Genomic DNA, 143483 nt, shown 5'->3' on the forward strand with positions numbered 1-143483 from the left:
CTGAAGTTTAAAAGTAACAAGACCTGGGCTGGAGAGATGGCTTAGCAGTTCAGCGCTTGTCTGTGAAGCCTAAGGACCCCAGTTTGAGGCTCGGTTCCCCAGGGCTCACACTAGCCACATGCACAAGGGAGTGCACCTGTCTGGAGTTTGTTTGCAGTGGCTGGAGGCCCTGGTGCGCCCAATATGCCTCTTTCTGTGTCTGTTGCTCTCAAATAAATAAATAAAAATAAAAGTAACAAGACCCCTTGTAATGCCGTGTGGTGTCTGGCTAAATGCATATATTATGTTCACCAAACTGCCCAGTTAGCACTTAACATTCATACTCACATATTAATGCTACTCTCACCTCTGGGTTAGAGAAGCTTCTCTTCAGATGGTGGCGACCACAGGGATGACTCAAAAGGCAACATAGCAGGGAGTGGTGGTGCATGCCTTTAATCCCAGCACTCTGGAGGCTCAGGAGGCAGAGGTAGGAGGATTACAATGAGTTTGAAGCCACCCTGAGACTACACAGTGAATTTCAGATCAGCGAGACCCTACTTCAAAAAACCAAAAAAAAAAAAAAAAAAAAAAAAAAAAAAGGCATCATAGTACAGAGAAGAAATGACAGGGGAGTGCTCAGCACTGAAACATCTCTATCACACCTCCCAAGGCTCAGGATCCATTGCAGAAGAGGTGGTGAAAAGAATGTAAGAGCTAAAGGAAGGGTAGGACTCCTTACCATGCAATCGGCCAGACAGAAATTGGCCTCGATATCCATAACCTCACAGTGCCCAGCACTACCTTCGCCAGGCCCACATAATAGGAAGAAAAGAAGATAACATTAAAATTAAAGAGAGACTGATTGAGAGGGGGAGGGGATATGATGGAGAGATTTGTGAAGGGGAAAGCGGGGGAGGGAATTATCATGGTTTATTGTCTATAAGTATGAAAGCTACCAATAAAAAACGTTTACAAAAGTAAAGACCCTGCCCGAGGTTACAGAGGAGTAGAGAACTGCTGAATAGGGGAGAGCATCCCACCAGCCCAGCTACCGGCACGTTGTGTGGGGAGACCCCGAGAGGCAGCTCCCTCGGTGGCACGGTGGCGCACACCTTTAGCCCCAGCACTCAGGAGGCTGAGCTAGGAGGAGTGTTCTGAATTTGCGGCCAGTCTGAGACTACATATTCAATTCTTTGTCAGCTAGGCTAGAGCAAGACCCTACCTAGAAAAATCAAAAACTAAAAACAAAACAAAACCCTGACAGATGCAGCTTCGGTGAGTTGTCACTGATGCCGGGGGGCTCTTCAGCAATGCAACTGTCTTTGAGTCACCCACGCTCCTGTCAGCAACCCCTCACCTGCTCTGTAACGCAACCCCAATAAACTCATTTGATCACCAAAACTGCTTTTTTTTTTTTTTTTTTTGGTGTAACCAAGCCCTAGCTGGGATGTGTTTATGTCTTCCCCCCCTTCCCAGGAAAAAGTTTCATGCAAAAAGATCATGACATCAAAATAAAAGAGAGACTGATTGAGAGGGGGAGGGGACGTGATGGAGAGTGGAGTTTCAAAGGGGAAAATGGGGGGTAGGGAATTACCATGGAATATTGTTTACACTTCCCAAGAACCACCTGTCCAGCAGCAGACAGGCTAAGCACCTTACAGTTCATATCTGTTATGCAATGTTGAAGACAGTGGAAGGTGTCTGTTTTAACTGAAGAAAATAAATAAGACTCCAGAAAATTGTTAGAAACAGAGATAACTGGAAAAACAAATGATTTACTCAAATTTATTTGTCACGAGAGTTGTTTCTTTCAGCATCCAGTAGGTGGCGGCACTGAGCGGCAGGCCCGTGCTCAGGGGAAACATTTGGCCTGCAAGTACAGTCAAGACTTCTGTCTGCTCCATGCCTTGATGATCTCCTCCGCCGCGTCAAGCGTGCTGTCTTTCTGGAAATTAACATGATAACTGAATTCATGAGATACCAACACAAATTCGAGATAAAGTAATAAGAACATATAAAAGACATAACCCAAAATAGCACTAAATGAAGATGTCAGTGAACATATGATCGGAGATGAAGAAAAATTTTCAACATGCAAATGCAAAGGAGAAATCTGAAAAGGTGAAAGGAAAGCAGATGACTCAAAGGTAACAAGGTGACAAGAAGAGTGCTCAGCACTGGGCCGGACATCTCTACCACACCTCCCAGGGCTCAGGGAAAAATAAAATGTTAGTGCCGCTCTTTCTGCCAGCCAGAGAAGCTCCTCTCTGGTCATGGTGGCCGACGCTGCGCAGCCTCAAAACTCACCAACGCCGAAAATACGAGGTTGCCGAGAGCCTTACGCTAAAGGAGACTTCTACCATGCTGTCCAATTCTTCACCCGAGGCCCGTCAGAATGAAGAGAAGAGAAATCAGAATGCCCAGGATGAGACGGGGCACAGGAAACATTACGGAGGAAGTGGTGGATCAAACCTGAGCGCTGCTCTCTCTGACAGCCGGGGAAATGTCTTCAGGAAGACGGCTGTATCGACCGAGGAGACTCAAAACTCCTCAAAGCAAAAAATGAAAAGTTTCTGAGAGCTCAGCACTAAGGGAGATTTACACCACATCCTCCAAGACTCGAGGAACATTAAGGAAGAGGGAGTGGAAAGAATGTAACAGCCACAGGGCGAGAAGGAGTAAGTTGGGGCACTGTCCTCCCAACATAAATCCATGGGTACATTCATGACCTCACAGTGGTTACCAAAATCCTCACAAGACCCTCACCTTTCTGATCTCATCAACATTTTTTTTTAACATTTTTTTTGTTGTTGTTCATTTTTTTATTTATTTATCTGAGAGTGACAGACACAGAGAGAAAGACAGGTAGAGGGAGAGAGAGAGAATGGGCGCGCCAGGGCTTCCAGCCTCTGCAAACGAACTCCAGACGCGTGCGCCCCCTTGTGCATCTGGCTAACGTGGGACCTGGGGAACCGAGCCTCGAACCGGGGTCCTTAGGCTTCACAGGCAAGCGCTTAACCACTAAGCCATCTCTCCAGCCCCTCATCAACATTTTGACATGGAGGATGGAGGACGGCAAAAGGAATGAGACATCACAGGAAGGAGCTGGAGAGATTAAGGCGCTTGCCTACTAAATCTAAGAACTCATGTTCGAATCTCCAGGTCCCACATAGCCAGATGCAGTGACCCAAACATGCAATGTCACACATGTGCCATAAGGGGCTGCATGTGTCTGGAGTTCAGAGCTCTGGAGGCCCTGGCACACCCATTCTCTCTGGATCTCTCTGTGCCTTTTTCTCTCTCAAAAATAAATAACACAGGTAGCTGGGCATGGTGGTGCACGCCTTTAATCCCTGCACTCAGGAGGCAGAGGTAGGAGGATCACTGTGAGTTCTAGATCACCCTGAGACTACACAGTGAATTCCAGGTCAGCCTGGGATAGAATGAGACCCTTTCTTGGGGGAGGAGGGGAAGAAAGAACATTTAGTTTGTGTAAGCATAGGTATGGGAGATTTTGAAAGATCGTATCAACATTTGTTATGAGGCTGGGCATGGTGGCGCACGCCTTTAATCCCAGCACTAGCGAGGCAGAGTTAGGAGGACTACCATGAGTTCAAGACCACCCTGAGATGACAAAATGAATTCCAGGTCAGCCTGGACTAGAATAAAACCCTATCTTGAAAAACAACAGCAAGAAGCTGTTATGAACTGGGCGTGCTAGCACTCCAGAAGCTGAGGTAGGGATGCTGTGAGTTCAAGGCCAGCCTGAGACTACTAGCTAATCTAGCCACATTGGTAAATCCTGGGATCAGTGAGAGATGCTGCGTCAAAAAGAAAAAACAAAAAAGAAGACACTGGACTTTTACCTCTGTTAAATGTGTACCAGCACATCATACAAAAATCATGATTGGGGGCTGGAGAGATGGCTTAGCGGTTAAGCACTTGCCTGTGAAGCCTAAGGACCCCGGTTCAAGGCTCGATTCCCCAGGACCCATGTTAGCCAGATGCACAAGGGGGCGCATGCATCTGGAGTTCGTTTGCAGTACCTGGAGGCCCTGGCGCGCCCATTCTCTCTCTCTATCTGCCTCTTTCTCTCTCTGTCTGTCGCTTTCAAATAAATAAATAAATAAAAAGTAAACAAAAAAATTAAAAAAAAAATCATGATTGTTGCTGGGCATGGTGCTGCACCCTTTAATCCCAGCACTCGGGAGGCAGAGGTAGGAGGATCGCTGTGAGTTCAAGGCCACCCTGAGACTCATAGTGAATTCCAGGTCAGCCTGGGCTAGACCCTACCTCAAAAAATAGAAAACAAAACAAAAATTCATGATTGTTGAAAACTAATCACCTTGTTTACATTATAGGGCAAATAATGAAATCTAGCCTTGTATTTTCTTCTATTTCTTCTCGTTTCCTTGCTCTGCACTCTGTACTATAATCATGTGGGAAGATAACTGATTTCTGAGGCTGAAAAGATGCTGTCCTCATGTGGAAGCCTGGGAAGCTGCTACAGGCGGAGTGGCCAGTGTGGACGGCAGAAGGTGCTGGTGGCAATCGTGGTGGTCCTGACCTGAAACTAGGGTCACAGCCCAAGTGAGGCATCTGCGTGGCAAGGTGTCCCCATGCAGGGTACTGGCACCGAATAGGATGCAACGGGCATCTGTTATGGGCTGTCCAAATCCAAAAGTGGGAGGAGGATTTCTATGCAGTGGCTCAGTCTTCCTGAGGTGGGGCATGGAGATCCAGAGCGGGCACTGCTGTGGGAGGTTGGCAGGGCATGTTGAAGCCGTCAGGTCAGAATGATGGGCCTTGTGGGGGCAGGGACAGAAGCTTGGTTCAAAGTGTCAAAGCCCGGCTGGAGAGACAGCTCAGTGGTTAAGGCACTTACTTGCCTGGAAAGCCTACGCACTCGATTCAATTCCCCAGTTACCCACGTAAAGCCAGATTCACAAGGTGGTGCACGCGTCTGGAGTTCGTTTATGGTGGCTGCAGGCCACGGTGTGCCCATCTGCTCTCTCAAATAAGTAAACAAATAAAATATTTTTTAAAAAGTCAAAGTCTGCTGAGGTAAGGGCATCCACTTGGAGATTGGGGAGGGGGCACTGACTACAGAAGACTGATCTTGTGCAGAGGCATAAAAGCAATAATGAGAGCTAGGTTTCTCACCTGAGAAGAAAGTTTCACACAGAAATGGAGAAAATTAAAATTAACACTGTGTGGGTTTCAGAGCCTTTTTTTACAAATAAATACAGACGTGTACGTGTGCAACGAAGCTTCTATGCCCCTGGGTCTGCACCTCAACCAATTGCTGATTGAAAATATTAGAAAAAGAAATTATGTCTGGGGCTGAAGAGATAGCGCAGCAGCTAAGGCATTTGCTTGTAAAGCCTAAGGACCCAGGTTTGATTCCCCAGAACTCCCGGGAAGCCAGATGCGCAAGGTGGCGCATACGTCTGGAGTGTGTTTGCAGTGACTGGAAGCTCTGGCATGCCTATTCTCTCCCTATCTGTCTCTTTCATGCTCTCTCGCTCAAATACATGAAATTATTTTTTTTTAAAGAAATTATGTCTGTACTGAACATGTGTAGATTTTTCTTCGCTAAATAATACACTATGACTTTTTTTTTTTGAGGTAGGGTCTCACTGTAGCTCAGGCTGACCTGGAATTCACTAGGCAGTCTCAGGGTGGCCTCGAACTCATGGCGATCCTCCTACCTTTGCCTCCGGGATGAGTGCTGGGATTAAAGGCGTGCGCCGCCATGCCTGGCTTTTTTTTTTTTTTTTTTTCTTTTTGAGACAGGGTCTCACCTAGCCCCAGCTAGCCGTGTAGATGAGGACAACTCTGAGCTTTTGATTCTCCTGCCTCTACTTCCCAAGGATTGGAACTGCAGGCCTGCACCATCATGCTGGACTTCGAGATGTGCTTGTTTTGTAAGCCAGCCAGCCTTCCATTTATTTCCCTCGGTTTCCTTCTCCAGAGGCAACCGTAGAATTTTATTAAGGATTCTTCGAGACCTAGTCCACGCATGTGTAAGCATCTACCAAGACCTGTCTTGTCTTTGGACAATGCTTCACAGTGTCCTGTGCCTTTCTTGTCACCATGGGAACTCTGATGCGACTTTACTATTTAATTTGTCCACGAAGCCCCGATGGCAAAATAGTTTATTTAATTTTTTTCCCAATCTTTTGAAACTATAAACAATGCTTCATTGGAAATCTTTGACCACAAACCATTCCAAATGTCCACAGGGGTGGGGGGAGGAAACCCCCTAGAGACAGAATTGTTGGGTCTAGATATATGTGAATAAACATTTGGGTAGAAATGTCAGAATCAACCACTGAAGAGATTTTACATATTATTCTCTCATTTGTAAGTGCTTTATGAAATTTTTCAGTTGTTTTAGTTGCTGCCAATCTAAAGGGGGGGCAGAATTCATTGCAGTTCTAATTACTGTTTCTCCCATAATGAGTAGTCGACTAAGCAACCCTTACTGTCTGACAGCAATGCAGAATTCTATCCTTAGCATTGTAAAGGCTGCTTTTGTTGTTCTATTGTTAAGGTTATTTTGCCCTGAACTCAGCATTTTTTTTTTTAAAGATCTTCATTACCTTGATATGTGCCTCTTCTTTTCTTTTTCTTTTTTTCCAAGGTAGGGTTTCACTCTAGCTCAGGCTGACCTGGAATTCACTATGTTGTCTTAGGGTGGCCTTCAACTCATGGCGATCCTACCTCTGCCTCCCATGTGCTGGGATTAAAGGCGTGCATCACCACACCTGACTTCTTCTTTTTATTTAAAAAAAAAACATTTATTGGAGAGAGGGAAAGAGGCAGAGAGAGAGAGAGGGAGAGAGAGAGAGAGAGAATGTGTGTATGGGTGCACCAGGGCTTCCAGCCACTGTAAACAACCTCCAGACATATATATGCACCTCCTTGTGCATCTGGTTTACGTGGGTTACTGGGGAATCGATCCAAGGTCCTTTGGCTTTTCAGGCAAGCTCCTTAACTGCTCAGCCATTTTTCCAGCTCCATGTTTTTGCCTTCATCTTTCGCGTTTCTTTCTTTTCTTCTTATTTTCCTTTCTTTTATGAGGTAAGGTCTCGCTGTAGCCCAGGCTGACCTGAAATTCACTATGTAGTCTCAAGCTGGTCTTGAACTCAAGGTGATCCTCCTACCTCTGCCTCCTGAGTGCTGGTATTAAGAGTTTGGATGTGCCACTTCTTCTAAGACTTCCACCAGTTTCTACTATATCTTCCACTGCCAGATGCTGGAGGAAAACAGTTTTCTCCCAATTCTCACACAGGCCTTCATCTTGTCCAGTGTGCAAAAGACTTTTTTTTCTTTTCTTTGAAATCCAATATATCAAACAAGATGAATCACTGTGTGACAATAAATTCTTTAGGCTTGTACTTTCTCTCTCTTTTTAAATGGAAATGTTTCTGAAAATAAAGATGTATGATGCTTTTAGGTTCCATTTGTTCTACATTTATGTTTGTTTTCAAAGACTGTACATATTTCATGTTTTCTTCCATTTCCCATAGGTTATTATGTGATCCTTTGCTCCTTTCTATTTTCTTTCACTTGCATTTGCAATCTCGAATGTGCTTAGAGAAGTATTTAGTGTCCTATGTCTTGTTCCAATGTTACCACAATTTCCAACAGCTTTGTTCTTCCCTTCAACTTCTTGTTTTAAAAAAATATATATATTTTTTTAATATTTTTATTTATTTATTTATTTGAGAGCGACAGAGACAGAGAGAAAGACAGATAGAGGGAGAGAGAGAGAATGGGCGCGCCAGGGCTTCCAGCCTCTGCAAACGAACTCCAGACGCGTGCGCCCCCTTGTGCATCTGGCTAACGTGGGACCTGGGGAACCGAGCCTTGAACCGGGGTCCTTAGGCTTCACAGGCAAGCGCTTAACCGCTAAGCCATCTCTCCAGCCCTAAAAATATTTTTAAATATTTATTTATTTGAGAGAAGAAAGAGGCAGACACAGAGAGGGAGGGAGGGAGGGAGAGAATGGGCGCTCCAGGGCACACAGCCACTGCAAACAAACTCCAGATGCGTGTGCCTCCTTATGCATCTGGCTTATGTGGGTCCTAAGGAATTGAACCGAGGTCCTTTGGCTTTGCAGGCAAGTGCCTTAACCACTAAGCCATCTCTGTTGTCCCTTGCCTTCAACTTCTTATCTGAGCTCTGACAGGATCCATTTAATCGACTTGTCTCATTCTAACCTTCCTGAATTTCATTCTATTAAAAAAAAAATGTATGTATTTACTTGTGTGAGAGAGAAAGAAAGCATAGGGCACATGGGGCGTCCTGCCACTGGAAATGAATTCTAGACGCAGGTGTCATTTTATGCACCTGATTTTACATGGGTGCTGGGGAACTGAACCCAGGCCACCAGCCTTTGCAAGAAGTGCTTTAACTGTTCAGCCTTCTCTCCAGCCCCACAGGTCAGTTTTTACTTACTTCACGGCAACATTTTCCCAGTGAACATTCTGACAGTTGCTCTATTCTTGTACTTTCCTCTTCCCTTACAGTGTCCTTTTAAAGATCTTAGCTCATTCCCTTTTGATTATTAATATTTTTATTTTTTTCCTAATTTATATTTATTTATTAGAAACAGAGAGAGGAAGAAGAGTGAGAATGGGCATGCCGGAGCCTCTAGCCACTGCAAGGGAACTCCAGACTCATGTGCCATGTTGTGTATCTGGCTTACATGGGACCTGGAGAATTGAACCTGGGTCCTTAGGTTTTGCAGGCAAGCACATTAAGTGCTAAGCCACCTTTCCAGCCTGATTATTAATATTTTTTGATGGCATATTTCCACTGCACACGCTATTCCTACTGCTCGGGGTGACGCGTGTGCTGCCGCGGCCTTTGTCTATGGCTTGAAGATGGAGCTGCACGTATCCATTAAGGAGGAACTGGGGCACTGCTAGAAGACAGCCGGAATTCTCCCCAGCTCACAGCAAACTTTATTTTTAATTAATTAATTAATTTTTATTAACAACTTCCACGATTGTAAACAATATCCCATGGTAATTCCCTCCCGCCCCCACTTTCCCCTTTGAACCGCCACTCTCCATCATATCCCTTCTCCCTCTCAATCAGTCTCTTTTTTTTTAAATATTATTTTTATTTTTATTTATTTATTTGAGAGCGACAGAGGGAGAAAGAGGGAGGGAAAGAGAGAGAGACAATGGGTGTGTCAGGACCTCCAGCCACTGCAAATGAACTACAGATGCGTGTGCACCTTGTGCATCTGGCTAACGTCGATCCTGGGGAACTGAGCCTTGAACCGGGGTCCTTAGGCTTCACAGGCAAGTGCTTAACCGCTAAGCCATCTCTCCAGCCCTCTCTTTTATTTTGATGTCATGATCTTTTCTTCCTATTATGATGGTCTTGTGTAGGTAGTGTCAGGCGCTGTGAGGTCATGGATACATACCCAGGCCACTTTGTGTCCTCACAGCAAACTTTAATACAACTTTATTGTACGATTTAGTCTTTCATTTCTTTCCAACTGGGGACTAATTAGATGATTTAACAATATATTGCTTCCATATTGCCTCAAGACAACTTCTGGCAAAAACAACGCAAAGGCGAATTTCAAAATCTCCAGTCCGCACGTCGTGCAGGATCACGCTCGCTTCTAGCTCTGGCTCTTCTTGCTGCCAGGGCGCCGCCGTTCATGGCAACGGCCTGCGAGCTGAGAGCTTTGTCTGCGATCTGATGTGGAAGCGAACCCCGTTCTAGGCATTTTTCTCCTCCCACCCCGTCATCCCCTTCTCTGTACCTGGCAACCCCTCCTCACACACCAGGGAATTGGGGAGATAGCTTTACGATTGTCCTGGATAATTTCCAAGAAGAGAAAAGGGCAGGGCTGTGCTTGCTGCTTTACAGGGCAGAGCAGTGTGGACTGCTTGGCAGCTGGTCTGCTGTTACTGCGCTCTTTGCCCGGGGGCTCTGCAGTTGTAAGTGACGTACTCATGAGCACGGTCCCTGGACTTCTGATTCAACTTGGGCTTTTCTGACTTTATCATGGTGCAAGCATGATATTCAGTAGAAATGACGCTTCAGGGCTGGAGAAATGGCTGAGTGGTAAGGCACTTGCCTGGGAAGACTAAGGACTCAGGTTCGATTCCCCAGCACCCACATAAGCCAGATATCCAAGGTGGCACATATGGCTGGCATTGGTTTGCATGGCTACAGGTCCTGGAATGCCCATTCTCCGCCTCTTTAAAAACAAAGAAAGAAAACATGAAATTATGCTTTAGGTTTGATCTTTTCCTAGGCTAGTGATATGTGGAAAGATGTTCTCCTGATGCTAGGCTATAGCAATGAGCCGCATCTCTCAGCCCAGTGGTCCCGAGGACAGACAGCGGATATCTGAGAGTCCTGAGCTGCTAAGCTATGTGGAAAATGGTCTCGCTGACATCACAGCCCTCTATGTTCCAACTTGTTCTTCCACAACCTAGTTAGAATAATGTAAATACTGTATGCAATTTATTTTTTATTTTATTTATTTATTTGCAAGGGGGGAGAGAGAGATAGGGAGATAGAGAGAGAGGGAGGAGATAGACAGAAAGAGAATGGATGCACCAGAGCCTCCAGCCACTGCAAAAGAACTCCAGATGCATGCACCACCTTGTGCATCTGGCTTATGTGGGTATTGGGGAATTGAACCTGGGTCCTTTGGCTTTGTAGGCAAGTGCCTTAACCACTAAGCAATCTCTCCAGCCCCTGTATTCAATTTAACTACAGGACATGGTATTTTCTTTTCTTCGTCTTTTTTTTTTTTTTTTTTTTTTCCCCATGGTAGGGTCTCACTCTAGCTCAGGCTGACCTGGAATTCACTACGTAATCTTCAGGGTGGCCTCGGACTCATGGTGATCCTCCTGCCTCTGCCTCCCGAGTGCTGGGATTAAAGGTGTACGCCACCATGCCCGGCAGGAGATGGTATTTGCAACCAGGTTTATCTTCTATAGCCCATCCATATAGTGAGGATGCATTTTTACTTCTATATTTAGGTCCATAAGAAATATTATATAGCTATTACTAGTTGTGGCGGTCAATATTGTCATTCTGACATGTTCTAGAATCACCTAGGGGACAAACCTCTGGGCATGTCTGTGTGAAGGAGTTTTCAGACTGGGTTAAGTAAGGTGAGAAGACCCACTCTAAATGTGGGTGGGATCATTCCGTAGGCCGGGATCCTGGACTGAAGAAACAGGACAAAGAGAGTTGCTTGCTGACTGCGGGAAGCAATGTGACCAGCTTCCTCCAGCTCCTGTGGCCACCGAGACAGACTGTCTTCAGACTCTGAGGCAAAACCAACCCTTCCTTCCTTACGCTGTTCTGTTGCAGCAATGAACACGGTTGGTTAGCAATTCAAGAGCCTTAGTGCTTCTCCTGCATTTTAGTCCACTGAATATTTACATTGCTAGAATACCAGTTGTGAACAGGTCTCCCATAGTTAAGCTGAAAACAGCATTTACGAAATTCTCACTAGGTTATGGCAGAGCCAGCTGATGCACAGAGCACTGTGATGTCAGCGAGCTGTTTTCCGTGGCAACAGCATTTTGAAGCAGTGATGACAGGCGGTCACCATCTTTGAGAAGTCTCCAGTTTCTGGGCGGGTTCTTTAGCACTCCCGTCTTGGTGCCTCTGCCTGGGATGGACTTTCGTTGGTATTCTCTGGCTGCTTTTCAGGTCCTCACCTTTGGTTTTCAGTAGCTCACTTATGAAGTTTGTTTGCTTTTCTTTATCCTGTTATAGCTCACTGAGCTTCTGAGATTTCTAAGCTGCTTCTCACCAAAGATACAGAAAATCTGTCTACTATTATTTATATTATCTTTTGGCACATATATCATCACTTTATGTTACCTTACATATCTGAGGCTTTTTACATTTTCTTTCCTTTAGATAGAGCCTCACTCCATAGCCCAGCCAGGCCTTGATCTCATGGCAGTCTTCCTCAGCCATGTGTGAATCACTATGCCTGGATCTTTTTCTTTTTTAAAATACTTTATTTATTTGAGAGAGAGGGAGAATGAGAGAGAGAGAGAGAGAGAGAGAGAGAGAGAGAGAGAGAGAGAGAGAGAATGTGGGCCAGGGCCTCCAGCTACTGGAAACGAACTCCAGATACTTGCACCACCTTGTGCATCTGGCTTAACGTGGGTACTGGAGAGTCAAACCTGGGCCAGCAGGCTTTGCAAGCAAGTGCCTTTAAATGTTGAGCCATCTCCTCAGTCCTGTAATATCTTCTCTACAATGTCTCTAATCCCTACAGCTGAGTCACCCTCAGGTATATTTCTATTAACTACTTTAAAAAAAAAAGATGGGTCACATTTTCTTATGTTTTCACATTCCTAGTAATTTTTTTTATTGTATGATAGGAATTAATATATTACATGGTAGAGTGTGTGGATTATGTTGTCTGCCCTCAAAGAAGGCTGAAACCGGGCTGGAGAGATGGCTTAGCAGTTAAGCACTTGCCTGTGAAGCCTAAGGACCCCGGTTCAAGGCTCGATTCTCCAGGACCCACGTTAGCCAGATGCACAAGGGGCGCATGTGTCTGGAGTTCATTTGCAGTGGCTGGAGGCCCTGGCGTGCCCACTCTCCTCTCTCTCTCTCTGCCTGTCACTCTCAAATAAATAAATAAAAATAAAAATAAACAAAAAAATTTTAGAAAAAAGAAGGCTGAAACAAGGTGGATGGCTCTTATCTATAATCTTTTTTTTAAGATTTATTTTTATTTATTACAGACACAGAGAAAGAGACAGTGAGAATGGGCACTCCAGAGCCTCTAGCCACTGCAAACAAACTCCAGATGTATGTGCTATCATGTACATTTGGCTTACGTGGGACCTGGAGATTTGAACCTGGGTCCTTAGGCTTTGCAGACAATTGCCTTAACTGCTAAGATATCTCTCCATCCTTTGAACACTATTTTTTTCAAATTTTTATTAACAAATTTTTATAAATTATAAATTATATTTTATAAGTTATAAATTGTCTATAATCTTAGTGCTTGGAAGGCTGAGGCAGCAAGTTGGTCATGAGTTCAAGAACACCCTAGGCTACAGGGTGAAACAATGTCTCAGAAAAAGGATAAGGAGAAGAGGAGAAGGATGGCACCGAGTCAATTTTTTAAAAATGTGTGAGAGTATATACTTTTAGAAATGGAAAAGAAGGGCTGGAGAGATGGCTTAGCAGTTAAACACTTACTTGTGAAGCCTAATGACCCCGGTTCAAGGCTCGACTCCCCAGGACCCACGTTAGCCAGATGCACAAGGGGGCGCATGCGCCTGGAGTTTGTTTGCAGAGGCTGGAAGCCCTGGTGCGCCCATTCTCTCTCTCTCTCTATCTGCCTCTTTCTCTCTCTCTGTCTGTCTGTCACTCTCAAAATAAATAAATAAAGAATTTAAAAAAAAAGAAATGGAAAAGAAGGTGCTTGTAAACTGAAAAGATACCATAGATGTATTTTTGTTTGAAACAGGGAACTTACTTTAATGAAGCAAAACCGCACAAACTTTTCAAATTGCGCCTTTGTCTCAGAGTTACAGAAAGCAGACACGGGGATGGCTGACAGTTTCTATAAAAAGAAACAGGATGGCACACGAGGAGAAACGCCGTGAGTGGGACATGTTATAAAGAAGCTAGAATTAAATGTTTTCATTTTCAAAGCATATCCAAAGTTTTCTTCCCAAGCTCACCGTAAAACACAACACAGGAGCCGGGCATGGTGATGCCATCTTTAATCCCAGTACTTGGGAGGTAGAGGTAGGAGGACAGCTATGAGTTCAAGGCCAGCCTGGACCTACGGAGTTCCAGGTCAGCGTGGGCTAGAGTGAGACCCTACCTTGAAAAAAAACAAAAACAAAAAACACTCCCTCCCCCACCGTATTACAAAGTCAGTCAGTATTACCTTATTTTTTGTCATCCATTTCACAAACTTATAGTCATAAGGGTCATCGCTCTTCATATCAGAGAGGTCAGCATCTAAGACAGCAGTGAATAACAGCGGACGTAAGCACTGTATCGGAGGGCTGGTGGGATGGTTCAGTGGTTGGAGGTGCTTGCCTGCAAAACCTGCTGGCCCAGGTTCAATTCCTCAGGACCCATGCGGAGCCAGACGCCCAAGGTGGAGTTTGCAGTGGCAAGAGACCCTGACATGCCCATGCACTCTCTCTCTCAAGTATGTATTTCACTTAAGCCTGTTGAGAATATCAGAATGTTCTCCAGATTTAAACAGGTGTAGTCTAGAACTTTCTCAGAGGACATTCACAGACTATGCTGGACATTCACACTGCACGGTGAGCTGTCAGGTGAGGAATTCAAGGATGAGAGTCACGGATCTCCTAGGGTGGCACCCTCTCACACTGGGCTGCTGGCACAAGGAAGAGGCAGGATGAGGAGGGAAGAGGAGAGTTGTTCTAATCTAGAAAGGAGACTCTAGGGCGATCATGAAGGAAACAGCCACTGTATCTGCACCCACTAGGAACTGTTCTCTCTCCTAGGAGATGAGGTTTTAAGCCCCATGAAGGAGGTTGGTGACTTCTTTGAAGCCTATTATATTCCTGACATGTAGGTAGGTGAGTATCCAGCATGTAAGTAATGAAACGTATACTTGTTGAATGACTAAATATTCATAAAAAGAAAAGGTCTGCAGATCTTTAAATGTTATCTCTTGCTGCCATGGATCAGGCTCTCTTGAAAATTTTAATCAGGGAAAACAACTTCAAATTTGTATTCCTATTCCTTTCTCTTCTGTCAGTCTTGCTTTATAGTCCAGGCAGGATATTTCCCTGGCATTCAGTTTCAGCCATCTACCGTTCATATTATTGCAAACTTATTGCAGACCTTTTAGGAGGCCTCAAAACAACAAATGTTGATGGTGACAGTAATGGGTGAAATTTAAGCACTGCCAAAAACACATTGAAGGAATTATCTTCTTTTTTTTTTTTTTTTTACTGGATTTTGGTTTGGCTCTTAAAGCTTAGTTTGAAGCGCAAGCTGCATAGGCCTACGGAAGCACCAGAGCCAGAGATGTCCCAAGGAACGAAGCTTTGTCTCAACACAGCTGAGCAACGTAGGAGATGGCGGACGGCTTTTCTGCTCCCACTGTCTCCTCCAGAATTTTCAATCTTACCTCACCAGCTAACAAAACAGAAAAAACACCACCACCACCACCAACAAAACACCTCCGTACTGTCATTTCATCTACCAAATGTTCAATCCCTGTTGAGTTCTAGAAGATCACTGGTTTGGGAAGGTGACTGGCGGGCCGTGGGCAGTTCAGTGGTTAGGGCCCGGATCTCCAGGCTTAGAACCTAGTCGGCTACTATCAATAGACTGCCTTCTGGAGATCGCTTGATTGTTCAACTATTAGCAAGAAGGATCTCCTGTGGTTTTCTTGAGAATGTGGTATTTATAAAGCTCTTAACAGAAGACCTACTATTTCTCAATAAATACTAACTAGTCAACCATTTTGCTCATTGTAAGAGGAAATAACAATTAGTTTTTCCTTCATTCCTATTTTCTTTTTAAAAAATATTTTTATTTTATTTATTTGTTTGTGTATGAGAGAGAAAGACAGACACTACAATGGGTGCAATAGGACCTCAAATCATTGCAGATGACCTCTAAACACATGACACACTTTGGGCATCTGGCTGTATGTGGGTACTGGGGAACTGAACCTGGGATGGTAGGCTTTGCAAGCAAATGACTTTAACCACTGAGAAACCTCTCCATTTATATGAAAGGATTTTTTTTTTGTATTGAGGCAGGGTCTTACTCTAGCCCAGGCTGGCCTGGAACTTACTTTGTAGCCCCAGGATGGCCTTGAATTCATGGAGATCCTCCTACCTCAACCTCCCCATTGCTGGCATTAAAGGCATGTACCACCACACCTGGTTCCCTTTTATTTGAGACAGGGTTTCACATTGCAGCCCAGGCTGGCCTTACACTGACGGCAATCCTACCTCAGCTTCCCAGGTGCTAGGATTGTAAGTGTGTGCACCACCACACCTGGCTATCTCGATTGTACAAGGTGGCACGTGCATCTGGAGTTTATTTGTAGCGGCTGGCAGCCCTGGTGTGCACAATCTCTCTCTCTCTTTTTTTCTCTCTCTCTCTAATAAATAAAAATAAACCTAAAATATAATCACTGTTTTGTTTATAAAATGAAGATTTATTTCAATCTTCCTTCCCTTTCTCTCTCCCCTCCCTCCCTTCCTTCCTTCCTTTCTTTTTTTTTAAAAATTTTTTTGTTTATTTTTATGTATTTATTTGATAGCGACAGACAGAGAAAGAAAGAGGCAGAGAGAGAGAGAGAGAGAGAGAGAATGGGCGCGCCAGGGCCTCCAGCCAGTGCAAACGAACTCCAGACGCGTGCGCCCCTTGTGCATCTGGCTAACATAGGTCCTGGGGAATCGAGCCTCGAACCGGGGTCCTTAGGCTTCACAGGTGCTTAACCGCTAAGCCATCTCTCCAACTCTTCCTTCCTTTCTTATTGAGGTAGAGTCTCACTCTAGCCCAGGCTGACCTGGAACTTACTTTGTAGTCCCAGACTGGTCTCAAACTCATGGCAATCCTCTTACCTCTGCCTCCCAAGTGCTGGGATAAAGCCGTGCACCACCATGCTCGGCTTTCTTCCTGGTGTTCTAAAATTTGGTATAAATGAAAAGCTGCCGTGTACAGGCTTTAAATTATGCACTGGCTCAGGATGACGGCAAGTTCTACGTGCAGCAGAACACCCAGAACAGCACTGGCTCCACGCCCACCTAGCACCAGTCACCTTCCAGGCACAGTTCTTAAAAGAAAAGATGACTGCAGGATTTTTCTTCTTCTTTGGTTTTTTGTTTTTTTTTTTTTTGAGGTAGGCTCTCACTCTAGCTCAGGCTGATCTGGAATTCACTATGTAGCCTCAGGGTGGCCTCGAACTCATGGCGATCCACCTCCCGAATGCTGGATTCAAGACATGCACCACCACGCCCAGCTATAGAAAATGCTGATACTGTGAAAACTCGGATCCTTTGCTACTGTGCCTTTTCCTACAATGCCCATGCTTCCCCACGTTTGAGACACAGAGACCTTACGAACCTAGTGAAGACACGTTGGCAATGATGAAGTACCCCCCATCGGGCACGATGGGTCTCAGGCCGACACTTTCTAGCAAATCCACCATCCGGTCTCTCTTAGCTTCCAATTCTTTTGGCAAAGAATTAAAGTAACACTCTGGGTCACCCATGCGCTTGATGTCAATCCAGAATGCTTGAGCCAAGGCTTCCTAGGGGTTGAGATTGAGAAATGAAGAAACATGATGTTAGGCACTGCTCAGTTCACTGCCACGATCAACAGAGGTCAAACACGGAAAGAAACGGGCCAAGAAGTCACTTGGGAAATTACAGTTGAATTCCCGTGAACCTACATTAAATCCCACTGGTTACTGGAAGAATCAGTTATATGTAAACGTTTACATCTAGTGTGACAGACAGAAAGAGTCACGAACAACCAGACTGAAAAGAGCGGGGCCGGAGAGAGAGCTTAGCGGTTAAAAGCACTTGCAAAACCTGATGCTTGGGTTCGAGTTCCCAGGACCCACGTAAAGCCAGATGCGCACGCATCCGGAGTTCCTGTGCAGTGGCAGGAGGCCCTGGTGCTCACATCCTCACTCTGCCTCTGCCTCTTTCTCTCTGTCTCTATCTCTCCAATAAACAAATAAACAAATAAGATGTTCTGTAAAAATGATTTACCTGGTGGTAACAACAATGGCAATAATAAAACAACATTGTTTTTTGCTGGGGTACAATGGGACTTGTTAAGTCCAAGTCTGTAAGATGACCAGAGAGGTGATGAACCCACTACTGAGCGGGAGTTAGGGAGCCCGTGGAGAGAGAGGCCCACAGAGGGAACGCCGTCCCTGATGGCTGCAACTGAACCGCAGCAGTTCAGCATCTCATCCACACATCCAGCCACCTCTCCCGCCCCTACTCCAGAGCCAGCCCCTAGCCCACTCCAATCAGCTCTCTCTCGGGCTCACCTGAGCCTGAGGGTAGAGCCCACCACAATAGGATTATAAGGAAATCCTTACCGGGAGGGCACAGTTTTTGGCTTTCACCTCTCTTAAACTTTCAGGTCTCTGCTCTGATAAGCCCTGCTCACCTCGGTCCTGCTGGACTGAGGTGGGGCAGGGGAGCCTGACCCCTATTCCCACAAGCTCCCTACCCCCTCCTGCCTTCCATGTGGCAGGAGCTCTCTGTACTTTCCTTCTCTTTTCCTCCCTAAGTCTAATTTAATTTAGAGCAAAAATCTTTTTAGAAAATCTCTTGTCATGTTTCCCCCACCCCAGGCCCATGTTCAACTTCCACAGGCTCAACGCCCTGTGGGTGCATTCACTCCCCTTTCCTTGGTTGCAGATGCTCCCTCACCCCTTGACTTCCCTGAATCAATGTGATCATTCAGAACTATCCTTCTCAGCCTGTCTTATTTCAATTATTTGTTAAGAACTGGTATGGCCAAGCATAGTACACGCGTTTAATCCCAGAATTCAGGAGGCAGAGGAAGGAAGAGTGCTGTGAGTTCGAGGCCATCCTGAGATTACATAGTGAATTCCAGGTCAGCCTGGGGCTAGAGCGAGACCCTACCTTGAAAAACAAAATGTGAAGCAAAGAACCAAGACAATTTATACATGGAGTAAAAAGGTGACACCATCACCATCAAACCTTATCTCAACTCCAGAAGGCTATTACACTTACCTGTAATGGAGTCGCACAGGTATAAACAGTGTTTTGTTGAACTGTCTGTAAATGTTTTATCAGATGATTGGGACCAATGGACCAACCAAGCTAGGAAAAGATAAAAGCAAATTAAAAAAAAAAAAAAAAAAACAATGATCCTGGGCTGGAGAAATGGCTTAGCAGTTAAGGTGCCTCCCTGAGAAGTCTAAGGACCCAGGTTTTGGTTCCTTAGTACCCATGTAAGCCAGATGCACTCAGTGGCACATGCATCGGCTGGTTGTTTGCAGTAGCTAGAGGCCCTGACATGTCCACCCTTGCTCTTTCTCTCAAATAAATAAATAAAATAAAATAACTTTTAAAAATCCAAGAGTTGGGGCTGGAGAGATGGCTTAGCGGTTAAGCGCTTGCCTGTGAGGCTTAAGGACCCCAGTTCGAGGCTCAATTCTCCAGGACCCACGTTAGCCAGATGCACAAGGGGGCGTACGTGTCTGGAGTTCGTTAGCAGTGGCTGGAGGCCCTGGTGTACCCATTCTCTCTCTATCTCTTCCTCTTTCTCTCTCTGTCACTCTCAAATAAATAAATAAAATAAACAAAAAAATTGTTTAAATCCAAGCACATATCACATCTGAGAGTTGTCCGTGTATCTGCTAGAGATACACAATTCAGAATGTTCATGGGATGAAAAAGGTATGTGCCACCACGCCTGGCCTTTTTTTAAAAAAATTGTCTTTTGGTCACTATTATTGTTTTTTTTTTTTTCCCTAAGACACTCTCATGTGGCTCAGGCTACTCAAGATGTAACCAGAGATGATCTTGAACCCATTTCCATCTTCCTGTCTCCTCCAAAGTACTGGGGTTACAGGTGTGTGCTGCCACTTCTGGCTGACTGAGGTACTGCCATAGCCACAGTACCTTGGTTAGTTAGGGCCGTGGACTCTGGACTTGAATTGAATGGCTTGGATTTATTAGCAGTATGATCTCAGGCAAGATATTTACTTGGTCTGTGTTTTAATATTAGAATCTGTGAAGCATGTATAATAACTGTAGCTACAGGATGGTTTTAAGGAAAAGCAAAGGAAGTTAACACATGCAACTACTTTGGTACCTAGCAAGTACCTAAATATTAGCCCCGTTTTTCCTCCTTTTATACTAATATACAGTATGTGAACATTCTTTGTAAAGAATTAGCTATCACTTATAATATGAAACATTTTAGTGAAATGTTATTTTTTATGTAAATATATTTATTATATTAATATATAATATATATATTTTTAATATACATACATATATAGTTTATTTGTGAAGAGGGAGAGAATGGGTGGAATGGGGGGGGCCAGGACCTCTTGCCACTGTAAACGAACTCCAGACACATGTACCACTTTGTGCATCTGGCTTTACATGGGCGCTGGGGAATTGGACTTAGGCTAGTAGGCTTTGCAAGTAAATGCATTTAACCACTGAGCAATCTCCTCACCCCATGGTTAGATGTTTTGTTTTTTTTTGAGGTAGGGTCTCACTCTGGCCCAGGCTGACCCAGAAATCACTATGTAGTCTCAGGGTGGCCTTGAACTCATGGTGATCCTCCTCCCTCTGCCTCCCGAATGCTGGGATTAAAGACGTGTGCCACCACGCCCGGCTCCCATGGTCAGATTTTGAAAGGGATGACCTAAGTGTAAGAGCCGGGAACTTCCGGGTGAGATGGCGCATACTAGCCATGCCAACGCAGCCTGGGGAGGGAAATAAAGGAAACACAGCAAAACGCACTCTTCTACTGAAAAGTGAAGGTGTATAAGTTATTATCAACTACAGCAGAGAAGCAGGAGAGACCAAGATCTTCTGGAAAGGAGGAAACTGGCCCTGATGTGCGAGCCTGCCCGGCAGGGGGCGCAGTTGAGGGGCTTTTCCACTCTCATCAGCCTCCTCGCAAGGCAAGAAACCTGGAAGGGAAGAGACCAGCGACCAGCTGAGCAGTTCCAGGAGGAGTCCAGCACCCTGCCACAAACCTCTGGAGAACTCATTCACCTCTGGTTGCCCGGCACGGAGGGGGACCAAGGTGGGCACTCAGCATTGAGGAGATTGGAAGCCACCTCAAAAGGTAACAGGGCCTGCTTACACAAAGCCAGATATGTGGGCCTGCCTTGGAAGTGCTAATCTCTCTTTCTATGTCAGGAAAGGTTATGTCTTACATTTGAATGATATATTCTTGGTTGACTTTATCCTTCTCAAATAAGCTGTATTTTGGTGTTGACTACTGTTGCCTTTGACATTTCCTGATTTTTTTAGGACCTTTGTCTTTTTCTTAAATCACTACTGGGAGAAAGGACTGACTGACCCTAGACTAGAAATCGCAGCTTCCCAGTTAATAGAATAAGGGTGTGGGCAACGCAGCCCCTTAGGGACTTTGATTATCTGTTTACTTTAATCCCCACGCTTGTATAAATACCCTGTGCTGGTTTCAGTTGAACGTCTATGTTGCTCAGTTAAATTTTAGAATTTGCCATTAATTTGCTACATCCAGTCTACCATGATCCTTGAATAGCAGACAAACTCAACACCTCGGGTCACTTCTGCTGTTTCTCTTAGAGCTACACCTGGCACCTTAAGCTTCTACTCTGAAGATAAAGTCAGATTTACATGGCTAAGAACTCTGTAGATAACTAGAAAATCCAAACCTGAAATTAGCTCAAGATGCAAGAATCTCTATATTAAAATACAAGAAATACAAAAAATCAAGACAATAAAATCCCACCAAGAATTATAAATCCATCAGAACTGACCTCTAGTGAGACTGCTTTAGATAAAATGCCTGACAAAGATTTCAAAAAAATAATTATACCTATTCTCAAAGAAATCAAAAGAACCAAAGAAGAAAACCAACTCCTGAAGGAATTCCAAGAGAACAGGAAACCAACTTAATGAAATAAGTAAGACAATACAAAACATGAGTATGGAAATAAAAATAATAAAAGAGTAAATCGAATAGAAAAGTCTATAGAAAGTCTCACCAATAGAAAGGAGAGGACAGAATATCTAAAGTAGAAGACCGGGTGGCAGAGCTAATACAGTCCAACAAAGAGGAAGAAAAAGTAATAGGAAGGTATGAATGAGAATTTCAAGACATTCAGGATACTATGCAGAGATCAAACATAAGACTTCACAGCATAGTAGGAGAAGAAATTCACTCCAAAGGTGTAACAGGTATTTTCAACAAACTCATTGAAGAAAACTTCCCACAAGTAGAGAAAGTGATGCCAGTACAGGTATGGGAAGTCACATACAAAGGCAAGCCCATCAGGATCACAGCAGATCACTCGACACAAACTTTTAAAGCCAGAACGTCTTGGAGTATTCCAAGTTCTGAAAGTAGAGTCTGTGTTCACCAAGTACATATGCATTTAAGACACAAAATACAGAAACTAATACTCGGGCCCATTTTTTTCCCCCACAGCTCTTCTTCTGTTTCCCCCCCCCCCTCAATTTTTATTAACATTTTCCATGATTATAAAAAATATCCCATGGTAATACCCTTCCGCCCCCCACTTTCCCCTTTGAAACTCCATTCTCCATCATATCCCCTCCCCATCTCAATCAGTCTCTCTTTGGTTTTGATGTCATCATCTTTTCCTCCTCTTATGATGGTCTTGTGTAGGTAGTGTCAGACACTGTGAGGTCATGAATATCCAGGCCATTGTATGTCTGGGGGGAGCACGTTGTAAGGAGTCCTACCCTTCCTTTGGCTCTTACATTCTTTCTGCCACCTCTTTTGCATTAGACCTTGAGCCTTGGAAGGTGTGATCGAGATGTTACTCAGTACTCCAGTCACTTCTTTCCAGGACTATGATACCTTCTGAGTCATCCCAAGGTCACTGCTCAGGCCTATTTTTAAGCAATTACTTTCTCTGGTGGGGGACAAAACTGAGGATTGATCCAAAGGGCCTCACACACGCTCTGCATTCGTCTGAAGTCACTCGGAAACCCTGGTCCTCTTACCTTCCAGCCGGTTACACTATAGGTCTTGCCAGCACTTCCTATTGTAACTGTTCTGTCCCACATACCTGGGAAGGTGGCTGAAAAGACAAGAAAAAAAAGGGGGGCAAGTAATCACTTTTCAATTAAGTTGCATTTAATATGATGCAAAACACAAGACAGCCGGGCATGGTGGCACATACCTTTGATCTCCAGCACTGGAGAGTCAGAGATAGGAAGATCACTGTGAGTTCAAAGCCACCCTGAGACTACATAGTGAATTCCAGGTCAGCCTGGGCTAGAGTGAGACCATACCTTGGAAAACAAAAAATTTTTTTAAAATGCTGGGTTTAAAGGTGTGCACTACCACATCTGGCAAAAAGAGAGAGAGAGAATGGGCACACCAGGGCCTCTAGTCTCTGCAAACAAACTCCAGATGCATGTGCCACTTTGTACATCTGGCTTTACATGGGTACTGGGGAACTGAACTCTGGTCATTAGGCTTTATAGACAAGCACCTTAACCACTGAACCATCCCTCCAGCCTGCATGAGGGACATTTTATACTCAAACCACAACAGAAACACTGGCCAGGGTTTCAGCGCTGAGCGTCAAAGTTGGGGTGGGGCACTTTAAACAGCAGAATAACCATGTAAAGGGCGCTGCTCACAGTCCGCGCTGAAACAGGAAAGACAGCACTGCCAGTTCCATTTCACCTGGGAAGGTACATGCAGGTGGACTCAAACTTTCTGGCCCTCTTCGTATGTGTTGTGTGCGTGTGCGCGTGTGGAGGCCCGAGGGAGACGGTGTTTCCCTCTATAGGTTTCTATCCTATTTTATTTATTGTTTTATTTCAGACAGTGAGAGAGAAAGAGACAGATAAAAATGGGTACACCAGGGCCTCCACCCATTACAAATAAACTCCAGACAAATGCATCACCTTGTTCATCTGGCTTTACCTGGGTTCTGGGGAACTGAACCTGGGTCCTTTGACTTTGCCAGCAAATGCCTTAACTGCTAAGCCATATCTCTGGCCCTATTTATTTGTTTTAAAAAATTGTATTTATTTATTTGGAAGCAGAAGAGAGAGAAAGAGAGGAGACAGACAGAATGGGCATACCAGGACCACTAGCTCCTGCAAGTGGACTCTAGATGCAATGGCTTAGTGGTTAAGGTGTTTGCCTGTGAAGCCAAAGGACCCAGGTTTGATTCCCAAGGGCCCATGTAAAGCCAGATGCACAAGGCGGCACATGTGTCTGAAGTTCATTTACAGTGGCTGAAGGCCCTATCATGCCTATCTCATTCTCTCTCTCCCTCTTTCTATCTTTCTCTCTCTCCCAAATAAATAAAATAAAAATCAAAAAGATTAAAAAAATAATAGCTTTTAAATATTTTATCTATTTATTTGCAAGCATAGAGAGAAGAGAGAAAGAGAAGGTGGGGGAAAGAAAAAGGGCATGGCAGGGCCTCCAACTGCTGCAAACAAACTCCAGATGCATGCACCACCCAATGCATCTGGCTTTATGTGGGTACTGGGGAATCACACCCAGGTCTTTAGGCTATGCAGACAAGTGCCTTAACCACTGAACCATCTCTCCAGCCCTCCATCTTATTTATTGAAACAGTGCCTTTCCATGAACCCACAGCTCACTGATTTGGCTAGACTATCTAGCCAGCAAGTCCTAGGGACCATCCCGTCTCTACCCCCTTAGTGCTGGGGAGTACAGGTACTTGCCACAGTACCTGGCATTCACGGGTTCTGGGGACCTGAGTTTAGGTCCTCATGCTGGCATGGCCATTTTACCCACTAAGCCATCTCCACAGCCCTCAGCCGCTCTCTGAACGAACCACCATGGGTACTGATTGTGTGGGTATAAATAAAGGAGCTGGGATCATTTTCAAATATAAAATTTATAAGCAATCATTATCCCATTTGCTTGCCAAATCTCTATTAGGAACCATCTACCCGGGAAGAGGCGCTAAGCTGGGTCTAGAGAAAAGAAAGCATGAGGTGCACGTCTGTCCTCGAAGAGCTGAATGCCTGGAGGGGAATGAGACCCAGAAGGCAATGGGACAGGTGGTGGGATTCGTGTTGGGCGAGCAGCGGGAGTGATAGGTGCTAATGTGGTGAAGGGTGAAGGGAACCTTCCCACACCCAGTGATGCTTGGGCTCAGGGTTCTACGACCGCACTGGCCTTGACCAGGCAGACAAGTGGGGGAACAGATATTTTGGGCTAAGGGAATTCAACAACCAAGTCCTGGAGGGGTAAAATACAAGCATTTGTCCAGTTATCTTGACATTGGTAGTGAGGGCATTACTACTCCAAGAGTCTTCTGAGAATGCTACCTACAACATTGGCTTTGGGATTCTTTAAATAGTGTGGCTGTGAAGGTCTTACCATGTAACGTCATAACTTGTGTTTCTTTGGGGGAGGGTGGTTTCAAGGTAGGATCTTGCTTAAGCTCAGGCTGAGTTGGAATTCACTATGTAGTCTTAGGGTGGTCCTAAAATCACAGTGATCCTTCTACCTTTGCCTCCTGAGTGCTGGGGTTAAAGGCGTGTATCACCGCGCCTGGCTTTAACCTCATATTTTTTTTAACAGATTCTTTTAAAAAATATATTTTATTTATTTATTTGAGAGAGAGAGAGACAGAGACAGATTGGGCGCTCAAGGGCCCGCAGCCACTGCAAAGGAACTCCAGATGTGTGCTCCCCCTTGTGCATCTGGCTTACGTGGGTCCTAGAGAATTGAACTGGAATCCTTTGGCTTTGTAGGCAAATGCCTTAACTGCCAAGCCGCCTCTCTGGCCCTCATACTTCTTTTGTTTTTTTTTTTTTTTTTGAGGTAGGGTTTCACTATATCCCAGACTGACAAGGAGCTCACAAGGTAGTCCCAGGCTGGCCTGGAACTCATGGCAATCCTCCTACTTCTGCCTCTCAAGTGCTAGGATTAAAGGCGTGTGCCACCACACCTGGCCTAACTCATAGCTTTTTCCATTTGTTTTTAGAGGTAGTAGGAGGGTGTTGTATTGTTCTGAGAATGCTGGTGTACTCAAAAGGAAAGTGAGGTCTCATTTTTGGGGGTTCTGAGCTGCTGCTTCTTCTTCTTTTTTTTTTTTTTTGGTTTTTCGAGGTAGGGTCTCACTCTAGCTCAGGCTGAACTGGAATTTACTCTGCAGTCTCAGGGTGGCCTCAAACTCACAGCAATCCTCCTACCTCTGCCTCCCGAGTGCTGGGATTACAGGTGTCTGAGCTTCTATTTTTTTTAATCTGCTCAGAAGAAAACAAGTGTCTGCTAATATGTAATATACCTAAAGAACTTTTTAAAAATTTGGGGCTGAAGGGATGGCTTAGTGGTTAAGGTGTTTGCCTGCAAAGCCAAGGGACCCAGGTTTGATTCCCCAGGACACATGTTAGCTAGATGCACAAGGGGGCGCACACGTCTAGAGTTTGTTTGCAGTGGCTGGAGGCCCTGGCACGCCCATTCTCTCTCTCTTTCTCTGTCAAATAATTAAATAAATAAAAATAAAATATTAAAAAAACAAATTTCTAAAAAATAATGTAAATAATACCTAGAAGTTCATGTCACATCAAGCTGGGAGATTTGAGCAGCCACAGAAGCTACCGTGTAAAGACAGGCAAAAGAGAGGAAGTTCCGGATGTGAATATGTTAATTTATAGGCAAAACCAAAACCAAAAATCAAAACAAAGCATAAAACCAGGGCTGGAGAGATGGCTTAGCAGTTAAGGCACTTGCCTGCAAAGTCAAAGGAACCAGGTTCAATTCCCTAGGACCCACATCAGCCAGATGATGCACAAGGTGATGCATGCATCTGGAGTCCATTTGCAGTGGTTGAAGACCCTGCTGCACTCATTCTCTCCCTCTATCCTGCCTCTCCCTGTTTCTCTCTCCCCCTCTCTCAAATAAATAAATAAATAAAGCAAAATGAAACAACTGTCCACAAACAAAGCAAAACCAGACTTAGAAACTATTCCTGCTGTATGGTAATTTTAGGTATCAGTTATGTGAAAAAGGCCCTTGCGTCAGGGTTAAGGCGGATGATAGGTTAAGGGCTGGTGGAGGGATAATTCAGTCAGTCAAGTGTTTGCCTTGCAAGCATGAGGACCTGAATTTTATCCCCAGAACCCACACAAAAATGCAAGCCTGTGTTTCTAAAGCCAGTGCTGGTTGCCAGCCAGTCCAGCCTAACAGGTGAGTTCAAGGCCAGTATTTGATCTGAGAACAAATTAAAAGAGAGAGACAGAGAGAGACAGAGTGCACTCTCTGGGCTTCCCAACCACTCTAGAACCCCAAGTTTTGGTGAGAACCCCCCGACTACTACTCCCACATGGGCTCTTCACCCCACCCTGCCCTCCATGTGGCAGGAGCTCTTTGCACTTTTTTTTCCTTTCCTCTCTTTTTATGGTTTTTCCAGGCCTACACATAGGCCCTCCGAAAACATGGGCGTATTAATTTTCCTTCCCTTGGTTCTGTATTTCCTTCAATATATATAATTTAATAGTTAAAAAAAACAAAACAAAACAACAAGCCGGGGGTGGTGGCGCACACCTTTAATCCCAGCACTCGGGAGGCAGAGGTAGGAGGATCACTGTGAGTTTGAGGGCACCTGAGGCTACATAGTTAATTCCAGGTCAGACTGGATCAGAGTGAAACCCTACCTCGAAAAACCGAAAACCAAAAGGGCCGGAGAGATGGCTTAGCTAGCAGTTAAGGTGCTTGTCTGCAAAGCCTAAAGACCCAGGTTCAATTCCCCAGTACCCATGTAAACCAGATGCACATGGTGGCTGGTGGCCCTGGTGTGCTCATTCTCTCTCTGCCTCTTTCAAATAAAAAAATAAAATAAAAATACCTTATCTAAAACAACTAAAAAATTATTTTTTTTTTTTTTTGTTTTTTTGAAGTAGGATCTTACTCTAGTCCAGGCTGGCCTTGAACTCACTTTGTTGTAGTCCCAGAACTGGCCTTGAACTCACAGCAATCCTCCTACCTCTGACTTCCGAGTGCTGGATGAGACAAGAAAGAACAACACAGGCCAAAGACTGATGCTTGGGAAATTCAGCAGAACACTGAGGAGGGAAAGCAATGAAAGACAGGAAGAATCAAAGCATGAAATTTAGGGACTGGAGGGAAGGGATTAAATGCACGCGCCACCACACCTGGCATGACTCAGGAAATTTTTTGGAAGAGGAGGGCAGAAAGATTGTAAGAGCCACAGGCTGGGACATCATGCCCATCATTGCCTCCCTCCAAAAAACTGACTGCTGCGCCCACTGCACAACCCACAATCCCAGGAGGAATACCTGCAACCTCACTGAGGTGGTTCCCCAGCGGAATGGGCGCAGGGATGAGGGAAAAGAGGGCACCAAGACATGATGTATCTATACAAAACATGTTAGTAATAATAAATTTTAAAAGGGGGTGAGTGTTGTTCCTGATGAGCAATGCTTGAGGTTGTCCTCTGGCTTCCAAATGCATGCGCACATACACATTACCATTAAAATGTCAAGGTCAGGAACACTGGGGAAGAGAAAGAAGCACGCTTGCATTTGGGATCTGTGGCAGCCAAGCTAACTAGGTAAGAGGAAAGACAGGACAGGGCTCTGGGGAAAACAAAGACAGTCTTGGCGGTCACCCAAGGAATGTCTCCCAAGCAACATTGGCACGGCACCCTTGTCTTTTCCCCCAGACAGCTTCTCAACCTTAAAGAAAAAAAATTTATTTTATTTTATTTATTTGAGAGACAGAGAAAGAGAATGGATTGCCAGAGCCTCCAGCCACTGCAAATGAACTCCAGATGCATGTGCCACCATGTGCATCTGGCTTAAGTGGGTCCTGGGAAGTTGAACCTGGGTCCTTAGGCTTCATAGGCAAGCGTCTTAACTGCTAAGCCATCTCTCCAGCCCCATAAAGCATCTCAACTTTACTAGTATTTGTACCTTAATACATACTCTTGTACTGAATTGTAACAGACTGGCTTGCAGATATAGATGGTGTCTAAAAAAGCCTCCCCCATGCAGTTTTTTTGTTTATTTGTTTGTTTTGAGGTAGGATTTCACTCTAGCCCAGGCTGGCCTGGAATTCACTATGGAGTCTCAGGGTGGCCTTGAACTCACGGCGATCCTCCTACCTCTGCCTCCCAAGTGCTAGGATTAAAGGCATGTGCCATCATGCCCGGCTAGGCCAGAGTTTTTAAGTGCATATACTAGCCAGGTGGCACTCCCCTTTAATCTGAACATTCGGGAGGCAGAGTTTGGAGGATCACTATGAGTTCAAGGTCACCCTGAAACTACATAGTGAATTCCAGGTCAGCCTGGCCGCCAGCGAGATCCTACCTCAAAAAAGTACAGAAATGGATAAGTGCACACACTAGAGGTGGGCCTTGGCTTGCTCTCCAGTGTGGAGTGTGCATTTTCTGCTTCTGCTTACCCGCTCGCTGCAAAGAAACTGGCTACTTGCTGCACCTGTGCCCGGGCTGTGACTTCTTTTCTCCTGGGAGCACAAGAACCGAGTCCGCAGCTGCAGCTGGGATCGGAAGGAATCCGAGAAGACGCATCTCCTCATCCAGGGTCTGAGCTTCTCCTTCATGACAAATAATGTTTCACTTAGCCACAGCACCTCTACTGTGACTCATGGGTGAGTGGCTGAGGCGTTAACAGGGAGCTATGATGAAGAGGGCTGCACCAGGGCAAAGTGCCTGTGTGGCAGCCTGAAGATGGCATTAATTTCATGATATATGGCTGGAAAGCCTCACTGTGTTACATGAGAAAGCCGCCCTCACACTGCAAATGGATGACAGGGCCATTTTGCATCTTCCATGTAACAGACCATTGTGACAGCAAACTGATGTGTCCATGCAAGCAAGCTGCAATTTCTTTTTCTGTTTTGTTTTTAAAAATATTTTTGGGCTGGAGAGATGGCTTAGCGGTTAAGCGCTTGCCTGTGAAGCCTAAGGACCCCGGTTCGAGGCTCGGTTCCCCAGGTCCCACGTTAGCCAGATGCACAAGGGGGCGCATGCGTCTGGAGTTCGTTTGCAGAGGCTGGAAGCCCTGGCGCGCCCATTCTCTCTCTCTCCCTCTATCTGTCTTTCTCTCTGTGTCTGTCGCTCTCAAATAAATAAATAAATAAAAATTAAAAAAAAATTTTTTATCCTTATTTATTTGAGAGAGAGAGAAAGAATGAACACGTCGGGGCCTCTAGTCACTACAAACAAACTCCAGATGCATACTGGGGAATCAAATCTAGGTCCTTAGGCTTTGCAGGCAAGTACCTTAACCACTAAACAATCTTTTTCCAGCTGCCAACCCCCCCCCCCCACCGCCAACCTTCTTTTTGCTTTCTTAAAAAAAATTTACAGTGGCAAGAGGCCTTGGCATGTTCTCTCTCTCTCTGCCTTTCTCAAATAAATAATTATTTTTTGAGGTAAGGTCCCACTCTAGCCCAGGCTGACCTGGAATTCACTATGTAGTCTTAGGGTGGCCTTGAACTTACGGTGATCCTCCTACCTCTGCCTTCCGAGTGCTGGGATTAAAGGTGTGAGCCACCACACCCGGCTTCATAATTTTAAATACATAATTTAATACATAATTTAAAAAAAATTTTAGTTCATTTTTATTTATTTATTTGAGAGTGACAGAGAGAGAGAAGCAGATAGAGAGACAGAGAGAGAATGGGCACGCCAGGGCCTCCAGCCCCTGCCAATGAACTCCAGACGCATGCGCCCCCTTGTGCATCTGGCTAACGTGGGTCCTGGGGAATCGAGCCTCGAACTGGGGTCCTTAGGCTTCACAGGCAAGTGCTTAACCACTAAGCCATCTCTCTAGCCCATAAATACATAATTTTTAAAGAACATTTTTTTTATTTACTTGAGAGAGCGAGGGAGGCAGATAAGAGAGAGAAACACAATGGCTTCCAGACACTACAAACTCCAGATGCATACACCACTGTGCATCTGGCTTAACGTGGGTACAGAGGAATTGAACCCAAGTTGTTAGGCTTTGCAGGCAAGAGCCTTAACTGCTAAGTCATTTCTTTTTGCTTTTTTGAGGTCGGGTCTCACTCTAGCCCAGGCTGACCTGGAATTCACTATGTAGTCTCAGGGTGGCCTCAAACTCATGCCGATCCACCGACCTCTGCTTCCTGAGTGCTGGGATTAAAGGTGTGCGCCATCATGCCTGTAAATTGCCAAACATTTAATTGTGCTTATTGGTCGGAGGGTCAATTGGACAATGACTGCAATCATGTTACGACCAATAGAATGAGTGACAGGGGCTCTGTCGCAGCACGGACACAATGACACTCTGCTGCTCAGGTAATGTCTTGCCCTGTAAATCCTTCTGTCTCTGTTCACATACTTGCTCAGAAATAACTTACTGTCCTCCATGGACACAGCTGCTGCCCAAATTTTGATAACTAAAAATGAAACCATGATACCCATATATTAATGATACTCTCTCTAATTTTGTTTAGAGAAGCCTCTCTTTTCAGGTGGTGGCTGATCACTGGGCTGACTCAAAAGGCAACAGAGTGATGAGAAGAAGTGACCGAGGGATGTTCAGCACTGAGACATCTCTGTCACACCTTTCGAAGCTCAGGATCCATTGTGGAAGAGGTGGTGGAAAGAATGCAAGAGCCAATGGAAGGGTAGGACTGCTTGCAATGCAATCTGCAAGACATAAAATGCCTTTGATATCCATGGCCTCACAGTGCCTGGCACTACCTATACAAGATCCTCATAATAGGAGAAAAAGATGTTGATATCATAATAAAAGAGAAATTAATTGAGAGGAGGAGGTAATATGATGGAAGGTGGATTTGTGAGGGGGAAAATGGTAGTGGGGAGAGAATTATCATGGTTTACTATATATAAGTATGGAATCTGTCAACAAAACAGTCTTAAAAATCTTGGGCTGGAAGGATGGTTTAGCCCTCAAGGTGCTTGCCTGCAAAGCCAAAGGACCCAGGTTCGATTCCCCAGGACCCACATAGGCCAGATGCACAAGGGTGGTACAAGAATCTGGAGTTCTTTTGCAGCGGCTGAATGCCCTGGTGCACCCATTCTCTCCCTGTCTCTCTCTCAAGTAAATAAAATGAATTAAAAACAACTTTTTTTAAAAAAAGTAATAATCTTGCCAGGTGTGGTGGTGCACATCTGGAAGCCCTGGTAGAAGTAGAGTACTGCCATGAGTTGGAGGCCAGCCTGCGACTCCATAGCGAATTCCAGGTCAGCCTGGGCTAGAGCAAGACCTTATGTTGAAAAAACAAAAAAAAATCATAATCTAATCCTTATCATATCTGAATACAACTTTACCTATCTCCCAGTAGGGCCTCTTGTATGTCTCACAGATGCTCAAACTTAGCCACGTTGACAACACGCACCACCTCCGGGCAAGTCTGCACGTTGCCGGGGAAGCCAGGCTGGAGATCCCAGAATCCTCTCCTCCTCAGATGCTGCGTTCTAGCGCTGCTGTTTCCATTCTGTGCAGCCCAGACTGGCCTCGAACTTACGGTGTCCCTGCCTCAGCCTCGGGAGGGCGGGAGCTGCACGTGGGTGTCACCACGCCCGGCTACCGTTTCTGCTTCTACAAAGCCTGATGTCTCTTCTCTACTGCGGGAGCACAAGATTTGCTTCCGACCCTTGTCTGAACCTGGCACTTTTTTATTTATTTATTTATTTTAAAAGGAAGGTCGCTGCGAGCTGGCTCAGTGGGTACAGTGCTTGCTATTCAACATGACGACATGTGTTCAATCCCAGCATCCATTTAGAAGCTAAGTGTGGCCGGGCATGGTGGCGCATGCCTTTAATCTCAGCACTCGGGAGGCAGAGGTAGGAGGATCACCGTGAGTTTGAGGCCACCCTGAGAACACAGGGTGAATTCCAGGTCAGCCTGAGCTACAGTGAGACCCTACCTCAAGAAACCAAAAAACCAAAACAAAAAACCAAAAAAACCTGCGATGGCGTGTGCCTGTCATCCCTGCCTTGGGGAGGCAGAGACAGGAGGACCCCTGGGGCTTTCTGGATACCTAGTCTAGCTGAGTCAGTGAGCTGTGAGTTCAATGAGAGAGTCAAAAAATAACGTGGAGGGCTGGAGAGATGGCCTAGTGGTTAAGCGCTTGCCTGTGAAGCCTGAGGACCCTGGTTCGAGGCTCCATTCCCCAGGACCTATGTTAGCCAGATGCACAAGGGGGTGCATGCGTCTGGAGTTCATTTGCAGTGACTGGAGGCCCTGGCGCACCCATTCTCTCTCTCTGTCCCTCTTTCTCTCTCTATCAGTCACTCTCAAATAAATAAATAAAAATAAACAACAACAACAAAAATAAGGTGGAGAAGCCTGCATGGTGGGGCACGCCTTTACTCCTAGCACTTGGGAGGCAGAGGTAGGAGGACTGCTAAGAGTTTGAGGCCACATACATAATGAATTCCAAGTCAGCCTGAGCTACAATGAGACCTATCTCCAAAAACAAAACAGAGCCTGGCGTGGTGGTGCACACCTTTTTTTTTTATTTTTAGTTTTTTGAAGTAGGGTCTCACTCTGGCCCAGGCTGACTTGGAATTAACTATGTAGTTTCAGGGTAGCCTTGAACTCAAGGCAATCCTCCTACCTCTGCCTCCCTAATGCTGGGATTAAAGGCGTGTACCATCATGCCTGGCTCTGGTGCACACTTTTTTTTCTTTAAGTTTTCGAGGTAGGGTCTCACTCTAGTTCAGGTTGACCTGGAATTCACTATGTAGTCTCAGGCTGGCCTTGAACTCACGGTGATCCCCCTACCTCTGCCTCCCGAGTGCTGGGATTAAAGGCATGCACTACCACGCCTGGCTCTGGTGCACACTTTTAATCTCAGCACTTGGGAGGCAGAGGTAGACTACACAGTTAATTCTAGGTCAGCCTGGACCAGTGAGACCCTACCTCGAAAAAAAAAATTAATTAATTTCAATTTTCTTCTACATAATTTTATTAAAACTTTTTAGCTTCTGCTATTCATCTGATACTGAATGCCATGGATAATAAAATAAAACAGGATTTAGTAAATGAATATTAATAGCCAAGCCAAAAAGTACTTCATATGTGTTTGCTGCGGTAGCTTTTATTTTTTAAATTTACTTTATCTTATTTATTTAAGAGAGAGAGAGAGAGAGAGAGAGAGGGAGCGAGAGAGAGATAAAGAAAGACAGAATGGGCGTGCCAGGGCCTCCAACCACACTGCAAATGAACTCTAGATGCTTGCGCCCCCTTATGCAGCTGGCTTACGTGGGTCCTGGGGAATAGAACCTGGGTCCTTAGGTTTAGCAGGAAAGCACCTTAACCGCTAAGCCATCTCTCCAGCCCTTGCAATAGCTTTTTGCTGCAGACAGGGATGAACGGGATTGTGGCTCTTCCATTTTCTTCCAATGTTGGGCATCCTGTCCGGGTGTGTGTGTTGGGGGGGCTTCTAATTTCATCATGCCCTGGCTCAGGGTGCAGGGCACTATGGTTGCTAGCTGTCTTGTTAGCTAAGTTTCAAAAGCACTGACTTCTAAAACAAGGGTCATACATACATACATACATACATACATACATACATATGTACGTACGTACTACATACATATATACTTCCCCAGCCTTGCTGGTGCCAGTCACAACCACACACTGTTACAGATCAAACCACATGTTTTCCTCGGTGGAGCTCAATTTACTTTTCATGCCTCCTTCTCTCACTGCACGCTAGCTTATCTGATAGGCATTTTATTTTCATTCCTCTGCCTACCCCATTCCACCGTTAGTCCACTGACTTCTCTGATCCCTTCAAGCTTGCGCCTCTCCCTCCACCTCTATAGACACAGCACACCACTGCAGTGATTCTGACACATGCAACCACTGTTCAGGTACATGAGCAGCAACTTGTTAAGATGTACTTTTCTACCACAGTATCTCACCACCCCCCACCCCAAGGTAGGGCCTCACTCTAGCCCAGGCTGACATGGAATTCACTCTGTAGTCTCAGGGTAGCCTTGAACTCACAGTGATTCTCCTTCCTCTGCCTCCCAAGTGCTGGGATTAAAGGTATGGGCCACGTGCCCAGAAGAGAGAGAGAATGGGTGCCCCAGGGCCTTTCGCTGTTGCAAAGGGACTCCAGATATGTGTGCCACCTTGTGTATCTGGCTTTACAGTACCTACTGGGGAACTGAGCTCTGGTCGTTAGGCTTTACAAGCAAGCGCCTTAACCTGAGGCATCTCCCTAGCCTACCACAGTATCTTTATTTATTTATTTTTTTTTGAGCATATAAGCTGAATTTATTAACTTTAGGAACAACAATTTAAAAGGTGGAAAAGGGGGCTGGAGGGATGGCTTAGTGGTTAAGGCGTTTGCCTCCAAGGCCAAAGGACCCAGGCTTGAGTCCCCAGGACCCACGTCAGCCAGATGCACAGGGGGCTCACGTGTCTGGAGCTCGTTTGCAGTGGCTGGAGGCCCTGGTATGCCTCTCTCCTCTCTCTTTCCCTCTTTCTCTGTCAAATAAATAAAAATAAAACATTCGAAAGGGAGGAAAGGGTCTCACATTATAGGTATTGAACAAAACGAAGATCAGTGGCCGCACAGCCAGTGGACACACGTACAAGCTCACAGAGCTGGCGTGTATGTAAATCAGGCATCATACCACAGTCTCACGTGTTTCCCAGACATGACAGCAGATTAATTCAAACCAGCTCTATTAACTCTATTTATACTTCCATCTGAAATTAATATTTGAACGGAACACATGGCTCACACAGCACTGGTTTTCTACTGACGTTTAAGAATCTACCTGGTAAGACGGGGCACGGTGGCACACGCCTGTCATCCCAGCAGATTTGAGGCCAGCCTGATCTACCTAGTGAGTGCCAGGCCAGTCAAGGCTATACAGTAAAACCTTGTATCAAAAGAATAAAGTAAAAATTCACCATGCCCAGTGGCGCACACCTTTAATCCCAGCACTCAGGAAGCAGAGGTAGGAGGATCACTGTGAGTTCGAGGCCACCCTGGGACTCCATAGTGCATTCCAGGTTAGCCTGGACTAGAGTGAGACCCTACCTCAAAACAATAAAAAAATTCACCAGGGGATGCTTAGACCTAGGCAAATATTAGAATTTATAGTAATTTTACCATTTACAAACTTCAAGATAATACTGGGTGATTCCCCCCTGCCAAAGTATAAACAGGTAAAATTAAGAGCACACACAGTAAAAATCTCTCCAAGTTAAGAGGCATGTCATGCACAAATGGATCAAGTCTCAACAGTACCCACTCGCACATAAAAATGAGAAGAAACACAACTTTCAGGGGAGCCAGCTTCAGTCCTGGCTTAACCCTTCGCAGGAGTAAGGTCTTAGACGGCTCCTTGTGTTCAAAGATGCTTTGAGAAGTTGTAACACGATCTTAGCTGCTACCTAGGAAGCCTGTTCGAGAATCTGCCCATATCAACCAGACAGTGAGTAAAGTGTGACTCGAGAGACGGCATGACACGGCATCAGCCGACGACCAGGCCACCAGCAGTCGGCGCAGATCATCCCTCGGTTCCTAGTGACTCTAAGTGAGAAGGTCCTTGTGCTCAAACGCCTTGTCTGAGACAGGAGATACCATGACACGGTGCCGGGCGACAGGGGAAACACAGCCTGTCTACTACTGACACCAGACTAGGATTTAGATATGCCCTGGACTGACCTTAAAGCTAACTAAAGAGCATTTCAAATTCATTCAAACAAACAAAACTTACAAAACAAAAAGTTGGTCAATATTAATCTGCTTAAGTCACTAAGTAAATTTTGAATGGGCTACCACCAGAGGTAAACAGAATACTCAGGATTTTGTATGGAAAACAACAAATCAGCCTTTCCCCCTGACCATGCAGTTTTATTTACAAACTAGTTACGTGAACTTTGAACCCTGCTTTGAAGTAGTAAGGCTGGTGTCTCAACTGCCTGTGGAACTGACGATGTTCAATCCCGTCTACCCCAGTATCTTTAAATCATCCGTCCCTTGTCCTTTCACATTTCCTATTCATTTATTTTCCACGGACCTTTTAGCCCCTGCTATGTGTAAGAATCTAGTGTGAGGGCTAGAGAGAGGGCTCAGTGGTTGAAGGCGCTTGCTTGTAAAGGCCTGTTGGCCTGGGATTCAACTCCCTCATACACACCTAAAAGGCAGATGCACAAAGTGGTGCATGCATCTACAGTCTGTCTTGCCAAGAGGACCTGACGTGCTCATTCTCTCTTTCAAATAAATAGACATATGTTAATAAGAGAATCTAGTGTGGAAAATGGGGAGACAAACGCAATCATCTCTTCCCCCCTGAGCTTTAGTAGTATAACACACAGATTCAGATTTTACTATGGAGGGAAAAACAAAACAGAAAATGCCACACACAGGTCATGAAAAGTGACACCAGAACAAAGACCCTCGGGGAGCCGCGTGGGGATTGGAGGCAAAGGAAGGGCAGGCACAAAGATTCAAAGGTTGTCACCCACCTTTGCTTCTCTAGTTGAAAGTATGGGGTGCCTCAGATAATACCACAGCATTTGAGAGGCAGCCAATACAAATGGCAAAATCCTAGGCCAGAACTCAGTAGCCACAGCACACTGTTCCTAGCACTTCTGCCAACGTGACATTTTGGTAACGGCTCAGTCTCGGTCTTACAGACCAGGAGAGAACAGATTCTGGTTTAGAGGCCAAAGATACAAGCACAAGAACTGCACGGCCGGCTTCCCAGCTTCATGAGATCCAAAATCTCGTCGTGAGTTTGGGCTGTCTGTCCATCAGCTGCTATTTAATGCCCTGAGCCGCGACCCACCCAGAGACTATTTTTAGGCGTCCATGCAGATACCCATTAGAGGGACAATGTTTAAGCTGGCCTGGGATCCTTTCCAAATCAGTCGTCACGCACATGCCCAAATGCATTTAGGTGGTGACTCTATGTCATAACCAGTACCTATTTTTACGTGCTTGTTTCCGGTGTACACAAGCCACTCGTACACCTCGTCACTGATGCAGAGCGTGTCGTGTTTGATGCAGAGGTCAGCGATGAGCCGCAGCTCCTCTTCGGAGTACACCTGCACGTGGAGAGAAAGAGCCGGCGCTTACTCCACACGCGAGCGGGCAGGAGGCTGAAGCCGAGCGCAGAAAGCCTTGCTTACCTTGCCAATGGGGTTATGTGGGGTGTTCAGTATAATGGCTTTGGTTTTGGAATTAAATTTACTTGCCAGTTCTTGAGGGTCTAGTGTCCAGTCGGAACTAGACCATTTTGTGCCGTCTGTATGTCTCTAGGCATGAAGAACAAAGACGTGACTTAGACAAATTCACTTATGATTGCTGTCTTACAAATAGGCTAATAATTAAGAAAGACAACAGCACAGGTAACCGAGTAAATGACGAGTAAGTAACATAAACATGAACAAGTAGGCTTTCATTCAACCTTGAGGACCCAGGGGTACCTGCTTCTCAGGCACACCCCTGTTAAACGGATCAGTGAACCCTGTCAACACAACGGCTGCTATTCCTTCCCAGGAGCTGGCAGTGACCATGGGGAACGTGTGATGTGTAAGACTCATAGAACGTTCTGTGATTCACCTTAGATAGTGCATTAATTACTTTTGAAAAGGCTTAGACACCTCTCTAGTGACAAAGTAATTGGTACTTGAAAAAAAAAATTACTGGGGCTGGGGAGGCGGCGTAGTGGACAAAATGCTTGTCAAGCGAACACAAGGACCAGAGCTTGGATCCAGCATCATGCGAGCTGGCCATGGTGATGCCTGCCTGCCACCCCAGTGCAGGAGGGCAGGACCAGGAGGACCCCTAGGGCTTGTTGGCTGCCTTGTCTAACTGAGTCAGTGTATTCTAGATGCAGCGTAAGACTGTGTCTCAAAACATAAGGTAGACAGCACTTGAGGAAGACATCCTACGTCAGCCTCTGGCTTTCACATGCCCAGATGTGCGGTGTGCCACACCATCATGAACACACACACATGAACGCATGCGACACACACACGTGAAGAAGCAAAATCATATTCCTAAAACCTGTGGATGAAGTGGGGACTTACGGATCTGAGGGGAATGAAAACGGGTGTCGCTCCAGCCATTCTCACCATGGGCTCATAGCAGTCATAAAAAGGCACCATTATTATGACCTGAAATAAAAGAAGCAAGACTACAACTTAGCAGTCATCTGTTTCGTAACTGGGTGCCTCTAATGTGTGAGGCACTCCGCGACATGCTGAGATGGAACTGAAAAGAAAGGTCTACTGCCCCAAGCTCTTGTTTATCTGCCAGAGTTGAAGACCTCAATGCGGAAGACATCACAGGCTGCGGCTACAGACACCGAGAGACCATGCTGGGACGGACAGGAAAAGCGTGCCTTCCACCTAGTCCTCCCGGTGCTGGAAAGTGCTGCAGGAGACCCTGCAAGCTATGAAACCAACCAGCCAGGCAAGAAGCGTCACCTGTGCAACAGTGGCACACAGCCTTGTGTGGGTAACCACCTGTCTCACACTGGCTAGGAGGCCTGCTTAATGGGAGAGAGCTTATACCTCGTACAGGGAAGCAACTTAGACTCCTATGGATATGACGGTCATAAACTCCACACAGAAGCTCCCACTGCTCTTTGGGGTATACACATCAAAAAAGTCTCTCGGGCTGGAGAGATGGCTTAGTGGTTAAGCACTTGCCTGTGAAGCCTAAGGACCCCGGTTCGAGGCTCGGTTCCCCAGGTCCCACGTTAGCCAGATGCACAAGGGGGCGCACGCGTCTGGAGTTCGTTTGCAGAGGCTGGAAGCCCTGGCGCGCCCATTCTCTCTCTCTCCCTCTATCTGTCTTTCTCTCTGTGTCTGTCGCTCTCAAATAAATAAATTAAAAAAAAAAAGTCTCTCAAGTAACTATGTTTATCCCCTTTATTACAAACTGCTCTCACTCTTGGTTGGAGAATCTTTTTTTTTTGAGGTGGGTCTCACTCTAGTCCAAACTGACCTGGAATTCACTGTGTAGTCTCAGGGTGGCCTTGAATTCATGGTGATCCTACCTCTGTCTGCCTGTGCTGGGATTAAAGGTGTGTGCCACCATACTCAGTGAGAATCTGTTTTATTTCATAGATGGTAGAGAAACTTAGGGAGATCCAAGATCTATGAACACGACAAGAAAAGATAGCCACTTGCCCACTATAAGATGTGTCACCTCTGCCACATCTGCTGGGGCCCAAGAGACATTGCAGAGGAAGCTGCAATTTTAAACACAAGTAAGTGCTCTCACTGCTAGCCTGACAACCAACTCCAGGGAGATGGCGACAGACACTGCAGTCACTCAAAACTCATCCAAGCAGAAATCCAAGGCTATAGATAACACAACACTAAATCAGATAAGGATCAGGAAGCAGTGTGGAAGAGGGGGTGGAAAGATTGTAGGAGCCACGGGATGGGAAGGAGTATCCTGAGGCATGGTTTCCCTTCCCAAGAGAGACTGACTGAGGCCTTCATGACTTCACAGTGAATGCCAATCACCCCACTGCGGAGGGCCTTCAATGGAATGAGGAGAGGGAAGAGAGAATATAAGAGCACAGCTTTAGGTCTGGAGAGATGGCTCAGTAGTTAAGGCACTCACCTGCAAACCTAACAACCTGAGTTCAATTCCTCAATACCCAAGTCAAGCCAGATACACAAAGTGGTGCATGCATCTGGAGTTTGTTTGCAGTGGCTGGAGGCTATGGTGCCACCATTCTGTCTGTCCTTCTTTGATCTCTCTCTGCTTACAAATAAATAAATTAATTTTTTTTTTCAACTCAGAGAAAAAGAAAAAAAGGAAGACCTGATGATGGTCTGAATGTACAATGTCCTCTACAGGCTCATGGGCCTGTGCACATGGTCCCTAGTCGGTGGTGCAGTTTGGGGAGCTCGAGGAGCCTTGCTGGAAGAAGCCATGGGGGAGGGCCTTGAGGTGTTCCAGTGCAGCACTACCCGGGCTCTTTAGCGCTTCTTCCTCCCTGCTCTGATGTGATGGTGTGACGCTGGCTGCTCCTGCTGTGCTTCTTCCCACCGTGACATTAATGTCCCTGGAAACTGTAAGCTGGAATAAACTCTTTCCTTCCAGAAGCTGCTTCTGGTTGAGCTTTTGTTTTTTGTTTTTTTTTTTGTCCCAGCAAAGAGACAGTAATTTATACAGCTTGGCATTCACAGGGTCGAGGACACAAGACCTTGGATATGAATGTGTCCAGGGAGTTGAGTTGAAGTTATCCATCTCTTGGGAAGGTCTATGGATGGGCTGACATCAAGGGCACTTGATATTGCAAAACCTTGTGTGTGTGTGTGTGTGTGTGTGTGTGTGTGTGTGTGTGTGTGTCGGTCAGAGATTGACACCAGGCACCGACCTCAATCACTCTCCATTTTTAATACATTAAATTTTTTTGTTTATTTTTATTTATTTCAGAGCAAGAGAGAGAGAGAGAAAGAGGCAGACAGATAGAGAAGGGGCGTGCCAGGGCCTCTAGGCACTGCAAAGGAACTCCAGATGCATGCGCCCCCTTGTGCATCTGGCTAACATGGGTCCTGAGGAATCAAGCCTCGAATCAAGGTCCTTAGGCTTCACAGGCAAGCGCTTAACCACAAAGCCATCTCCCTAGCCCTAATATTTTTTTAATTTTTAAAAGTTATTTATTTGAGAGAGAAAGAAAGAATGGGTGAGCCAGGTCCTCCAGCCACTGCAAATGAACTCCAGATGCATGTGCCACTTTAAGCATATGGCTTACATGGGTCCTGGGGAATCACATTGAGGTCCTTTGACTTTGCAGGCAAAGGCCTTAACCACTAAACCATCTCTCCAGTCCCACTCTCCATTTTTAAAGACAGGGTTCCTCACTTGAACTCAGAGCTCACTGATTTAGGGAAATCTAGCTAGCCAGCTCACCCTGGGGTCTTTCCTAAATCTGTCTCCCAGATGTTGGAATTACAGGTGCTTGCTGCAGTGCCTAGTATTTATGTGGGTTCTGGAGATGTGAACTCAAGACCTCATGCTTACATGGCAAGCACTTTTCTCACTGAGATATCTCCCCAGCCCTCATCCTGTAAAATCTTTTCAGTGTGTATGGAGAGTTAAATAGGGAGAGGGGGTATACAACTTATCATATCAAAGAGAGTCTAACCAAAACCATTCTTATATTTCGAGCTGGAGAAATGGCTTAGCGGTTAAGGACCCAAGTTTGGTTCCCCAGTACCCATATAAGCCAGAAGCACAAGGTGGGGCATGTGTCTGGAGTTTGTTTGTAGTGGCTAGAGGCCTTGGCATGCCCATTCTCTCTTTCCCCCAATAAATAAATAAACAAAAATATTAGAAATATATATCAAGGTATGAAACAATGTAGGATATACATGATGTATCAGAAAGTGAAAGGATCAGGATTTGTGTGTGTGTGTGTGTGTGTGAGAGAGAGAGAGAGAGAGAGAGAGAGAGAGAGAGAGAGAGAGAGAGAGAGAGAAATGAGAATGGGTGGGCCAGGGCCTTTCAGCCACTGGGAATGAACTCCAGACGCATGCGCTCCCTTGTGGGAATGCATGGCACTGCATGCTTGCATCCCTGTTATGTCTGGCTATACGTGGGACCTGGAGATTCAAACAGCAGTTATTAGGCTTTGCAGGCAAATGCCTTAAGCACTAAGCCATCTCTTCAGCTCCTAGGATCAGGATTTTAAGGAAACAGAACACTGAAAATCCTCTGGCACGGAACACTGATCTACAGGCACTATTGCGATAAGTTTTTCTCCCTCTAGAAGCACACTGCGACGTCCTGACTGCAGGGGCAGCATGAGGGCGCTTGTTCTGGTCTGATGTGCAGCTCCCACTCAGGCCCCCGGCACTCGGTGCGAGTCTTCTTCTTAGTCCTTGGGTGTTCCAGGCCCTTCACTCCTCCAGCTCTCTTCCAATCACTCCCGGCTGTAGTTTCGGGTGAGTAGCTGCTCCAGCTAATGTACCACTCGCCCTCTCCACCCCCAATCTGCTAGCCTAACTTAGTGCCCCTGACTTGCTTTTTTCTTTTTTTTCTCCTTCAATAAAAGCAGGTAAAGAAATGAATCAGGAATGGATCTTCTTCTCAAGTGGGTTGTAAGATCGTCAATGGCCTGTAACTTCCTCAGGAACTAAGATGATCTACCTTTGCAACCTGGCAGGAAAGCGCAGGGCCATACACGGTGAGCTCAGGACGGGACGTGGGTGGGGGATGGAGAGATGGCTTAGCTGTTAAGGCGCTTGCCTGCAAAGCCAAAGAGCCCAGTTCAACTCCCAGGACCCACGTTAGCCAGATGCACAAGGATGCGCATGCATCTGGAATTCATTTGCAGTGGCTGGAGGCCCTGGCGTGCCCATTGTCTCTCTCTCTCATAAATAAAAATAAAATATTTTTTAAAATGTATGGGCCAGGTGTGGTGGCACATGCCTTTAATCCCAGCCTTCAGGAGGCAGAGGTAGGAGGATCGCCATGAGTTCAAGGCCACCCTGAGACTCCATAGTGAATTCCAGCCATCTCCCCTTTGCTAGAGCTCAGCTAGCTTTCTTGTTGCTGTTGTCCACCTGATGATGGCCGGAGGTGATGTCCAGCCTCTGCTCTGACATCCTTCCCTCCATCACAAAACTTCCCCACGGGACTGTAAGCCAGGATAAACGCTTTCCTCCAACCTGCTGCTTTTGGTCAGGCGCTTTATCCCAGCAAAGGGACGGTAACTGGCACAGTGGTTAAGAAATATTAAAGCAGGGGCTGGAGGGATGGCTTAGTGGTGAAGGTGCTTGCCTGAAAAACCAAAGGACCCAGGATCGATTCCCCAAGTAAGCCAGATGCACAAGGGGGCGCATGTGTCTGGAGTTCGTATGCAGTGGCTGGAGGCCCTGGAGCACCCATTCTCTCCCTCTCTTTCTTTGTCAAATAAATAAACAAACAAACAAACAAACAAACAAACAAACAAACAAACAAATAAATGAGATGTTAAAGCGGAAATAGCAGAGTGACAATGGGGCAGAGCTGATGAGACAGGTGCCAAAGTTGGTCTTGCCTCACAGGACTAAATGGCAGAAATCACTTGAGCTGCCTGCCACATCGCCCCATGCTGGGCTGCTCACATGACCGTGGGCAGAAGGAGGCATTGATCAAGCACGCATTGACTACATCAGACTGAAGGTCATTTCAGCAATGCAAAGGAAGGGTTCTTTTTCAACATCACCAGCCTCTCACACCTATCCTTACTTCAGTAGGCTATAAAAGTAAGAATAGCACACACCTTTAATCTGCTGTGAGTTCAAGGCCAGCCTGAGACTACATAGTGAATTCCAAGTCAGTCGAGCTACAGTAAGACCTACCTTGAAAAACTAAAACAAAATAAATAAATGGGTGTGGTGGTGCACCTCAGTAATGCCAGTACTGAGGCAGGAGATCATAGTGAGTTTCAGGTTATCTACATGCGATATTGTCTCAACAATAAAATACTGTTACATCAACGGGTGAATGTCACACACTTAAGGATAAATAAGAAATACTCACAAAATGGCCTGGATATCCATGACCTCACTGTGCCTGACACTACCTACACAAGATCATCATAATAGGAGGAAAAGATCATGACATCAAAATAAAAGAGAGACTGATTGAGATGGGGAGGGGAATATGATGGAGAATGGAGTTTCAAAAGGGAGAGTTGGGGGAGGGAGGGTATTACCATGGGATATTTTTTATAATCATGAAAGTTGTTAATAAAAATTTGAAATAAAAAAAAAAAACAGAAGGGAAAAAAAGAAATACTCCGAGTATGTATTGCAGGATTCTGCTCACACCAAGCAAAAGACCAGTGGGAATGAACTAATGGTACATGCATACATACATGCATACAAACATACATGGAACGCAGAAGAATGGTTCAGTCGGGGCAAACATTCATATACTTACTTCATCGCCGGGGTCAATTAATCCTTGGATGGCATTAAAAAGGGAGCCATAGGCTCCAACCGTCACGAGGATTTCTTTATCTGGGTTGATTTTATTTTGATAAAACTTTTCATATAAACTGGACAGAGCTTTCACAAGGGATGGGTGACCCTGTTAGATTAAAAAACATGAGAAAAAAGAGACCTTGAATTTGATTATGAAATCTACTTCTTTGAGGTAACATGCCTACAAAGCCAAAGGAACCAGTTCTCTCCAGATCCCGTGTAAGCCAGATGCAGAAGGTGGCACAAATGCACAAGGTCACACATGCACACTAGGGGGCGCACAAGGTCACACATGCACACTAGGCGGCGCACGCATCTGGAGTTCGACTGAAGTGGCTGGAGGCTCTGGTGCGCCAATTCTCTCACTCTCTCTCATGAAAAAGGTTACCCAGTTAGAATAAATATTTAAAATTCTCCATTCTCTGAATCTGTTTTTCCCAGTTGATGCATGGTTATGCCAGCCAATGGGTTAAGAGAGAGTGCAGACTTTCTCCACAGACACACATACTAGCGTTGCTGAATGGCAGACGTTACAAGGCAGCAAAATATACCTCATATTAACCAGGCGTGGTGGCGCACGCCTTTAATCCCAGCACTTGGGAGGCAGAGGTAGGAGGATTGCCGTGAGTTCGAGGCCACCCTGAGATGACACAGTGACTTCCAGGTCACTCTGAGCTAGTGAGACCCTAACTCGGAAAAACAAACAAACAGAAAACAAACAAACAAACAAACACAGGGTCGGAGCTTGCCTGCAAAGCCAAAGGAGCAGGGTTTGATTCCTCAAAACCCATGTAAGCCAAATGCACAAAGTGGCATATGTGTCTGGAGTTTGTTTGCAGTGGCTGAAAGTCCTGTTGCGCCTATTCTTCCTCTCTCTCTCCCTCTTTCTCACTCAAATAAATAAAAATAAGTAAACAGTTTAGCCAGGCGTGGTGGCACATGCCTCTAATCCCAGCACTCGGAAGACAGAGGTAGGAAGATCGCCATGAGCTTGAGGCCACCCTGAGGCTACATAGTGAATTCCAGGTCAGCCTGGACTAGAGCGAAGCCCTACCTCAAAAAAACCGAAAAAGCAAAAAGAAAAAAAAAAGAATATACTTTGTACTGATGAGAAAGTAGCAGTTACTGGGAACAGCTCTTCCACAGAAGAGCGATGGCATGAAGCCTGAACTGACACAATCCTCTTAGGACACAGAAGGAGGGCACAGAGAAAGAATAGCTAGTTGGAAAGAGGGTACATTAAGAGGCCAGTGATGAGATTGCTTAAGCATTAATGAGATACAAAACCAAAAAAAAAACCCAAATTAAAACAAACAAACAAAATCCCACCATGTTTCAAGTGACTATTTTCCTTTCCCTTGTTACCCTAAAAACTTATTTATTTATTTATTTGTTTTTGTTTTTCTACGTAGGGTCTCGTTCTAGCCCAGGCTGTTCTGGAATTCACTCTGTAGTCTCAGGGTGGCCTCGAAATCAAGGCAATCTTCCTACCTCGGCCTCCCAAGTGGTGGGATGAAAGGTGTGTGCCACCATGCCAAGCTCCTAAGGAGATTTTAGAGTCACAGTAAGTTAAGCGTCCAAAGAGAACAGTGGAAAGGCTGGATGATGGGGGAGTGTCTTCCTAGGAGATAAGGATAAAAGAGAGCTCCCAGGTTCCTAGTTAACCCTAGGAAGTCAATTATCTATAAGTAACAGACATACACATAGCACAGTATAAAATGTAAGTATATACCCCACAGGGTCCTGATAACTTACAAAGCCCCGTGTATACTGATTCAAGTTATCAGTCAAGGCAACCTTTGATAATTCTTCTTTTACATATGTAGGAGGGGATATATCTGGAAGGCCTTGGCCAAGATTCACAACAGAAGGATCAGCAGCCAACTTGGTAAATTCAATCCTAACACAAAACAAACAAAAAGATTATTGACATTAGAAAGGACTATAATTACAAAGTTTGCTTTGAACATGTTGTGAACTATGAGAAAACTGAAAAATAAGATATAGTCTTCAGGTTAAAAAAAAAACAGAAGAGGGCTGGAGAGATGGCTTAGTGGTTAAGGCGCTTGCCTGTGAAGCCTAAGGACCCAGGTTCAATTCATAGGTCCCACGTAAGCCAGATGTGCATGCATCTGGAGTTCATCTGCAGTGCCTAGAGGCCCTCGTGTGCCCATTCTCACTCTTTCTCTTCCTTTCTCTGTGCCTAATAAATAAAAATAAATCTTAAAAAAAACAAGAATTCCCAACAAAAATTTTACCATCCAATAGACCAATTTATCTAACAAAATGATGGCCGACAGATGAGCAAGGTGGTACTTGCTTCTGCAGTTTGTTTGTAGCCACTGAAGACCCTGGTACACACATTCTCTCTCTCTATCTGCCTCTTTCTCTCTCAAGTATAAATAAAATATAAAAAAGATGGCTGAATTAACAAACCTATCTTCCTTACAGACTTCAATTCAATGATATACGTATTTGAACCAAACATACATGTACACAGATGATTTTTCTAGGTTGTCTTGTAAACTATTCGAAAAGACAATGAATAAAAAAAGTTCTGGGGATGGAGAGATGGCTTAGTGGTTAAGGTGTTTGCCTACAAAGCCAAAGGTTCCAGGTTCAATTCCCCAAGACCCACGTAAGCCAGATGCACAAGGTGGCGCGTGCATCTGGAGTTCATATGCAGTGGCTGGAGCCCCTGGTGTGTCCATTCTCTCCCTCCCTCCCTCTCTCAAATAAACCAGTAAAATTAAGAAAAGTTTAGCTGGGTGTGGTGGTGACAACTGTAACGTTGGCGCTAAGGAGGCTGAGACAAGAAGACCAAGAGTTTCAGGCCAGCCTAGGATACATGCATAGTGAGACACTTTAAGGAAGAAAAGAGTGAGAGAATAAAGAAAGGATGAACGGATATTAGGATGGAAGAAGGACAGAAGTAAAAGTCAAAGCCGGGTGTGATGGATGGCGCACGCCTTTCATCCCAGCACTCGGAAGGCAGGGGTAGGAGGATGGCCTTGAGTTCGAGGCCAGCCTGAGACTCCATAGTGAATTCCAGGTCTGCCTGGCCTAGAGCGAGATGCTACCTTGAAGAACCAAAAGTCCACGCATTTGGAAGGTAGGTTCCATAAATGCCCCATCCTAAAGAAGCTTTGCTCTCCCTGTGTCCAGTCCCTCTCCCAGAGCCTGGCACATTTGCTAAATGACCACATCAGTGTTTGGATGGTTAACAGTTTTCATTTTAATGGGTGATATAATGAATAGGTTCATTTTTGGACTGTGGGTGATATTAACTCAGAAGTTGTGAGAATAAAGACCACCGACTACAAATTATGGCCAAATTGAAGCAAGCTTTTAACTGTGCACAACACAGCCGGTCCAGTGGCCGTCTCCCTAAGGCGGGGTGTAGAGAGCACCCCAGTCAGCTTCTCAGGCTCCTTTTATAGGGCGAAGCCACAGGAATCACAGGGTCGGGGGTCTCCAGAGCCAAGCAAGCGTGGTGACAGAAGCTGACCAGCGCTATAGTTCAACGACTTCCCGGAACGATGAACACACAATCCTGGGAACGATAACCTGGGAACAACTTGTGGCCCCAGTCAGACATAGAAACTTAGAAAAACAGAAACTTCACTTAGTCATTATTTCAAAATGGCTCTTGCTGTTAAAATGGAGTCAGGTTGGCTCTTCAGGAGAAGCTAACCCTCCTCCCCACACACGTTAAGTGGGATGTTAAGCGCCCCATGTTGGAACAGGTCACTGAATGATTGCTAGTTCGAAGATACTCACCATACATTGCTATCAAGTCCTTTGATTCGACTGGCATTTTTGAATTTCAAAGCCATTTTCTGAAAGAGATAATGAAAGTCTCCTTCAGTTCTTTAACCAAAATTCAAAGTCGTCAGTACTGAGGTCACTCTTCCCTTCCTCCTGTCCCCGTGCACACAGCACACCCACAGAGAGTCCAGCACCCAGTTCCGAGAAGTCCAGCTCCCACTGCTGCCCGGAGGACTCTTTGCGTTCTTCTCAAAGAACAAAAATGTCCCATAAAGGGTTAACTTAAAATCTTGATGTAGTGCACACCTTTAATCCCAGTACACAGGAAGCAGAGGCAGGAGGACTGCTGTGAATTTGAGGCCAGCCTGGGGCTACATAGTGAATTCCAGGTCAGCCTGAGTTAGAGTGAAGCCCTCCCCCCAGAAAAAACCCTTCAAATATACTAAAGAGTATCATAATAATACTAAAGGAAAGACAGTTTAAAAGTATCTTGAGCCATGCTCTAAAGACCATTTAATGTTAAGATGTACTGTGAGTTTTATAACTTCTTTGTATGGCATACAGGAGAGCTTAAAAATGGCTTAAAAATGACAGTAATTGGTTACAAATAATGACAGTTAACAATTACTGAGCAGTCATTGTGTTATAGGCATTGTTTTGCATTTCACATAATCATCTTTATTAATATTCATATCACACTATGTTGTCATCCCATTATGACCCCCATTTATTCATGAGAAGAGTGAAGCATCAGGAGGATTAAGATTATAAAACTTTCCAGGCACGGTGGCGTACAGTTTTAATCCCAGCACTCAGGAGACAGAGGTAGGAGGATGGCCATGAGTTTGAGGTCACCCTGAGACATAGTGAATTCCAGCTCAGCCTGGGCTAGAGTGAGATTTTACCTCAAAAAAAAAAAAAAAAACAAACAAACCACAAGACTTTTCATAATAGTAGTAACGTTCATATTCACATAGGCTCAGCCCAAGATTTGATTCCATGGGCTGACTCCAAAGCTCAAATTCAGAATTATCTTCAACTGCCTTTTCCTTAGTACGATCTTCTAAACATACTATTGGAATGCTTCTCATTAAAAGTGTATTAGGGGGGCTGGAGAGATGGCTTAGTGGTTAAGCACTTGCCTGTGAAGCCTAAGAACCCCGGTTTGAGGCTTGGTTCCCCAGGTCCCACGTTAGCCAGATGCACAAGGGGGCGCACGCGTCTGGAGTTCGTTTGCAGAGGCTGGAAGCCCTGGCGCACCCATTCTCTCTCTCTCTCTCCCTCTATCTGTCTTTCTCTCTGTGTCTGTCGCTCTCAAATAAATAAATTTAAAAAAATTTTTAAAAAAAGTGTATTAGGGGCCTGGAGAGATGGCTCAGCAGTTATTAAGGCACTTTTTGCAATGCCTAAGACCCTGGGTTTGATTTCCCCATTATCCACATAAAAGCCAGATACACAAAGTGTCACATGCATCTTGAGTTTGTCTGCAGTGGCTGGAGGCCCTAGTGTGCTCTCTCTCTCTCTCTTTCTCTCACTGTAAATAAATAAATAAAATACTTCTTAAAAAGTGTATTGGGGAACTAGGAAGATGACCCTGGGTAATAGTATTTGCCATGCCTAAGAGGGACTGTATTTGCCCCGAGTTCGATTCCCCAGCACCCACATGAACATCTGGCATAGTCACGCATGACTGTAACCTCAGTCCTGTGAGCAGTTTCCAGTTCAGTGAAAACGTCCGTCCCAAGGGAGCACACCGATGGTGATGAGGGAGGACTCCCACTGTATGCCTCTAGCCTCAGCATGAGGAGGAAGGGGTGGGCACATCTGCACACACGGAAATACGCTACACACACACAACACACACATTCAAAAATATAGAGAGAGCTGGAGGGATGGCTTAGCGATTAACATGCTTGCCTGCAAAGCCAAAGGACCTAGGTTTGATTCCCCAGTACCCACATAAGCCAGATGCACAAGATGGTGCATGCATCTGGGGTTCGTTCGCAGTGGCTGAAGGCCCTGGTGTGCCCATCCTCTCTGTATATATATCTGCCTCTTTCTCTCTCTCAAATAAATTACACACACACACACACACACACACACACACACACATTGTATATGCTGGAGAGATGGCTCAATGATTAAGGCACTTGCCTGCAAAGCCTAACAACCTGGGTTCGATTCCCCAGTACCCATGTACTATGAAAAACTGATCTGGGCATGGTGGGCCTTTAATCCCAGCACTAGGGATGCAGAGGTAGGAGGATCACTGTGAGTTTCAGGCCAGCCTAGGACTACTGAGTGACTTTTAGGTCAGCCTGGGTTAGAATGAGACGTTACCTCAAAAAAAAATTGTAATTTCCATCAGGTCTACTTACAACAGTCAAGGTTATGGTAGAAAAATATTAGCAGTAATAATTATCATACCATATACAATATTTTAGCTCTTTGAATTTCAAAGTTACATTTATACTGTCAGAAGTACTGAATTAGTGTGGCGTTCACTATTAACAAGCTGGTGGAAATGAGAAAAATGATTGACAGCATCTTTGCAAAGAGTTTTATAATAGAATATTAGAGCAATTTTAATTCAATCTAGCAGGAAGATAGTGATAAAGGGTTATTAAATAGACCATTGTTCTCATTCTAGTCCCAATAATGAGACCAAAAAGTAGACTTTTCAGTCTCGCATTTTTAGTCTTTGGAATCCCAGTGAAGTAAATCACATGGAAATTCTCCAAAAGCCAGCGCGTCTTCTGGAACAGCATTCTGTAAGTCCCATCGAATGCGATGGCCCTCTAAAGGGCGCCGCCACAAAAGGCAGGGAGGAAACGGCATTCTAACAAATGCCTTTCGCTCTCCCCACGACAACGGTGAAGGCTTAATGGTTCATCGTGCACGAGGCCACTCGCGTGCGGCGATTCAGAGAGAAAAGCCAGCCTGGGGCGCTGCAGACGCTACGTGCAGCGGTACTTACAATTCACCTGATGGCTACCCCACAATGCACGACCCACGTTCCCCAGCGAGGAGGGTCCCTGCGGGGGACAGGGAGGAGGCTAACGACAGTCCCGACAACATGGCTGCATACACACTGTGTACATAACTAGTAACAATCATAATAAAAATTTAGTGAACTGAGGTCAAACTGCGCTTTTAGACTTCATTTTCTTTAAAATTTGTATATAGACCAGCTTCTCCTGTCCGGAGTTCCCACGGTCTCCTTCTCCATCCCAATTTCAAGCCTCAACCACTCTACCTACCTTTTTAAATATATTTAAAATTTTTTATTTTATTTACTTATTTATCTGAGAGAGAGGAGAAAGAGAGAGAGAGAGAGAGAGGGAGAGAGAAAGAATGGGTGCACCAGGACCTCTAGCCACTGCTACAGCTCCAGATTCTTGTGCCACCTTGTGCATCTGGCTTACATGGGTACAGGGGAACTGAACCTGTGCCCTTAGGATTCACAGACAAGTGCCTTAAGCACTAAGCCATCTCTCCAGGCCCACCCTACTTTTCAATCTTTTCTCACTTTTGTTTATGGTCTTTCTTAGGGCCAGGCCATCTTTCTATACTAACGTTTCTCAGCCTCTCTATATAGTTTTCCCAAATCATCTCCTTTCCCCTGAATTAAATGTTAAGGAAAAGGATGGTGTCAGATAGGCCTGAAATAAATTCAGGAGCTAATGTCAGGTGCGGAGGCAACTGCCTTCAATCCCAGCCCTCAGGAGGCAGAGGCAGGAGGACCTTTGTGAGTTTGAGGCCAGTCTGGGAATACAGTGAGTTCCAGGTCAGCCTGGGCTAGAGTGAGACACTACCTTGGAAAAAAAAATTAAAAAGTGCCAAAACACTATAATAGGATTTATTTTGCTTGGTCAGTACCCACTTTCTCTTCTCAACTCAGCTCCTGGTCCCAGAACCCTGTCCCTATGCTTGATCAACTTCTCTTCCACCAGCGGCTTCACTTCTCAAGTTGGCGTTACTCCCTGCCCAGAGCCTTTTCTCTGCCAAGGCCAGCGACTCCTTCTGCGCTATCACGAAGCAGCACTTCCCAGCATTTCCCATACACGCACATATCTGCAAACATACTCATTTCTCTCTCTCTGTCTACACTTAAATTATGGGATGAGCCTGTGCACCGACCGAGGAGTTGGAATTCATGGAGGTTCTCCAGATAAACAGGGCGGACAGGATGTGTAAGATGTTTATTTTAAGGACTTGGTCATGCAATTGTGGGGGGCTGGCCGGCTGCAGGAAGAAACTGATATTTGTCTGAAAGCAGAATTTATTTGTCCTGGGGGCAGGATGCTCAATCTTTTTCCTCCTAAGGTATTAGCTGAATGCAGCGGTGGTTTTCAAGGTAGGGTCTCTCTCTAGCCCAGGCTGACCTGGAATCCACTATGTAGGGTGGCCTTGAACTCTTGGTGATCCTCCTATCTCTGCCTCCCAAATCCTGGGATTAAAGGTGTGCGCCACCACGCCTGGCTTTAGTCCCTGAATTTTAATCTCATCTCAAAAGGACCTTCCCAGCAGTACCTGGGTACTGTGGCATGGCCAAGCAGATATGACAGCGTCCATTCAATGCTCTGCCTAACACACAGCAAGCTTTCAACAAATTTTTGGTGAATGAATTAAAAAACATCCATTCATACTATGGTGCCATTCAAATTAAAATAGGCAATTTTATTTACTTATTTATTATTGTGTTAACAATATACTTGATATAGATACATCATGTGTTGGTACCCTCTTTTCCCTTGTCCTTGCCCCCATTCTAATCAGTGCCAGGGTAAAGGAGACAGACCCTGAGGACCTATATAAGCCAGATATAGAAAATGGTGCACGTGTTTGCAGTTCATTTGCAGGGCTGGAGGCCCTGGCACACCCATTCTCTCTCTCTGCTTCTTTTTCTCTCTTTCAAATAAATAAACAAAATATTAAAAAAGAGAAATAGGGTCAGTGTATGGGTAGTGAGTGAAGATGAGGTCATTAGAGTGCACCCTCATCCACCCTTACTGGCGTCTTCATTTAAAAAACTGAAGTCCGAAAAAAAGAAAAGTCTGGGTTGGGCGTGGTGGCACACACCTTTAATCCCAGCACTTGAGAGGCAGAGGTAGGAGGATTGCTGAGTTCAAAGCCAGTCTGAGACTACAGAGTGAATTCCAGATCAGCCTGGGCTACAGCGAGACCTTGCCTTGAAAAACCAACCAACCAAACAAACAAAAAGGAAGTCTGGACACAGACACATCACAGAGGGAGAACCCAGTGTGAAAAAGACAGCCAGAGCCTAGCGTGATTCTTCAATAAGCCACGGCATGCCAAAGACGGCCAGGAAGCCTTGGGAAGAGGGGGAGACGCAGGCAACTTTTCCTTCACACTTCTCAGGGAGGGATTCTCAGGCCCTCAGCCTTCCGTGGGGGAACAAGCTCCTATTGTTTAAACCACCCAGCCTGTTAAAGCAACCCAATTCACTGGTGGGAAGTCACAAGACACCCTGCAAAGACAGACAGACCCCATGCTCAGCAGCAGCTACAAATGATCACTACGGAAGAATCAGCCTGGAGTAGCCTGCTGAAGTCTTGAATGACTTTGGAGCCTGGTAACCATGTGGGATGACTTCATCGGGTAGACAAGTGCTGAAGCATGCAGTTCTACAGCTTTGCCACACGGTGGCAACTCTGGCAAAGATGAAACCAACAGAAGCTTGCTTTCTAAAAGGTTTCCTTGCAAGTACTAGAGCAAGGAAAAATTGGAAAGATTAGAAAGTTTTCCCAGAGGAGAGGTTGGAGCTGGGGAAATTTAACACAGGTTGTTACATCTACGTATCAGGGGCTATGAATTAAGTTTTACTGAGATGAGTCAAGGTCACAGCAAAAATAGTAAATAGTAATAATACTAGAAGATAAAGAAAGGGCCAAAGAGAGGCATAGCAAACCTCTATGCAATGTGTGTATACATAACATATGCTTATATTTAAATAGCTTACTTCTTTGTGAGTAGTAGGGGGAGAGAGAAAAGAGGAAGAATGCATGGGTTTTCCAGGGCCTCTTATGGCTGCAAATAAACTCCAGACACATTACCACTTTGTGCATCTGGCTTTACATGGGGACTGGGGAAATCAAACCCGGGTCCTTGGACTTTGCTGGCAACACCTTAACCACTGAGCTATCTCCCAGCCCCAAATGTCTCTTTTTTGAGTGTGCATGTGTGTGGTGTGCATGTGTGTGGGTACACATGGATCTGTCTACATGCATGTGGAAGCCAGAGGTTGACATTAGGTGTCTTCCTCGGTTGCTGCCCATTTCATTTTAGGACATGGACCTAGAGCTCGCCAACTCTGCTAGACGAGCGAGCCAGCGAGCTTCAGGAACCTTCCACCTTTATCACCCTAGCACTGGGATTACAGGTGTGCATCTGTCTCCCTGCCCGGCTCACCATGGGTGCTGGGCACTGAGCTCATCCGCACGTTTGCATGGTAAGCACATTACCCAGTGAGCCATCTCCACAGTCCTATTAAGTATCTGTCCGTAAGTTTTCAATTGAGCTACAGAATGGGAGAAAACAGGGCTGGAGAGATGTCTTGGTGGTTAAGGCTCTTGCCTGCGAAGCCTAAGGACCCAGGTTTGATTTCCCAGCACCCACGTAAGCCAGGTGCACAAAGTGGCATATGTGTCTGGACTTCATCTGCCGTGGCTGGAGGCCTTGGTGCTCCTATTCTTCTTCTCTCTCTCAAATAAACAAATAAAATATTTAAAAGAAAAAGAATGGGAGACAACATTTACAAACACACTGCTTACAAAGCACATTTTTATGGACAATCAGGACAATTTCACAACTCTGTAAAAAGACAATCTAACAGCGGATTGGCAAATGGCTTGTAAACCACTTCACAGAAAATGGAAAATAGACGCCTACAGTGGATTAAAGCATCCTGAATCCCTGGGGAATGACAATTACAACTATTGGTCACACTCTCCTATTGCTGTTGTCCACCTGATGTTGGCCAGGAGGTAATGCCCACCCTCTACTCATGCCATCATTTCCCCCTGTCATCATGGAGATGCTCCTGGAGTCTGTAAACCAAAATAAACCTTTTTTTCCCCCACAAAAAAGGAAAATTACAACTATCATAAGACATCATGAGGCACCTGTCAGGATGGCTGAAGATGCCCAAGGGTTGGCACAGGTGGGATGCTATACAACCCTGGTGAGAACACAAAGTGGGATACTTAGCTTGGAAGGTAGTTTGGCAGTTACTTAAAAATAAAACATAATGGGCTGGAGAGATGGCTTAGCGCTTAAGGGCTTGCCTGTGAGGCCTAAAAACCCCGGTTCAAGGCTTGATTACCCAGAACTCACGTTAGCCAGATGCACAAGGGGACACATGCATCTGGAGTTTGCTTGCAGTGGCTGGAAGCCCTGGTGCACCCATCTCTCTCTCTCTCATCTGCCTCTTTCTGTCTGTTGCTCTCAAATAAATAAATAACAAAACAAAAATAATAAAAAAATTAAACATAAGCTGGGTGTGGTGGTGCACCCCTTTAATACCAGCACTCAGAAGGCAGAGGCAGGAGGATCATCATGAGTTCGAGGCCACCTTGAGACTACTTAGTGAATTCCAGGTCAGCATGAGCTAGAGTGAGACCCTACCTCGAAAAAAACTATTATGTATCTATCTATATCCCTCCCTCTCTCTCTCTGTCTGTCTGTCTATAACATAAATCTATCACACAACACAGCTATTCCATGGTAAGGTGTTTACCAAAAGAATGAAAACTTGGGCTGGAGAGATGGCTTAGCGGTTAAGCGCTTGCCTGTGAAGCCTAAGGACCCCAGTTCGAGGCTCGGTTCCCCAGGTCCCACGTTAGCCAGATGCACAAGGGGGCGCACACGTCTGGAGTTTGTTAGCAGAGGCTGGAAGCCCTGGCGCGCCCATTCTCTCTCTCTCTCTCCCTCTATCTGTCTTTCTCTCTGTGTCTGTCTCTCTCAAACAAATAAATAAAAAAAAATTAAAAAAAATTATTAAAAAAAAGAATGAAAACTTATGTCCACACAGTGGCTTGTACATGAATGTTCCTAACAATTGCCTTCACAGAAGCCAAAATTTGGCCACCAACAGGTGAAGAAAAGCAAACCATGGTATATCCATGAGAGACTCAACAATAAAAGGAACAAGCTTCTGCTACAACACAGGTGTAAACCATAACAAAAGACGACGTATTACACATTTCCATTTATACGAAATGTCAGGGCTTGGGAGATGGCTTAGAAAACCCAGGTTTGATTCTCCAGGACCCACGTATGCCAGATGCACAAGGTCGCACATGCATGTGGAGTTCGTCTGCAGTGGCTGGGGGCCCTGGCATACCCATTTTCATTCTTTCTCTGTCTGCTTCTTTCTCTTTCTCTCTCAAATAAGTAAATAATTAAAAACATCAAAAGCTCAACCCAAGTCAAAGGGCACTTGCTTAGCATGTGCGGGGCCCTGGGTTCACTTCCCATGACAAGGTGAGGAATGAACTGCAAAGGAACACAAGGATTTTTTAGGGGTGATGGAGATGCTCCGTGATTGACTCTAGCAGGTATTTTCTGGTATATCCCCCCATCAAATGGTCACTGAGTTGTAGTTCTAAGTGGATACAATTTATTGTAACTAGATAAAGCTAATTTTGGGGAAAAAAAACCCAAAAAACATTGTTAGGGTATTCAGAAATCATGGCCTTCTAGGTCCCTCTGGATGAAATCCTTTCCAAGTAAACAGAACTTAGCCAGGGCCTTCAGCCACTGCAAATGAACTCCAGACGCATGCACCACCTTGTACATCTGGCTTATGTGGGTCCTGAGGAATCAAACTGAGGCCCTTTGGCATTGTAGGCAAACACCTTAACCACTAAGCCATCTCCCCAACCCAGACACCTTGCTTTCTTTTGCCACTTTATATATCAGCAAAATAACAGAAAGAAGCCAATTATAATGAACCCACAGGCATCCATCTATCCATCATCTGTCTGCCTGCCTTCCTCTATCCTCCATCATAAATTATCAATCATATATCTAAAAATAACATACCAAGTGAACAGAAGTTTTCAGAGGAGCTACATCACCCTGAAGACAGTCTGTGTGACCTTGGCTGCCTTTCGATACCCTGATGGTGGAGAGGTGGACTGTTGCACATTAATAGCTAACGTTACCTTGGGCCACCTGTAGCCACATTTAATAGTCACTTACTATCAACCTCAGAATAACAACATTCCCATGACTCTCCATAAAATTCTTGGAATGTATCCCTAAACCTGAGGAACCCCGTTACACCCTAGGGATAACACCCAATGGCTGTTTTGATTTCCCAGCCTGCCTAACAGATGACCTCACTGACTTGTTTTGTAAACACATTAAGTCAGGACTTTCTTTGGTCCTGTGGCTCCGAAAGTTCACGTGACCTCCTCAGTGGTGATTCAATGTAACTTGAATTCCTGTGTCAACCACAGCCACTCATATTTAGTTCAGGATAAACTATTTTCATATTTCCTCCGTTTCTCCTTCCCTCCTTCTTAATTCCTCCCCCAATGTTGCTTCTATAGTCAGATGATTTTTAAATTTTTGTTGTTGTTCATTTTTTATTTATTTATTTGAGAGCGACAGACATAGGGAGAAAGACAGATAGAGGGAGAGAGAGAGAATGGGTGCGCCAGGGCTTCCAGCCTCTGCAAACGAACTCCAGACGCGTGCGCCCCCTTGTGCATCTGGCTAACGTGGGACCTGGGGAACCGAGCCTTGAACCGGGGTCCTTAGGCTTCACAGGCGAGCGCTTAACCGCTAAGCCATCTCTCCAGCCCGTCAGATGATTTTTAAAACACACTGGCCAGAGCAGAGAAGCTGGAGCGACAGGTCTGCTTCACCCTGCCCAGCTCTACCTTTCAATGTCCGGTGAAGACGGGCGTACAGTCGGGCACGGCTGGTGCTGGCAACCGCAGGGAACTTGGCTCCGCTGCTCCTGAAACACTGCGCGTCCTGGTCCGCTCTTCCCTTTGCCCACCACTAGGAGGAGCTGTACTTCTCTCCTCGTGTATGTGGCTTTTAATAACAAAATCTCTGGTGAACTGCAGGGAGGTTTTGGTCAAGGTCCTTAAGATGATACTTTGGCTTTGAAAAGGGGCTTGGCAATAACTTAAAAATTAAACTTTTGCAGTGCCTGAAGGCCCTGGCTAAGGTCTGTTTGCAGCAGCTGGAGGCCCTTGAAGGCCCATTCTCTCTCTCCTTCCCTCTCAAATAAATAAAAATTAAATAAAATACTTGAAAAAAAAAACCCAAAATATTCTTTTTAAGAAATACACTTACAGGATCAAATATCTTAGGATGGATTCTAGGCATGTGTGGTCTAAGAAAACTCTACCAATGATAAATACACACATACACACACTCTTTTTAAAAATAAACATTAAAAATATTTATTTATTTATTTATTTGAGAGAGAAAGAGAGAATGGGCACACCAGGACCTCCAGCCACTGCAGACGAACTCCAGACGCATGCACCCCCTTGTGCATCTGGCTAAGGTAGGGCCTGGAGAGTCAAACTGGGATCCTTTGGCTTTGTAGGCAAACGCCTAAACTGCTAAGCCATCTCTCCAGCCCCAAAATAAACATTTTATTTTAATTTATTTATTTGTGAGAAAGAAGCAGAGAGAGAGTGGGGGTGGGGTGGGGGGAGGATGAAGTGGTTGAGCCAGGGCCTCCAGCCACTGCAAATGAACTCCAGACACATGTGCCAACTAGTGCATCTGGCTTAAATGGGTCCTGGAGAATTGAATCTGGGTCCTTTGCCTTTGCAGGCAAGTGCCTTAATTGCTAAGCCATCTCTCCAGCCCCTTTCTTTTTTAGTACCAGAGTTTCATATGATCACACTGGGTGATCACATTCAGTTCCTTGGATCTAGCCAACTTCTTTGTATACCCGAGCAAGGTAACCACAGCAGCAGTAAAAAGGAAGAGACAGAGCCCGAGATGCTACGAAGAGTTCATGATGCTAAAAGTTGCTCATTTCAGCCGGGTTGTACTGGCACACACCTTTAATCCCAGCACTCAAGAGGCAGAGGTGGGAGAGGATCGCCGTGAGTTTGAGGCCACCCTGAGACTACATAGTGAATTCTAGGTTAGCCTGGGCTACAGTGAAACCCTACCTTGAAGAACCAAAATAAATAAAATAAGAAAAAGTTGATCAGTTTATGAACAGTTTTAAATCTAGATCAAAGCTGAGAGATTGACATGAAGCTGTTTTTCTGTGTGTGTGTGTGTGTGTGTGTGTGTGTGTGTGTGTGTGACACAGTGCATGGGCACGTGTGCAGGTGAGAGGACAATTTTGCAGGGTCAGTCCTCGCCCTCCATCTCACTTGAGGCAGTTTCTTACCCACTGCTCACTTCTGAATTTCCCAGGCTACTGAGCCAGCGCATTCAAGCCCATCTCAGCATCCAGCTTTTTACATGGAGTTTGGGTTTCCTAACTCAAGTACCCAGGCGGGTGCCGCCAATGATACTCCATTGAGCCCTCTTCCAACTCCGTATTTAATCGTTTGTGCCTCATATAAATGACATTTTCGGGCCGGGTGTGGTGGCACACACCTTTAATCCCAGCACTCGGGAGGCAGAAGTAGTAGGGTGACTGTGAGTTCGAGGCCACCCTGAGACTACACAGTGAATTCCAGGTTACCCTCAGCTAGAGTGAGACCCTACCTCAAAAAGCCAAAAAAAAAAAAAAAAAAAAAATTCAAACTGGGTGTGGTGTGGTGGTGCATGTCTGTAATCCTAGCACTCAGGAGGCAGAGGTGGAAGGATCACTGAGAGTTCAAGGCCAGCCTGAGACAACATGGTGAATTCCAGGTCAGCCTGGGCTAGGGAGGAGGCCCTCCCTCGGAAAACCAAAAAAATTTTTTTTCATTTAATTCAACCTAATACAAAGCATGTATATTCATTTTGGGTATTAATTCAATGATATATTTTTTTTTTTTTACGAGGTAGGGTCTCACTCTAGCCCAGGTTGACCTGGGACTAAAGGCGTGCACCACCACGCCCGGCGCTCAAATGGTATGATTTTATCTCTCTTACTTATCTACCTTCTTGTTTTCAATTGCTGAGTAATTTTAAGGCAACTCCTAGACCCAATTTACTTATCATGCCTTTCATCCCAGAGCTCGGGAGACAGAGGTCGGAGGATCATGAGTCAGCCCGGGCCAGAGTGAGACCCTACCTCAAAAAACCAAAACACCAAAATAAAATTAAAAAATCAAAATGCTTAAAATCTACAAAGCCAAGGCACCACAAAGCTGTTTATGTGACCTAACAAAAAATCAGAATTGGGGGTGGGAGAGATGTCTCAGGGGTTAAGGTGCTTGCCTAGGAGATCTAACAATGCAGGTCTGATTCCCCAGAACCAATGTAAAGCCAGATGTACAGGGTGGCACTTGCATCTACAATTCATTTGCAGTGGCTAGAGACCCTGGTGCGCCCATTTTTTTTCTCTGTCTTTATCTGCCTCTTTCTCTTTCAAACACACACACACACACACACAACAACAACAACAAGAAGTAACAGAATTAGGAGTCAGACTTCCCAAAGGAGCTTGCTCTAATGGGCATGACATTGAAGTTCTGCTGGAACATTCATTGCATTGAATGGACTTCTGCCCAATTCCAGGATAAAATACATAATGATTAAGATCTTTAAATTTGGAAAATTCATCTTTTGACAACATTGGGTAGACCGTGTCAAGTCCCTAAACAAGATATTCACACTGTGTGAAGAGCTCAGCGTGGAAGCATTTGTCTACAGGGTTCACATGCTGTGGCTCAGTGGTTCTGAGTCTTAAACTTCTTTTCATCCCGAGTAGCTTCTTTCAATGCCACCTCCCTCAACTCCTCCACGCCCGTGGCTCTGTGGAATGACCTACATTGTGGATTCGTTTGTTTGTCCACGGCATTTCACCCGCCCCTCAATCAACTGTGTTTCAGATAACCTGGAGCTCATAGAACCTGCACTTTTAGTCACCGTGGTATCTTTTATTGTGCAAGAAGAACACTACTTTAACAAGAGAGAGAGAAGAAATCCCAGCACTTGGGAGGCAGAGGTAGGAGGATTATCATGAGTTCGAATCCAACCTGATACTACATAGTGAATTCTACGTCAGCCTGGGATACAGTGAGACCCTACCTCACAAAACCAAACAAAAATAACATGTACTTTAGAGTGACAGAGTCGGGAAGGGGTTGTATGGTACTTGACCTTGGATAAGCTCCTAAACCTATGACAATCTCCATTTTCTCATTTGTAAAATATACATATAAAAAGTTACACATGAGCCAGGTGTGGTGGCACAAACCTTTAATCCCAGCACTCAGGAGGCAGAGATAGGAGGATGGCCATGAGTTTGAGGCCACCCTGAGACCACACATTGAATTCCAGAGTAAGACCCTATCTTGAAAACAAAAAATGTCATACACGGGTCAGGGAGATGTTGCAGTGGTTAAAGATGCTCGTCTGCAAAGCCTGATGGCCCAGGTTTGATTCCCTACCATCCATGTAAAGCAAGATGAACCACAGAGGCACGTGCATCTGGCGACCATTTATTGACAGGTAAGAGACCCTGGTGGACATGCACATAGATGCATAAATGAATTTTATTTTATTTACTTATTAAATGTTTTATATTTATTTATTTATTTGAGATAGTGAAAGTGGGACAGCGAGAGAAAGAATGGATACATCAGGGCTTTCAGCCACTGCAAACAAACTCCAGACGCATGCACCCCCTTGTGCATCTGGCTTACATGGGTCCTGGGGAACTGAACCTGGGTCATTTGGCTTTGCCGGCAAGCGCCTTGATGGCTTAAGCCATCTCTCCAGTGTCATAAATAACTTTTAAAAAGTTTAGCATAAGTTGAAGAATTATGTGAAGATAAATGTGATACTAAATACACAACGGCCACCATACTCAGTCACACAGAAACAAGCAGTTGCCCAGAGGGAGTCGCGCACGGTCAAGGACAGGAAACACCTTATGCTGATGTGAGAGACACACTCATTGCGCTGCGTCACTCATGAGACAAGACTGAAGCGCTGCATCCCTTATTTCAACGCTGCAGAAAATAGACAATAGTGTTCTGTATGTGATGAGCAATACCTACAGCTGAAGTGGAGAATCCAAGGAGCTTTGAAGAACAAATTCTCTTTAGAAATTTTTCTCTAGTGCCAAGGGAGCAGAGCCTCCTCTGGGCCAAAATCATGCTAGAGGAGAAAAGAAAAATTGAGAAAAGAAGTAAATAGGAGGAAATTACATACTACCAGACACATAAAGTTGGCTTCTAGGCCATAACACATATGATATAAGAGTACACATTTTTTTTTTTTTGTTGTTTTTTCAAGGTAGGGTTTCTGTCTAGGCTGAGGCTAGGAGGTAGGAGGATTGCTGGGAGTTGGAGGCCAGCCCTGGCTACCAGGTGAGTTCCAGGTCAGCCAGGGCTAGAGTGAGACCTTGCCTAGAGACAGAGCAATACAAAAGGCCGGTGTAGGGCTGGAGAGACGGCTTAGCGGTTAAGCGCTTGCCTGTGAAGCTAAGGACCCCGGTTCGAGGCTCGGTTCCCCAGGTCCCACGTTAGCCAGATGCACAAGGGGGCGCACGCGTCTGGAGTTCGTTTGCAGAGGCTGGAAGCCCTGGCGCGCCCATTCTCTCTCTCTCCCTCTATCTGTCTTTCTCTCTGTGTCTGTCGCTCTCAAATAAATAAATAAATAAATTAAAAAAAAAAGGCCAGTGTAGCAGTGCACCCTGGTAGGCAAATGTTGTACAAGATGAGGATCACCAGCTCAACGCCTGGGCTATGCCTTGTAAAGCTAGGGCAGGGCTGGGGCCGTGAAAGGCGCTTTCTAAGAAGTCGCCAGGAAGTCAGGGACTAAGGCCTGGTGGGCAGAGGGCATATCTCACCCAGCCTGGGGCAAAAATCTCTTCCGAGCTGCTGTCTGAGCTCCCCTGTGACTGGCAGTGACTTAGCAGAAGAACCTTCTGGATTAGCTTCCACCCAGTGATTCACTGGTTCATCTATTTTGAAGACTATAGACAATAGGCAGAAGATTCATTTACCCATCTATTTCGAAGGGGAAAATAAAAGTAAACGACATCAGATTCAGTAAGAGTCAATTACCTGTCCATGGACAGAAACTTGTTCTGAATATGAAAATGTGAACCCAGCACCCTGGTTCTTTACTTTATTTTATTTTTCTTTAATTTTACTTATTTGCATGTGTGCATGGGGAGGGGACATGCCAGAATCTCTTACAAATGAACAGCAGACACATGGACCACTTTTTGTGTCTGGCTTTACATGGGTGCTGGGAAATTGAACCTGCAGGCTTTGAAAGCAAACTCCTTTAACTGCTGAACCATCTCCCAATCCCTAGATCTCTGGTTCTTAGCTGTTTTTCCCAATAAGTCACATGTGTCTCTCACTTGTTGCTTGCAATAAAGCATTTCTCTAATACTTGAATTGCGCTAGAAATCATACTGAACTGAAACAGATGGGTAAATGTTCACTGGGATAAAATGACTGTCCTAAATCAAACAGTCTATGATACCGGTACTCATTCAGGCTGGTTTCTGTTCTGCACTAATGTCTTCTCTGTGCCAATAACCTAACCCAGTTATCATTTTCCCCAAACAGAACAGTTAGTGTTAAAAGAACAAGTGTTTTTGGATTTAAGGAAATCTGATCTTAAACTTGAAAGACATAAAAGTTAAGGTATAACAATTTACATGCAGAGTTAAAATTTTATAATGGGGGCTGGAGAGATGGCTTAGCAGTTAAGGTGCTTGCCTGTGAAGCCTAAGGACCCAGATGTGATTTCCCAGTATCCATGTAAACCAGATGCCCAAGGTAGTGCCTGCATCTGGAGTTTGTTTGCAGTGGCTAGAGGCCCTGGCATGCCCATTCTCTCTCTCTCTCAAATAGATAGATAATTTTTTTTTTTAAATTTCATAAGGGAACTGTTCTCCTAAGTATTCCACTTACAGCCAGGTATGTTGGTGCCTATCGGTAATTCCAGAACTATAGGGACTGAGAATTCTGAACCAGACTACTTTTACAGAATAAGACCTTGTCTCAAACAAATCCCACTGAATTAATTTATAATGTGATTTTATGTATTGATTTGGTCTTTCAATATTTTCTCTCTCTCTCTCTCTCTCTCTGTGTGTGTGTGTGTGTGTGTGTGTATGTATGTATATATATATATATATAATTTCTTGAGGTAGAGTCTCATTCTACCCAGACTGACCTGGAATTGACTATGCAGTCCCAGGGTGGCCTTGAACTCATGGTGATCCTCCTACCTCTGCCTCCCAAGTATTGGGATTAAAGGTGTGCACCACCATGCCAGGCTGGTCTTTCACTATTTTTTGGTTTTGAAAACGGTTCTATTACGTAGCTCAGGCTGGCCTCAAACTTTCAATCCTCCTGCCTCAGCTTTCTTAGTACTGGGATTACAAACATATACCAGCATATCCGACTTAATGACTATTGACTTTGAATACCTACTATGTGCCAGAAAATTCACTGAGGAACATAATAGACCAAGTCCTTCCCAGTCAAGCACTTTTTTCCTGAATTATCCCATAAGCAAGTAAATGATTTAATAAACAGTGAAGCAAATGAAAAATGCTCTGGAGAGATTTAACAACAGCCTGATGTGGTATAGAACAGCAAAGGGGTTACTATAGGTTACATAAGCCAGAGAACACCTTGATAGTAACAGGGCTTTAGGCTGACATTTTACTGACAAGGACACGATTCTACACACACTCTCTCTCTAAGGTGTAGCTTAGGTTGGCCTCAGTTCATGATCTTCCTGCCTCATCCTGGTCAACACCCAATCTTCAGGTTGTCAACCGGATAGCCCAAAGCCCAAGCCCCAGCTGCATCTCCCCGACAGCTCTTCTATGGTATGGTGTCTCCATCGCTCCATTACTTCCTGGTAACCTGCCTTCCAAGCCATCTACGGTCTCTGGGCACAGCAAGTTGTTTTAACCTCAGTCTCAGGAAAGGCATCCCTCCTGCTTCTCTGTGCTGGCTTCTGTTCTTACACGCTCCGGGTTCCCTGCTCCCTTTTTGCATTATATCACATGTTTATCAGTTATCTGTGAAGGGAGCTCTTCAAGTAATTCAAGTGACCACTATGCTGCTAACCAGGGTCATCTCATCATATCCTGCACCTCCTTCTTGCTATTTTGCCATTGGAAGACTCTTCTCGCTGCCTTGCTGACCTGTTGATAACTTTGCCATCCACTAAGACCTCGAGACAGCACCCTGCGTCCGGTCATCATCCTAGGTAACTTTATGCTTTCAGAGAAGACTCCTCACACAACTGACAGTCCCCTGCTATTGCTCTTTTCTGTCACTCCCTCCCGCTGCCACCTGCGCCTGGCCATTCAAGCTTACCATTAACATCGCCAGGAAACCGCCTCGGAGCCAGATCCTACCTCAAGGGGGAAAAAAAGCCAGGTGTGGTGGCGCACAACTGTAATCCCAACCCTTGGAAGGCAGAGGTAGGAGGACTGCTGTGAGTTTGAGGCTGCCCTGAGACTACAGAGTGAATTCCAGGTCAGCCTGGGCTAGCTAGAGCAAGACACTGCCTTGAACCCCCCCCCCCAAAAAAATTATCAAAACACAAGTAAACAAAAACTAACGCTTCCCTGCAGCGCACGTCCCTGGCACTCTCCATTGACTTAAGTACAACCTGACTTTTGCACCCACAGCTCTGGAAAGGAACCTTGGGCTGACCTGGAACTCCTTCTACTGCCCCAGGCTGGTCTCAGACTTTTACCAGAGTGCTGGGGCTCAAGGCTGGCACCCCCACGCCCAGCTGTTTGTTTTTGAAAAAACATGGGATATATGATGATGTATGACCTTAAACTGGGCATGCTCAGAAATGTACTTGCCTACACATCTTGCTTTCCCTATAAAGGAGGCATCCCTCCATCTCTTTCTTTCTTTCTTTCTTTCTTTCTTTTTTTTTTTTTGTGGTTCTGAGGATTGAACTAGAAGTCTTGCACATGCTAGGAAAGGGCTCTACAATTGAGCTACAACCCAGATAAATAACAGATAAATCTGTTAGTCAATTAATTAATTAAATTTTGGAGACAAAGTCCTCACTCTAGTCCAGGATGACCTGGAGTTCCCCCTGGACCCCCAGGCTGGCCTTGAACTCAGTGATCCTCCGACTTCAGCCTCCCAAGTGGTGGGACTAAAGGTGTGAACCAGCATGCCCAGCTCCCTTCTCTAATTTTTAAATATATTTTTATTTGAGAGAGAGAGAAAGAGAGAGAGAGAGAGAGAGAATGGGGGTGCCAGGGCCTCCAGCCACTGCCAATGAATTCCAGATGCGTGCGCCCCCTTGTGCATCTGGCTTACATGGGTTGGGCTTTGCAGGCAAACGCCTTAACTACTAGGCAATCTCTCCAGCCTCTCCCTTCTCTAATTTTACTTTGATGTATGATCTTTCCAAGTTGCTCAGGCTTGACTTCCAAATCTCTATGTAGCTCCAGGCTGGCTTTCCAGCCTCATCCTCCCAAGAAGCTGGGACTGTAGGTGTGTGCTCCCACAACCAGACCCTTGGGTTTTGTAGCCCAGGCTTGTCTCAAACTATGTAGCTGAGGATAACCTTAAAGTTCTGATCTTCCTGCCTCCATCTCCCAAGTACTAAGATTACAGGCATAAGCACTCCCTGATGATGTGGTGCTGGGGATGAACCCAGGCTCTCGTGCATTCTAGGCAAACACTCTACCATTGGAGCTACACACCTACCATCCAAGGCTGGTGAGTTACTGAGGGCAAAATCCAAAGCTCAAAAGTAGGCAAAATCAATTTTAAAGTGTTTCAGAGTTTAATGCTTAGTGCTCTGAACTTGAATTCAAACTAAGCAAATTATAAGTATTTCACATTATGAGGCACGTCTGCACATGGACTGGGTAAGAACGAATTTAGGGAAGCTCAAAACGGCGGAGTTAAACAGAAATGGCAGAAAAGAGCGAGCGCTGGTGAGCGAGCCACAGCTAGCGGAGTCTGACCAGGCGAGGTGAATTTTAGCACATGCTCTACCAGTTAGAGGGCTTCTAAGACGTTCATAGGTTGCAACAGAGAGCACCTCACAGCAGAACAAGAGTGCTGGTGGGGGAGTAGAGACGGAGGGACAAGAGTAGAGAAGTTCAGCAAAGTTAGTTGGTGCAAGATTCAAGGGGCATCGTTCAGAAATCGCTGCAACACTGTCTGAAAATGGGATCGGGTAATCATAAACTTCTCCACAGGTAAGACTTGTAGCCTTCTGGTGCGGTAATCAGACTTCTGGGCATAGGCCAAACTGCAAGCAGTTGATTTGCAACTACGTGGCCCTTGTGACACTGAGCAAACTGCCACCTCTGAGGTGGTGCTGAGGAGCCCACGTGTGGAAGGAAGGGTTTAAACAGTGCCCGGCGGGTGGCTCTGAGCTTTAAGAATGCAACCTGTCGACTTGTTTCCGCCCTTCCAAAACTCTGGGTCCCACTAAGATTCAGTCATGTGTCAACTTTAACAGCCTCTGTTTCCCTTCCAGCGTCAGGATCGGTTAGGGACGAGCTGGAGTCGCTGTCACCCTTGCCAGCCTTCTTTTCCAAACACCCCAATTGCACAACCAAGTGCCAAGGGGACAATGCAAAAAGCCTGGGCTCCGGGGCATCCCCAGCTTCCTGCGACGCCAGTCATGTCCAAGAGAAAACCCTATCCAGACCAAGGTGGATCTTCTGCAGACTTCCCTGGGGTCCGATCTTTTGATAACCCGAGCGGGTTCTTCCCCAACCCCGCTGACCTCCTTCCCAGGCCCCTCAGTTTCCAGATCCACAAGTCCGAGCCACGTCACCGTGCACGGCACAGCGCGTCCCGCGCCCGCTCACCTTGCTTTCCCGGGGTGGAGGGCCACCGGGACCGGGGGACCCGGGGAAGCGCGCGGTGCGGAAGGGCCGGAGCCTGGGCGAAGCGGACGCCGGAGGCGCAGAGCGCACACTGCGCGCGAGCCGGGGATGGCAGTGCCTGCTGGAGGGGGCGGGTCCGGTTCTGAGCGGGGATTGGCTGTGAGATCTGGAGGACAGGTGCTGATTGGCTGAGCGGTGCTCGAATCGCGGAGGGGACTGTGCGCGGGCTGGGCTGGCACGTGCTGGGCGCGAGTGACTGACGGGAGCGGGGTGGGGCGTGGCCTCGGCTGTGGAAGGAGATTGGCTCGGCCCTGGCGGCCTGGGCTCCGATTGGATGGAGCTGACAGGCTTGGGCGGGGTCTAGGGAAGAGGCGTGCCTAGGGAGTGAGTTCTGCTGAGAACGCTCTTGGAAGGTGCTGGAGAGGCGTGGGAGGCGTGCCCGGAAGGCTAGACGTGTTTGTCACCCGTGGGAGGGCCGCGGGCAACCTGACCTCCCAAAGCAGGGAGGAACTGAGCCTGGGAGCAGAATGAAACCGTAGAGGAAGCTGCCTGGCTCTTGAGGAAACTGAAGAAGGAAAAAGGATTTGGAGCCAAAGGAATGCGCAGGAATCACTGCCCAAGGGAGGGCAGGCTTTCTGTGTTTAAGATTTTCTTCCTCTTGCATTTCCAAAAGATGAAGCAGGGGCCTGGAGAGATGGCTTAGGGGTTAAGACGTTTGCCTGCAAAGCCAAAGGACCTCGGTTCAATTCCCCAGGACCCAGGTAAGCCAGATGCACGAGGAGGTGCACGCGTCTGGAGTTCGTTTGCAGTGGCTGGAGGCCCCGGTGCGCCATTCTCTCTCCCTCCCTCCCTCTCTCTCTCTCTCTCTCTCTCACTCTCAAATAAATAATAAAATATAATGAAGAAGGTGAGGCAGAGGGAACTGGCTTGTTGGCTAGGTTGTCATCCAGGCCTGGAGTAGTTGTCACAGTGAACTTGTTTTTCTCTCAGTGTAGGCAAAATTTAAAAGGAGGCTGTTTTCCCTCCCACACCTCATCCTGAGAACAGAATGACCTTATCTGATACTGACATTCTGTTCTGATTGTTATAGATGGACTGGGGATCTCCATGACCAATGTCAGAGGCCGCTTTTATTTGTTTATTTTCCACAGTTAACACATACCAATTGAGTGCATGTATGTTGAGGTTGAGGCCTCTGGGGAGAGTGAGGCGGAGAGTTTGTGCCTTAAACCTTGCATTCTGGTGGGGAGAGACGGCAATACGCAGATAACATGGGGAATGAATTCAGGGGCAAGAGGATGTTATAATAAACAGTATATATAATAGAATATATATTAGTGCTGGGTTTCAAACCCAGAAACTTGTGCAGGCTAGGAAAGTACTCTACCACCACTGAATTAGCTCCCCAGCCCTCAGACTGGGGTACAGTGTGTAGATAGTTGAAAGTTTAAGCAGTATGGATGGTAAAGGTTCTTTTGAAGTGGTGACATTTAAACCCAGACTTGAATGATGGGAAAGCAACCTTACATAAAAATGATGCTGAAAGGCACATGCTTTTAATCCCAGCCCTCGGGTGGAGGCAGAGGTAGGAGAATTGCTGTGAGTTCAGGGCTACCCTGAAATTACACAGTGAATTCCAGGTCAGCCTGGGCTAGAATTAGACCCTACCTTGAAAAACCAAAAAAAAAAAAAAAAAAAAAAAAAAAGCCAAAAAGACAAGCAGCAGTTGGAAGGCCTTGCATATGATCAGGAAGTGACTCCCTGAAGTTACTAGCTAGTAGATGGACTTAACCTGCTCATTTCTAAATACAAAGGCCCCATATCCCTTATGTATGCAAGGCCTTTTCCATTGCCTTGCCTCATGTGAAAGTGGTCTGGGGCTTCTCTTTGTAGGATATATATACATTTATTTATTTGAGGTAGGGTCTCACTATAGCCCAGGCTGACCTGGAATTCACTCTGCATTCTCAGGGTGACCTTGAACTCATGGTGATCCTCCTACCTTTGCCTCCTGAGTGCTGGGATTAAAGGCGTGAACCACCACGCCCTGCTTTTTGTAGGATATTTTGGAGGAAGAACTGATCAGTTGCTAGGGGCATAGTTTGAGTGGTGCTCTGGTTTGATTGACAGGTTTGGGTTGTATGTTTTCTCTATTGTGCATGTTCCTTCCCCAAAAGCATCTGATTTTAATCATATGTACACTCAATTATACATAGGCATATGGAAGTGTCCAGGGCTTTCTCCCTAAAAGTTCACTTAGAAGACAGTTTGAATTACTGCATCCCAAACCAGCCCAGGCTGGATGGCCCCCTGTCGTTCTGATTCCCGGTCTGAGAACCTATCTGAATAGGTATTGGTCACTAATAATGGTCACGAGGAGAGGAGAAAATGAGTTCATGTGTGGAGCTGGGTGTACCTGCAGTGCAGCTTGGTATAGATGGGGTCACAGGTTCCCGACCCAGATGCTCAAGTGGTGCCCCCGGTGGTTAAACTATTACCTGTGGTCTAACTAGGTGTCTCGTGAAACTTTCTCTGAGGAGCTGCAAACACAGATGGCAGATGGCAGAGATGGCAGACCAAAGCATGGTTGTACCAAAACAAGCTTTCAAGAACCAATGGGCTCATTGAGGTGACTCACAGAGAAGCAAGAGGGGTGCTTGCAGGAGCAACAGATGACTCCAAGGCAGCCGCGGCACCTGAAAGCCCACCCCGCATAGGGGACGACCCACCGAAGCTGCACCCTGGAGCTCGCTGCTCACCCTGCAGGTAGCTGGAGAGTCTCCCTCCGGGCATTTGTTTTCCCTTTATGTAACCTTGGGGAGGGGTCTTGAAACCTTTTTGTTTGTTTATTTGTTTGTTTTTCAAGGTAGGTTTTCGCTTTAGCCCGGGCTGACCTGGAATTCACTATGTAGTCTCTGGATGGCCTGGAACTCACAGTGATCCTTCTACCTCTGCCTCCCGAGCGCTGGGATTAAAGGCATGCATCACCATGCCTGCCTGGCAACCTTTCTCTCCCTTGCTTTCTCTCTCTCCCTCTTTCTTTCTTTCTTTTGTTCGTGTTCTCTCTCTCTCTCTTTCTTTCTTTTTCGAGGTAGGGTCTCACTCTAGTCCAGGCTGACCTGGAATTCACTATGTAGTCTAAGGCTGACCTCACACTCATGGCGATCCTCCTACTTCTGCCTCTGGCTTTGAAACCTTTTTCTCAGACATCTTCACTTCTTGAGTCTCCTGAATTGCCTTTCTCTCCTTCCCCTGGGAAAAGAAATGTTTCAATTTGGATGAAATTGCTATACAACACTGGAGCCTAAAGTAACAAGGCCCAAGTGGCAGTACTGAATCACCAAATTTGAGTTCAGTTTACATTGTGGGTTTTTTAAATTATTTTAATTTTTTGGTTTTTCCAGGTAGGGCCTAGCTCTAGCCAAGGCTGATCTGGAATTAATTATGTAGTTTCAGGTTGGCCTTGCTCACAGTGATCCGCTTATCTCTGCCTCCCGAGGGCTGGTGGGATTCAAGGCGTGCACCGCCACATCTGGCCCTTTAGCTCTCTTGTTTGGCCTGTTCCAGAAGATGGTTGGATTATGGACAATAACAGTTGATTTTCAGAAACTTAAGTGGACTCCAATTGCAGCTATTCTACCAGATGTGGTTTTCATTCTTGAGCACATTAAAACACCTCTCGGTACCTGATATACAGTTGTGGTGGTGTGAATGAGGTGTCCGCCATAGACTCGTGTGTTCTAAATACTTGGTCCCTAGCTGGTGGAAGTCTGGGAGATGGAACCCTGCTGGAGGAGGTGTGTTGTTGGGGGTGGACTTACGGGTATTACAGCCAGCTTCACCTTGCCAGAGCTTGGCTCACTCTCCTGCTGCTGTTTTCCACCTGCTGTGGCAGAGGGGATGTCCAGCCTCTGTTCATGCCATGCTTCCCCCTGACCACCATGAAGCTTCCCCATTGGACTGAGGCCAAAATAAACCCTTCTTTTATTTTTATTTGTTTATTTGAGAGTGAGAGACAGAGAGGAAGGGGGGGGGTGGAGAGAGAGAGAGAATGGGCACGCCAGGGCCTCCAGCCACTGCAAATTCGAACTCCAGACTCGTGTGCCCCCTTGTGCATCTGGGAAATTGAGCCTCGAACCGGGGTCCTTAGGCTTCACAGGCAAGCACTTAACCACCAAGCCATCTCTCCAGCCCAAACCCTTTCTTCTTATAAATTATGTGTAGGTTCTCAGCTCCTGGAGCATTTCCAAGGGGACTGCCCTTTTGCTCTCTCAATTTGTCATACTGTCCAGTGTCCTTTTGGCATTACTATGGGTTCAAAGTCAGTGCTACATGCTTTATGCATGCTCAGCCCTTAAAGCACTGTCAGACATAAGTCACCTCAGGTTCTGTAGTTCTTTTTAAAAATTTTTTGGTTTATTTTTATTCATTTGTTTGAGAGCAACAGACAGAGAGAGAAAGAGGAAGAGAGAGAGAGAGAATGAGAATGGGCGTGCCAGGACCTCTAGCCACTGCAAACAAAGTCCAGATGTGTGCGCCCCCCTGTGCATCTGGCTAATGTGGGTCCTGGGGAATCAAGCCTCCAACCAGGGTGCTTAGGCTTCACAGGCAAGCGCTTATCCGCTAAGCCATCTCTCCAGCCCTAGCTGTTTTTTTTTTTTTAATGTATTTACTTATTAGAGGAAGAGAGAGAATGGACACACCAGGGCCTCTAGCTCTTGCACATGAACTCCAGATGCATGTGCCATGATGTGCATCTGGCTTATGTGGGATCTGGAAAATCGAGCCTGGGTCCTTAGGCTTTGTAGGCAAACACCTTAACTGCTAAGCCATCCCTCCAGCTCTCTGGTTCTTTAAAGAAGAGATAATGAGGAGATCTTGCATGGGGGTAGAGAGGGAAAAAAAGAATATGAATCTCATTTTCCTGAAATACTCAACAAGGTGTCTACTAACCTAACATAAACTGTAAGCGAGAGGAGCCAAGATGGAACCGGGATGCTCAAACACTACATGCAAGGTGCTCACACTAAAAATGCTACCTGGGGCTGGGGAAATGGACAAGCACTTAGAAGAGCTTGCTCACAAAGTTTGCTGGCCATGGCTCGATTTCCCAGAGCCCACATATGGCCAGAAGCAGAGTAGCTTTGTACAACTGTGACCCCAGTGTGTCTGCAACAATTGGAGGCCAAGTCAAGAGAATCCAAGGCTTGCTGGCCAGCTATCCTGATTTGCTTTTTCACCAATAGGAGGTTTTATTTGTCGCTATTAAAAATCTGAGTTTTTAATCCCAGCACTCGGGAGGCAGAGGTAGGAGGATTTCCATGAGTTCGAGGCCACCCTAAGACTACATAGTGAATTCCAGGTCAGCCTGAGCCAGATTGAGACCCTACCTCGAAAAACCAAAAAATAAATAAATAAATAAAAATCTGAGTATTTGAGCTGGGCGTGGTGGCACACACCTTTAATCCCAGCACTTGGGAGGCAGAGGTAGGAGGATCGCCGTGAGTTTGAGGTCATCCTGGGAATACAGAGTGAATTCCAGGTCTGCTTGGACTGGAGTGAAATCCTACCTTGAAAAACCAAGAAAAAAAAACATATATTTATTCATTTTTAAAAAATAGCTTATTTTTATTTATTTGAGAGAGAAAGAGCATCCCAGGGCTTCCAGCCACTGCAAATGAATTCCAGATGCATGTACCACCTTGTGCATCTGGCTTAAATCAGTCCTGGGGAGTTGAACTGAGGGAAAGCACCTTAACTGCTAAGCTATCTCTCCACAGACCTCCAGATCCAAATTTTCAAAAGAAATTTTGTTTATTTTTATTTATTTATTTGAGAGTGACAGACAGAGAAAGAGAAGGAGGGAGGGAGGTAGAGAAGGAGGGAGAGAGAGTGAGAGAGAATGGGTGTGCCAGGGCCTCCAGCCACTGCAAACGAACTCCAGACACGTGTGCCCCTTGTGCATCTCACGTGGGTCCTGGGGAATCAAGCCTCGAACCAGGGCCCTAAGGCTTTACAGGCAAATGCTTAACCACTAATCCATCTCTCCAGCCCCCAAAATCTGAATTTTTTTTTAATTTTTATTTATTTATTTATTTGAGAGCGACAGACACAGAGAGAAAGACAGATAGAGGGAGAAGAGAATGGGTGCACCAGGGCTTCCAGCCACTGCAAACGAACTCCAGACGTGTGCACCCCCTTGTGCATCTGGCTAACGTGGGACCTGGGGAACCGAGCCTCGAACCGGGGTGCTTAGGCTTCACAGGCCAGCGCCTAACTGCTAAGCCATCTCTCCAGCCCCCAAAATCTGAATTTTTAACCAGACTCTTGGACTAGTGGCTCATATCCATCAGCTCACGTGATGTTAGCACTGTCTCGTCACTTTCCAGAACTACTTCCTTCACCATGAAGCTCCCTGAGTTTTCCTGGTTTGCATCTGGGCCTCTTCAGCACGTTCACTGTTTTGAGGCAGACGTCGTGAAGAGGATAAATAGAATGGCGAGCCTTTTCTGTGCTTTCCCAGTGCTGTCTGGAATCGATTCATTCACAACTTTCAGGTCAGTTGTCTGCACCCCTCGGGTCATGGCTTCCATCATCGTCTTCTGGTGTTCCAGTTGGTGCTGCACACAGGATGTCTTGTGGACCTGGTGGTTGCGTTTTTTAGTAAAACCCACACACAGCAGATGAAGCTAATAGCCATCGGTTGTCTTGACATCCACATGAGCTTCAGTCAGGATCTGCTACTGTTTGATCACATTTTGTCCCGGGTGAGATCCATACCATGGAAGTTAGTCAGACAGGTTTTGCCCTGAACATCTGCAGTGATGAGCTTGAACTTCCTGAAGACAGCTTCGTCATTGTGCAGGTCAGCAAGGCTCACTGCAAACATACGACCCTTGAGGCCATGAGAGGCAATTTTGGTTCCTTGAGTCCTGGTGACTAGTGCCATCATATCATACCAGTCTTTCTTAGAAAATGGATCAACCACTTTCTTCTTGGCTCCCTTTTTGCTGCCTTTCATAAGCACTTGTTCTTGCCGACCCGCTGTGGTGCTGCTCAGGGAGCCAAAGGGGCTGGTCTGACTTTGGTTCATTTATAGCAGCAAGAGACTGTCTCCAAGGTGAAACAGGCAAAGTTATCTTCTCATCTCCACACATGCACATACACAGAGAGCTAAATAAATAAACCACTTATTGTATGGAGTGTTAACTATGTTCTTGGAACCCTTCTAGAGTCTTCTGGTACTGTAATGGGCAGGATCTTTGCATTTATTTTGTGTATTACAGTGGCAGATAATGGGCAATAAACATGTACCAACCCACTTGGTAGTGCAAGGTAGCGATGAAACATATTGGCCAGTAGATGGCGCTCATTGCTTTCTTAATTTCTTTCACTTAACATGTAACTATATGACCAAAGTTGTGTTTGGATGAATGCTATGAAATCAACCACACCTGGCTCCTAAACTTTTTTTATTGACAGCTTCCATACTTACAGACAATAAACCGTGATAATTCCCTCCCCTTCCCCACCTTCCTCCTCACAAATCCACACTCCATCATATCCCCTCCCTCTCTCCACTAGTCTCTCTTTTATTTTGATGACATCCTCTTTTCCTCCTGTTATGAGGGTCTTGTGAAGGTAGTGCCAGGCACTGCAAGCTCACGGATCTTGCACCATTTTCATCAGGCTGTATGTGAGTGGCTGGGGCATTGAACCTAGGCCACCAGCATTGCAAGCAAGTGCCTAAAATCAACTTCCTAATCCCCTTCTTTCTGCACTGTGGTTTATGTATCTCGACCTGAAGTTTTCTGTTCTCCGCTTGGAATCCCTCATTTAGTCATCTGGTCTGTTCCTAAAGAGTGACAAAGTAAACTATAGCATAGCATCTTTATAGTCTACCTACTTTCCATACCATTGTTCTTTTTTGGGGGGCCCTGCCACCCCCACCCCAGGTAGGGTCATGCTGTTAGAACTCACAGTGATACTTCTGCTTCTGCCTCCCGAGTGTTGGGGCTAAAGGTGGGTACCACCATACCCACCTCATTGTTTTTTTTTTAAACTTTTTTTTTACAACTTCCAGAATTATAAACAATAAACCATGATAATTCCTTCCCTTCCATCATCATTGTTTTTGTTTTCTTTGTTTTTTTTCAGGGATCTTTTTTTTTATTAGCAAGTTTTATGATTGTAGACAATCATAAAATGGTATCCCATGGTAATGCCCTCCCTCCCCCCACTTTCCCCTTTGAAACTCCATTCTCCATCATATCCTCTCCCCCTTTCAATCAGTCTCTCTTTTATTTTGATGTCATGGTCTTTTCCTCCTATTATGAAGGTCTTGTGTAGGTAGTGTCAGGCACTGTGAAGTCATCATCATTGTTTTTCTAAATTACTTAATTTCTTCATAGTTTCTCTACTCTTATTATTTATTTATTTATTTGGGGGGGGGAGGGAGGGAGGAAGGGAGAGAATGGGCACACCAGGACCTCTAGCCACTGCAAATGAACTCCAGATGCATGTGCCACCATGTGCATCTGGCTTATGTGGGACCTGGAGAATCAAACCTGGGTCTTGAGGCTTTGCAGGAAAGCACCTTAACCTCTAAGCCACCTCTCCAGCCCTTCTACTCTTAATTTTTATTGTAATTTTCCTCCTGCAGCCATATTTTGTGATTACTTCATCCTAAGGGATGTTCTTTCTTCTTCTTCTGTTTTTTTTTTTTTTTTGAGGTACAGTTTCACTGTAGTCCAGGCTGACCTGGTGGAATTCACTATGTAGTCTCAGGGTGGCCTCGAACTCATGGTGATCCTACTACCTCCGCCTCCCAAGTGCTGGGATTAAAGGCATGTGCCATCATGCTTGGCTCTGTTTTTGGTTTTTTGAGATAGGGCCTAGCTCTAGCCCAGCTCAGGCTAACTTGGAATTCACTATACAGACTCAGAGTGGCCTGGAACTCATGGCGACCTATCTACCTCCGCCTCCCAAGTGCTGGGATTAAAGAAAGGCATACACCACCACAGCTGGCTCAGATTAAATTTTTTTAACCTTAAAATCAGTGGAGATGTGGGGAGAGATGGCTCAGCAGTGAAAGGAGCTTGCTTGCAGGCCTACAGGTCTGAGTTCAATGGACCCCCAAACCCATGTAAAGGCACACACGCAGTGGCACATGTGTTTCTGGTCCCAACATTCCCACAGCAATGGCAAGTGGAGCCAGGAGAATGAGGAAACTCGTGGGCTTCTGGACTAATGTACCCAGCAGAAAAACACAAGAGAGGCTTGGTCTCAGAAGAAGGTAGTAGGAGGGTAAACATGCAGAGGTGTCCTTTGACACACACACCATGATGTGCTTATGACCATACCCCTCACATGTTAGACACATGAGCAAATACATTTAAAAATATTAGTAGAAACTTTCTCCTGTTACATGAACGTTTAAAAAAAAATACTTTATTTGTTTATCTGAGAGAGAGAAAGAAGCAGATAGAGAGAAGGAGAATGGTGCTCCAGGGCCTCTAGCCTTGCAAATGAACTCCAGATGCATGCACCACCTTGTACATCTGCCTCATGTGGGTCCTGGGGAATCGAACCTGGGTCCTTTGGTTTTGTAGGCAAGTACCTTAACCACTAAGTTATCTCTCCAGCCATACGTGAACATTTTTTAAAAAGAATTTTTATTCATTCACTTGAGAGAGAGAGAGAGAGCACGAGCAAGCTACAGGGTCTCTAGCCACTGAAAACAAACTCCAGACACATGTGCCATCTTGTGCATCTGGTTTTACTGGGGAATTGATTGTAAGTCCCTAGGCTTCACAGGCAACTGCCTTAAACTGCTAAGCCATCTCTGCAGCCCCCTACATGAACATTTTAACAAGGCCTTAAAGTTTGTTAATATGTAAATTTAAATAACTGCTTTCTCCATCTATGAAAGGAATAATTTATTATTTTACAGATGTTGTGGGACATACCTGTATTTCCAGCAATCTGGAGGCTAAGGTAGAAGGATCATTAGTTCAAGGCCACTCTGGATTTACTTAGTTCAAGGCCAGCTTGGGTGACATAAGCTCCTGTCTCAAAAACTAAAACAAAGCTGGGCGTGCTGGCACACACCTCTAATCTCAGCACTCGGGAGGCAGAGGTAGGAGGATTTCTGTGAGTTTGAGGCCACCCTGAGACTACATAGTGAATTCCAGGTAAGCCTGGGCTAGCGTGAAACCCTACCTCAAAAAACCAAAACCAAACAAGCAAACAAAAAAACCAACTAAAACAAAACAAAAGACCCTCAGTTCAATTGTGAAGGGAAGATTAATTTCTTCACATGTGTATGCTGAAGGACTCAGGAACCAGATGGGCGCCATGGCAGGCTTCAGAGTCCTCAGTAGGCCTAAGTTTCTGTTTCCCAGCAAGATCTAAGTTTTTTATCTTCTGGTAAGGATGGGCGTAACAGATACTGGAAACTGATCATGCCATACATTCCTGAAGTCATAAAGTTCAATTCCCCTAGCTCCAGCCTGCCGACCTTGCCGTAAGGTAGGCTTAACAGTTAAACCGGTTATGCCATACATTACGCCATACAGTCCTGAAGTCATGAGACATTCCCGTAGTCATGGATGAACTCAATTCCCCTAGCTCCAGCCCGCCAAATTTGCCTGCCAAAATCCTAAGCCAACCAGAAGAGTAGACTGTTTAAATCAACCAATCATGTGCCATCCCCTTCTTCTATGTTCAAATCCCTATAAAAACCCTGCCCTCCCGCTACTCGGGGCTGTTGTACGGACCCACTGCGTTGGTGAAGTCAAAAGACCGCGCTTAAGCCTGAATTAAAGCTCCTTGTCCTTACATATGTGTTTGGTTCTCCTTAGTGGTCACTGGGGGTGCTGAGAACTGGGTATAACATTTGCGGGCTCTCCGGGATCCATCTCTTCAGAGACTGCTGAGGACCACCAACACGTGGAGCTCAGGTCGCTGGCTGATAAGTGTGCTTCTGTGTTGTGCTTCTGTCTTTTGTCTTTTCTGAAAACCTGTCTTTCATTCTTCTGTGGTTGGGGCAGACATGTCCCTGAAGGCCACTCTGTTTGGATGGTGGGTCCTGGGTACCCCAGGCCTGCCGGGAGGGACCCCCCCTGGTCTGTAGAGACAATGCGGGTTGCTACCACAGAAGGGCAAGATGCCGTGGTCTCATTCGATTTTGTGGCAGCTGGCCACTCTGTTCAGATGGGTCCTGGGTGCCCCAGGCCCGCCTGGAGGGGATTTCACTCCCCTGTCTGTAGAGACAACACAAGAGGCTGTTGTTTCAGTTTGTAGTCACTGGCCAGCTGAACATTTTTTGCTGTCTCTTCTTTTCCTTTCCTTTGTTGGAATTACTATTTGTGTGCTTGGACAGATGGGACAGATGCAGACTACCCCACTTTTTTTTTACTGACGGACCACTTTCAGGATGTTAAAATTAGGGCCCCTCGGAGCCACAGTATTCCCTCTTTGGGTTATGGAGGCCCCCAGACCAAGATGGTAATCAACTTGGGATGATTGTCAACAATTGCTACAGATTACTACAGAGGAAAGAGAGAAGCCAGAAATTCGCTCCGGGCACTGATGGGATCCCACCAATAGCCAGGCTCTCAGTGATGCCTTCTCCCCTTTGACGAGAGCACACTGGGGTTTCAGCCCGCAGCAGGTAAGGAGGGAGCCGCTCCGCTTTCTCCCGGGAGCGTCTTTCTCTGTGCGCACGCTCCCCCTCCCCCAGTTGTCTGGACACCTTCAGGGTGAACCGCGGCACCTCCCCATCCGAACAGAAACCCAAAAACCCATAGCTGGTCCCTGAACAGGGACCTTATGAGGTGGTCAGGGTGGGTGAGTGCTCTCCCCAAGGGACTGGGAGATATCGGCCCATGCAGCCTTGCCTCCATGTCTTCGAGGGCTGGCAGGTTTCTCTTTCTCCTCCTTTATTTTCGGTTCACACCATCGCGTGGGCCCAAACATTACGAACTGGCAACTGATGTCTCTTGGCCGAGGCCCCTCTTCGGTATTGACTGAAGGCCAGCCGTCCTCTGCCTGGACCCCGACAGCCCGTTGGGTGTTGGCAAAAACCCTCTATCTATTTCTCTCTGACACACACAAAACCCGGCAACACAACGACCTCTTAAAAGCCTGTGGGGCAGGTCGCCGGCCTCTTAAACTTGTGGACGGGCTCATGCCCGGAGCTCTGGGGGATCCCCTGGGTGCTGATCAGCCCTTGGAAACGTTACCCTCTGGTCTTGGCATTTCTAATCTTTCTCTGTCATGGGTAACATTGCCTCCCGCCAATATATGTATGTATGTATGTATATATGTGTATGTGTGTATGTATGTATGTATGTGTGTATATATATATATATATATATATATATATATATATATGTATATGTATGTAATATATCAATCTCAGATTTATGGAATAAGAGCTCTTCTGAAAGTTAAGGGAATTAGCTCTCCCAGAGGGAGGCAGGCTCATTTGGAAAGAAGTCTTCCAGGTCATTTCTGAATTTCTGGGCATCCATGTGGACCCGCATAGCTTATCTAGCTAGGAAATGAAAAGCTCAGGAAGGAAATTTCCCCTCACTCCCTTTAAGCAACAAAACTACAAGCCGGCTTTGCAAGCACTCCAAAGTGGCTTGGGTCAGAGTCAGGTGGCAGACGGACACTGGCGCCTCTGCCCATGCAGGTGCCATGTTTCTGCCTCATCTCCCAGTGGGCTGCCTTCTTCAGAGGCCTCCTGGCAGACCTGGACCCCCCCCCCCCAGCTTTCCCCTTCAGGTAGTCAGAATCCTTGGCCTCCCGGCAGTCTTTTTGGCCATTACCTCCACGTGTACTAAACCGGACCCGTGGGGAGTGCCGGGAGTAAGGCAGGGCTGATCTAAGGTGATACAAGCCCCACACCAAAAAGCAGCAAGAATATAAAAAAAGGTCATGTTTAACTACAACCTATAATGAACTAAAGTTTTACGTAAAAAAATGTGTCCACTTTGTTACATGATATCATAACTATAATTACTGAATGTATGTTCTAGGTCAACTTCAACTTTCATAGAGGATTATTAAAGACAACAGAATTCTCTCTAAAGTGGTAACTTATAATTTGTCAAGTATTAAAAAAATAAGTTGTAATGTACTTAAAAGAAGGAGGCAACTGACCTGACTTCTAGGCCAGCCTGCCTCAAGATAACAATAATATTTGCCTTAGTTTAGTGTCTTATTGGTATTAATGACATAAAATTGTCTTAGACTACTCACTTGTTAGTGAGTAATAGGATTAATTAATTTGGTGTAGTTTTTCATAATAGCCTTATAAGAAAGGCGGTTAATAATGGGATGAGATGAATTGATTGAAGGAACTGGGAAGGAATTTTTCAATGTTGGGACATAGAATGCTCGTTAAAAATGCTTTTTGAGTGGTACTTAGATGTTAAAGTATGTGGATAAAGATGTGCGTATGTAGGAAAGAATTTTCAGGCTAAACCTAAATGCCATGCCTAAAGTTAGAGATTTTTCAACTGTTCACAGACTCTTAAGGATACTCTAAAACTTTTATATAGGGACACAGTCTTAATCTAAATTCATCTTACATTAGACACAGATGATGCCTATGTTAGGTGGGTCACAAAGTCATAAGTACAGATGTAATTGGAGGTCTAACCAGGTTAAACATAGACAAGAGTCTATCACCTTGTGTTTTGCAAATGGGTAAATTTGATATGTAAAAACAAACAACTTCAGAATAGAATAAGAAATGTCAGGATGCATATCTCTCTGCTCTGTAATTTCATTTTGCTCTTGCTTTCCAATATATGCTACTTAAATTCATGGAAAGCTGGACTATAAAAAAACGGATGGAACCCCCTTTATCTCAGACCCCATGCAAGTTTAAGCCATGTGTCCCCCAGACTCTGACTGAGACAAAATGGCCAATTGTCTCTGATAAGGAAAAAGGAGTACAGCATATAACTGTGGTTCTCTTTAGTTCTTCTCTTTTGAACACCTAAAGTCACATCTGTTAGATAAAATTTCTCACTAGACAAAATGTTAAATAGGTAAACTGAGTCAAGGTATTTGATAGGCTTACAAACTCCTTACATAAGGCAAGCATCAGACTTACCTAATGTGTGTATCATGGGAAGGGCCCCTTCATTGAAACATTTAACTGGATTAAATCTAATGTTTACCTGATGCCAAGGTTTTATCAGTGGAGAAATTAAGTCTTATAATAAGGCCTCACTCATTAACAGGTCACTGATGCTAATTTGTTATAATTTAAGGGTTATAAAACTGGCTTTAAGACTCAGTAAAGTAAATTAGGTCCCTCTTTTCATCAAGGTTTTAACTATTCTTATTTATTTATTTATTTATTTATTTATTTATTTATTTATTTGAGAGCGACAGACACAGAGAGAAAGACAGATAGAGGGAGAGAGAGAGAATGGGCGCGCCAGGGCTTCCAGCCTCTGCAAACGAACTCCAGACGCGTGTGCCCCCTTGTGCATCTGGCTAACGTGGGACCTGGGGAACCGAGCCTCGAACCGGGGTCCTTAGGCTTCACAGGCAAGCGCTTAACCGCTAAGCCATCTCTCCAGCCCTTAACTGTTCTTAAGATAAAGGCTCATATAGAAATGGTTAATTTCCAAAGGTGAAGTACCCATACCTAAAGACATTGTGACTTTAAAGATAGCTTCTGTCTTATTTATGCTAATTATATTAAATGGTCATAACTAGGTTTAATCACTTAGGTTTAAGTGATTTAATTTCAGTAATAATAACTTTCATCTTCCTGGGACTTGTTGGGATAGCTTGCTTAAGCTTTATCAAATTTAAGTCATGGGTAAAACATAAAATTGTTTTATGTTAATAAAAATTTCTGTGGTACATAAAATCAATAGCTATCAAGTTTAAGCCAAAATCATTGGTTGTCAAATAATGGTTTTTCCTTCAACAAGATTTATCAAGGGTTATATTAGAATTTAGCTAGCTGTTTTGGTTTAAAAAAAAATTCAAACTCTGTGGTTCTGTTTCCAGTGTTCTTCAGGAAGTTTGTACCCACACAGGTATCAGAACTAATCAAAGATGTTTTCAAACACAGATGCTAAGACTTTAAACTGTCTTACTTGTCCTCTTCTGACAATTTCTAGGTTAAATTAGTTAGTCTGTAAATCAATTGGTACTGTTTTCAAGACTGGTAGCAGGTTCTGCCTATATTTATAAATGTGAGATGTGCCTACTTTCTATACCTCATTATATAAGGCTTATGCTGCCATAGTTCAACTAAAATTTTAAAGATAGGACAAAATGATTTTAGAAGCCCTTGTGCCATTCTTTAAGTCTTATTTCAGTAATCAAATGTGCCCTATATGTACATATATCCAGGCTGGTGTAACTTCCTTTCTAAGTGTGTTAATTACCTACATAGAAGCCATTGCCAATTGGAATCATCAGAGCAAGAGGCGCCAATATTTTGGCCTGTGCTCCTAGTTCATGAGTCCACTGGAGATGATGGGACACTTCTACACTGGCCCCCTAGTAAGTCACCTGTCTTCCTGAGCAGGGAGGATATGGAGACCCAAACAAAATTAGTGTACAGTCTGAAACAGGAGAGTCACAGTTGAGGAGCAATCAGTCCTCCTGGCTTCCCTAAGAAGGAAAAACTGCTTGGCCAGCATGGCCCTGACTCATCCTAACAGATAAAAGACACCAGTAAGCTATGGGGCTACTTCTGTGTCCCTAAAGTCTCTTTGGAGAGCTATTAGTGACCTCCAAAACTAATCCTTAATTAAATGTGGCTTTCTACATGGTCTTAAACACTCAGAGAGAAATGTATAACCAAAGATAAGAAATACCTTACATATATAAATGGCCTATTAAGTAACACAAGAGCTTTCCAAAAGGGGAAACAAACATTAAGACATCTTTTCCCCCATAGTTTTAATTCTATAATAAAGGAAAACAAAGATGTTTAAAGGGTTATTTTCAAATCTAAAATATGTAAATAATCTGGGACACTGGGTGCCGCGAGATACTGGAACCCCATTGGAAGGGACCTTACGTCTTCATCCTGACCACATCTACCACTGTGAGAATGGATGGCATTGCCACTTGGATTCATCACACCCACCCACACCCGACCAGCAGATTCACTGGCTGAACCCGACGACTATCTCCCACAACGGAAACGCAGCATCCCACTCAAGCTTCAACTCAAATGTCCTGATCCTGACTGTGCTCCTAAGTGTATGTATTGTGGCAGCTACTCCCCACCAAGTTTATAATCTGACCTGGATAATAACCAACACTGCCACAGAGGAAATTCTTGCCCCATGGGGAACCTGGTTTCCTGATTTGATCTTCGACCTCCATCAACTCGTGGGTAACTCATGGGACTTTGTGGCGAATCAGGAAATTTCTTATTTCCATGTATGCCCTGGGCACTTAGGAAAAGCAAGAATCAAAGGGAGCTCTGGGAGATCTGAAGCCTTCTACTGTGCTGGCTGGCAATGTGTGTCTACTGGAAGGGTGTATTGAAACCCACCTACCAAGGGGGACCAAAATGGACCATGTTACCTCCCTCCCTTGAAAGGAAATGAGACCTGTAATTTCATTTCTCTCAAATTTACAGAAAAAAAAGGGAGACAAGTGTCCTGGGATAATGGAAAGACCTAGGGAATAAGACTGTATGTTACTGGGTATGATCCCTGTGCCTTATTTAGTATCTGGTTGGTGACATTTCCCAGTGCAGGCCTGGTAGGGGTAAGAGCAGGCATTGCAGCACTCACCTTCAAAGAAAACATCAAGTAGAGACTTAGACATTCAGAGGCTGGAAACGTCCATTACTCGCTTAGAGAAAAATGTAGATTCCTTAGCTGAAGTTGTATTACAGAATAGATGGGGATTGGACTTATTATTCCTCCAGCAAGGGGGACTATGTGTGGGAATTTATGGCCCCATAGACTCAGGCATTTTATTAAAACTCAGTTGGCAATTTCAGGCCCCAGCAGGAAGAGTCTTGCTGAGGCAGGGGTTGGGAGCACATTAGTTACTGGGGGCAGATCTTAGAGTACAGCCATAAGGTGTGTTTGGGGCTAGATCTGAATTCCAGCCCAGAGTGTTGGGAGAACAGTTTGAGCTCTGGCTGTGTTTGCTTGTGGGTGCTGGCTCTTTGATAGTTTCTCTCTGTTTGGATCTGTGAAAGGGAACCAGCTTCTTCTGCCCTTGATGGGATTTTCCCTGGAATCTACAAGCTTGAAATAAGTCCACCCCAGCAACAAGGAGCTGACTACAACAGAGACTTACACATAGGATATATAACACACTCAGTTTTCAACCATTAAAAACAATACAATTAACAATAGACAGAGTCTTTGGCCAAAGGTCACGGAGGAATCAAGCTGGGAGTGAACTAAAGCCTCCTCCCTGATGTTGGTCTTAGTGCTGAAAATTGCTATATAGCCTGTTGGGGATTAAAAAGGTCATCAACAGGCTTAACTAGCAGTAAACTCTGCAAACTACATGGTTGGCCAGACAAGCAAGATGTGCTATCTGGTGCAATGGTGGCATGTCTGTTATGGGGGAAACCCAGTGCTCTCTGATGGAATTCGAGTTCCACTCCACAGGAGAGAATTGACGTTCAGTACTGAAAATCTAGTCAAAAACCTAACCTGGGGAGGACATAAGCCCTGTGTGTGAAAGGGAAGCTATTGCTGTCATTTAACTAAATGGATATATTATGCCCACGAAATTGCTCCATAAATATTTGATGCCCATATATTAATGTCACTCTCGGTTTTCGTTAAAGACCACTCAGAAGACTCAGAACTCATCAAAGTTCTAAGAACAGGTAGCAGTGACGTTGTTCAGCACTGAGGAGTCGTGATCACACCCTCCACAGCTCAGGCACCAGAGCGGAAGGGATGGTAGAAAGAATGTAAGAGCCAAAGTCTGTGGAGAAGTGATTCGAAATGCTCTCTTTCAGACACTAAGTGGCCATTGCTGCATGACTCTACAGTGGCTGATACTATCTACATAAGATTTGCATATTAGGAGGGCAAAAAAAAAAAAAAAAGATGACATCAAATTAGGAGAAGAACCAGCTGGAAAGAAGCAGGGTTCAATGTAAGAAGCTAAAAGAGCTGGTACAAAGGATGGTGCTGGGAAGGGATTACGGTCAGGGTACGTTGTGTATAGGTATGAAGGTTGTTAACAAAAAGTTTTTAAAACTAAAAACTAGGCAGAGGACATGAATAAACATTTTTCCAAAGTATATATACAGATGACAAAAATTAAATTAAAGCTATAAAACATGTTAGTCATTAGGGAATTGTAAATCAAATCCAAAATGCATTATCTCTTCTCTCCTGCTAGAATGACAGTACTTCACAAATTCACAAAAATGAGTATCCATGAAGATTTACAGGACAGTCACACATTCTTCTCTTGGGGCTGTACAATGGTGCACTTTAAGAACATTCTGGAAGTTCCTCAAAACGTTAAATAGAGCTGGGGGTGGCTCAGTGGTTAAAGACATTTGTTTACACAGTCTTCCAGCCTGAGTTTGATTCTCCAGTACCCATATACAGACTGATACACAAAGTGGGGCATTTTTAGTACCAAGAGGCCCTGGTGCATCCATACCCTCTCTCTTCTCTCTCTGTCTCTCTTGCAAATGAATAAGAATAGAAAAATGTTAAATAGAGTTACTGTTTGATCTATCAATGTCACTTATAGCTGTGTATGTAAGAGAAATGAAAGCATGTATCCACACAGATCTTTCTGCACAACTTGATAAGAATATTATTCGGGCTGGAGAGATGGCTTAGCGGTTAAGCGCTTGCCTGTGAAGCCTAAGGACCCTGGTTCAAGGCTCGGTTCCCCAGGTCCCACGTTAGCCAGATGCACAAGGGGGCGCACACGTCTGGAGTTCGTTTGCAGAGGCTGGAAGCCCTGGCACATCCATTCTCTCTCTCTCCCTCTATCTGTCTTTCTCTCTGTGTCTGTCGCTCTCAAATAAATAAATTTAAAAAAAAAAGAATATTATTCATAGTAGCTAAGATGTGAAAGAAAGGGGATGATCATCAACTGAAAAATAGGTAAATATAATATGGTATTCATAAAATGTGATATTTTGTCAACAAGATAAATAATCAATACATGCTAAACACTGATAGACCTCAAAATACCATACTCAGAACAGGTAGGTGTATAGACAGAAAGAAGGTTAGAATCTTCCAGAGGTTGGGAGATGCTTGTGGAGAGACCTGCTTGGGGTTTCTACTTAGCATGATGAAAATGTTCTTGTACTAGAAATTGTGATGGTTTGAAAATATACTTCATGCAGATAAATTTTATAACTGAGAATTCATAAAATCATAAATGTTATATGTACTTTGCCATGGTAATTCTATAAAAACTCAATGGCTCAAGTATTGAGACTGATTGGAGAGGGCTCAACTGATTCTATGTGACTAAATCATTTGCTGAGGCAGTGAGACCTAAGGAGTTTCTTAAAACTATTAGCTGGGCATGGTGGCACACACCTTTAATCCCAAAACTGGGGAGACAGAAGTAGGTGGATTGCCATTACTTCAAAGCCACCCTGAGACTACATAGTGAATTCCAGGTCAGCCTGGACTAGAGTGAGACCCTACCTCAAAAACCAAAAGAGATAAGATCCCGGGACAGCCAGGGTGGGTGGTTGGAGAAGGTACTGTCGTGGCTTGAGTGCGCTCTGTGGACCACGTGCTGCTATGGATGCCTGAAGCCTTTGAAATGCAAATTTGGAACAACTTTGCCATCTAAATGCTTGGCTGGATGGCGCATCTGATGAGGCTGGTTTTACAGCCAGTTGGAGTAAACATGCAGTCGGTACTACTTGGTCTGGAAAGCTGTATGGTTGTCTTGAAGTATATTGAGGAAAGTTCATACTAACTTGTCTCTAATCCAGTGGCCACAAGTTCAATTCCAGCTTCCTAGCAATGCAACAGAATGGAGTCCCAGTCCCCAAGGGGAGGACGCAGGGTCGTCTTTGGCTGATGTTGGATGGGGAGCTGCAGAAGGAGAGTGCTCAGCAAGACCAAGGGCAGAAGTCAGATGGAAACACCCTCTTCAGGATGACCTTCCTCTCTTCGAGAAGCCCCCAAGCAGGCACATTTCCTTACCGAACTTGACTGAGGAAGAGCCACCTCTGCAACGCTGGCAAATGAGGAAGCCCTGCAGAAAACCTGTGCTGTTGAAAGGGAACTTGCTGCTCTCTTAGAGCTCGGACAGCCAAGACTGACCCTGCAGGAGCAGCAGAAAGAAGCTCAGTACAGGTAATTCAGATCCTACCACGTCTGTTACTGCAGCTCCAGCTCCTCGGCCACCCCACCAATCCCCCTCCACTGGAGCTCCGTCCAAGTGCATCTGCTGCTGATCTGATAAAAGAGCGAAGGGAGCAAAAAGCCAAGGCTGGGAAGACTCTGGCTAAGAACGACCCAAAGAGGGCTGGCATGCCAGGTATGCTAGAGATCCTGAAAGCTATGAACAGTGTTAAGCTTCGGGCAGTCAAGAGGTTGGGGCAAGATGGAAAGCCCAGTGGATATGACTGACCCTGCTACCCTCATAGCAGCAGAGGCTCTGAAAAAGAAGTTTGCATATCAGTATCGAAGCAACAGCCACCATGAAGCTGAAAGGAGTTCCCAAGCCACAACCAGAGGTTGCCTCAGAGACAGCACTGTTTGGCCCACATATGTTGACGGCCACAGGGAAAATAAAGGCTTTAATTGAAAATGTTTCAGACTCCTAATGGACAGCGAGTTCAGAAGGATTCCTTCACCTACTGGCTTGGAGAGCTGAGTTGGCTAGTAGAAATCAACACTACTTAGTAAATATGTGACTATAGTATTCAGAGATCTTCTTTGTAGCCTAACTAGAGGATTAGGCCATACTGAAAGGATTGTGCATTTGGTTTGGCTTTCATGAGCTGGTCAGCACTGGAGCTGTCCCTCACATACATGTGCTGATGACCTTTTTTTAATGTGTGGCCAGGTGTGTTTGGCTTCAACCTTGAAAGCATTTGTAAGATTTCAGACTGTAGGAAAAGATACTTGTGGATGCTTCTATGTTGTGTTTTAAACAAGTGAACACCAATGTATCTGAGCATATGTTTCACATACATGAATTTGGATGCAGAAGAGCGTATGTAGGAACAAGTAATGAAGGAGGGTTCTGCCGTCTTTTTTCATTTTTGTTGCTCACTTACTGCTCAGTGATGTAACAGCTGGTACAGCCTGTTATTGGAGGCTTCTGGAATGCCTTGAACAGAACTTACATCTTACATATTTCATATTTATTGGAGCTGAGTTTACATAGGAAGCAGAGGATGTCCTCTGCTGAAATGGTAATGCTTTCCACTAGAGGGAAGGTGAGGACCAGGCAAGCTGCTTACACCTATTATCATCCAGTGCTGAGAAAGCACATGTACTTGTCAAGTAGTGACAAATCAAATTATTGAATTAAATCATTTTTTTAAGGGAAAGCTAGAATGTACCATCTTTGGGGTTTAATAAGTGGCATCAGAAAGATGACGTTTTGGTGAGTTAATATTTCTAGAATGTCAGCATTAAAATCCTAACATAATGGATTTAAATTTTTTTTAATATTGATGAAAATGTCTTTTATGATGAACCATTGTTGAATAGGTGGGTGAATTTCCTATGAATTATTTATCACTGGTTGGAATGCTATCCCAGTGAATGAACATAGCATGCAGCATGAAGCTTAGGTGTTACTAGAAAGCAGAAAACTGCTTTTCACTGAGGCTTGTAAGGATTTGCTATAAATCATTTTTAAGTACTTAATTTGCCATGATTTTTTATTTGCGACCAACAACTACAGCTGATGTCAGAGTCTCATACCGTGAGTAAATATTTGGATTTTTTTTTTTTTTTCAAGGGAGGGTCTCACTCTGGCCCAGGCTAACCTGGAATTCACTATGGAGTCTCAGGGTAGCCTCAAACTAATGGTGATCCTCTTACCTCTGCCTCCCGTGTGCTGGGATTAAAGTTGTGCGCCACCACACCTGGCTCCAAATATTTGGATTATTTAACTCTAGACAATAGTTGTGCTTCCTTGGAAGATTAAGAGATGGAAAATGTAGATAGATATTTTAAGTTATTTGAAAATGTGTGTTCTCCTAAGTCTTTATGACAATTGAGGTATTTACATACTTTGACTTCAAATTGTGGATGTTGTTGCTATGCATTGTTTCTAGATGTTTTATATGGTTTCAAAATTCTGCCTTTTACAAAATTTACAAAATTTGCCAGCACATATTTTGACCTCCTAAGAAATCTATATTTATATCAGTACTGAATTTTGGCTAGTGCTCTAATAAAAGTAAGTTATTTTAAAATTAAAAAAAAGAAACTATTACCCACTTTGTAGAATATTTAAAGGATTTGACCTCCCGGTATTTATTTTTGAAAAATAAACTACAATACAAAGAAAGTGTTGATACTCTACAGTCCTCTTCTGTTTTCACCAGATTACATACAGTTCCAGTCACAACCTTGAGAAGGGTATTTGTAAAAAGTTTTTCCAGCCAGGAAAATTATCTCATGTCAATTTCACCTTGATCATAGTAGCATTTCCTTTTATTGTAATTCGCAGTGCTGCTGAAAGCAATGAAAGGCCACTTCCATAATAGACACATTTCCAGGAAATACATTTCTGTTGTGAAAAATAAGAAGTTGCTTTGGAAAGAATGGAAACTAGACCAGACTAAGCAATGAGGTCTGGAGTAAACCACTCTTCCCGAGATGCTTCCAGATCTTCCACTGGGTGCTTCATCTTTCCAGGAGCAAGTTCATGGTGCACACAGCTGGCCTTTGGCTGGAACATCATCAAAGAGTCCTCATGGAGTCTAATTTAGTGTTGTACACACCCCTGTCTTCCTGTTTGAGAGCTCACCAGTGTGTCCAACCAATAGTGCCTGTGTATTATAATGCTCACCATTTCTTTTTGTTTTGTTTTATAGTTTTGCTCTTTTTTCATTTTTTAAATTATTAGATATGGACATATTCTGTATGTAAGCATCACATGTTGGTACCATTCTTTCCCTCCTCCCCACCCCTTTTCTGAAAAGGATTTCCTCATTGGGGATGCAGGTCAACCCCATGGGGATTGTGGGTCATGCATTATGGGAACAGCAGTCAGTTATGGGGGAGGGGCAATGTCTCTGTGCAAAATGTCCCAACTTGTGGCTCTAACAATCTTTCCACCCCCCTCTTCTGCAAAATTCCCTGAGCCATGCTGGGGGCATTTTAAGTCTACTTCAGTGATGGGCACTTAGGAGCATCTAGATGTCTGGTTTGGCAGGTGTTGAGTGTCTTCAGTATCTTTCTCCATCACCCTTGTGCTGATATCAGCTTAAAAGAGAGCACAGAATTCTTGATCATTTCCCTAATTCCTCTGTGGTTTCTGCTGGGGCCGGGGTGGAGTGTGCTGGATTGTTTATCTCCTCAAGTCCAGTTCTTATCTGAAAAAGAGAAGCAGATTCTCCAATGGAGAATGAAGTCAGCTCCAGTTAAATGGTATAACCATTATTAATTTAGAGAGAATTATAAGGGTTTAGACATTTTTATAGTGTAAGGTTAGTGAGAGCTTGACAATGGAAAGCAGAATCATTATCTGGATATGATTCTGACTTGTTTCTCAGTTCCAGATATGGTTTCCTTTCCACTGAGCAGATCTGTTAGCCAAGACTTTGAGTTGCTTGGACAGATGCTGGCCACTTTCCCCTGGTAGGTCATGTAGTACCTTCCAGCACTAGGCGGGCTAATTGTCTGAGGACTGGCTCTCCTCTGGATTCCAATCAGGTCTCTCCATGGTTCGTACCAACGGTGAGTGGTGTCTTCAGCACACTCACCATTTTGATGTGCAATCCTTTTGTCACTTGTAGTTATGAGGGCAAATATTTATAACCATGGTTTCCTATTGTTACATTTCAACCCCAAATTCTTGTTGGAGAGGGATATGTTGATATTTATTAAAACACTTTGATATGCCTGTTTTAACAGGAGCAGCTAACAATGTATCGACAGACCCATTAAAATATATGAACACACATATCTATATACCCACACACCCCCTAAAGTAATTACTTAAAGAAATGTAAAAATAACATGAATAGGTATGTGGCATTATTTAACAGAAATAGGAAAAGATAACACCACAATGACCAGTAAGCAAGATTAACTGGTCATAATAATGAGTTGATTAGATGGATCATTAAAGTTTCTATGTAATAATATTAATAATAATGATTCTAATAAAAACCAGGACATGTTACCACTACACATTTACCAAATGAAAAAATGTAGATATCACATATTTTCAAACCTGTGCTACATTTGGGATGATGTCACATTAATTTGTATGCTCTCAGTCAACAAAACTTCTTTTCAAGGGGTGGAAAAAAGCTCAGCAGTTAAAGGCATTTTCTTGCTTGCAAAACTTGCCAGCATGATTTCAGTTCCCCAGTACCCATGTACAAAGTGGTGTATGTATCTGGAGTTCATTTACAGTGCTTAGAGGCTCTGGTGTGCCCTTTCTCTCTTCCCCTAATAAATAAATAAATCTTATTAATAAAAACTTTTCAAATAAGTTTTTTTGTTTATTCGTTTACTTCTTTTTTTGTGGGGGGTATGGTTTCACTCTAGCATAGGCTGACCTGGAATTCACTATGTAGTCTTAGGTTGGCTTTGAACTCATGGTGATCCACCTACCTCTGCCTTCCAAGTGCTGGCATTAAAGGTGTGTACACCATACCTGGCTTCTTCTACTTATTTTTGAAGTTTCAGATACTCTCACACATATTCACACTATGATTCCATCACCAGCATAGAGCCAGTGCTGTTGCTGTTGGTTCATTGCTGGTATATATACACAAAAAACACGGGAACATTAGAACAAAATAATAAGTAGAGTGTTGGAGGTGACCAGAAATTCAGAAAGATTGCTCTTGATTAGCTCTGATGACTGAAAACAGAACTATCTTTAAGTGCTGACATGTGGCAGAGCTTTTATTTCATATGTCTATTATCTAGCATCTTTCATATCATTTCTTTTATCTATCCATCCATCTAATATTTCCATTTTGTTAGATATTTAATTTATTATTTACTTATTTGAGGGAAACAGTATGGGAATGCTAGGGGCCTCTTGCCAGGTGCAAACAAACTCTACATGCATGTGCCACTTTGTGCATCTGGCCAAGGGAAGTTCTTTAAGTTGAGACAAAAGGCTGCAGTTAATATCATAAGCACGTTGTGGTGGCTTGAATCAGGGGTCCCCCATAAACTTAGGCGTTCTGAATGCTAGGTTCCCAGCTGATGGCAATTTGGGAATCAATGCCTTCTGGAGGCAGTGTATTGTTGGGAGTGGGCTTAATGGGTGTTATAGCCAGTTCCTCTTGCCAGTGATTGGCACACTCTTCTGTTGCTGTTGGCTGCCTGATGTTGGCCAGGAGATGATGTCCACCCTTAACACATGCCATCATTTCCCCCTGCCATAATGGGGCTTCCCCTCTAGTCTGTAAGCCAAAATAAACCTTTTTTTCCTCCTACAAGCTGATCTTAGTTGGGTGTTTTCTGACAGCACTGCAAACCTGACTGCAGCAGTAAAGTTGGTACTGAGAAGAGGGATCATTACTACTGGAAACCTGACTGTGTGGCTTTGGCCTTGTGGAACTGCTTTGCAGGAGGAATGTGGATGAATTTGAAATTTAAGTCTAAGAGATGCCTTGCAGTGCTGTAAGCACAGCTTGATGGACTATTCTGGTCAGAGGTGAAAGATTTGAGTGCAGTAAGAACTACAAACTGTGAGGTTTGGCTTATGGAGGTGAGAGCTTTGCCTGGACTGGGCTAGAAGCAGTCTGTGTGAGAGGCTTGCTGTTATGCCTGTGTCTGAAGATTGCAGGGTTGCATTGTGTAGAAATTGAGGAGGGCCCTCAGTGGAATGGGGTCAGGGAGGAGTGACATGGTAGCAACACATGATTTGTCCATACAAAGTTTCTACTTAATAAAAAAAAAAAAAAGGTAAGTAAAGAAAAAGAAGTGAGGTGGTATAGGGGAACAATGAGGACTCGTGGAAGGAGGAGTCATGAGGAATAGAAGCATAAAGGACTGAGAGAAAGAGATTAGACAAGAGAAACATAGTTGGCCTGGGCATTGGTGCTGCCCAGGAGGGCTTATAAAACAGGACAGAGCCTCCAATCATACGTGCCTTCTTCCCAGAGGAGAACTTTCTCTCGCACTACCCAGTGGAACTTCCAGTACCTACAGACCACGCAGCCTTTGTCCAATTGAGAAATGCCACTATCTGTATTTGGGGCCACAGAGGTATCCAAGACTTTCCTTATTTGTAGGCAGCATGAGATTCAAGGACTATTTGGCAAGAGTAAAGATCCACTGTGTCTCATAGCTATGTTCAGGTCCATCAGTTTTCCTATTTTCACAACCTGCCAATCTCATCTTAGGACAAAAGTAAATCCTTAAATTGTTTACCAGCATGGATCTGAAAATACCTAGGATGGCATGTATATGAGGAAAGCATGTCTACCCAAACATAACCTTGATTATCTATTATGAAAAATTCTAGGGGGTACAATTGAATATCTCTATCTCTGTAGAGTCCATGATCATGATTTCAGATATAAGATCCAATTAATGATTATAGTAATCTTTAGTATTTATAAACAAACACGAACTATCTAGAAGTAAAACACTACTGTTAGAAGTATTAAATTAATTTATTTGTTTGCAAGCAGAGAGAAACAGAGAGGGGGAGAGAGAGGGAGAGAGAGAAGGAGAGAATGGGCCTGCAGCTGCTACAAACAAACTCCAGATGCATCCATCACTTTGTTCCTCTGGCTTTACATGAGTACTGAGGATTCAAACCTGAAGGTGATAGCTTTTTCAGGCGAGTGTCTTAACTGCTGAGCCATCTCTTCTGACCTAAAACACCATATTTATTTATTTATTTATTTTTGAGGTAGGGTCTTGTTGTAGCCCAGACTGACCTGGAATTCACTACGTAGTCTCAGGGTGGCCTTGAACTATCCTACCTCTGCCTCCTGAGTTCTGGGATCAATGGTATGCACCACCGTGCCCAGTTAAAACATCATTTTTTGGGTGGGGGTGATAATTACTTATTGATGTAGGTTCACTGTTAACAAATTTGTCTGCTCTCTTTGGCAGCACATATGCTAAAACTGGAATGATATAGAGAAGATTAGCATGGCCCCTACGAAAGGATGACATGCAAATTTGTGAAGCGTTCCATATTCTTCTTTTTATTAATTATTATTACTAACATTTTATATGAATACGTCATGTGTTGATACTCTCTTTTCCCTCATCTCTGCCCCATTCTGCTGGGGACCCTCCTCAGCGGGGTTGCAGGTATTCCCTATGGGATTGTGGGTTATGCGCTGTGTGAGGAACAGTCAGGACTTTTTTTTTTTTTTTTGTGGTGGGTGGTGGGAGGGAATGCCTCTGGGCATGATGTCTCAACCTGTGGATCTTACAATCATTCCACCTCCTCTTGCACAAAATTCCCTGAGCCATGGTGGGAGAATTTTAAATCTACTTCAGAGATGAGCCTCTGGATCTCTGCTTTGGTAAGTGTTGAGTGTCCTCAGGATCTCCCTCCTTCACCCTTTTCCAAATTATCGGGTTCAGCATGGAAGCGGCTCTCATGCTCATCACCCCAGTTTCTCTGTGGTTGGTTTCAGCTGTGGCCTGGCTAAAGTGCGAGGGGTAGTTTATCTCCTCTGGTCTCGCCACCTTCTGAAAAATGAGATCAGATTCTCCAAACAGAGAGTAAAGTCAGCATAGTTTAAATGGGACAAGCATTATTAATTTAGGGAGAATTTGATGTATGTAACCCCCTTTTCAGCCAAAGACTCTTGAGAGCTTGACAATGGAGAACATAATCTTTGTTCCCATAGGATTCTGATCTGGTTCCCAATTCCAGGTATGGGTTTCTTTATACTGAGCAGATCTCTTAGCCAATCAGAAAGCTATTGGTTCTCCACTGAGGCTGTGTGCCACTATTGCACTGGTGTGTATACCCTGTCAGGGTGTTTGTTTCGGAGTAATTTAGACCTCTGGTTGCTCAAACCATTGTTGGCCACTATCAACCAGTAGCTCATGTAGCGCTTTCCAGCACTAGATGGGCTAACTCTCTGGGGGCTGGCTCTCTTCCAGATTCCAGCCAGGTCTCTCCATGCTCTGTCAGCAGCATTTAGTGTCTTCAGCAATAGGGTCTTACCTTTTGCCTCAGGTGGGTAATCAAGTGCTTTGACAGTAGCCTGTCTTGTTTAGGGGACTTCGTAGGTCTCTCTGATCATTGTGGGTAGCAACTGATTTCTAGTACTGGAAATTACAGGCCAAAGGAAAAAAAGTGCTGAAGATTAGGCTTCATTCCATCTTTTGCAGGCTCCTTCTTTTTTTTTCTTAACTTTAAAAAATCTATTATTGATCTGGGCATGGTGGCACACGCCTTTAATCCCAGCACTTAGGAGGCAGAGGTAGGAGGATCACCATGAGTTTGAGGCTGCCCTGAGACTATATAGTGAATTCCAGGTCAGCCTGGGCTAGAGTGAGATTCTACCTCGAAAAACAACAACAAAAAATTTTATTTATTTATTTATCTGACAGAGAAAGAGGGAGAGAGAGAGAGAGAGAGAGAGAGAGAGAGAGAGAGAGAGAGAGAGAGAGAGAATGGGCACTCTAGGACCTCCAGCCACTGCAAACAAACTCCAGACGCGTGCACCCCCTTGTGCATCTGGCTAACGTGGGGCCTGGGGAACGGAATCTGGGTCCTTCAGCTTTGCAGGCAAATGCCTTAACCACTAAGCCATCCCTCCAGCCCTGGGCTCCCTTCTTTTCAGGTGCTCCCCCCTTACTGCTATGGAGGGTTACATCTTTTCATCTACCTTCAAGGATAGAGTTTTCTATGGTGCCAGTTCATTGTGGCTTTAGTTCTGTGTTTGTTTTCCCCTACCTTCCCTCAAAACCTTTCCATCCCTATTGTCTGAGTCTTGAGTTGCCCATCAGGTATGTCAGCAACTCCAGCTGGTCCAAGTTAGGAACCACAGATAAGTGAGACCATGCAGCATTTATCTTTTTGTGATTGTTAAAACACCATTTTTAATACTTAAACTTCACTTTGAAAAATTTTATGGCCCAATAAGAAAAGCAAGCATCATGATTTTACATTTAGTCTAGGGGCAGGTGCTCCTCACTGTGAAGTTTTTCACTTAGCATATTCCTTGAGGCAGGGGAGCTGGAGCCAGGTAGAGAGAGTTGATCCTTAGTATCTTAGAGGATGGTACACTTTGCAGGATGAGGGATCATCTTCAGGATCTGGATCTCTCTCTGTAGTTTCTTGCTTTCCTCCTGGAACCCTTCCCTGAGAAGTTTTTCTTGCTGCTACAATGGAGAAAAGAGACTGAATTCATTCAGCTGGCCACATTTCTCAGATTGCCCAGTTGCTTCTCTTTTTGGTAGCTGCATTGATCTCTGAAGAACTTGTGTACTTGTTCCTTAAATCATTTTCTTCCTTAACTTCCATAATTTCTCCCCCACCTGTTATGCCTATTCAAAAATCCAGTCTTACCGCTTCTAAAATTACAAAGACCTATAATTCTGAGGGCCATTTATTAAGTCCTTTCACTCACGTGAAACAATCGTTCTGGTAAAAAGATCACATTTTCACTTGGCTTCATCTCTGAGCTATGAGATACAGATGCTCAAACATATATGTAAGAAGGTAAGAAAGATAGACAAAACCCTATAATCAAAAGTTCCAAATCAGTGCAGATGTTAGATCAGGGGATTTAGACCATGTCCAAAGCTGTGCTGACAGAGGTAGGTAGCAGAAGTAAGTTGAGTCAGTGGGGTCGGCATTGGCCCCCAGGATATGTCTGGGCCAACACTGAGATTCAGTGTAGATGTGCCTGGATAAGGGGATCATACTGGCCGCACTAGCACTTAACCAGTGTGCTTGAGTGAGGAGATAGTTAAGTGTCCTTACTCCTCAGGGTGCTTCCAGAGGTAAAGTTTTACTGTATATGACAGATATAAAATTGCTGTGGATCCCAGGCAGTTAAAAAGAAAAAAAAGCTGGCCAGCCGTGGTGGTGCATGCCTTTAATTGTAGCACTTGGAAGACAGAGGTAGGAGGATCTACCTGAGTTCCAGGCCACACTGACACTACAGAGTGAATTTCAGGTCAGCCTGGATTAGAGTGAAACCGTACCTCAAGAAAAAAGAAAGAAAGAAAAAAAAAAAAAAGAAAACAAGCTGGATATTGAATATTTTCTTAGGCAATTGAATGATTTTTTCATCCCTTTTGGTTATTTTATTTTATTTGTTTTTTTGAGGTAGGTTCTTGCTCTTGCTAAGGCTGACCTGGGATTCACTATGGAGTCTCAGGGAGGTCTTGAACTCAGGTAGATCCTTCTTCCTCTGCCTCCCGAGTGCTGGGATTAAAGGGGTGCACCACCACGCCCAGCTCCTTTTTGGTTATTTTATAGTTCATGAAATTACAATTTAGCACATGACAAAGTAACAGTTCCTGAGGTAATAGATGAGGACTTAGTCACAGCATTCCCAGAGACCACTTGGAGCAACACCTAGTAATGTTTATTAAAGGATTTCACCCAGCATTTCACAGCCCATAATAACTAGAGATGACCAATGGTAACACAAGCATATGGGAATGAAAAACGTAATAGAGAAGCATTAAGATCTCATCCTTGTACTTTTCTTTGGAGACGGGGAGAGAGAAGGTCTTTATTTCATAGCCCAGGCTGGCCTTGAACGTATCATTCTCCTGCCTCAGCCTCTTGATACATTTGGATATGGTAAAAAAATATTTTCACTTATTAATTTGTAAGCAAGACAGAGTAGAGGAGAGGGAGGGAGAGAAAGAGAGTCAGAAAGAATGAGAATATATGTGCTGTTGCAAATGAACTCAAGATGCATGCACTGTTTTGTGTCTCTGGCTTTCATGGGTCCTGGGACATCAAACCCAGGCAGTCAGGCTTTGTAAGCAAGCACTTTTAACTGCGGAACCATCTCCGCAGCCCCTGCATGCTGGCTTTGATCGGGGCATTGGAACTGACTGAGGCAGCGAGGTGAAATACCTGGAGCTTCAGAGTGATCATTTTGTCCTGCTCCACCTGCATCTGCTCTCTTTCCTCCTGCATCTTCTCAGTCAGCTGTTTGATATGATCGTGGTAGCTCTTTTCCTTCTGTTCCATCAGCTGCTGGTTCTTCTCGTGCATCTCTTCCAGCAGTCTGTTTGAAGCTTCGGCAGCTTCGGCCTTTGCGCGCTCCACTGAGGAAGAGGAGCAGAGACCACGAAGATGAAGGGGTCGGAGTTACTTTTGCCTTATACCCCTTTACAACAGTTCTCGAGCCGGCATGGTGGCGCACGCCTTTAAGCCCAGCACTCGGGAGGCAGAGGTAGGAGGATCACTGTGAGTTCAAGGCCACCCTGAGATTCCATAGGGAATTCCAGGTCAGCCAGGGCTACAGTGAGACCCTACCTCGAAAAAAAAACATTTTTTTTTTTCTCATGTCATTGAGAAAACTTCCTGTGATCATTTTGTACTGGATAACCAGGTAACAAAGAAGACAGGTAAGTACTCATGCTAGTGAGTGAAAAAACAAACAAACAAACACCACAAACCTAAGAATGATACTTGTGAATTTTTTTCGCCGATATGGTACTGTTTTGTGATACCACTGGAGGACATTTTAAGAGCTTTCCACTACCTGGAATGTTCAGCTGCTCTCACCTTCAATTTGTTTTTCCTTTTCTGTGAGTGACTGATCCGTGCTTAGAAGTGTCTCAGCCACATCTTCCTTGGAATCCAAGTATCTTTTCAGCATCTCTTCTGCCTAGTTGCACAGAGGGAACAAGAATGAAGAAACAGAGACAGTAAGCTGAAGGAAAACCATGCAACACATCTGTTAATTCAAATTAATGTCATCAGCCCTGTGACAATTAATGTTGTAATTCAAATAGCCATTCAACTTGAATAGATCTAAAACTGCCCTGAGGATTCTCCCCTACCCTCAAAACTGATCCTTTCCAATCACCCCAATTTCAATAACTGGTAACTCTATTCATCTTGCTGTATCCTTGATACCTCTTTGTTTCCCCATCCCATGGGTAACCATCAGATGATCATGCTGACTGTAGATTAAAGAATGTAACCAGAACCTGTCACGTGTCATTTAAACCCCCTATTCTAAGACAATGCCTCCTGCCTGAACTGCTGCTGCAAACCACGTTTCTCACAGAACCCAGAGATTTTCTGTGTGGTTTTGGAAAAGATCAGATCATCCTTTTACTGAGAGTCCTCTCCTGATTTTCTCACTCATCCAAATAAAGTTCGAGCTTTGTCAGTGTCCTCAAAGACACTCCCTTGTCTGGTCTCTCTGGCCTCTGCCCTTATCTCCTGGCATTTTCTTTGTACACTGACTACCAGAACATTAAGGTTCTCTCTAGAACATGGGCAACTTGTTTTTATGAATTATTTCTGTGTGGTTTCCTTCCTGTACACAACCATTCGGCTGATTGTCTTCTGTGGAGAATCTGCTGAAGCTTGACCTTGTCGTCATCAAGATGGTAAATTCTGTATTTTGTACTCAGTCTCCTTTGTGATGAAATTTTGACTAAAGGTGCATGATTAAAAATGTGATGTGAGGGCTGGAGAGATGGCTTAGCAGTTAAGCGCTTGCCTATGAAGCCTAAGGACCCCGGTTCGAGGCTCGGTTCCCCAGGTCCCACGTTAGCCAGATGCACAAGGGGGCGCACGTGTCTGGAGTTCGTTTGCAGAGGCTGGAAGCCCTGGCGCGCCCATTCTCTCTCTTTCCCTCTATCTGTCTTTCTCTCTGTGTCTATCACTCTCAAATAAATAAATAAAAAATTTAAAAAAAAATGTGATGTGAGCTGGAGGGATGCAAAGCCAAAGGACCCAGGTTCGATACCCCAGGACCCACTTTAGCCAGATGCACAAACAGGCGCTTCCATCTGGAGTTTGTTTGCAGTGGCTGGAAGCCCTGGTACACCAATTCTTAGTCTCTCTCTCTCTCCTTCTTTCTTTGTCAAATAAATAAATAATTAAAAATAAAATAGTTTAAAAATGTGATGTGATGTGACATACCTAGACAATCTTAAAGGGAGTGAAGGTACCATGGTTTTATCCTTCTTTTCCCTCATCCTTTCCTTTAATGTGCAACACTGAAATGAAGTGTGAAACTTTAGCATCTTCATTAAGTATGAATTTGGCTTGGAGATGGGATACCACAAAAGGAGGCTCATGCAATGGTGAAGCTATGATACCAACTCTGTGTTCTTTCTTCCTCACTTCTTGCACTCAAAAAAAAAAAAAAAAGATAAAACAGGGCCGGAGAGATAGCTCAGTGTTTTTGCAAAGCCTAACGACCCTGGTTTGATTCCCCAGGACCCACATAAAGCCAGATGCACAAGGTGGCGCATGTGTCTGGAGGTTGTTTGCAGTGGCTAGAGGTCTGGTGTGCCCATTCTTTCTCTCTCTCTTAAGTAAATAAATTTAAATAGATGAAACAAGGCTGGAGAGATAGTTTTAGTACTTAAGTGCTTGCCTAAGCCTAAGGACCCTGGTTCGAGGCTCAATTCCCCAGGACCCACGTTAGCCAGATGAACAAGGGGGCGCACGTGTCTGGAGTTCGTTTGCAGTGGCTGCAGGCCCTGGCATGCCCATTCTCTCTCTCTCTCTCTCTCTTTTCCTCTTTCTTTCTCTGTTACTTTCAAATAAATAAATAAATACATAAAAAAATTTTAAAAAGATTTTAAAAAGATGAAACATTTAGCCATTTTTAAACTGCTGTTGTTTAAAAATAATAAACAGCCAAGCTTAATCCTAGCTTATTTTACCCAAGTATAGTTCTCTGGAGCAATCAAGAGAACAGATTATGCTACCTGGATTTGGATTTAAGTTGGCTTGTTTTCTATGTGACCTTGAGTGAGCCCTTGTACTACTCTCTGCCTCAATTTCCATTTCCCTTTATAATAATAATAATAATAATAATAATAATAATAATAATAATGTATACTTTATAGAGTTGATGTGAGAATTAAGTGAGGGCCATATTCTTGTTAACTACTATTTCTATCCTAATTACTTATCTGTAAACTAGAATTGCATAGTGCTAATAAGTACTTTGAAAGAACTCACTTTTTTGTGAATTTTTTTAAATTGCTCTATTTACCAACTTGAGAAGTACTTGGCATGCAATCACTGGACAATCAGATGAATAAAAGAGTGAAGGAGTCAGTCGCACAAACATTTTCTTAGAGGAATCCACGTGAGCTTCCAAGAGAACTCACCACACAGCTCTCATGGATGATAATCTTGGACTCAGGGAAAGGTAGAGGTCACTGCCTACCAACTCTTGGGCCACCTTCCTGGTTCCCAGTGGCATTTCTGAGGCTCCTCAGCAAGCCCCTGGAAATGGTAACAACTGGTTCTTTTACCTGAATCCCCTTTCCAGGAGCCTGGTAGTATTTGGTCTTCAGCTCTTGAATCTTCTGAAGGAAGAGGAGGTAACCTCCCGGCTTAGAAAATTTCCCCTGCTTCACGTCCTCCTCCAGAGAGCTGAAGATGTCCTGCAGCAGAGCTGAGCAGCGATCTGATGACACGTCCACGTTCTGCTTAAGGAGGGCATTTTGCTTTGCTTCCAGCTTTTCCTGTGTGATGACAAAACAGCACAGATGGCTGGTGAAGGAAGAGGAGGAGGAGGCTCAAGAGGAAAAAGAGGAGGAGGAGGAGGAGCACACAGACTCCTGGGAAATTCTTGTCCTGTGCAGGTCATCATGGTGTCTCCGTGGGGCCACACTCTTCACCTCACCGTGACATTCTCTAGCATCTCGGAGCAGGCTGCATGGATCTCCACTTCTGTCTGATCTCCCCGCCTCAGAGAGGGCTTCTCAAAGAAGCACCGACCTCAGGAGACTTTTGACTTTCAATTCTCTGATTTCAGGGATAGTTCAGATGGCAAAAGCTGGAGTTGAGAGACCTGTGTGGACTTCCTGGACCTGCCAATGCTGTGGTTTTGTAATTTTGACATTTGACATTTGTACACTGAAGACCTCTTGTCTGTACTACAAGGGGAGTCACACCAATTCCAGAAGTTTCTTGTCTGGTGGATTCTATAAGGTGATGTAGAGTACTAAACTGTTAACTTCCCTAGAGGACCTCCCTAAGGGGAAATGTTCATTTAATATATTCATTAACATGGGAATATTTGTGTATTTTCTCATTATAACATTAATAAAATGATAATGTCATAGCATTTTCAGTCCTTAAAAAATATAGCGGAATAAGACATATATCTAGATCACATCAGTCAAAATAACTTAAATATCAAGTTTTTCCATCTCTTTTAGGTTGGAAAATTTTCATTTTTCTGCTGCCACTGACTACCAAGTTTTATCAGAACTGGAGACAGATCATCATAGGTCTAATTGTCATGCTCCCTTAGAAAAAGGCAGATTTAAAAAATATTTTCAAATGTGCTTATGATTTGCATATTTTTTTGTTTTCTGATTTTTCTTTCCTATCAAATTATGTAAAAAAGATATTGGAGGGTTATTAAAAAATTTTTTTCTCACAGATTATTTGCAAGGAGCATGAAAATAACCTTTTGAACTTTAAAATAAAAAAAATCATAAAAAATTAGGGTGGGGAGATGGCTTAGTGTTTGGGCCATCTGCCAGTAAAGCCAAAGGACCTAGATTCAATTCCCCAGGACCCACATAAAGCCATACATGCACAAGGTGGCATATGCATCTGAAGTTCATTTGCAGTGGCTGGAGGCCCTGGTGTTCCCAACTCTTTCTCTCTCTCAAATGAATAATAAAGCAAATAATATATCAAAATAGTCCTTTGTAAATGCAGTTGTGTAACTTACTCAGTTACTATTAAGAACATGGCACCCAGAGTGGGGAAATAACAAAAACATTTGTGTGTGTGTGTGTGTGTGTGTGTGTGTGTGTGTGTGTGTAAATTGGTTAGTTATGGTGCCATGTTTTCTAAAGCAAGCACCATTTTCATACCTTAAATTTTTTTTAAATATTTATTTGATAGAGAAACAGAGAGGCAGATATATAGAGAGAATGGGCACACCAGGGCCTCTTGTCACTGCAAACAAACTCTAGACTCATGTGTCACCTTGTCCATCTTGTGGGTCCCGGAGAATTGAACCTGGATCCTTTTGATTTTCTGGCAAGTGTCTTAACCCCTAAGCTATTTCTCCAGCCCCATTAAAAAAAATTTCTTTTGTTCATTTTTATTTATTTGAGAGTGACAGACAGAGAGGGAAAGAGAGAGAGAGAGAGAGAGAGAGAGAGAGAAAGAGGCAGATAGAGAGAGAGAATGGGTGCACCAGGGCCTCCAGCCACTGAAAACGAACTCCAGATGCGTGCGCCCCCTTGTGCATCTGGCTAACGAGGGTCGCAGGGAGTTGAGCCTTGAACCGGGGTCCTTAGGCTTCACAGGCAAGCGCTTAACCACTAAGCCATCTCTCCAGCCCTAGCCCCATTTTTCATACCTTCCAATAATGACTGTTAATATACGCAGAACACCAAGGCGGGAAGAGGAAGGCTATTCTTCCCAAGAAGGACCCAGAATTTTCTCTCTCATGAGGTAGTACACCACACATACCCCTAATTTCCTCTGGAACTTTTGGTCTTCATCCTTGAAGGAATTTTTCATGAAGACTTCAATGGCCTTGCTCTCAATGGTCCTGTGCAGGTCCAGCAGCTCCTGGAAGGTCTCCGTGGGCAGCTTCAGCTGCTGGTTCATCTGCTGGTCATAGTGGGCAATGGCCTTTTCCACTGCAGCTGAGTTCTCTATCTGAGCCAAGGCCAGGACTGCGTTCTCCACGCAGGGCAGTTCCCCGCTGCGGATGGCATTGACGTAGGCTATCACGAGGCCGTGTAGACCTACAAAAAAGGAGTTAAAAAAAAAATAATGACTAGCAATTGATGCGCACAGTCTTCTATTCAGTTGACTTCTCAGGATTTTCTGAGAAAGGATAATGATGGAATAGTTTATTCATCTCTGGGTCCAGGGGAGATTAAAGTCTCTTTCCCCTCTCCTTTGTCCACTCCAAAGGTAGATGTTAGATTGAATGGATCAGAGCAAATTTTTTCTTTGGAGGAGGGACTTAGATAATATGCCTAGTTATTTTATTATCCTTATTTCTTATTTTTCTCTCTTTCTTCTTTCTCATTCCTTTTTCCTTTCCTTATTAATTTATGAGAATGGCCAAGAAGAAAACTGGGCCTTTCCCTTGAGTTTAGTGGTACAGTCTACTAGTCCTGTGTCTGGCCTATACAACATAGGTCTTGTCAGATTGTGTCTCATAAGAGCTATAAGTAGATGGCCAAATCTTCCAGGACCTTTCAGTCCATAACCTGGAAAACATCACATTCTAGGAAAACCCAGTATTAGGTTTTATGTGACTCAATTTCAATCCTGTTCCATCTCTTCTTTTCCTACAATTCTAAATGCCATCTCTATAGATGTCATGAATTTTCTTCCTTCCTTTTGACATAATTTTTGGTATATGTTTATATATTGTTTGTTCTTTTTAAATTTATTTTATTTGTGTGAAAGAGACAAAGAGAGAGAAAGAGGCAGGGATAGAGAAAGAGAGAAAGGCAGAGAGAGAGAGCAAGAGAGCGAGAGAGAGCGAGCACGCCAGGGCCTTTCACCCTTTGTGAATGAACTCCAGATGTGTGTCCCCTTGTGCACATGTGTGACATTGCACACTTGCATCACTTTTGTGTTTGGCTACTAATGGGGACCTGGAGATTCGAAAAACCTTTCTTGGGCATCGCAGGCAAGCGCCTTAACCACTAAGTTATCTCTCCAGCCCTGTTTGTTCTTTTGATACAGGATCTCATGTACTGCACACTGGCTTCAAACTCACTGTTTAGCCAAGAATGACTTTGAACTCATGATACTCCTGTCTCGACTTCCCAAGTGACTGACTGGATGGATTATAACTGTAGGCCACCAGTCTCAGTTTATGTGGTGCTGGGGATGGAACCTAGGACTTCCTGCATGCTGGCTATGCACTCTACTGCATTCCCAGCCCTGGATATAAAAATATCTTGGATATATAAAAATGCATGGAAGGTATTCCTTCCTCAGTGTAGAATCTGAAGGAACTACACATTAAACAATCCAAATACAGACAACTTCATCTACTCTTAAAATGGGTTCTGCCTCCTCATGTTATCTCTCAGTAAATAACACAAGATTCAACAAGCAGCTGCTCAGCTTCCATCTCTGGTGGCACATTTACTCACTTTCTTCTTAGCTCCTCCACATAGCCACCTCCCACTGTAACCAAGCCTTTGGAATGTGACATTGCAATGTGTTAGCAGGACAAGATGGATGAGTCAGTGGGAAAAGTGTTTTCTATGCAAGCATGAGAACATGAGTTTTGATCCTGGGCACATCCACATAAAAGCCAGGCACAGCAGGGCCTGTCTACATAGTCTCAGTACTGGGGAGGTAGAGAGAGAGTTAGCTAGCTAATTTAGCTGAATTTTTGAGGGCCAAGTAAAGTAAGAGACCCTCTCACAGATACTAACATATGCAAGATAGAAAACTTTAACTTTCAGCCCACAATCCCCTAAGATCCTTCCATTTTCTTATATCATCTGTCTGTCGTTTGGAGAACTCACCCCTTCATACTTCACACATCAGGGAACCTCTCTCCCAAGCTCCTCTTTCCGGTCCATGTCTCTCTTTAATTTTCCTGAAGTTACAAAGTTGTGTCCTGCCCTAGGCCTTCTGATATTCCATTATTTTATTCTGAAAAGCTAGTCTCTGTTCTTCTGGGCAACTCCCACCTATTTTCAAGTTCTCTCACTGTTCTCTCTGTCCCAGTCCAAAGTACATCTCATCTGACTAAACCCCTCCTAAAGCAGCCTCCCATTTTATTAATTCTGTGAATTCCTATTTATCACCATGAATTTTACTCTTAAAATATCTTTTGCAGCCAGGCATGGTGGAACATGCCTTTAATCCCAAGACCTGGGAGGCAGAGGTAGGAGGATTGCTGTGAGTTTGAGGCCAGCCTGGGACTACAGAGTTCTGGGTCAGTCTGGGATAGAGTGAGACCCTACTTCAAAAAAAAAAAAAAAAAAAAAAAAAAAAAAAAAAAAAAAAAAACCAAAATATTTTGCTCGCATATCCTAGAATGGGGATACAAATCACACCTCTTTACTACTTATTATAGTCAATGGCTTGTTCATTGGAGGCGATCTTTAAACATCTTTAGATTTGTGAGCATGAAAATTACACCAGTTAGTGCCAAACTCATACTTAAATATGTTATTTGCTTTTCTCTGATTTTTTTCTTCCAGGCTACTTCATAAGTAGAGGACCACAAAATTGGTGGAGAAGGTTTCCAGAATAGACTTAGGCTCTAATCTTTTTTCTGTTCCATACTACCTACTAAATATATGAGATGCTGAGAAATAGTTTAAGTTTTCAAATGTTTTCCATCAGAGATGAATATGCTGTGTTTTCAGGAACTCCACTGGCCAGTACCTCCCTCAGAAATGGCCCTAGCGTTTGCTTCCTTCCTACCCCTCTACAATGGGCAGGAGAGACCAGGTCAGAAGCAGGAAGAGAGAATGACTCACGAGGCCCATTGACGGTGATGCCACCAGGGAGCATCTTGGTACTGGAATGGCTGAGGATGTACGCGGTGAATTTGGCAACTTGTTCTAGAAATTCGGGATCCAGGTATTCCTCCCCTAACTCTTCCAGTTTTGTAAGGTGCTGCTTAGAAGCAGGCCGATCAAAGATGAAGCACTTCCTCTCTGGGAAAAACTTGCGGATGCATAGCCTAGGCTCATTGTAGCTTTTAGTTTTCTTGTCAGTCCCTGTATGATGGGAATGAGGTGCAGTAAGTTTCAAATGAATTATTTCAACATATAACCTTTCCAGTATCATAACTTTCATGAAGCCAGTGTAAGAAGAAAGATAACTTATGAGGAATAAGGAACACAAAAGTTCAGAAAAGTGGTAGGTAATGCCAGCGCAACTGAAATACAATGGCTTCAGTCAGGGTGTGCTTTCATTTTCCCTAACACAGGATAACACACCCCAAGGGCATGGTAGTCAGCTACAATGCAGAAATGGCCCTTATGATACTGTTTCTACTTATATTCCATCAAGCCTAGTAACCTTTCTTCAGAGTCAGGGCAATCTCCAGGTACTCATCGGCAGTGATGGGCTGTCCGTTCGCTTCCAGTTGCAGGCAGAAGTCTCTCAGCGTCCACACAAAGGTTGGGAAGAAACCCACAAAGTTAGCCGAGTTGTCTATTTCGCTCTGCTCAGGGGACGACTTCGCTTTGATGAGATTTGTCAGCTCCGTCACGTAGCTGGGATGTTAAGAAAATGTCACTTATATAGCACATATTCCACCAATGCCTCTTAAAGCGGACATTTCATATCCATTGCCTTATTTACTCTCAAAATGCACTCCTTCACATCTGCTATGAGCAGGTGAAATGTTAAGTGAAATAGTGCTTACCATCACAGGGCTGGTGGAGTAAGACAATAAACAGTAAACACACACACACACCCACACACACCCCCACCACACACACACACTAAAAAATCGTAACAAATACAGAAAAAAAAAAAGGACTTGCCAAAAGTTTACAGAACTAGATGTCTATATGTGGTGCTGGTTTATGTAATTGTTCAGGTAGCTGCATGTGATCTCTGAGGACCTGGATTAGCAGCTAACTGATTTGATGGAGCCACCCATGAAAACTCCAATGGAGGCACATTCTAGACAGAGGTCACTTCATGTGCAAACCCTCAGATAGGGAAACAAGTAAATCTAACACATTTAATATCCAGTTGTGGTAAGGTAGAAATCCTAAAAGAAATAGACATCAGGTTGTGGGAACTTTTTAAAAAAAATTTCTTTTGTTCATTTTTATTTGTTTATTTGAAAGCAACAGACAGAGAGAGAAAGAGACAGAGAGAGAGAGAGAGAGAGAGAGAGAGAGAGAGAATGGGGGCGCCAGGGCCTCCAGCCACTGCAAACGAACTCCAGATGTGTGTGCCTCTTATGCATCTGGCTAACATGGATCCTGGAGAATTGAGCCTCTAACCAGGGTCCTTAGGCTTCACAGGCAACTGCTTAACTGGTAAGTCATCTCTCCCACCCAGGTTGTGGAAACTTTATAGACATAAGCAAAAAAGCTTTAGGTTGGAAGCCACTGGTGGGATTTTCATGTGCAGAAGATATGATACACTGTTCTTTGAAAAGCTCAGACTGGCTGGGATTGTACCTGGGGGTGAAGAGCATAAGTAAAGAAATTTGGTAGACGAGATACCCATGACAGGAGACGATGACACTAGAGTTATTGTGGAAGATATAGTAAGGATGCATCAGTCTAGGGAAATAGCTTTGCTAATGGAGCCGAAAATATTTGTTAACTGCTCAATTTCTATGATATGCGGAAAAGATTATGTAAGATAATTTCTACGTTTTTCTTCTAGGCAACTCTGTGAATGATGTGGGAATTTAGTGATGGAGGAGGTTGGGGAAGAAGTTCTTTTGTGCATTTTGATTTTGTATTGCCTTATACATCTACATGGAGATGTTGAGTCAGCATCGAGATGTAAATGTAAAAGCTTGAACTTGGTCGTAACAGGAAATAGAAGCTTGGCAGTCCTTCTACAGAAAGCCGTGAGGCTGATGTTCTCATCCATTTAAAAATATTTGAAGACAAAGGAAAGAGGAGAGCCAGCTACAGAGATAGTTATGCTAACAAAGAGAAAGAGAACATGGCAAAGTAAGCTGAGGGGGCGGGGAATAAGGGTTCCCTGTGAGGAGGATGGAATACAAGAAAACTATAGAATTCTCATTCTGCACCTTGTAGCCTATGGCTCAGAAAGGGGACTAGACTACTTAGTGAAATGCTACTGGGACGCGTCAAATGAAATGAGAACTTCTCACTAGATTTCCACAGGGTTGTGGAAGGAGAGTGAGTGCAACTCATAAAATTAAGTTCACAAAATGGTGGAAATTATTAATGATGACATAGGGCTGGAGAGATGGCTTAGTGGTTAAGCACTTGCCTGTGAAGCCCAAGGACCCTGGTTGGAGGCTCGATTTCCCAGGACCCACGTTAGCCAGATGCACAAGGGGGCCATGCCTTTGGAGTTCATTTGCAGTGGCTGGAAACCCTGGCATGCCCATTCTGTCTCTCTGTCTCTCTCTCTCTCTGTCTCTCTCAAATAAATAAAAATAAACAAAAATAATGTTTTATGATGACATAGACCAGGAAATCAAGAGCGTGAAGGAAAACAAGAGATGGTGAAGGAACTTGGAGACCACAGTGTTGCTGAGTGTGTCTACTGGTTGCTAAAAAGACACTAGGGGTTAAAATCTTTAGCAAAGGAATCAAATCATGTGTTGACTGGGTTTAGAGCCCTTGCTTCAAAGAAAGTCTTCTTAGGTTGGAGAGATTGCTTAGTGGTTAAGGTGCTTGCCTGCGAAGCCTAAGGACGCTGGTTCAATTCTCCAGGACCCACGTAAACCAGATGCAAAAGGGGGTGCATGCATATGGAGTTTGTTTGCAGTGCCCATTCTCTCTCTCTCTCTCACTCATTCTCTACCTCTTTCTTTCTTAAGTAAGTAAATAAATAAACAAAATATAATAAAAAAGAGAAAGTCTTCTTTCTAGTGGTGTGAGAATAAGAAAGTGGAGATAAGTTGCAGAGAGGAGAAAGAAACACACCAACCTCACCTCTGAACCTCTGACATGTAAAGCATGGGCTAAGATGCAATCACCACCTCAGGCCACTTTGCAGGAGAAAAACATCATCCTCAGCAGAAAGCCAGGTGTCAGCTAGCAGACAAATGTTTATAGAAGATGATAAAAATTGGGAATTGTGAGAACCCGAGTCCTAAAAGTCGCTGAGAATTTGGACCTAAGTGAGAGATTAAGTCAAATAGGTTTACTCTGAGCAGTATGTGGCTGTGTCTAAGGACATGTATGACTGAGAAAGTTTGAACTTGGGGCAGTGATTGATGTAAACCCAGATGCTGAGTGTAACGGGATTAGTTAAGGAGGGACTTAGGAACTCCTCAGTCAGTCAGTCTGTCTGAAGCTCTAAGCTTAGTGCCATTTGGAACCAAACCAAAAGGATACTGCAGCTGGTCCATGGCCTGCTGGTTGATGGTTCCCACGCTGTTGTAGATGAACGTGCTGCTCAGAAGCACGGCCAGGGCAAAGATCCATGAGTCATTCTGGCTGTCACCCTACAAGCCAGTGCAAAAGTCATAGAAAAGAGTGAGTCAGAAAATGTCTATCCACTCGAGAGGCCAGGACTGAGGCTTTGCTGTGGTTCCCATTAGCTGTGGAATCACAGGTGAGTCATTTCCATGTGTAATAACATTTCCACCTGTGTAGTAGATTAATGAATGTTCAGTTCATGCTATGTGAATTTGGGGAGGCACATTGGCACCTAAGAGTAGTAATTTTGATCAGCTACAAAAATTCAAATTAGTGGCTGGAGAGATGGCTTGGTGGTTAAGGTGCTTGCCTGCAAAGCCTAAGGACCCAGGCTTGATTCCCAGTACCCACATAAAGCCAGATGCACAAGATGGCACATGCATCTGGAACTCATTTGCAGTGGCTAGAAACCCTGGCATGTTCTCTCTCCCTTTCTCTCCAAATAAATAAAATATTAAAAAAATTCAAGCTGGCTTTTTTAGCTTGAGACTCAATTCCATTCCCATGACATGTTGTGGTAAGGAACTTCTTACCAGTTATGAAAATAAGTTCCTTTCATTAGAAATTTCTAGACCCTAGAGTCTGGGAGTAGTGATATATGACCCTCAGTGAACATAGAAGGTGTGAGATTTCACAGGTAGAACTGTGTGGAAATGGACATTCTTATCATTTCTATGGGAGCAAGGTAAATATCAGGTGTGTTTGTAAGATGTGTAGTCAGATTTAGGAGCGCTGTTTGTAGTCTTCCTAAAACATTGTGCTGTGAAAGAAAAATAAGTAAAATACAATTATTTTCAAGGTTGATCCTTTATCATTCAATTGAATTAGTGTCCATTGTCAATTATGTCAAGTCAGTTGAAAGGATAGTACATTCAATATTGATTAGTCAGAAGCATAAATCAAAGAGTGGGGTGAAAGGCAGGCTATGGATTGGCCAGGAGTGGAACGGGAAAGATTTACTTTTTACCTTCTCCACATCTTCCAGACCCTCAGTGTCCAGCAGAATTAGGGTGTGGTCTGGCTTTTGGGGATGAGGCACACACCACATCCAGATTCCCTTGGTGTGAGATTGCACCGTGGAGCCCAGAGAGAAGCCTGCAGAGTGGGAACAAGAGGAGAGGTAGGGGAGACTAAATCGCTGGTGTTTCCTGAAGTTCAGTTGAAACTAGCATACTCACATGTGAGAGTAAAAGCAGCCTGTAAGTATTGATTTTAGTTAGAAGTCTAGAAATAGGGAAGTTAGACTATCCAATACCAATCAATATATTCATTTTCTACCTTAGGACTCAGGGGAAGCTTGCTCGTACTACATGAACATTCTACTCCGCTCTTTAACGCATCGTGATGGATATTAACTTTTATTAATGTGTGGCTTCTTCCAGACGGGCATACTTACACTTTTATATTGGAAAGTAATAGGGTAAGAAAAAGTTAGGTGCTGAATTCTCCAAGCAAAAACTCCACAGGGGGATAGAAAGCTGGCCTTCGATATTAACCCATGTCTCTAAATCTCTCTTTTCACATCCACTTACTGGATGCTGACAGTGTGGGTGGACAGAGGGGGCTTAGTAGAGCTTTCCTGGGGACACTCACCCTTTCTCTTCCCAGCCAGCTCGTTCATGAGGTAGGATTTGCCCGTGCGGTACGGACCCACAATAGCCGCCACCACCACAGGCTGCTTGATGGCAGACAGGATCTCCAGGGCTTCCCCATTGACCACTAGCTGCTTTTCAGCGTTCTCAATGAGGCACACTGGCTCTGGCATGCTGATCCCCGAGGTCATGGCCAGGCGGTCTCCTTTCTGCAAGGGGGAAGACACAATAGAAAACACTTTCTAATCGGTTAGCTGAGCTGAATTCAGTCATAGCGACTCAAATTGTCTTCTATCCTTGAAATTTGTTCCTTGGCTGAGGCGGGGGGAAGGGGCATTAGGGCTCATTTATGGCCTGACCCTCTGTCTCTCCTTAAAATAGCTTATTTTGAAGTTGATAGATATCCAGGAAAGTGTTCACTGGGTTCAAAGAGTTCCTATGTACCCCCAACTTTCTCCAGTGTTTATCTCTTATATACCAATGGCCAAAACTGCTATAAGCAAGAGCTATTGCTTATCACTCATTCACTCATTCATTCATTCATGTGCTTATTGGGTTGTATCTATATAGACTCATAAACATTCATTTTAGCCTGCGGGTTTCAGAAGTCTGTGATCGTTATTTATTTGATTGCTCAACCTGTTCCAGATTTCGTCATCACCATTCTGTTCCCATTCCCAGTCTCTTTTTTACTCTTTTAAGCCCATTCTCACCCATCCTGTTCAACCATCCAATTTGGTTCGTAGTTGGTTTATGTGTCTTGTCTTTCGTTTTCAAAATAAGCATACACATACTTTCTTATTCACCTTTCCTAACATGAAGGTCACATAGTATAGTTATAGACACATTCTCTTTTTTTTGTTTTGTTTTGTTTTTTTGTTTTTTTGAGGTAGGGTCTCACTCTAGCCCAGGCTGACCTGGAATTCACTAAGGAGTCTCAGGGTGGTCTCTAATTCATGGCGATCCTCCCACCTCTGCCTCCTGAGTGCTGGGATTAAAGGTGTGCTCCACCACGCCTGGTTTAGACACATTCTTAATCTCTCGGACAGGTGTAGGTAGCACTCAGCCTGTTTAAGCAAAGGTAGTCTCCTTACAGAACACCCTGGGATTCTGCTCACACTATGCTCTGAGAAGAGAGACTCTCTGCCTGATCCTGGAAGCATTGGGAACAATGCTTGGGGTATCTTTTTCTCCAGCTATTAAGGAGGCCTGGTTAGCCAAGTTGTCTCTTGCTTCTTGAGATAAGGAGTTCTTGCTTACTTTGTTTTGTATAAGCCATTATCTAGCTATATAAACTCTGAGTGAACCTTGTACGCTGAGCAGTTCTAATAGAAATATTGCAAAGTGCTGATTTCAGCACTCCTCTGCAGGGCACAGCGTGGAGCCCCTGGTTCGTGTTGACTCAGTCTCAGCCTCAGCTTCAGTTCCTCGCCACCAGTCATTCAGGACGGGCAACAAGTTTAGTTGGCACCAGGTGGCGCCAACAGACAACTCTCTACCCATTACACAGAGTTTGCTCAAACACTGTCTTTCTTCATTTGGTATTTGGATTGTTTCTGGTCTGTTGCAATTACAAACTTATGATCAACTCAGCTAACCTTATACATATAAATTTGTATATTTTTAAAGGTGTAACTTCAGAATAGATTCCTATACTTAGGTTACCAGGTCAAAAGCTAGAAAGAATGTAGCTTACTTAGGTATTACCAATTCCTTTCCAGAAAGGTATGCTATCATGCATCGTGACCAGCTCATCTCATAATACCTTTTTTCACAAAATGGATTTTTTCCTGATCTCATGTTTTCAGACCTAATAAAAGTTATTTGGATCTTAGTATTTGCATTAACTTCTTTGGACTGAATAGAGTTGATATTTTTGAATAGAAATCCATAGTAATATGCGGCCTTTTTCTGGAGTGCATTCGGTTAAACAGATTTTTGCTTTGCTTTGTTTGTTTTTCAATATAGGGTCTTGCTCTAGCCCAGTCTGACCTGAAATTCATTATGTAGCCCCAGCTTGCCCTTGAACTCACAAGCGATCCTCCTACCTCTGCCTCCCGAGTGCTGTGATTGAAGGAATGCACCACCATGCCAGGCCGGATTCTTTATTTTGATTACTAGTTTCATTGCTGTGAGCAAATACCTGACAAGAAGCAACTGAAGGGTCATCTGGGTTCACAGTGTGAAGGTGCAGTCTGCCACAGTGGGGTGTGCGTGAGAGCAACCACGTGAAGCAGCGGGTTCCAGCGTATCTGGTCAGAAGCAGGAGTGGGAATGGACAGGAAGCAAATCTGGTCCACAAAACCTCGACATCCACCCCCAGTGGCCACTTCCTATAGTGACACTATCTCCTGAAGGTTCCACTGCCTTCCAGAACAGCCCCACCAGCTAGGGACTGGGTGTTCAAACACTGTGAGCCTCTGTGGGATATTTCACATTCAAAGCACAACAAACTCCATGATAAACCAGTCTTGACCTTGGGTTTTGCAAGTACACTGTGGAACTCAGTTTCCCCAGTGGCTCCCTCCTTTCAGGGTGCTGACAGTCCCCCACCCTCCCACAGCTGGGCCTGCTCAGTCCCTTACTTGTTCTTAATCTTGGCTATGAATTAGTATTCACTTTCCACACATGCTTGGATTTCAAATCTAACACTGTTGATTATGCTATCATATTTTGATCAGTGTTTTTTTGTCTGTTTAGTTTCTTTGTAAATATATTTTATTTTATTTAAATATATTTTATTTATTTATTTACTTATTTGAGAGAAAGAGGGTAACAGAGAGAGAGAGAGAGAGAGAGAGAGAGAGAGAGAGAGAGAGAGAGAGAATGGGCACACCAGGGCCTCCAGCTACTGCAAACGAACTCCAGGTGCATGTGCTACCTTGTGCATCTGGCTTAAGTGGGTCCTGGAGAGTCAAACTGGGATCCTTTGGCTTTTCAGGCAAGTGCCTTAACCAATAAGCCATCTCTCCAGCCCCATTTGTCTGTTTTTTTGAGGTAGGGTCTTGCTCTAGCCCAGGCTGACCTGAAATTCATTATGTAGTCTCAGGGTGGCCTCGAACTCACAGAGCTCCTCCTACCTCTGCCTCCCAAGTGCTGGGATTAAAGGCGTGTGCCTGGCTGATCTGTGTTTTAAGACTCATTATTTATCCCCTCCATATACATCACCTGCACATGACTTTCAGTGATTTCAGCTAAGAAAGCCTTCACCGGTCAGCACTCTCTGCCTTCTGGGCTGTGAGACAGCCTCATTGGTATAATTGCTGGTACTTTGTCTTTAACCAGAACTTGACCGCTGGATATATTGAACATTTCATAAAGCTAGAATGAATAAAACGTCTCCATCTCTGTGACTTAAGAGAGTCAGACATAACCCTTGTGAACTCTGAGATATAAACTGATACAGATCACAGGCAGCAGCTTTTCATTCTGATCCTAGGACAAAGAACAGTTTGTGTGCTGGGGAGATGGCACTGCAGGTAACAGCACTTGCACCCCCCAACGTTGAGGGGTGAGGACAGGAGGATTGCTGGGGCTCCCTGGTCAGCCAGCCTGAGGAAAAGCCAAATGGGCAGCTCCAGTTTCAGTCGGAGACTCACAGCCAATGAAGTCAGGCAGAGCAATAGAAGAGAACACCCAACATGTTCCTCTGGCCTCTGTGTGTGTGCACATGCATACAGCATATGCACACACACAAGCATGCACACATGCATGCACACACACATGCACACATGAACATGCAAATACACACACATGCACAAATTCACATGCACATGTGCACACATCTACACACACAGCCCAAATAGAGAAAGCAAAGAGTGGCTTATGTTCACTTTGGCATTTATTACTTATGTCCTGTGTCACTTAAACTCAACAGAATGCCAGTCCTCCCTCTGTCTGGGAAAGAGGGCGAAAAATGTGAAAGCATGTTTCTGAATCAGAACCTTTTCCTCTGAGCAGCAGTGGAACCCAGGAAGCCTGTCACCATACAATGGAAATCAATCAGAATTAGCCCAGAAAAAGTGCCTGCATGAAGATTTCATAACTTCCCAAGTCATCAGTGGCATACTTGCCTAGTTTCACAATTTCCTTAACCAAGAGTTATGAAAACTGACAGCAGGGCTGGAGAGATGGCTTAGCAGTTAAGCGCTTGCCTGTGAAGCCTAAGGACCCCGGTTCGAGGCTCGGTTCCCCAGGTCCCACGTTAGCCAGATGCACAAGGGGGCGCACGCGTCTGGAGTTCGTTTGCAGAGGCTGGAAGCCCTGGCACGCCCATTCTCTCTCTCTCCCTCTATCTGTCTTTCTCTCTGTGTCTGTCGCTCTCAAATAAATAAATTAAAAAAATTAAAAAAAAAGAAGTGTGAAACTGAAAAAGAGAACAGTAAAAAATAAACATTAAAAAAAAAATACAGCAGAGTGAGAGCGAGAAAGAGGGGGTGGGGGAGGGAGGTAGAGGGAGAGAGAAATCTTGTCTGAGTCTTGTAGAGAAAAGATTATTTAAGATCACATCAGGAAAGCCAGGCATACCTTCATACAGTCCCAGTGCTGTCTCTGTGGCTCCACTGCTGAGCAAGGCCAGTGAATTCAACACAGCAAGATGAGTGATCACAGAGGGCACAGGCTACCTCCTACCATGCCCTGGAGTTTAAGTCACCTCCTGACCCTATCTGGCTCAGCTGTAGACTCCCTTGGAGAAGTCACGTTACAGAGAACCAGTAGTCTCTTGTAAACATCTTCCTGCCCTTGCCTCAGCCTTACCTTTATAGAGTTGGGCAGAAAACAGTTTCAACTGGAAGTTGGGTGACTGTCCCCTTCTCTTCTGAATCAGGCTTCTCCGTTTTCTTTTCTTTCTCACCAGCACTGTGTTTCCCGTTTTGTCCTCTGTCCTGGGGCTTTTAAATAAAGGCAGTGTTTCACAGATATTGAGAAAGGAAAATGAAAGCAAAAGTAGATGTCTCAACAGACGTCACAGGATTTGCTGAGTGGATACATGCTATCAGCAGGATCTCACATCATTTCTCAGCTACAGGTTGATACATGGTGTAGCTAAATTCTATAGCTCTTTTCTTGATTCTTAAAAACTTTTTAAAATCTGAATTTCTATTGGTATTCCTCTATAAAAGTCAGTGAGTTTTCTATGCTCATAATTGCAGTATTGAAATCAGTTGACAAATCTAATGATAATTATCTGATATCTTTGGTGAGGGAGACTAACTCATGCTTCTTAGTATTTTATCAGTTTGTGAGTACACTTTAAATATATAATTGTCTGATCACAATAGAAAGGTCTGCATGAATTTCAAATGCTCTTAGAAATTAATAAGCTGGTAGAAGTCTTTCATTTAAAAACTTTGTTGACAATATATATACACATAAATATATATTAGGTACATGTGCACATCCATACTATGTCTATGGAAGAGAGTACGGTTCTGAAACCACATGCTACTATCTAAATGTTTCTGTCCTGTTTGGTCCCCCAGTGTTTGTTTTATGAAACCGAGAGAAATACTGAGGTGCCAAATGATGATTCAGATTCACTTGGAAATGCATTTGATTAAAACCAGTGGGTTTTTTTTTTTTTTACAGTATATAAAAAAATAAGGGCTGGAGAGATGGCTTAGCAGTTAAGTGCTTGCCTGTGAAGCTGAAGGATCCCAGTTTGAGGGTTGATTCCCCAGGATCCATCTTAGCCAGATGCACAAGGTGATGCAGGCATCTGGAATTCATTTGTAGTGGCTGGAGGCCCTGGCACACCCATTCTCTCTCTCTGCCTCTGTCTGTCACTCTCAAATAAATAAACAAACAAAAATTTTAAAAAAAGAAGACAAAAAAGTTGAGTAAGAAGGAACAGTGTGTGTGTGTGTGTGTGTGTGTGTGTGTGTGTGTGAGAGAGAGAGAGAGAGAGAGAGAGAGAGAGAGAGAGAGAGAGAGAGGGAGGGGGAGGGAGAATACTATCGAAAGTGAAAGGGCAAAGAAGTTTTTTGAAACCGACCTAATTCTGGGAAATCTGCTGCTACTTTTTTCTAATGACTCAGTAAAACTTGTTTATATCAGACAACCAAAATAATTCCAGGAACAGTTGAATGTTTATGAATAATGGAGAGGTTAAAAGAAAGCAAACATGAACTCCTAGCTTTAGCTGAAATGAGCCTGTTTTTAACTTCTTTGTAGAAAGTTTCTTTAGAAACCAAGGAGCTGGTGGCTCTTTCTCTAAACTTTTTTCTTTAAATATTTAGATTATTTATTTATTTGAGAGAGAAAGAAAGAGGTAGGTAGAAAAAGAGAGAATGGGCACACCTGGGCCTCCACCCACTACAAACGAACTCCAGATTTGGTGCCACTTTGTGCATCTGGCTTTACTTGGGTACTTGGCAATAGAACTCCAGCCCTTAGACTTTGCAGACAAGGGCCATAATCACTGAGCCACCTCTCCATCCCTTTCTCTAAACTTTTAAATATGAATCAGTCTACCTAGGCTAAGAAAAGCCATTGCCAGCTCACTCAGTGATGTCTGCAAGCATCTGGATTGTGCCCTGCTGGGGACTAGGGTTGCATTGATTGCAGCCCAAAGCCATTCAGGCTATGAATGAATTCAAAGAGACAGAGGAAGGCAAATGGGAGAACTTATTGGATGTACTGTGGCCTAGCTATAGCGGGTGGGACAGTGAAGATAAACCACACAGAAACATTTAAAAGGACTGTCTTGGTTTTTGTTTGTTTGTTTGTTTTTCGAGGTATGATGGTCTTGCCCTGAGCCAGAAATGATACAGCAAGACCACCTGTTCCCTACACTGGCATCTGTGCTGACATTTTGTGTTGGGGGGCTTGTTACAATTAACTCTTTCTGATGATATAACGGTTTTGCTTGGAACAATGTTAACTTGCTCAGACCCAGCCTGCTCTGAGACAAAAGCAGCCTTGTTTGGAGGCAAGATCTCTCAGCACAGCTATCAGTCCCGGAAAAGTACCCACTGACTCCTCTGTGACTTACATTTTCAGGGGAAAAATGCAGTCAAAACTAGATGATATGGGGGCTGGAGATATTGCTCAGTGGTTAAGGAACCTGCTTGCAAAGCCATAGGATCCAGGTTTGAGTCCCCAGAACCCACATAAGCCAGATGTGCAAGGTGCCCCCATGTGTCTGGAGTTGGTTTGCAGTGCCTGGAGGGCCTGGTGTGCCCATGCTCCCTCTCTCTCTCTCAAATAAATAAATAAATAAATAAATAAATAAATAAATACAATCAACTAGATAACATACTGCTTTTCAAGAATACTAGGGGGGTGTGGCTGGGGCGGGGGGAGAGGAAGGGGAGGGATGGGGGAAAGCAAGCGGGAGGACAGGTGAGACAGCAGGGCAGGTGAGGCGGGCCTTGGGGGGGGGGCGGGGGGAAGCCAGGTGAATGCACGGCTCCCAGCGGCCCAGGGGGGGCGGGCGACAGGAGGAGACAGAGAGCGGCGGCGGAGGAGCCCCCCAGCAGCGAGTTGCGAGGGGCAGACCGCGGCCTCTGACCAGGACCGGAGTAGGGCCCCAAGGCCCCCCGGCCGAGCAAGGGACGCGCAGTTTCCCACACCCTGTGTGTGCCTCCGCAGCTCCAGCTCGAGGAGCCCCCCGCCCCCCCCCCCACAGCCAAGAGGAGAAGATGGGGAGCCCCGAGGATGACCTGATTGGAATTCCATTCCCAGACCACAGCAGTGAGCTCCTGAGCTGCCTCAATGTACAGCCGCAGCTGGGCCATCTATGCGACCTCACTATGAGGACACAGGGCCATGCTGGCCGCCTGCAGCCACTACTTCAAGAAGCTCTTCACCGAGGGAGGGGGTGGGCCAGTCACTGGGGGAGCAGGGCCCGGTGCGTGGGAGCTGGGCTTTGTAGGGCCTGAGGCCCTAGGTGCCCTGCATGGCCACACTGACCACCAGCAGCGCCAACACGCCCGCTGTCCTCCAGGCTGCTCGACTGCTGGAGATCCCGTGTGTCATTGCTGGAGATTCTCCAAGGCAGTGGGCTAGAAGCCCCCAGCCCAGACGAAGATGACTGTGAGCGAGCCCCACGGTACTTGGAGGCTTTTGCCACCGCCACCGCCTAATGGTGAAGACAGCCTCTCACAGACACCCTTCCTGCCACCGCCGCCGCCGCCACGACCTGTTGCCCGCCGCAGCCGCAAGCCCCGGAAAGCTTTCTTGCAAACCAGAGGGGCCCGAGCAAACCACCTGGTTTCTGAGGTGCCCACGGTGCCCACCCATGCCTTGACCTACGAGGAAGAAGAGGTGGTGGGCAGAGTGGCCAGCACCGGGGGCAGTGGGCTGGGGGACAGCTACCGTCCTCCCACAGGGACTGCCTCACCTCCCGAGAGGTCCCTGAGCTACGACGTCTGTGAGGGTGAGGAAGAGGAGGAGGAGCTGGCATACCCCCCAGCCTACGGGCTGACGCAGGGCAGTGAGCCCCCGCTGTCCCCAGAGGAGCTGGGTTCCGATGAAGACGCCAGCCATCCCGACCTGGTGGCCTACCTAAGTTCCCTGCACCAGGACGCCTTGGCACCAGGCCTGGACGGCCAAGACAAGCTGGTGCGCAAACGTCGCTCCCAGATGCCCCGGGAATGTCCAGTCTGCCACAAGATAATCCGCCGCCCACATGAGGACCCACACCGGGGAGAAGCCCTTTGCTTGTGAGGTCTGTGGTGTCCGTTTCACAAAAGACGACAAGCTGAAGATCCACATGCGGAAGCACGCGGGAGAGCGTCCCGACGCGTGCCCGCACTGCCCAGCCCGCTTCCCGCACAGCTACGACCTCAAGAACCATATGCACCTGCACACGGGGGACCGGCCCTATGAGTGCCGCCTGTGCCGCAAGGCTTTTGCCAAGGAGGACCACCTGCGCCATCTCAAGGGCCAGAACTGCCTGGAGGTGCGCACCCGGAGGCGCCGCAAAGACGACGCTCCCCCGCATTACCCACCACCCTCGACCACCGCATCCCCTGCTGGTCTTGACCTCTCCAATGGCCACCTGGACACCTTCCGCCTCTCTCTGGCTCGATTCTGGGAGCAGTCGGCCCCTACGGGGGCCCCCCGTGTCCACTCCAGGGCCCCCTGAGGAGGAGGAGGAAGAGGAGGGCACACCTACCACACCGCAGGCTGAAGGTGCCATGGAGTCCTCTTAAAGAGGGATGAGTGGCCAGGCTGGCCCAGCACAAGGCCGGGTACACCCATGCCAAGCAGTGGGCGCACAGAAAAGAAAAAGTGGAGCTGGGGTCAGGGATGCTGAGCCTCGCTGGCATCAGAGTCGCCCCTTCCCCCACAGCCCTCATTCCAATTCCAAGCTACGGTTTTGGGGCACAGGCTCTCCAAATTGGAGTGATCACCCAAGGAGTTATCCGTGATATTATGTATATATTTATAGCTCTATTGTAAAAGTGGGATCCCTGTCTCTAGCTGCTCCTGGGGAATAGAAGCAATAATGTATTTCTGATTTGTGGGGGTCCCATTTCGGCTATGCGGGTTTCTAGGGGGCCGGGGCTTGGGACCAAAGCCTTGCCCCACTTCATGTCCCCTGGGGGTTTTGGCTATGTCAGGGGATGAACTGCCCCTCCCTTCTGAGATCCCCCCACCCTTCCTTTCCTTCCTGGTTTCTGTTCCCTTTTCCTGTAAGTGAATTATGCCAAGGGAGAAATGGCAAAGGAAGGGCAGGTGGGGGAGCGCAAGGTGCACGCCTGAGAGACAGGGGGGACCGGGCCTGTAGGGATGGAGCCATCCCAGCTCCCCCTTCAGCCCCGCCCCCCCCCAGTCATGAGGTCCTAGGGAAGAAGGGGGCGGGGTGGCCTGGTTGGCTCACCCGCCCCTTGGGGGCAGTGGGGCTCCACACAGCCAGGAGCGCTCCTTGCTCCCCTCCCCCTGTCCCTGGGCTGGGAATGTCTGGTTCTGGGCGCTCCCTTCCTGAGGCCAGAGGGCAGGGCGGGCTGGGCGGCTCCTACTCCCTTCTCCCCACCTCCCCGCCCGTGTGCGAGCGGGAGTGCCACCGGCTTGGCTGCCGCCCCTGACTCACGCCGCCCCTGGGCTGGCGCGGGGTGTGGGACGGGGTGAGGGGTTGGGGGAGCCGACTAGCCCGCTCCATCTGGCGGCCTCGCCCGGTCCCTGAACCGGGCAGGGGAGCCCCCCCCCCCCGCCCCCGGGCTACAGCGTCCGGCCGCCCAGCTGCCCGCACCCAGCCGTGCAGTCCCGGCCCTTGCCAACGCAGTGGGCAGGCGACGTGCCTGCCAAGGGAAGAGGGGGCTGGGGGCGGGGGAGGACTGGTCCTCAGACCCTTGCCTGGCACTCTTTGCACACCCATTCTGTACATAGCCTCTTGTTGGTCTTGTTGAAATCCAATTTCAGATTTTTAACTATCCAATTCTGCTGGGTGTGTGTGTGGGGGGGGGGGGGTCTTCCCACCTCGAGCCTTTCCTCCTCGCTGGGTGCTGGACCCTACCCCTTTCCCCCACTGCGGCCTGCGCTCCAGCTTGCGCTATCACCCCTCCCTGACCTGGCGGCACCCCCCCCTCCATAAAAGGTTCAGGGGCCAGCGGGGAGTTGAACAAGGACTCTGGGAGAAGCTAACCTGAATGGGGGAGGCAAACAGACACAAGAAGGAGACCAAGCTAGGTATTTATCTAGGTCTCAAAGTTCATTTTTTACACATAGGTTTTTTATAGGGTTGTAGGGGGAAGGAATCATAACCAGGTCAGAGATCACAGGGTTACTGGTTAAATGTAATTTCTTTGTTTCTTCATCAATTACCGGCAGCACCAGGAGAGGCTGTCACCCAGGTGTACTGGCTCCTTCATTTCTGGTAATAGATCATTAGATGAGGAAATAGAAACTTAACTTGCGATATGGCGGTTTCTGTCAACATGGCTGAGGTTTGGTTCATAGCTCCCAACATCTCCACCCTTCTTTTATACAAAAAGAGGGGGAGAAGACTATACTTTCAGGGATCATTTCTATAGTTCGTTACTAGAGAAGTTTCTCTGACTGTGTAGAGCACCGTATAGTTTTGGAAGTCTTAGCCATAGCAATAAGGCAAGAGACACACATAAAAGGGATACAAATTGGAAAGGAAGAAATCAAGTTATCATTATTTGCAGATGACATGATTCTATACATAAAGGACCCTAGAGACTCTACTAGCAAGCTGTTAGAGCTGATCAAAACCTACAGCAATGTAGCAGGATACAAAATAAATACACAGAAATCAGTAGCCTTCATATATGCTAACAACAAACACACAGAGGATGAAATCAGAGAATCACTCCCATTCACAATTGCATCAAAAAAAATAAAATACCTTGGAATAAACCTAACCAAGGAAGTAAAGAATCTATACAATGAGAACTTTAAAACACTCAAGCGAGAAATTGCAGAAGACACTAGAAAGTGGAGAAACATCCCTTGTTCCTGGATTGGAAGAATCAATATCGTGAAAATGGCAATCTTACCTAAAGCAATCTACACATTTAATGCAATCCCTATCAAAATTCCAAAGGCTTTCTTCATGGAAATAGAAAAAACAATCCAAAACTTCATTTGGAATCACAAAAAACCTCGAATATCTAAAATAATACTGAGCAACAAAAAAGAGGCTGGTGGTATCACCATACCTGATTTTACCCTATACTACAGAGCCATAGTAACAAAAGCAGCATGGTACTGGCACAAAAACAGACATGTAGATCAGTGGAACAGAATAGAGGACCCAGATGTAAGCCCAAGTAGCTATAGCCACCTGATATTCGATAAAAATGCCAAAAATACTCATTGGAGAAGAGACAGCCTCTTCAGCAAATGGTGTTTTGAAAACTGGATAAATATCTGCAGAAGGATGAAAATAGATTCTTCTCTCTCGCCATGCACAAGAATTAAGTCCAAATGGATTAAAGACCTTAACATCAGACCGGAAACTTTGAAACTGCTAGAGGAAAAAGTAGGGGAAACCCTTCAACATATTGGTCTTGGCAAAGACTTTCTGAATACAACCCCAATTGCTCAGGCAATAAAACCACAGATTAACCACTGGGACCTCATGAAATTACAAAGATTTTGCACCACAAAGGATACAGTGAAAAAAGCAAAGAGGCAACCTACAGAATGGGAAAAAATCTTCGCCAGCTATATATCTGATAGAGGATTAATATCTAGGATATACAAAGAACTCAAAAAGTTAAATAATAAGGAATCAAACAAGCCAATCAAAAAATGGGCTATGGAGCTAAATAGAGAGTTCTCAAAGGAAGAAATACGAATGGCATATAAGCATCTAAAAAAATGTTCTACGTCACTAGTCATCAGGGAAATGCAGATTAAAACTACATTGAGATTCCATCTCACTCCTGTCAGATTGGCCACCATCATGAAAACAAATGATCATAAATGTTGGCGGGGATGTGGAAAAAAAGGAACCCTTCTGCACTGCTGGTGGGAATGCAATCTGGTCCAGCCATTGTGGAAAACAGTGTGGAGGTTCCTAAAACAGCTAGAGATTGATTTACCATATGACCCAGCTATAGCGCTCCTAGGCATATATCCAAAGGACTCATCTCATTTCCTTAGAAGTACATGCTCAACCATGTTTATTGCTGCTCAATTTATAATAGCTGGGAAATGGAACCAGCCTAGATGTCCCTCAACAGATGAGTGGATAATGAAGATGTGGTACATTTATACAATGGAGTTCTACTCAGCGGTAAAGAAAAATGAAGTTATGAAATTTACAGAAAATGGATGGACCTGGAAAGTATTATACTAAGTCAGGTAACCCAGGCCCAGAAAGCCAAGCGCCACATGTTCTCTCTCATATGTGGATCCTAGCTACAGATGACTGGGCTTCTGCGTGAGAATGAAAATACTTAGTAGCAGAGGCCAGTAAGTTGAAAAGGAGACATAAAGGGTGGAGAAAGGAAGGGAGGAGGATACTTAATAGGTTGATATTGTATATATGTAATTACAATGATTGTAATGGGGAGGTAATATGATGGAGAACGGAATTTCAAACGGGAAAGTGTGGGGGTGGGGAGGGAGGGAATTACCATGGGATATATTTTATAATCATGAAAAATGTTAATAAAAATTAAAAAAAAAAAAAAAGAGGGGGAGGCCTGCTTTGTATCGGTGGGCATTAACCAACTGGGGGAGTAGGGACCCGACTCCTCCCGTGGGATGCTTTTTTTCCCACAATCTTTGGCCCTTGGTACCTTTTGGGGAGGAGAGGCAGGGCCTATGTGGCCAGAGAGTGAAGCATGGCCTTAGTGATAACAGTTATGGTACCAACCTCCATGTAAGTCAGGTTTTTCTCTCAGGGAAACCAGAAGTGGTCAGAAAGGGACCTTCCCTTGCGGTGCTTTGCCTCGCACCCACGTTGGTGCCCATATCACACTCACTTAATTGTGTGCTGATATGCATAGGTCTGAATCCTATGCAGCTCCCGTAGGAGGGGTAGCTATTTGGCCATGACAGGTAGACCGCAGCAATAGCAGAGGTGTAGAGGACAGCAGTAAAGTAAATGAGTACAGAATGTAAGATCAAGGAAGAGTGACAGCTGCAGGTGGCAGGTCATCAGTGGCAACGCCTTGATCTGCCAGCTCCAGTCTGTGATAATGGACCTGTAAAGGCTGCATCTTAATAGCAGCAATCTGTTGGCGTATAAAAGACATGATTTTAGGGCTGGAGAGATGGCTTAGCGGTTAAGCTCTTGCCTGTGAAGCCTAAGGACCCCGGTTCGAGGCTCGGTTCCCCAGGTCCCACGTTAGCCAGATGCACAAGGGGGTGCACGCATCTGGAGTTCGTTTGCAGAGGCTGGAAGCCCTGGCGCGCCCATTCTCTCTCTCTCTCCCTCTATCTGTCTTTCTCTCTGTGTCTGTCGCTCTCAAATAAATAAATTAAAAAAAAAAGACATGATTTTATTTATAATAACAGGTCTGATTGTGAGTAGGAGGATTAAAATAAGTAGAGGTCCTTCCAGCTTTGTCATGTTAGGAAAAAAGGAGAGTTTCTCAGGGAACTGTTTCTTCCCTGGATATATGAGATGTCATTGGAGGATCATCAGCCTGTTTTACAAGTCTCTCTGGCAGCCATCTCACAACATTTTCTTTGGTGTCAAACAAGCATACTGATCCTTGGCCCCAAATGAGTACTGGGTCTGGGCCATTCCATTTTAAGGTTAAAGGATCTTTCCACATGGCTTTGGCAAGGGTATTTTTTGTGTTTGTGTGCCAAATGCAATCAGCAGCTGACTTTCCTTGAGCGTCAAGGGTTAAAAAGTTTAAGACAAACAAAGCATGATGAAGAATGTTTTTTGGGGAGCCTTTATGGGATATAAATCCCCCGTTTTTAACTTTTGGAGGGTATGTTTAATAGTTTGATGGGCTCGCTCAACAATTCCTTGACCCTGGGGATAGTATGGTATGCCTGTAATATGTTTAATTTTAATTGGTGACAGAAATTTTGGAATTTATTTCCAGTATATCCAGGACCATTATCAGTTTTAATGATTTTGGGCTTTCCCATGACACCAAGGCAATTGAGTACATGAGCAATGACATTTTTTGAAGCTTCTCCAGCATGGAGGCTGGCAAAGATGAATCCACTAAAGGTATCCACAGTAACATGGAGGTACTTAAGATTGCCAAATGAGGGAACATGTGTTATAACCATTTGCCAGACCTCACTGGGAATTAAACCTCTAGGATTCATGCCTAAGTGGGGAATGGGTAGGAGGGTGACACAGTTTGTGTATTGTTTGACTATCTGACAAGCTTGTTCCCTAGTGATTTTATAAAGAAGACACAAGGTTTGAGCGTTAAGGTGATGTACACAGTGAGCTGCTTTGGCCTGGGCCACAGGAGAAAGTCCCTTCGTGTCAGGACGGCCTTCGCAAGCATTTTCCAATCATTTACTGAATGAAAGCCAATTACCACTAAGGGCCTCTAGTAGGGTCATGGTAAAGGGAGCAGTAGGTCCATAAGAGGAAACAGCACTTTTTAATTCCTTGATATGTTTAAATTTTAAATGGTGATACTGCTGGGGCTTAATAACAATACTTTTGTTCCTGTCTGGCTCTCTATCATCATCTGAATCAGTGGATTGTTTAGAGTTCTTATCTCCTTCAGAGCCTTCCTCCCCTGAATCTGTTTTTGCCCCGCTTGACTCAGGTGGTGAACAGGTTAAAGAATTTGCTCCTGCTTTCACTTGGGTGTGTGTTATTGGAAATGCATGAACAGTCTTAGGTTGTTTGATTTTAGCTTTGATGTGCTATACAGGTGCAGGAGAGGGAGAGCGGATTTCTAGGTCTAAGTCATGGAGTTGTTTAAGTAAAGTGGCCTTTTCTTTTTTAAAAAAAATTTTTTTTGGTTTATTTTTATTTATTTATTTGAGAGCGACAGACAGAGAATGAGGCAGAGAGAGAGAGAGAGAGAATGGGCGCACCAGGGCCTCCAGCCACTGCAGACGAATTCCAGATGCGTGCGCCCCCTTGTGCATCTGGCTAACGTGGGTCCTAGGGAATCGAGCCTCGAACCGGGGTCCTTAGGCTTCACTTAACTGCTAAGCCATCTCTCCAGCCCAAAGTGGCCTTTTCTTTTTTAATTGCAAGGAGAGTTTTTAGTGATTGGGCTTCCCGGGAAAGTTGGTGGGTTGCCTGTCAAGTCACCGCTTCTAAATCACAATCAAGAGTTATAGGGGCACAGAAGTGATGTGACTTTGGCATGTGAAGATAAGATGGAGGGTCTGCTATGGGGGCTGTGGGAGGTGGCCAGTCAGGGTTGTGATATCTGGCAGCCTCACCCTCTAGCTCTGATTCCTCATCTAGGGAAAGAGGGGCATTAGGGGGAGGGGTAACTGCAGATTTGGAGAGAATAGGATAAATGGATTTAAGGGCAGGTGGGTCATCCTCAGGCATAGGAATAATGACAGAGGGGCACTGCGAAGGGGGATCATTTGTCTTGCCTAGTGCCTTTGCCTGGGAGCTGCTGCCAAGGTGCCTGCCTGGAGGGCGGGGCGGCTCGGGGGAGGGAGCTGATGCAGCAGCAGCAGTAGCCGCTCCGCTCGGGGATCCTGATGGCTGCAAGTTAGTTCATGAATGGGAGGGGCTTGGCTAGGTTTAAGGTTATTTTTAAGAAATAATTCTCCATTCCGTGAAAGTCTTGAGCACTACCAGAAGTAAACAGTGAGCCACACATGGAAACCACCACCTGAAGAAGAAGAATGGAACGGGAGAAACTTTTTTTGTCGCTTGTGTGGTTCTGGGGACGGAACGCAGGGCCACAGGCTTGGAAAGGAAGTACTCACACTGGACTACAGGCCCAATCTGAAGATTACTTTTAATAATATGCATTTCAGCCCAGTATGTTAACAAATTATAATTTCAACACATACTCAGCATAAAAAAATTTGTTAACGAGATCTAAGGAGATGTCTCCGTGTGTTTAAAGGTGCTTGCTTGCAAAGCCTGCTGGTCTGGGCTCAATTCCCTTGAACCCATGTAAAGCCAGGTGCACAAAGTGGTGCCTGCGTCTGGAGTTCGTTTGCTATGGCAAGAGGACCTGGTGTACCCATACTCACTCACTACCTATCTATGTATCTATCAATATCTCTCAAATTAATAAATAAAAATGTGTTAAAAATTGTTAAAAAAAAAAAAAAAAGAAAGAAATACTTCTCCATCCCTAACAACTTTTGACACATCTGGTTGACACCGGTGAACTTGAAGTACGTCATTTATTAAGTTCCAATATGAGAAGATTTGAACCTGGACTTTTTCAGGGCCAAAAATCCTATAATAATCTTTTAAACAATCTCCCACTCTCCCCCATCTTTTTTCATCAATGGTACCTTCCTGGGGAAACCATGGACATAAATCTTCTAAGAGGAAAAAACGAATAAGATCTTTTTTCTTAACTTTTGTTCCGCGAGTCTTGAGGGAGTCTTTTAAGTCCCTGGATAAAAAGTTCCTGTTTACTTAGTGTCTGTCCCATGATAGAAAAGGAAAGAGGAGAAACGGCAAGGCCAAAGGGCAACGTTCCCGGTTGGAGAACCAGCACGGGGGAATTCCCCGATAGGCCTACTGTAAGCCTAACTGCAATTCCAAGAGCTGGCAGCCGCTCTAAGAGCATTTACTGGCTGTTGTGTACCCAGTTTTGTTGATAGGAAGAGAGGCTAGATAAGAGGTCTTTGCCAACGCCCGAACGGGCTGTCGGGACTCGCACAGGGAGCTAGGGGCCTTCAGCCAATGCCAGAGGGTAGCCCTGGCCAAGAGGCTTCAGTTGCTCTGTTGCTATGTTGCAATTCCATGCGAAGGTGCCAACCGAAAGTAAAAGGAGGAAAAGAAGTGGAAAGAGAAAACCTGCAATTCTTGTGTCTTGAAATTTGACTAAATAGTCTTTACTTTAATTGCATAAACTTCGTTGCTTACCTCAAACGGATCAGTTTCTCAGGCGGGCTTTTTCTGCATCGGTCACAGTGCGGGTCTGTATTACAGGCGCGGACTGCCTGCAGTGACCTCTATGCGGATCTTCACTCATCCCCCTGGTGGGGTGGCGATCCAATGGTGGGACGGTCATCCACTCGAGTGAAGTTCAGGTTTTTTCTTCGTACCCCGGGCCCCACGTTCGGGCGCCACTTGCCCCGGCCAGCGGGGAGTTGAACAAGGACTCTGGGAGAAGCTAACCTGAATAGGGGAGGCAAACAGACACAAGAAGGAGACCAAGCTAGGTATTTGTCTAGGTCTCCAAGTTTATTTTTTACAGATAGGTTTTTATAGGGTTGTAGAGGGAAGGAATCATAACCAGGCCAGAGATCACAGGGTTACTGGTTAAATGTAATTTCTTTGTTTCTTCATCAATTACCGGCAGCACCAGGAGAGGCTGTCACCCAGGTGTACTGGCTCCTTCATTTCTGGTAATAGATCATTAGATGAGGAAATAGCAACTTAACTTGCTATATGGCGGTTTCTGCCAACATGACCGAGGTTTGGTTCATAGCTCCCTACACTCCCCCCCACCCTTGCGTCCTCATGCCCATTTGCACAGCTGCCCAGGTGCTCCCTACGTGGGGAGGGGCTCCAGGGAAGGGTAGCAGGACCAGTCCCTGTATCTATTTAAAAAGTGATGTAATATATTAGTAGAAGGGGAGGCAGGGTGCCCTGGGCCTCATCTTAGCATTTCAGGAGAGCCCAGGACTTGGGGAGACCTGGGGCTTAGTCCCAGAGAGTCAGAGGACAACGTTGCCTCCCCTCTCCCTGCCTGCAGCTTTCCCAGACAGTGCCTTATAGGGGTAAGTGGCGCCCCCTCCGCTGTTCCCTTCCTCTCCCCACCTCGGGTGTAAACGACAGGAAGAAATAATAATAATTTAAGATTCACATGTGAAAAAAAAAAAAGAATACTAGGGGTTAGGCATGGTGTCAAATGCCTTTAATCCCAGCACCCAGCATTGGGAGGCAGAAGTAGGAGGATCTTTGTGAGTTCGAGGCCACCCTGAGACTACCATAGTAAATTCCAGGTCAGCCTGGGCTAGAGTGAGGCCCTACATTTGAAAACAAAAGACAAACAAATAAATAAATACAAGGATACCAGGGGCAAGAAAGCAAAAACCGAGAAGACGTTGGTGCACGGTCCTGGTCATCCTCAGGGGAAGCCTTCTCACATAAGCAAACACTAGTGGAGGGCAGGAAGAACATGTGCCAGCCGTCCTGGGTACTGGCAAGAGTCTGTGTGAAGCCAAGACCCAACAAAGGTGAGCAGGTGGGTGCTGGTCCTGCTCACGTCCTCTGCTGAGGCAGCCACATCGGGACCAGCTTCCTCTCCAGAGTCAGGGACATTTTCATCAGCTCTAGGGAAGACAGATAGGACCTGATAACCAGGTGTTTACAAATTCAAAATTCTAACATCATACCCCGAATCATTTTTTTATCCAAATGGAATGAAACAAGGAGGCAGCAGCAAGAGGAACTTCAGAAACTATCAAACAAAATAAAAACAACAACAACAACAACAACAAAACCCCACACAGTTTATAACAACAGCATTAAGGACATGAAAAGGGATCAAAAATGGAAAGAAGGGGCCGGGCGCGGTGGTACAAGCAAAGGAAGGGTAGCGCTCCTTACAACGTCCTCCTCCAAACACAAAATGGCCTGGGTATCCATGACCTAGCAGTGCCTGACACCACCTACACAAGACCCTCACAATAGGACATAAAAATGATGACGTCAAAGCAAAAGAGAGACTGACTGAGAGGGGGAAAGGGTATGGTGGAGGTGGAGTTGCAAAGGGGAAATTGGATGTGGGAGGGATTACCATGGGTATTGTCTATAATTATGGGAGTTGTCAATAAAAAATAAATTATATATATATTTGAGAGAGAGAGGCAGAGACTGAAAGGGAGAGAGAATGGACACATAGCCACTTGGTGCATCTGGCTTATGTAGGTCCTGGGGACTTGAACTTGGGTCTTTTGGCTTTGCAAGCAAGAGCCTTGACCACTAAGCGATCTCTCCAGCCATAAACACTTTATTTATTATTTTTTAGATATTTAACTTAATTAATTAATTTATTTGAGAGAGGGAGAGAGAGAGAGAGATTGCAAATGAAGTCCAGTTCATCCCCTTGTGCATCTGGCTAACGTGGGTCCTGGGGAATCGAACCTGAGTCCTTTGGCTTTGCAGGCAAATGCTTCAACTGCTAAGCCATCCCTCCAGCCCAACACTTTTAAAATTTTTTTGTTTGTTGTTATTTATTTATTTGATAGATAGACAGAAAGAGGCGGGGGGGGGGGGGCAGAGAATGGGCATGCCAGAGCCTCGAGCCACTGCAAATGAACTCCAGACACACGCGCTCCCTTGTGCATCTGGCTAACGTGGGTCCTGGGGAATGGAGCCTCCAACCAGGGTCCTTAGGCTTCACAGACAAGTGCTTAACCACTAAGCCATCTCTCCAGCCCCCAACACTCTTTTTTTATCCAGTGCTGAGGACCTAACCCAGGGCCTTGTGCTTGCTAGGCAAGTGTTCAGCCACTGAACTAAACCCCTGTGATAGTTTGATTCAGGTGTCCCCCATAAGCCTAGGTGTTCTGAATGCTAGGTTCCCAGCTGGTAGCGATTTGAGAATTAACACCTTCTGGAGGCAGTGTATTATTGGGGGTGGGCTTATGGGTGTTATAGACAGCTCCCCCCTGCTAGTGTTTGGCACACTTTCCTGTTGCTATTGTCCACCTTATGTTGGCCAGGGGGTGATGTCCACCCTCTGCTCATGCCATCATTTCCTCCTGCCATTGTGTAGCTTCCCCTTGAGCCTGTAAGCCAAAATAAACCTCTTTTTTTTTTTTTTCCCCACAAGCTGCTCTTGGTTGGGTGATTTCTACCAGCAATGCGAACCTGACTGCAACATTGAAGTGGCGCTGAGAAGTGGGATTGCTACTTTTATTTTTTGAAGCAGGTCTTATTCTAGCCAAGTTTGACTAGAAACTCAATCTTGAACTCACAGTAACCCTTCCACTTCAGCCTGCTAAGTGCTGAGATTTGGGATGGAGAGATGCCCAAGTGGTTAAAGGTGCTTGTTTGCAAAGCTGCTGGCTGGGGTTCAATTTCCCAGAAACCACGTGAGGCCAGATGCACAATGTGGCACATATGTTTGGAGTGCATTTGTAATGGCAAGAGGCTCTGGTGTGTGTACTCACTACCTCTCAGGCAAAGATAAAACACATGCAAATAGATGTGTGTGTGTGTGTGTGTGTGTGTGTGTGTGTGTGTGCGTGTGTGTGTACAAACATTAAGTAAAGTGCTTACAGGGCAGTTTGGTGAGCATAATATATGCATTTAGCCAGACAAGTGCAGGCATTCCACTCCTAAGACTCATGACCTCCTCCACCATAGGCTTTTGATTATGTTTTTGGTACCAGGCACATATTCCCTCCCATAGAGTGGGCCTCCAGTTCTAGTAGAGAGCACTTGGTTTCCCCCATAACAGATGTGCCGCTATTGCACCTGTTCAGTCATTTGGTCTGGCTGACCAAACTTGGGGCTTGCAGTGTCCACTGTTTTCAAGGCTGATGACTTCTGTCTCCCATAAGGCTGTATGCAGTGTAGCTTTTTCCAGCTTTCTGTCAGCTGGTCTATAGAGAGAAGGTTTGCAGCTGAGCCCCAGTCTGATTTCTCAGTGACCTTGCAGCCCAGGCATGTGAAGTCTTCAGCAGTAGGGTCTTATCATTTATTCCTCCTGGGAAACCAAGAGCCTTGGCAATAGCCTGTAATGTTTTAAGGGCAATAGGGACCTCCCTGGCCAACAACTCACTGGAAGGTATCCCATCCCTGGCACTGAATTTTTTTAAGTAACAGTCTATGACTTTTCAGTGTGCCATTATCCAAAAAAGTAGGTTTTCATATGGCTTATTCACAATATCCTGAATAATGATTAGCCCTCCCCCCACACTTCTTTTACTTAATCTCTTCCCCTGACCTTGCTTAGGCCATTACACCCCTAGTAATGTGTTTGTCTAGTGACATATGTACAAGACCATCCCCTAAGTCCTCCCCTCTCCTCCTTCCCTTAGAGCCCTTTTCTAGCTACTGATTTTAAATATATATATTTTATTTTATTTTATATTTTTTTTGTTTTTCGAGGTAGGGTCTCACTCTAGCCCAGGATGACCTGGAATTCACTGTGGAGTCTCAGAGTGGCCTCGAACTCATGGCAATCCTCCTACCTCTGCCTCCCAAGTACTGGGAGTACTTGGTGGCATGCGCCACCATGCCCGGCTATTTTTTTATTTTTATTTATTTATTTGAGAAAGAGAGGAAGAGAGAGAGAGAGAGAATGAATATTGGTGTGCCAGGGCCTATAGCCACTGCAAACAAACTCCAGATTCATGTGCCACCTTGTGGGTTTGGCTTACATGGTTCCTGGGGAATAGAACCTGCTTCCGTTGGCTTTGCAGGCAAGCACCTTAACCACTAAACCATCCCTCCAGCCCTGCTGCTGATTTTTTACTCCCTCTCTCACACAAGTCTAAACATTTGTAGCTAGGACCCACATATGAAAGAGAACATGTGATGTTTGGCTTTCTGGACCTGGGCTCTCTCACTTTGTATAATCCTTTGCAGATCCACCATTTCCCTGAAAATTTCATAATTTCACTTTTCTTTACTGCTGAGTAGAACTCAATTGTATAAATGAACCACATATGCATTATCCATTCATCAGTTGTGGGCACAGCGCCTTTTGTCCCTCATTCGTCTTCACCCTATACCAACCAGATGTGCAGAGCTTTCCTCGGAGTGGCAGCAGTGGGCTCTGGAGACACACTTCGACGCAGGACCTCTGGTGCCAGTGGTTCTGTCTGGGGAAATCAGAGAGCAAGCATGCATGGCTTTAAAACTCTCAAGAGAGCAGAGATGTGCCCTTGAAACTTCAGAAGGACAAAGAAACTATCATGCTGCTGTTTCACAGCTCTGGGGGCACTTTGCGGAGCCCACCATCAGCCTGGGGGGACATCTTTAGTGAGATTTTGATCCTCATATAAAAATCATCTTTTGGGCTGAGCACGTGGCGCACACTTTTAATCCCAGGCAGGATCACTGTGAGTTCAAGGCCAGCTTGAGATTGCATAGTGACTTCCAGGTCAGCCTGGGCTAGACCAAAACCCTACCATGAAAAAACATTTTTATTTATTTATTTATTTATTTATTTGAGAGCGACAGACACAGAGAGAAAGACAGATAGAGGGAGAGAGAGAATGGGCGCGCCAGGGCTTCCAGCCTCTGCAAACGAACTCCAGATGCGTGCGCCCCCTTGTGCATCTGGCTCACGTGGGACCTGGGGAACTGAGCCTCGAACCGGGGTCCTTAGGCTTCATAGGCAAGCGCTTAACCGCTAAGCCATCTCTCCAGCCCGAAAAAACATTTTTTAAAAAGCATCTAGTGCTGGAGAGATAGCTTAGCCATTAAGTCACTTGCCTGCAAAGCCTACGGACCCAGGTTTGATTCCCCAGGACCCACATAAGCCAAATGCACAAGGAAGCACATGTGTCTAAAATTTGTTTGCCATGGCTGGAGGCCCTGGTGGGCCCATTCTCTCTCTCTCTCTCTCTTTCCCTCTCTCTCTCTCTCTCTCTTTCTTCCCCCTCCTCTCATATAATAAATAAATAAAAATAAAATATTTTTAAGAAGCATCGTTGGGGGCTGGAGATATGGCTCAGCAGTTAAGGTGCTTGTCTGCAAAGCCTAAGACCCAGGTTTGAGTCCCTGGGGTCCACATAAAGTCAGATCTACAGTGGCACATGCATCTGAAGTTGGTTTGCAGTAGCTAGAGGCCCTGGCACACCCATTTTCTCTTTCCTCCTCTCCCCTCTCCTCTCTATGCTTGCAAATGAATAAATAAAGGATTTTTTAAAGAAGAAAACATCTTTTATTTCATAACAACAAGCCTGACCTTACATATGTATTGTGACAGGAAAGTGAGGTTTGTATGGTTAAGACACTATTGACTGTCGTAAGTGTCCTAATTGCAATGGTACCAAACTGCCCGTATTTACTGAAAAGAAAACTAATAAATTAAATTAAGGGCTGGAGAGATGGCTTAGCGGTTAAGCGCTTGCCTGTGAAGCCTAAGGACCCCGGTTCGAGGCTCGGTTCCCCAGGTCCCACGTTAGCCAGATGCACAAGGGGGCGCACGCGTCTGGAGTTCGTTTGCAGTGGCTGGAGGCCCTGGTGCGCCCATTCTCTCTCTCTCTCCCTCTATCTGTCTTTCTCTCTCTGTCGTTCTCAAATAAATAAATAAATAAAAATAAAAAAAACAATTATACCTCAAAAACATTTGAAAAAAAACCCCAGAAACTTCACAGATCTATTAATATTTTATATTAATAATAAATTATATTTAATATTAATATTGTACGTATTGTGCATCTGAGTGCAAGACATTTGCTTAATATGCATTGGTAAGATGTGGCTTTTGCATTACTTAGTAGAATAATAAGCATGTTAAATAGTAAATACTACTGTGTAAAGTTCTGTGGACTTGCTGGCCATTTTATATCATACTCAAAATAAAATTAAATATGAAGGCCAAAAAAAAAAAAAGTGTCCTAATTGTAGCAGAGGAACCAATGGCAAACACACGCAAGTGTGACAACTCATAGCCTCTGGGTGTCCTTTCCTTCTGAGACAAGAGACTACAGTTTGAGTCAAGAGGGCAACAATTACTAAAATTCTGCCTGTTATTTTGCGTATTCATTTATGTGCTTGTTCTTGCATGTGTGTGCGTGTGTGGTGTGCATGTTTGCGTGTATGTATGTACATATGCATATCCTTGTTTGTGTTGTCTGTGCACATGAGTGCAGAGGCCAGAAGTCGATGTCAGGTATCTGTACGTGAATTCCTATCTGATTTTTCTTAAAGTAACCCAATGGACTACCACGGAACATTTATTTACTTAGAACCCTGGTTTGTTTGTTTGTTTGGTTTTTAAAATTAAGATAGGGTCTCACTCTAGCCCAGGCTGACCTGGAACTCACTATGTAGTCTGAGGCTGGCCTCGAACTTACAGAGCTCCTCCTACCTCTGCCTCCAGAGGGCTGGGATACATCTTAGAGGTGGGGTCAGATGAATGACAATAGAGCTTCCCTTTCATTTAAATGACTATAGAGTATTCCTCTAAAATCACATCCCAAGATTTAACCTGGCAGAGGGACTCTCACATCCTTTCTAGTTTTGGCATCACGATGACTATGCAACAAACAAAAGATTTAAAAACGTCATTTTTATTTAGGTAAATCGATCAATAAGAGAACTTTCCAAATGTGGAATTACTAGGTCAGGCGTATGTGCATTTTAATTTTTTTAGTGTTTATTTGTTCATTTGAGAGAAAGAGGGAGAGATTTAGAGAAAATGGGTATGCCAGAGCCCCCAGCCGCTGCAAATAAATTCCAGACACTTGTGTCACTTTGTGAATCTGGCTTATGTGGATCCTAGGGAATCAAGTCTGCGTCCTTTGGTTTTGCAAAAAAGTGCCTTAACTACTAAGCCATCTCTCTACCCATCATTTAAATTTTTAATGTAGAATCACAATAGTTCATATTCTCCCTAACAAAGAATAAAGGTTCTGAGTTTCAACAAACACTTTTCATATTAGGGTTCTGGTTTGAAAACTGTACTTCCTTTTCTGTAATAATATGAAGCAAGAATGCCATAGTTTTAATTTGTACAACCTTTATTATTGGTAAAATTACACATTTTGCATAGTGTGGCCTAATAAAAATGTGTTGTTGATCACTTCTCACAAAAACTTGTCATGACAAATTATTTGCATGACTTAGCTACACATTTCAATTTTCTGTCTTTTTGCTTTTCACACATCTATCCTAGAAATAAGTTCATCCTATGCTAGCCTGTTTCCCATTTGATTTGGTGTGTTTATGGATGCCAGACCCTTACCATCTCTGAATGTTGATTTGTGTTTATTTTCTCTTTATTAGGGAGGGGGGGGGGAGAATGGGCGCACCAGGGCCTCTAGCCACTGCAAATGAACTCTAGATGCATGCACCACGATGTGCATCTGGCTAACGTGGGACCTGGAGAATTGAACCTGGGTCCTTAGGCTTTGCAGGCAAGTGCCTTAACTGCTAAGCCATCTCTCCAGCCCATTGATTTGTGTTTTTAGATTTTTTAAATGCAAGTACCAAGACACATAGACTTTAAAAATAAATCCCAGGGCTGGAGAGATGGCTTAGCAGTTAAGCGCTTGCCTGTGAAGCCTAAGGACCCCGGTTCGAGGCTCGGTTCCCCAGGTCCCATGTTAGCCAGATGCACAAGGGGGCGCACGCGTCTGGAGTTCGTTTGCAGAGGCTGGAAGCCCTGGCGCGCCCATTCTCTCTCTCTCCCTCTATCTGTCTTTCTCTCTGTGTCTGTCGCTCTCAAATAAATAAATAAATAAAAATTAAAAAAAAATAAATCCCAGTGTTATGCTATTGAAAGAGTAACACTTGATAAATTTGTTTGTTACCAGGAATTTTCAGACTATGTCATGGATAAGTTGAGTCATTTCATCCTTTAAAAATATTTTTATTTATTTATTTGAGAGAGAGAGAGAGAGAATGAGAGAGAGAGAGAGAGAAAGAGAGAGAGAGAGAGAGAGAGAGAGAGAGAATGGGCACGTAGGGGCCTCCAGCCTCTGCAAACGAACTCCAGACACATGTGTCCTCTTGTGCATCTGGCTTACTTGGGTCCTTGGGACTTGACCCTGGGTCCTTTGGCTTTGCAGGCAAGCGCCCCAAGCACTAAGCCATCTCTCCGGTCTCCTCATTTCATTCTTGCATCAACTATTTTACTGACCCCTGATAGAACTGACAGAAACACCCTGCCAGTTGATCGGAGGGACCCCTTAAACCCTCTACACTTCCTCGTTCTTCCCGATTTCTTCTTTTAGTTGAGCTGTCTCATTTACTAATGCCAAATCCTGCTAAACCACAGGGCTCCTTCATGTCTCTTTGAAGGTTATGCCTAGAGTCTTAAGGACTAGTGGAGAAGGTCCTATGCAGTTGGAGCACAAGAAGACCATCCTGGAAACTCAACAACCAGTGGTTGAGAACACCAGGGGACATGAGTTGCACCTTTCAAAACTCTTAACACTTCCCAGGTGCCGGGGTCTTGTAGATTCATAGGCTTTAGGAAGATCCAGTATACTTCAAGCTCTCATGAAGCATTGCCTTTGGAGAGTACCTTTGGAATCTCTGAGCTTAAAACTGTGGTCCTGGGGCTGGAGAGATGGCTTAGTGGTTAAGTGCTTGCCTGTGAAGCCTAAGGACCCCGGTTCGAGGCTCGGTTCCCCAGGACCCATGTTAGCCAGATGCACAAGGGGATGCATGCGTCTGGAGTTCATTTGCAGTAGCTGGAGGCCCTGCGGCACCCATTCTCTCTCCCTGTCTATCTGCCTTTCTCTCTGTGTCTATTGCTCTCAAATAAATAAATAAATAAATAAATAAATGAACAAAAAAATTTAAAAAATAGGCCACAGGCCACAAAGATTCAGTCTTCCGAAGAGGCCGCTATTGTTCAGTAAAATGCCTGATTTATAAATGTTGAGTGTTGCTTAAGTTCTCTCAAGGTTCCCTAAATTCTGTGGATAAAACAGAAATTCCACGTTCCGTTGTAACATAGAAACTGTGCGGAGTAGCCTCCTTGCCAGCTCTCCATCCTCCTTCCCCAGCGATGCTGTTCATCAGCCCCCGGGGTTACAGCCGCAGCCTGCGGTATGCGCTGTTCGTTGCTCCACTGTTTGCCATATTTACGCCTGCTTTGTCTCTTGCCCTTATGGTGGTCTCTCCTTCTTGGCTAAGATAACATCAGTATATACTTCAACAAGTGTCTCCTACCATCTGTACCATGAAGCATTCCTGGACTGCCTTCTAATATATTTTTTTCCCTCAAAGAAACAAATCAAAATGGCATGTTCAAGGTATTCCACAAGACGTTTCCGTATGCATCGTTAAGTTGAGCTAATTTACACATCTGCCTCAAATAGTGACCTTTTTGATGTTGTCATAATACTTAAGGTCCTGCTCATTCAGGAACTTTCAGGTATGTAATAGATTATTTTTAAAAATACATTATTTTAAATATAGTTACCAGTTGATGTCTACTACTTATTCATTTTATAACTGTGTTGGAATCATTTTTAATCTTGGTGTGTGTGTGTGTGTGTGTGTGTGTGTGTGTGTGTGTGTGTGATGGGCAGGTGGAGGTCAGAGGGTAGCCTTGGGTTGGCTCCCACCTGGCTTAAGGCAGGGGGGTCTTGTTCTTCACCACTCCGTACACCAGCCTGGCTGCCTCACTAGCTTCTGGGATTCCCCTGTCTCTCCCCATTTTCTGCACGAATGCTGGGATTACAGACGCACTAGCACATCTGTGGTTTTGGGGGACCCGAACTCAATCCTCATGCTTGCACAACAAGTGCTCTTCCCACAGAGCAGTATCCCCAGCCTGTGTTCATATGTTTTAACCAATAACTCCTCTTTCCCTCTACTCCCAGCCTTTGCTTATCGTCTATGTTAATATTAGTTTGACTTGGGGTTTTGTTGTTGCTGTTTTCTTTTTCTTTTCCCTTTCCCTTTCTCCTTCCCTCTCTTCTTTCTTGTTTTTTCCTCCTCTTCCTTCCTCCTTTTCTCTCTCCCTCCCTTCCTGACCCCCTGCCTCTTTCTTTGGCACCATTGAAAGGCAATATTTGTCTTTCTTTACCTGGCTTATGTCAGGTAGCAAAGCCTTCGGTAGCTGAATAGGGACTGGAGAGGCAGCACAGCAGTTCAAGGTCCTTGCTTAAAGCTGAACAGTATTCCATCATATTAACATGAAACAGATGTCACTTAGAATGGGAGAAGGCATTGCAAACCATTGATCTGACAAGGAGGTAACATAGAGAGAAGAAAAGGAACTCATTACACAATAAGAAAAAAAAAAACAGGGTTAAACACTAGACATTAGACCTGAAGACATGTTTTTCTAAACAAAAAGCTGAAATTTGGGATTGTATTTGTGCACACTACACACTACATGGGTATTTGTAAAAGGGCCGTTACTAGTCTCCTGTGAGACAAGAATCAAAGCCATGATGAGATAATTGCCTCACGCCGGTTAACACGCTTATTATCAAAAAGTTAAAAGGGAACCAGTGTGGCTGAGGATGTGGGAAGAGAAGGAGGTCTTTGAGAAATGGTAGCAGAACAGAAACTGGTACCAAAGCAACAGCAAAACAGTATGAAGGGTCCTCAAAGCAAAGCCCGAGCTTCAAATGGCTGACCTAGCAGCTGGGCCCCTGGTCAACATTAGGCCACTCAGTAGGTGGTCTGTGATAAAGTGGAAGGCAGCACTGGTTAGTCTAGATTACTATAGAAACTAAACTGGTAATTTCACAAAATCACCAGAAATCACCCTTGGTATAGAAGAGATGGCTCAGTGTCTATTACCCACAATGCTCATCTTCACATTCATTTCTATCAGTCCATACAAGTTATGGTGGCCATATGATGAGCACTGTGACGTCATAGTCAATTGACCATTATCCATTGTTTTGTCATCTGAAGGAAGATCAGCTGCTTGAGAAGTCATCTCCTTCATGTTGTCTGTACGTTCTATACTTGGCATAAAAACTATTTCTTCTTTCTTTCCTTTTTTCCCTTTCTTCTTTCCCTCCCTCCCTCCCTCCCTCCCTCCCTCCCTCCCTCCCTCCTTCCTCTCCTCTCCTCTCCTCTCCTCTCCTCTCTTCTCCTTCCTTCCTTCCTTCCTTCCTTCCTTCCTTCCTTCCTCCCTCCCTCCCTCCCTCCCTCCCTCCCTCCCTCCCTCCCTCCCTTCTTTCCTTCCTTTCTTCCTTCCTTCCTTTATTCCTTCTTTCCTTCCCTCAGTCCTTCCTTTCTTCCTGGTGCTGGGGATTCAACCCAGGACCAAGGTGGGCAAGGGCTCTACCACTAAACTATATCAACTCAACCTTCTCTTTTTTTTGAGGCAAGCCCAAGAGACTGCCTTCTTTTTTTTTTTAATGTGAGTGTGAGAGAGTAAAAGAATGTGCATGAGAGAGAAAGAGTGAAAGACACACACAGAGAGAGACTTGGCACACTAGGGCCTATAGCCACTGGACTCAGACTTCAGACACATGCTCCCCCTTGTGCACGTGTGCTACCCTGCATGCTTGCGTCACTGTGCGTTGGGCTTACATGGGACCTGGAGAGTTGAACATGAGTCCTTAGGCTTCACAAATAAGCACTTTAACTGCTAAGCCATCTCCCCAGCCCAACTCAACCTTTTCTGATTCCCTTTAGATAAAAAAAAAAAAAAGGTTTGTTTTACTTTCTGGCTCTAAATTCTCTTTGGGGAGAAATATTTCTGGCCTGTCTGATAATATCTAATGAATAGAGGATATAAAAATGAAAAATGTTAGGCTGGAGAGATGGCTTAGCAGTTAAGCGCTTGCTGGTAAAGCCTAAGGACCCCGGTTCAAGGCTCAATTCCCCAGGACACACAGATGCGCAAGGGGGCACACGTGTCTGGAATTCATTTGCAGTGGCTGGAGG

General features: G+C 44.9%; 2 protein-coding genes, 1 non-coding gene and 4 pseudogenes across 7 annotated transcripts; 4 read left to right on the forward strand and 3 right to left on the reverse strand.

Moving 5' to 3' along the window:
• Positions 1 to 1753: 1753 nt before the first annotated feature.
• Positions 1754 to 68529, reverse strand: Kyat3 (kynurenine aminotransferase 3). Of its 2 annotated transcripts, XM_045138438.1 has the most exons (14): positions 68398 to 68529; positions 62612 to 62711; positions 48453 to 48511; positions 46428 to 46572; positions 44629 to 44778; positions 38763 to 38849; positions 37860 to 37985; positions 37655 to 37775; positions 22719 to 22795; positions 18744 to 18833; positions 17089 to 17275; positions 13910 to 13983; positions 13490 to 13576; positions 1754 to 1927 (listed from the first exon to the last, which is right to left on the reverse strand). In XM_045138438.1, the coding sequence occupies exons 2-14, from the start codon at positions 62708 to 62710 to the stop codon at positions 1865 to 1867; spliced, it is 1365 nt and encodes a 454-aa protein (XP_044994373.1). In that variant the 5' UTR covers position 62711; positions 68398 to 68529; the 3' UTR covers positions 1754 to 1864. The 2 variants fall into 2 exon arrangements, with proteins under 2 accessions (XP_044994373.1, XP_044994374.1); XM_045138439.1 differs by lacking the exon at positions 62612 to 62711 and having other exon boundaries at positions 68398 to 68470.
• Positions 68530 to 74793: 6264 nt separating this feature from the next.
• LOC101608968 lies at positions 74794 to 75508 on the reverse strand (annotated as a pseudogene).
• A 12722-nt stretch (positions 75509 to 88230) lies between these two features.
• Positions 88231 to 89215, forward strand: LOC101593967 (annotated as a pseudogene).
• A 6438-nt stretch (positions 89216 to 95653) lies between these two features.
• On the forward strand, positions 95654 to 95760 carry LOC123456094. Its single transcript, XR_006634315.1, has one exon. It is a non-coding gene; the product is annotated as a U6 spliceosomal RNA (small nuclear RNA).
• Positions 95761 to 97593: 1833 nt separating this feature from the next.
• LOC101594249 (guanylate-binding protein 2) lies at positions 97594 to 118303 on the reverse strand. 4 transcript variants are annotated; one of them, XM_045138190.1, is made up of 12 exons: positions 118169 to 118303; positions 115554 to 115662; positions 113412 to 113619; positions 112786 to 112913; positions 111735 to 111844; positions 108745 to 108941; positions 108198 to 108440; positions 105196 to 105476; positions 103008 to 103220; positions 100282 to 100384; positions 99625 to 99818; positions 97594 to 97907 (listed from the first exon to the last, which is right to left on the reverse strand). In XM_045138190.1, the coding sequence occupies exons 3-12, from the start codon at positions 113599 to 113601 to the stop codon at positions 97797 to 97799; spliced, it is 1770 nt and encodes a 589-aa protein (XP_044994125.1). In that variant the 5' UTR covers positions 113602 to 113619; positions 115554 to 115662; positions 118169 to 118303; the 3' UTR covers positions 97594 to 97796. The 4 variants fall into 4 exon arrangements, with proteins under 4 accessions (XP_044994125.1, XP_004653724.2, XP_044994126.1 ...); XM_004653667.2 differs by lacking the exon at positions 115554 to 115662 and having other exon boundaries at positions 118169 to 118294; XM_045138191.1 differs by lacking the exon at positions 115554 to 115662 and having other exon boundaries at positions 113412 to 113648; positions 118169 to 118226.
• Positions 118304 to 121046: 2743 nt separating this feature from the next.
• On the forward strand, positions 121047 to 122694 carry LOC123456010 (annotated as a pseudogene).
• Positions 122695 to 124358: 1664 nt separating this feature from the next.
• On the forward strand, positions 124359 to 124444 carry LOC123456196 (annotated as a pseudogene).
• Positions 124445 to 143483: the final 19039 nt, after the last annotated feature.

Source organism: Jaculus jaculus, chromosome 19 (genome assembly GCF_020740685.1).
Source record: "Jaculus jaculus isolate mJacJac1 chromosome 19, mJacJac1.mat.Y.cur, whole genome shotgun sequence".
Taxonomy (NCBI): domain Eukaryota; kingdom Metazoa; phylum Chordata; class Mammalia; order Rodentia; family Dipodidae; genus Jaculus; species Jaculus jaculus.

What these genes read in the sequence shown, in the direction of transcription:
- LOC101594249 (XM_045138189.1), bottom strand. An exon ending in GCTGGCTGGGAAGAGAAAGG is followed by an intron (nt 112,914 to 113,411) that starts GTGAGTGTCCCC and finishes CCCACTCTGCAG; the next exon opens with GCTTCTCTCTGGGCTCCACG. An exon ending in AGTTCCAGAGGAAATTAGGG is followed by an intron (nt 103,221 to 105,195) that starts GTATGTGTGGTG and finishes GTCATCACACAG; the next exon opens with GAAAAGCTGGAAGCAAAGCA.
- Kyat3 (XM_045138438.1), bottom strand. Translation starts at nt 62,710, where the DNA reads ATGATTTTGGCCCAGAGGAGGCTCTGCTCCCTTGGCACTAGAGAAAAA. An exon ending in ATAGTGTAACCGGCTGGAAG is followed by an intron (nt 18,834 to 22,718) that starts GTAAGAGGACCA and finishes ATCTTTTCCTAG; the next exon opens with CTTGGTTGGTCCATTGGTCC. An exon ending in CCTGTGCGACTCCATTACAG is followed by an intron (nt 17,276 to 18,743) that starts GTAAGTGTAATA and finishes CTCAACCCCTAG; the next exon opens with GAAGCCTTGGCTCAAGCATT.